At 37.0% G+C, this 144,179-nt stretch overlaps 4 protein-coding genes across 10 annotated transcripts; 2 read left to right on the top strand and 2 right to left on the bottom strand.

Moving 5' to 3' along the window:
• Positions 1-55,263: 55,263 nt before the first annotated feature.
• arhgef28a (Rho guanine nucleotide exchange factor (GEF) 28a) lies at positions 55,264-99,167 on the bottom strand. Of its 5 annotated transcripts, XM_041970278.1 has the most exons (37): positions 99,150-99,167; positions 98,843-98,988; positions 94,194-94,248; positions 87,511-87,655; positions 87,048-87,425; positions 84,024-84,213; positions 82,375-82,564; positions 81,861-81,930; positions 80,350-80,405; positions 80,122-80,194; positions 76,420-76,520; positions 76,066-76,319; positions 75,797-75,977; positions 75,559-75,670; positions 74,925-75,020; positions 73,283-73,322; positions 72,333-72,434; positions 71,614-71,737; positions 70,846-70,981; positions 70,711-70,766; positions 70,546-70,606; positions 70,296-70,428; positions 70,091-70,206; positions 69,137-69,283; positions 68,743-68,993; positions 68,540-68,665; positions 68,334-68,451; positions 67,924-68,178; positions 67,721-67,797; positions 67,423-67,601; positions 67,229-67,320; positions 66,920-67,105; positions 66,299-66,537; positions 65,529-65,576; positions 64,371-64,889; positions 62,335-62,620; positions 55,264-57,237 (listed from the first exon to the last, which is right to left on the bottom strand). In XM_041970278.1, exons 3-37 carry the CDS (start codon positions 94,224-94,226, stop codon positions 57,071-57,073), a joined length of 5,337 nt encoding a protein of 1,778 aa, XP_041826212.1. In that variant the 5' UTR covers positions 94,227-94,248; positions 98,843-98,988; positions 99,150-99,167; the 3' UTR covers positions 55,264-57,070. The 5 variants fall into 5 exon arrangements, with proteins under 5 accessions (XP_041826212.1, XP_041826211.1, XP_041826214.1 ...); XM_041970277.1 differs by lacking the exon at positions 99,150-99,167 and having other exon boundaries at positions 98,843-99,059; XM_041970280.1 differs by lacking the exons at positions 72,333-72,434; positions 99,150-99,167 and having other exon boundaries at positions 98,843-99,058.
• A 9,530-nt stretch (positions 99,168-108,697) lies between these two features.
• Positions 108,698-114,962, top strand: ankra2 (ankyrin repeat, family A (RFXANK-like), 2). Of its 2 annotated transcripts, XM_041969873.1 has the most exons (10): positions 108,698-108,788; positions 109,063-109,418; positions 109,540-109,698; positions 109,806-109,871; positions 110,808-110,905; positions 110,982-111,107; positions 111,699-111,820; positions 111,976-112,042; positions 112,196-112,276; positions 113,383-114,962. In XM_041969873.1, exons 2-10 carry the CDS (start codon positions 109,118-109,120, stop codon positions 113,392-113,394), a joined length of 1,032 nt encoding a protein of 343 aa, XP_041825807.1. In that variant the 5' UTR covers positions 108,698-108,788; positions 109,063-109,117; the 3' UTR covers positions 113,395-114,962. The 2 variants fall into 2 exon arrangements, with proteins under 2 accessions (XP_041825807.1, XP_041825808.1); XM_041969874.1 differs by lacking the exon at positions 111,699-111,820.
• A 1,072-nt stretch (positions 114,963-116,034) lies between these two features.
• Positions 116,035-121,316, bottom strand: btf3 (basic transcription factor 3). 2 transcript variants are annotated; one of them, XM_041969876.1, is made up of 6 exons: positions 121,232-121,316; positions 118,227-118,295; positions 117,852-117,965; positions 117,559-117,760; positions 117,407-117,463; positions 116,035-116,523 (listed from the first exon to the last, which is right to left on the bottom strand). In XM_041969876.1, exons 2-6 carry the CDS (start codon positions 118,293-118,295, stop codon positions 116,477-116,479), a joined length of 489 nt encoding a protein of 162 aa, XP_041825810.1. In that variant the 5' UTR covers positions 121,232-121,316; the 3' UTR covers positions 116,035-116,476. The 2 variants fall into 2 exon arrangements, with proteins under 2 accessions (XP_041825810.1, XP_041825809.1); XM_041969875.1 differs by having other exon boundaries at positions 121,169-121,296.
• Positions 121,317-126,287: 4,971 nt separating this feature from the next.
• On the top strand, positions 126,288-128,151 carry foxd1 (forkhead box D1). The gene has a single exon (XM_041971005.1). It carries the CDS (start codon positions 126,536-126,538, stop codon positions 127,586-127,588), a length of 1,053 nt encoding a protein of 350 aa, XP_041826939.1. The 5' UTR covers positions 126,288-126,535; the 3' UTR covers positions 127,589-128,151.
• The last annotated feature ends 16,028 nt before the right edge of the window (positions 128,152-144,179 follow it).

The raw sequence follows: 144,179 nt of genomic DNA, 5'->3' as shown, positions 1-144,179 counted from the left end.
AATGCTGCATATCCTCAAACTTATAATCTGGTAAGCAATATTTGACACTTTAACGTCATTTAACTGTAATTTAAAGCAGGGTAAATAAATAGTTTGGATAAACTGGTTACTTTTAATTTACTTTATGTAATTATCCATTTCATTATATAAACAGAAACGCTGCAAATCAAATTTATTTAAATATAAATTTTAAAACTGACAGCAGGTGTTTTTTAGGGCTGATGATGAGGAAGTACTTGGTTTAGTTTACACCCAGAACACTGTTAAATTACTGCTGCTTATTTGTGTTATATATTACAAAACAAAGAAAGCATATACTGTGTGTGTATATATGTTTGTATGCATTTCACAGTGCACAGCTGTTTGTAGTGCTGCTAAAGAAAACAATTAAAAGTAGTGTTTGAGCTCCAACAGGTTAAAACCTGCTATAACAATCAGTTAGTCAGCCTACTTAGCATAAAATTATTTGGATAATCCTACAAAACAACTGTGGTTGAACTTCTTCTTTTTATTACAAACCAAACAATCAAAAGATTAACAGTCTAACAGTCCCTCTTCTACTATTAGACACAGGTTTCATTTTAGCTATGAAATCTAAACATTTATTTAATTTCTGCCTCACACAATGCAAAGACTCAAAAAGATGGACACCTCTAAAACATGCAAGGCAGGGGTCCCCGAGGACCAGGATTGAGAAACACTGGTTTACATGTAAATACATGGGAAATAGGTCCCAGGCTTATTACAAATTCAAAAGATCAGTCTTTCCACTTATAAAGAAGAAAGAGAGGCGGTACTGACTGTCACGAAGAATAATTTTCAAATTAAACATTTCCACATGAACAAGCTTAAAGCTCCCTCTTAAACTTACACTTTCCAATTAAACACATTTTTTTCTCCTTGAATCTTCTGTTTCTAGGCCCCAATGTCAAATTTTTAGCAGTTTATTTTATTCAAATCAGTGGAACTGTTGGAAACTTGTCTTTTTGTCTTTGCAGTATTTTAGAATTTGCTTGAAACTGGCTTGATAAAATGGTTACTCTCTTCTGGACAATCAAATTACATGACTTTAGTTATCCAACTCATCTACCAACCACATGCTTTTGGTATGTTTCTTTTATCTGTTTAGCTTCTTTTAAATGTACAGTATTTTATTTTTTAACACCTATCCAATTTTTTTCTGATGCCAGGTTTTTACAGATTTTCCATTTTCCATTAATCACATTTCCATGTAGCTTATAATAAACCCACTCTACATAGCAGCTCCTAAGTTCATTCTACAGTAGAGCAGTAAATGAGATGCCCTTCACATATAATGCGAGAAGACTGTATACTGTACATGCTGTGCTCCTTCCCTTGAACCACTGAGCCCTGAGCTGGGTCATTCAGTTGGATTGGGTGCACTAGGATGAGGTCATGACTCCAAACATGCACATCCCATCAAACAGCCTCACTTAAGAGTGCTTATAGTGATGGTGTCTGTATTTAATGGAGGGTTCTACCTCTGGCCTTGAGCATATCTCAGTAAGAGCACAGCTGCAAACGGTCTCAGCAGAAATACAGCTAATGCAGTTGACATCTACCTGATCAAGGATAAGGCATAAAGGACATGATTAGAACTGTGCTGCAGGCTGGACTTTTTTGATCTGAATGCTGCTGTCATTCTCTGTGTTGACTTTGTGAGCATAAGCATCAGACTGTTCTGTAGGTGGATTAGCTTGTGTCTGAACATAACTTACCCTCAGGAAAACTGCATTGAAGTTGGTTTGGTTAATGGGAATCTGTCCATCAATATATCTCAACTCGCTCTACATTTAATTATCGTGTTGCCTGCCTGACTGCATGTAATTATTTACTGATCTAGCCGACAAAGCTTTCAAGTTCAAATGGGAATGTGTACTGGTAGGGGGTGAGTAAGTATAACAGGAGAGGTGGTGGATTGGAGTTTATTATAAGATACGATGGTCATGTGTCATTAGGATTCATTGTGTTGCAGGGCCAATGTCCCCTCAGACTTCTGCTACTGATAGTAAAAGAAACAGGGGTGATTAAGCAGGATCACACTTACAAATTGATATCCACAAAGAAAGTGATTGTCTTTGAAGGGCAGGGAAGCACATTCATGATTAGTTTCCTCTCTATGTGTCTTTTTCCATAAGCTCTTGTCTTGTCTCAGTAACCCTCAAGAAATCCGCAGTCCTGTTGTTTGTAGGAGTTTGGCAGTGGAAACTGGCTTTAGAGGCAACATGGACTAAATGAAGACAGACACATTTACCCACATAGTCACCACCCTCTGGTCAGACTGTCAGCATCAATCAGTGAATGTAATATTTTAATAGGCTGGGGTAATGTATAGCCACTAATCTAGAGACTGCTGACATCGTGCTGGCAGATGGCCAGGTGGCTTACCCTCCAAAATCTGTCCCTTTTTTCGTCTCTCTTGCAGTACGTCTTCTCTCTTTTCCTGTCTCTTTGTGCCTCCTCCCTTGCTCTCTCATTACAGTCTTATCACAACTATTAATCTCACACAAGTACCTCACTCAACAGGTCTTATTGTGAGAGCCACCTGCCCTGATGTGGGAGGGGGGGCAACAAATACAAAGATCACCTTTCTACAACAGCAACTGCATGGATGCCATATTTTTTGCTCTCCTTTTCTGCAGTATCTCCCTCTTCTCTTCATTTTTATCTAATCTGTGTGTGCTTTTGCATCTTTATAATGGTCAACCACTGACCGTATAACCTGAAACCAGATAATAGTTTGTTGGCAATAGACCACAATGGATTTTGTTTGCATTAGCGATGCTATAAGTTTAGAGTTTGAACAGCTGACGCTACTTTAATGTTACTTGTCATAAAAGCCCATGTCTCAGGCAGCTGGAAGGACGACAAAACAGAAAGCCTGCAAAAATTCCATGAAAGCCCATTAGAGCTCTAATCTGTTTTGTCCCTACACATCTGCATGAGACAAATATTCATATTCTTATGTGTCTGTGCACCTCTTTGTATCCACAGAGATTAACTTATAGAAAATTTTACCGGGTGTATATATGTTTTATAAAATTTCAACAAGTTTGGGAAAATGCTGTATTTGCTGTAAATGCTGTCTTTGCTGTAGAGTTAAAAAATGTCCAAATGTTCAGGGATAAACAAGATGACTTCTTTTAGTGTAACCCCAGAGCACATTTTTTCAGTTCATCCAGTAGCATTTAAAAGGGTTTAATGCAACCAAATTTAGTAAAGCCTTCTCAAGTCTCAGGGAGAGCATGTGATATTTCTAGTAAAGTTGAAACTGGTGTCATATTTCCATAAGCACACCTCATGTCTTAATCTGCAAAACATTTGCATCCAACACATTTGTTGACAAAAACAATTTGAAATCAATGATAGTTGACTCAATGCTTGCTGATGCATGGCTTTTTGCAGATTCACTAATACGTACACGATTTGCATTTCAGATGCAGGAAATATCAGAAAATATGCTGATGTCTGGATTAATAATGTAAAATATGTTTTACATTCTCCAGAGTAGTAGAAAGGCAAGGGTAAGGTTTTGTGGGCATAAAGTGCTGACTGCTCAGATAAAAGATGATAACTGAGCATGTGTTGCAAATTAAAGTCTGAGATGTCTCAGGTATATTTATCTATAATTCCCAAATTATCTGAATTCAACAGTTGCTGTGATTCACCAGTATCTTTACAGCACATGGGTAACATGTAACCTGTTAAAACTAATTTACTTAAAAATAAACTTGTCATCTTTGCAAAGAATTTTAATATTTTCAATCTATTGTTCAGTGATTAACCAGTTCAGCTACTTTTAAGAGGCCCCCTGATATAATTTCACCCAGGACATGTATAGTACTTTAGCCTTATTTACATTCAATGTTCCAGCAGTAACTTATAGTGTACTTCGGAATCAAGGAATGTCTTTATTCAATTCTAATGCAATTAAATTCAGTTTTATTTGAGTGAAGTCATCTCACAGCGTTTTAGTGACATAATCAAATTCAACCCAGTGCTTTGTGACCTAATTAAGACAAATCCACATTAGTCCAAATAACCATGTTTATACAAACCAGTATATAGAAAATAATTGTATAAAGAAAACCAATGGATTGCATAGATTATTCTCTGCTTTTCAATCCCCCATCCAGAGTGAGCCAGCGGGTGTCAGTGGAAAAAAAAGAACTTTTAACAGGAAGGAAAAACCTCAGAACCAGGCTCATGGAGAGCAGTCATCTGCCTTGACTGGTTGGAGTGGAGAAGACAGAACAGAGGGATCAACAAACACCATAACTTTTAGCCAGGGAGAACTGCTGAGACAGAGAAGAATACACGTTCATAATGCCAATAATGGTATATGCTTACAGATGGAAATTAAAGAGACAGAAAATGGAAGGGGGGTCATGGGATGTTGCTTTGAAGTGTAAGCTTATGCTTAACTAAAGGAATGGCTAAACCACCCTGAAACAAAAGATTTATCAAAAAATCAAGTTTTCAGTCTTATCCTAAAGGTAGAGAGGGTGTCTATCCCCTGAACTCAAACTGGGAGCTGGTTCCATGAGAGAGGGGCTGAGAGTCGAAGCAACAGGTTAAGGTTGCATATATATCAGTTACCAGAGGGAGTGTGTGCATGCTGAGGTATACATGCTTGTGTCACCAAGGCAATGTGGTAATAATTAAAACTGACTTTCAAGAGCTTGTTAATTATATTTGTGTGTGGCTGCTGTTTTTTTTTTTTTTTTTATTAGCAAAACTAGAATGCAGCTACCTACGCATGCATTTGGTTGGACATAGCATTTCAGACACATCTGTTTAAAATGTCCCCCTCAGAGGCTTTGTATGTCATAACAGTTTCCACAATATACAACAGTTTTCCCATAAATACAAATTTTCCCATAAACACTGAAATATTAACTTAAATTCTCATCCCCATTTTGTTATATTGGTGTTTGAACAAGAATCTTTTGGGTGAGTTTTTAACACACTGGATACAATCTTTATAGTTACTTTCTGATGCATATTTGTGCTCTAGAGCTGCCATGTAATCCTTTTGGGGTGGTAAGTAATGCACTGGTTGCACGAATGGTAAACTTTCACAGGAAAACACCTCGTAACACGAACTGTGCAAGGAGTTAGAAGATGACGCAAGAAGAAACCCAACTCCCATGCATGAGACATGTGTTCCAGTCCAACATAGAGAATGAGTTTATCTACTTTCTTTACTTCCTCAGTCTTTATTTTGACCCTGAATCTGTTATAACTCCTGATATACTTACAAATTTGTGGCACTATTATGCTCATTTCGGGCTAAATTATTTTAATATGCGAGTCCACAAAGCAGGAATCATTCCAGCATTTTTTCACATACCCCTTTATTTATTTTATACCAATCCTCTCAGATCAGCCAGAAACAAGCAGAATGAGACTCCGCCCTGAGCCCCGCCTCCCCCTGATGTGGGCTGCCTCTGATTAGTCAACTGCCAGGAGTTGTTGCAGGGAGCGCACTGTTTTCATCATAAAAACACTGGCAGAACTCATAAACAAACCAAAGTAATAAAAATACTCAGTAAATAATGTCAACACAAAACATACAGCCATCCATGTTTGACCCTGAATTAGACCCCCAAAAAGAGAGTGAACTATTCAGCAACCTGCAGCAACTCAGCAACCCACAGCAAGGAATGCAGCAGAACGTATCTGTTTGGTAAATACTCTGCTTAATAGCTATAATCGATATAATGTTTGCCATCCTTCACTTGCCTTATATATTTGTACATGCACCTGTTAATAGGTGTACGAGTGGCAAATGTACCACTATGCTAACAGAGGTTGAAAACGCCTGCTGCCAAGAAATACACAAGATAACAATGCTATTTGCTAACACTTTCTAGCATTGTTATACTATAGTTGGTTGTATTTCTAGCCACTCCATGTAGATCTATTGTTTCATGTGACTAATCAGCTGGGTGTTTTTAGCCAGGTCAAGTTTGTTGCATTTCCATCTACAGTGTTGATCGCTAACTTTCTGGTCATCATTACATGTGTGTTACCTGCTATCAGCAATCAGGTAAAGTAAATGTGATTAATTCCTTTAGTTTGACCATTGCTCAAACAGTAACTATCAAAACAAAAAAGACAACTTATTCTGTTTTACTTACAGCTTGTGGCTCAGGATTGGAAACAAGGTACTTGGTTGTAGGCAAGCCCGGACTTTGGGAGAGGCTTACCAGGGCTCCAGCCCGGGGCCCCGGTGCTTCGAGGGCCCCAAATGCTGTTTTGTATTTTTGTGAATGAATGGTGTGAGGATTCCTTAATTTTATCAGAGAGGAATTTGACATTGTTCTCATTTGCTTTGGCAAACGTCAATCAATAATGCTTTATTGTTATTGGTCTAAGTTTGACGCATCTTACGCATTAGGTGGAGCATCAGAGAACACGATGGCGGACAACAGAAAATATGAGAGTGGAGCGCAGAAAAGAAAGAAAAAGAAAGAAAAAGAGGGTCGTGACAAAGAGATGCATTTTCTTGCACTTAATGTTTTATAGTTTGTGTTTGAAGTCTATGCAACAACAGACATTCAAGGATTTTATGTTGCGATGTTGTGAGAGCATATTCTGGTATGGAGCCTTTTGCTTTTGTCTTTATGGAAACCAGTTCAGGGTTGATTGTAGTTTGTGACAAGCAGCTTATTAAAGTTGTAAAAGGTGAAAACTTTTTTTTCCGGTAATTTTCCTGCTTGTAATCTCTCTCTCAATCTACAGATACAACTATCTATATGTATATATCTATATACTGTATATATATATATATATATATATATATATATATATATATAATGTGTCTGTGTGTGTGTGTTTGTGTGTGTATGTGTGTATGTGTTTGTATGTATGTATGTGTGTGTACAGATGGATTACTATGATTAAGTAGGGCCCGCACATTGGCTCAAGCCCAGGGGCCCACATCCTCCTAAATCCGGCCCTGGTTGTAGGACCCTCCTTTCAGCTAAAGCCTGGTCCCAAATGCCTCATCTTACAAAACCTTATTCATCCAGCAGTCTGTGTTCAAGTGCCGGTTACAAATACAAATGTTGGTGCAGCTCTGTGGCTGGCTCCCAAAAACAAACTCCATCCATTGCTGTCTAACCATTGTTTCCTTCGGGAATTTGAACAAATGTTGCTTTCCCTTACAGCCGAAGAAGCATTTCTTGTGTGACATGTTGACACTGAAAACGTTGCAGTGTCCACTGCGGTGTCTTCTGCCTTAGACTGAGCGGCGAAGGTAGGTGTGCCTTTCTTCTCGTGAACGTGTACAAGAGAAGATGACCAAGAACTAAGCTCAGAAAAGTCAAAATAGCATAACAGAGCCCATTTAAGGTTCTGGGCTAGGAATATATAACAATTAGACATGAAAAGACACAGTGGAATACATTTGATTGCAAAAAGATTCTACAACATCTTTTACATCACTATGGTAACATGTTTACCAACTCTCACATTCTAGCTCTGGAAACCCTGCATTCATAAAATCCTGCAGGCTCCTGGCCAAGCATCAGTTTAATACAAGTTTGAATTGGCAATAGGATGCCTCCAAATCTTTCAATTTTGATTGGCTGGTTGTGAATGGATGCAATTTGCTTAGCTGAGGGAAATGTTTGGGTCTAATAATGGTGGGTTGACAGTATTCCCTCTTTTTTGGAAAACAATTCAACTAGAGTACATTCAAAATATGCAGTGAGTTATGTTACTCTTAATGAAGGAAATTTGTTATTAAGATCCACTACATGAATGTGGCCTAATTTGTAACTTTTAATTAATCTTTTTTTCCCCCTACAAACAGCTCTCTCTCCATTAAAATATTTTTAATTAAAATAAATAAATAAATAAATAAATAAAAATAAAGGTGTGTTTTCTACAAAATGCTGACATCTTAACTAAGCATATCCCTGTTGTTTTTAAACTAAATAACAAGTGACTAATATTACTTATTTATTATAACCTTTATAAACAACAGTTTGGCCATAGAAAACAAATTTATAATCATTCATCTTTCAAATAAAATGTCAAGATGTTTGTACTTCTCTGGTAATTGCTCATACAAACATCAGCTTAAAACCTGCAGAGCAAGCTGTAAAAATTTCTGCTTGATTTGTGTAGTTCAGTGTGCCCCTCCACCTTTACTTTTCTGCTTGTCTATGGCCAGGCAGTGCTAGATGTTTAAATCAGATATTTTGAACCTACAGTATTCTTGTTTGAGCACACTCCATGACCCACTATGGCACCGTATTGGTGGGACAGGAACATGTTGTTATGTGAGAGGCTTTAAATGTGTAATTACCCAAATCTACTCAGCAGGAAGCTCCATAATCGCAGCTATATATATACCTCCCTGCACCTGAGAGCGAAAAAGAGATTCCTCATACCAGCACTAAACATGAGTGACAGCAAACTACATAAACAACATTTTTTCTCTTCTGCAGAGATGAAACAAAGAATGTGAATATAATTTCAAAATTACATTCACACTGCGTGCTTCATTAAGTCTTAGCTTGGGCATGCAAGATGGTCTATTTGAAATTAAAGTAATCATAATCTGTTCCCACCACTGCTCCCACTGAGGAATCTAGGTTACTTAATTGCATGCCTACTGGCTGCAAGTTCCTGATATTTGCCTTGGAATTTGCATACTGTGCATTGCATGAAAATGGGTGACCTTTTCCTTTTGACCCTCAGGGTGATCGTTTACATTCTGTATAATCTTATCCTGCACAAGGAAGGCTTGTGCAGGATAAGGGAGGTAAAAAGGCTGCATAAAAAAATTATTATGGATGAGGGATGTGTGGTAAATGTACCATTGCAATAAATAATGTACTTAATTATGATGAGTTGTATGTTTTGTTTATATTTATACAGAATGGTTTCAGTGCATTACTGAATAGCTAGTTATGTTGTTAAAGTAAAAAAAGAAGAGAACATGATGATAACGGAAGCATGGGAGATGGTAAAACCAACATAAACAAAACTGGATTAACCAGTTACTACAGGTTCCAAACAAGTCACCAAAGTTTCACACACAGAGGACATGACACAGGATGATGATCGTTTACACAGAGCCCAACACATATATGTTCTACAGGAAGAACAAACTTTTAAACTCTTCTTAAAAGCTTAGGGAAACACATGCTCACATGTGGAAATTGCATGAGCTCGGGGGAAGATTTGCATTTAAGAAATTGCAGTTTAAACTAAGACATGATCTGAAATACAAACATTTTCAAACTTCTGGGAATTTACCCCTAAAGAATCATTGATTTCACACTTTATGTGTAGACAGGGCCAATGGGAAGGCAAATTGCTGCAAGTGTCTTCAGGAAGATATTTTAAGCTAGCAGGACTGCAGGATTTGAGTATAGAGTTAAGCCTCAAAATATGTAGCTATTGGAAAAATGTTTATTTTAGCTTACCAAAATCTAATCTAGATCAATCACAACTGATTCACTGTACACTTAAACCACAGCATGTCGTGCCATAATTACTGCAAGTATGCATTGTATTGCATGTTCAAATTCTCTGGTTGGGCAAAAGATGTCAGCATACATGTTATTGACATCACAATCAACATACTAGCTTCTTGTCAAACACCATGATTATATCTTCTTTCCATGAAAGCAAACTGGATGTAACTAATAATAAGTTAGTCTCAGTCAAGCATATATTACTTGGAGGATTAAATGGAGAAGCTGGAGATGTTAATGTGAACTTAAATGCAAATAAATTTAGGTGTGGCACTGAAATAATTGTTAAACATTGGTGTATTTACACCTATGGAGCATATAGTGACAATTTTCCTTGTGTAGAAAGCACCTATTGTGTCAGGAAACATTTGGATTTGTGGTTTCTTTCAGGACATATTATGAAGCTGTGTATCCATCAGTAACTTGTGTATAGATTCATTGATCATCTTCCCTAATTGCAAAAACAGCTTAAGTGTGATGAGATTAATTTGTTTCTATTATGCCTGATTGATATTATTATTATCCCTCATTCTGCTTTCTTCTCTGAGACAATAATAAAGAATAAATCACAGCATTTTTTCCAAGCAACTGCACCTATGCATCCTAATTCAGCTCATCCCATTCCACCATGCAGCCCTCTGACCTTTGCAGTAAGTCATGTTGCAAGCAGGGAGATTGCCATTCCTGCAGCCTCTTCTGAAGGAGTCTCGCTTTGAGAATCAGCCCATCCCTAGTGTCTTGATTTGGAAGACTAACTTAGTTCAAGTGCCCTCTTGCATTCCTCTACATTCCTCAGCTGGACTTGACATGAAGTCATGCTCCTGAGTACAAGTTCAACCATGTCCAAGGTGCTTATTTTCACCCACAAGATAATTATCCTTCAACACAAAAATACACACAGGGTACATTCCTAAATATGAGGTTTGACTATGACACCCACCCAATACCACAAGTGCTCTCAATGTATCTGTGAAGATGAATAATAAATATGTGCACATGGTTGCAATAATGTCTGTTTCTTAGCAACAAATATTGTTTCATTAGTTAAGGTTTATAAGCTTTTCAGAGGGGATGTAAGAAAGTAGAAGCCGATGACATATTACTTATGCAGGTGTATGTCAGTGCATATGAAATGTTTATAGTACAGAAACGTTCTCACTCTGCTGTGGTGAAGTTTAAAACCTGCCAGATTTCTTAAAGAAAATAGAGATGATGGGAAATATAAACACAGGAGAGGTGCAAATGTGTGACAGATAAATAGACTATCCCACTGGGAGCAAGAGAGCGAGTGGATAGACGAGAAAGAGCAGAAATGTAAAGACCCTGTGATGTGAGCGTGAGGTAGTTATATGAGTGCCGACATTCAAGAGAGCCGGTCTCCAGACAAGGCTCCACTGTTAGAGGGGAGGACCAGGGAAAGGAGCAGCTGTCTGCCCCTCCTCCCCCCTCAGCTGTCAGAGCCTGGAGAAATGGGCAATTCACATCCAGGACATTGGGTCAGTGTTCAAGGACTGATGGGACATCACAACGTGTGCCACATAAACAGAAAAGTATGTGTTCTTGAAACATATAGAGATGCACATTTAATAACCCTCCCTCCCCTCAGTGGCGACACCTACATAGTTTATAAGTTCTTTTGAGGGTAATGTGCCCCTTAATATGATATGTTTTACAAAAACACATTACAGTTGTGCAATATTTATTTTATTTATACAGAACACTTTGCTTGTTTACAGCAATATTACCAGCACAAAATAAACAGAACATTGCTGACCATGTGCAGTTTACCTAAGGGGCACATTGACAAGCCAGAAAGTTGTTAAAAGTGGGGTTTCTGAACAAATGAACCCAAAGTAAAACTTTTGATTTAAATGGAAAAACACCAAGTTACACTCTAATAACTTTATCCAATTTGTGAAAGGTTTGGGAGGTACTATCATGGTTTTGACATCAGATTCAGACTGAAAAATACTGACAAAAAAAATAAATAAATAAATAAATTCCAGCCCTTTAAGCCCCACTTACCTTTTGAGCCCTATTTTAAAAATTGCATACCCACAATGAAATGACTATATCTTTCCAATAACAATGTCAGTTTGTATACTTTTTTGTCATAGTAAAGAAAACAATTGTGAGATTTGTTAAGGTGTTTAAATGTGAGTATATGTTTTACTGGCGCGGCATGGCTCAGTGGGTAGAGTGGTCCCTGTCCCTTGACAGGGAGACCCCTGTCAAGGGGTCCCTGAGCAAGACAACAAACCCCTAATTGCTCCTGATGGGTAGTGGTTAGTGCCTTGCATGGCAGCTTCCGCCATGTGTGTGTGAATGAGTGAATGTGTTGTACATGTAATTCGCTTTGAATTAAAAACTGCTATGTAAGTACAAACAATTTACCATTTCACTAGTGAAGAATGAATGGGGATGGCACATATCATAAATGAAAAATGTTTCAGGTTGGCCTAAAAAGAACAAATGCTTGCAGAATGAATATGATGCAACATGCACATAAACATTATCTCTGCAAACTCTAGCCAACTCTGATAAAATGAAGTAGAACTAAAGTAGAAAGGTTTTAGTTTAAAGTGTTTTGGTGAGTTCTCCAAATGACTATGTTGGCACAGTTTGCCAATATGTTTGCAACTTTAGTGGGTAACCTCGGGTTTTAAAAAGTTAAGAATCATATTTTAAAACTCTGCTGAAGCATGTCAGAACATCTATAAAAATCATCTGTAATTTCATCACCACACCCTTTAGCTTCTCAGTTGACTTTTCTGTCTGTTAAAACAGTCTTTGACAATTTCACAAAATATTCCGCTGGAATCCCTTTCTTGTTCATGTGTACACCAAACATTAGCAAAGGTGTGTCCAAAGGCATAAATAAATTAGATTTTGAAACAGTGTGTCAACAGCTTTCAACAGATCCTCATTTGGGCAAACCTTTTTTTCATACACCTCCCTTTTCTCCACTCCTACTGTTACTCTTAATGTAGATTTGTTTCTCCATTTGATCCTGCTCAAATTAGAAAATTAACTAAATAAATTAACTGTTTAAAAACTCTGGCTTATCAAACCATATCTGACGTTTTTTTATTCCCACATCCTGCCATTCATGTCTACAGTTATTCTGTAGTCATTACAACACACTGTCCACATAGATCCTCCTGGGTTGTCTCTGCTCTGTACATTACATCCACTGTCAGACTCCATGATGTTGATAATATTTGAAATGTTGATCAGCACCCTTCATTTGGTTTTTTAAACACAGCTTGATGTGTGCATTATTCTTTTCTTGCATGACATTTCCAGCTGAGCGGAGTTTGCAAGTCTGCAAGCTAAAGCTCAATCCTGACAGGACCAAGCAGCAATTCCTCTGCAGACAATCATGCCCCCTGCTTTCTATCACTATTCACATCAGCACAATGCCTCCTGTCAAGACTAACAAGTGTGTGGGTGTGAACCTCGACAACTGTCAAGGATCAAAAAAATTTTGCTTGAGGAGTTTCTGACAGAATGAAGACAGAAGGATTTCATTTGTCTGGAAAAGTCAGCAGCTGATCCAGGACTTTCAGTCAGTGCATCTGAAGTTCAGTTCACTCAGAGCAGTGGTGGGGAATCTGTGGAAATCTATATGACAGTATTTCAGGTCAGGTAAAAGTTTTACGAAGGTAATACAGAAAAAATTGTGCTAAAAGAAACTCTTTTAATTAAGCTGTTGAGATTATTGATGAAACATACTGGCTGAAACTGTGTACACCCTCCGCATGGTCCATCTTATTGAAAATAATGTATGAGTCATTCATGGTGAAACAAATGGAAAACCATTGTTTCCAATAAGGTTGTTCATGCACAACTTCAGTCCTCTGCCTGATGCTTTCTTTATTGCCACTGAACACAAAAAATATCCATCCACTTTTCTAAAACCTCCATCCATGATGCCATCCCCAGTGAGCTGGCAGCGTCACCTTGCTGCCTAAATTACCCATAAGCCAGCTGTGTCTCTGCTTGAGAGCTGGCTGACTGGAGCCATGAAAAATAGGCAATACTTGAAAATATACAGGCATAGTGATTTCTGCTCGGGCTACATATATATTGATTGATTTTTGGTCCTTGTACCCATCTCAGCTGACACTCAGTAGGAATTCACACTGATCACAAACACTATGCAATACAAAACACAGAAGCTTTTCACACATGATTATCAGTGAAGATCAAATCATTACCTTGACTTACATGTACCTGCACTCTTGAAATTACTTATTTCTTAATTACTGCTGATCATATGTTGACCATAGCATATACAGGATTTGCCACATTTGTCTTGATCTGTGTCTATTCAACAGACATGTTAGTTCCTTCTTCATTTTGGTTTTTAAGAGAGGGGAGAGGCAGTTCTATACTGTATGCTCAACAGTCTCATTACAGCTGCACATAATTACAGATACGAAGATGAATGGCCTAATAATGGCTGTGTAATGATTTTTTCAGTCATTGTTATTAGCGCTTTCTATTAACTGACTTGCTGATAGCCCACATGTGATTGCCTGAATTGGAAGCTCTGGGTAACTATATAATAATGTGATTTTTATTGCAAAAATAAATTAGAGCCAAGAGCCTTTACAAAGTAAGCATTGATGTATTAAACGGTCACACTTTAGGTGTTTTAAGTGGAAAAGGAATGGAAAAGTGATAGTGAAAACAAAAGAAAAAAAATCTATGAAAGTATATTAAAATAAATGACCAAATATAAAAAGTGAGACAGTAAATATCAGAAATAAATGTAAGAATAATCAAATATCCTGTACAATGATGCAACTGTAGCTCTAAACCTTTATCGAATCATAGAAGAACATGTAAGACATTAGCTCTGCAAAGGCCAACTCTGATACTGAAACAGAGCAAATTTGGAGAGGTTCAGGTGAGATCTCTTGCAGTTTTTAATCATTTTCTGTACTTGATTTTCATGTTAACTTATTTACTCGAATCAACTCCAGTTATCATCTATTCTTGTTGTTTTCAAATGCTCAGTTTTTCAGTGAGAAACACAGAGGTCATGAAATCAATTTCTTAAATCCTTTATTAAAAAAATGCTTTTTTCAAAGTGAGATTTTTGCCATGTGTTTAAATGTGTGACTCGTTTAGTAGTAATATAATCACTGCAGCAAGCCAGCTGATCAACATTTACAAGGGTGGACTTCAAATCCACATAACCAAAAAGATTTCAAAGCATTTTCCTGTCTAAAGTCACTCTTTTAGTGCTTAAAAAAACAGAAAAGAAAATCAGCATGCATCGTTTGTTCCAACCAACTGTTGGTAGTTTGGTGCTTCAGCTCCTTGCAGTTCACACCACATTCTTATTTCTAATGCACATTGATGTAGTAAATTATGGACAAGTGGCAGTCAGTCAACCCTGAATGCTCTAGGAGAAATCCCAAACTTCAACATTAGGGAGTCTCAGGCTTGCAGGATGCTTAAATCAAGGACCATTGTATACTTCATCTGTGATGCACTGCTGATCCTGCTTTGTAGTTGAGATAAAACACCTCCAGTCAGCCCAACAGTGCCCATAAAGTTTTTGAAAAGAACTAACAACAACAACAACAAAAAAAAAATGCAGTCAAAGGTTTCTTGCTTTAACTGTCCATCCTCCTGCTTCTCTCATTATTTGCTCACATACTATACTAAATTGAATATTTATTTTTATTGTTTGGATTGTACAGGACAAGTCTTGATATCCAATCCTACCTACAACAACCTGATTGACTGACATCCATACAACTCCTGGAGGTTTAATTTAATCTGCAAATAGACAATAGCTTGGGGAAACAAAAATAGCAGCAAGTGGGCCAACATCCTGAAATATGCACACTCTTTAATGGTTTACAGAGAATATGCAGGCTAACAGCTGCTGTTATACTAATTGTTAAAGTTAATGAGAGCCATGTCAGCATTGGGTTTAATCTCTAATTTTTTTTCATCATACAGCAGTTGCCTTTGCAGGCGTCTGAGCAATGTAAATATTCTCCAAGATATTGAATCTTTTCTTACTAGTTAATAATGTACTACAAGACTAAATTGGAATTTGTCTTACTACCTGTTCTTTCGGTGAGCTCTCTCCAGCAAGTAAATATTTTCTTTGCTTCCATCAATAATGGTGTCTTTTTTTTTTTTTTTCGCTTCATCAGCCATATTCGATTTTATTTATGGTGAAAGGATTGTTCATTTTAGTTTTTAGTAGTAACTGGTTAATCTTATGCACATCAAATTATAAATGTACTTTTATGTTTACATCATATTTGGAAAATAAGCGCCACACCTAAACTGTGGCTGGCACATGGTTGCAGAGCATCGCAGATGCTTGTGTCAAGCAGCTGGTGTGGCTCTTTAAATATTTCATCATGGAAACTGAAATTAAAATTATGTTTTGCACATGCAACGCACCCACCACCCAACTGTTGTGAGGCTGACTAACATGCATGCAAATCTCTGGTTTTAGCTTTATCCAGACTTAAATTGAAATTAGATTGGACAATACCAGAAAAAGCAGTTTTCTACATGCCTCTGATTCACGTTTTAGAGTGATGTTGTATTGATTTCAATTATGCACTCCGTCTTGTGGCCATGCAATCAGGCCAACCCCTGTTTGTGCTGACATGTACAGAGGTATTTGCAACATAGTTAGTTTAGATTTTGTCTCACACTGATTAAAGTTGAAACACTTTAGATAATGACTGAAGAATTCAACAGATGTTTTCCAAATGCAAGACAAGGCAAGCTCCATTGAGCATATCAGTGAGACTTGGGAAAATTCCTCCTGTACATGGTCCAATCCTCCATCCATTCCTGCCTTGGCATCAATATGGATATGTTTGTTGGCAGAAGAAACTGCAGGTAAACAACCAACCAAATCTGAATCTGATAATGCATGAAAGAAAAAAGGACCTTTGCACATATGTGTGTGTGGGCAGCTGGTATGTCTTTATACCTCTCTGTACCGCATTTGCTTTCTTATCTCCTATCGGTGCATGAGAGGATTCCCATTGAGCCGCCCTGTTCCTTTGAAATCCTCCCAGCATGTTTGTTTATGTCAAGCACTCGTGTGTTTCTGGGATTACATCTTTTCTTTTCCTCTTCTGAATTCCCCTCCTCATTCCCCTCAGAGGAATTCAAAGGCAACTCACTCTTTCCTCTTGACACATATCCACATGTACATGCACATTTACTAGCAAGAAAACACTGTTTTCTCCCATGGCAAGGATTATAAAAGGTAATTAACACACTTTCATACGTAACAATATATGCATGTTTGACACTGCAGCTGCATGCAACATAACAAAGCACAGATAAGTTTATAATGTAAGTCTGTTTTGAACCACCTTCTCCTCACTTGCCAGCATGCAAAAGTCTAATATTTGTTTATCTACAGAGGGTTGTTAAAGTCTTTCAGTCATCCTTCCCACTTAATGGTCAGGCTAATTAGGTCTTCAGAGAATGCTGCTGTAAGACCCATCAGAGTTGTCACTGGAGAGGAACCCAGACAGACAATTAGAGCCTCTATTGAAAATCCCTGCAGGTGTTGTCCATTTCAAACAAAAAATAAAATCTTCTGCAGCTATCCCCTAGTGTACAGACATAATCCCCCAATCATTTCAGCTTCATTTCATATTCATAAGTGATTTTAAAGTTCCCTCATGGATGAGCAATCCTTTGTCCTGCAATACATTTGAAATAAATACAACTGATAAGTTTTTTTCCTCTAGCCCTGACCAGCATTTGCAATGCTCCATCACTCCAGCCAGCTAGCAGGAGGACAACAACTCAGCTCAGTGCCATCTCTGTGATGGAGACAAGTAACAAATTTCTGTGTCTACAGCATCTGCGTTCAGTGCAGATAACAGCCTCAATCGGAGTTTATTGATCATTCCCTACTGGTGCATTGAAGCTTTGTTAACTCTTATATAAACAACCCCATGCTGATACTTCAGATTAAAAACTTTCCACTGCTTTTATTGAGATGAAGAAGAAGTATGAAAATAGTGTTAGCACTAAATATTAAAAGTTATTTCTAAATCAAACATATGGTAACAACAAAGTGTGTCTTTTGATATGCATTTAAATGTATGTAAAAACAATATCTTCTGTAAGAGCTTCTAGAAGCTTAATTTTAAAACTGTATACATTGATGGCAACTCTGAAAGAATCATTGCTGTTAGAGATTTACCATGATGATGTATGTGAGATAATGTTTATCACCATAATATTGTTACTGTGTAGAATAAATTTGAATTTCCCTTTGGGATTAATAAAGTATTTTTCATTTCATTTCATTTCATTTCAATACCCAAGCCTATTCTACACACTGAGATTGATTTTATCCTGCTTGAATTAGGATACAGTGACCGTTGGTGTAAAGACCTGGCTGCTACAACAAAAGGCCACCCGCTGTATCTGTTCACATTACATATCTGGTCAAAAAAAAAAAAAATTGAAATGTATTGAACCCAGTGCAAAAACACAGCTGTCAGCTAGAACATACGACCTGCTACTTAACAAGAGGACATAACTCTGGACTGCTAACAATTAGTGAAGTGTGCTTTCAGGTGATTTTTGGTGATTTGTAAATCTATTGAGCTATTGAGATAAAATATATAAATAAATAAATAAAGATAATATAATCAACTGTTAAAATGTTAGAAAGCTGAGATGTACCAATGCGAAACACTTGATTGAAACCTCTAGAGATCACCATGAAGATATGTTCAGTTAATTTGCATGCAGCGCTGCCAGGTTCTCTTCAACAGCTCTTCTCTTCAACTCTTCAACAGACCAATAGCCAACAGTTTAGCCTCCAGGGTGCAGAGATGCTCCTTCTTAGTAACCTCTCCAGCATTACACTTCCTGCTTATAAAAAAGTGCTGCAATCTAATCTCCTTTATAGCTGCTGCTCTGTCTAGAGTCTCCATTTGCCCATATACCCTAAGAGCTAAGAGGCATTGGGCAAGAATATACTCTTGTAGCCATGTCTCAGAAAAACAAACAATACTACATTTACTGCATTTAAATTTTTCAACTGCATCCTTGTCAGTGTTTCATAACTATTAATTTTATTTGTGAGTGGTTCCACATTCAAGGAAAAGGGTATATCCTGGACGTTTCCTCCTTTACTCATCTTTACTGAGGGTTTTATTAAGAGTATTATCATCCAATAAACATTTAAATTTTGATTTGGGTATCAGTTTACTCAGACAGCCACCAAAGCTTTGAAGCATCTGTGTCAGCTTTGAAACTTAGACCAAGCATTTGGTATGTGTCTTTCAAAATGTATTTGGCAAAGCAAAGTTGTAACTCAAGTAATAAACGTATTTAGAAGAAGACGTTCCCAACCAGTTCAACTGAAATGTTGCAAAGACACAGCAATTCTGTAATTTCTCAATGACTTTTGATTAGCTGTTTATATAATGCAATCTATTTTTGGAAAAGTTTGGTCAGGTTTGACAAGTTGTCTCACTGATTCAGTTAAACTGGGCTGCAGGCCTTGTGGGGTGTGGGAGTGCTATGTTCACTCCAGTCAGTCAGTCAGATGTTGATCATCTATTCTTTTCATTGATGAATCAGTTACGGTAACTAATTTGATCACCGTGATCAAAATGGCTAGTTTTGTTGATACCCAGTTGCTAGCGAAACTCAGCTGTAACATGACACAGCGTCCTGAAAGTAAAGGCCTCCAGTCACTGCATGACGACAACATCTTCAGGAATGTATCTAATAAATATAGCTGTGCCAGCAAAACAAGTAAAAAGCACATATTTTTAAGTACAGACAGTTATGTTTTGCCACTTCAAGACAGTGAAAATGCACACCAGTCAAATCACTGTGTTACTGAATTACTTCATAACTGATCTGTGAAAACACCAGCATTTACAAACATCTGAGACATGTGTTACAACACAGTGATAGCATGATGGTTACATTACTATTAGCATGCACTTAGCATCTGCTAAGTAGTTACTTTTGTCCTATTCAACAGAAAAAAAAACATGTGCATATTAGCAGAAACACCTTTCATCACATTGGCTGTTATGTTTTACACAATGACAGCATCAAAAATTTCCATCTACCTTGATGTCATGAGGCAAGAATGTCACTGAAATTTCATGTCTCAGCATGTTGAACCATGAAATCTCTCTCACTGAGCCAGAATATTCTAAGGCTGTCAGGATTTTATCACTTTTTTCTTCAGTTTGAGCTGACCTGAAAGCAGTCAGATGTAGCTGATACAATATTCAGCAGACTCAATATATCCTCAGAGAATCTGCCCAGTTAGTTGGCCTGCAAATGACTCATTCTGAGTCATGTAGCTCATAGTCAGAGAGGGGAGTTTTAGGGAAGTCCTGAGTATACTGTAAAATAATATATCTGCGTTGATACCCTTTCTGTCTTCTGTTATAGCAAGTAGGCTATAAAAGCCCTGTCTTGGTAGGTAGATAGATGCAATGAGTCACTATTTTTGAAGACAAAAAAAAACCCAAAACAAACAAACAACAAAAAAAAAACAGAAATTTCTGCTGATTCCTGCCAAATGGAGCATTTAGCATCCTCTATAATTTCTTCTCCCTTTCCTTTTTGTACCACATTTGTTAAACAATAATTAATTGCACAAAACTCTTTAAAGGAACAACTACAATAAATAACGTTTTCTCTTATCTCCTTTCCAACTTTCGACTGAACAGACTCCTACCTGAGCACCAGAGTGATGAACAAGAGGGATCATTTTATATACGAGATTTATAAAACTTAACACTTGCTAAATAGTTATGCATTACTGCTCAGTGTGTACTGCATTATACAGCACATAATCATTATTTTCAGTTAACATGACACTGAGCAGTGCAACCAATTTAAATGATGAGTTGGGCGATGATGATTACCAATGATGAATGACGCACACATGCATGTATAGCATACAACAGAAGTGAGAACACCCATCTGCAGTCTTTTAAATGAACATCATCTCTCAAAACTGCTATTGCTCACCCTTACATGCAATTAAAACAAATATTTTAGAAATACTATACTGAAAATGTGGGTCATTCATACAAATGTAGCAGAAGAGGAGGCACAAGACAACCCAGAAAGACAGCCATGCACATTTGCTTGCATTCAGACATGCAGATTTTGGCCTTAAAGGAATAGTGTGACATTTAAGTATGTTTTTTTTTTTTTTCCTAACTGAAGCTAATCCCTCTATTAAATGTGTGGCATGCAGGGTGTAACATCCAACAGTAAAATGAATAAATGTTGCCTCAGCTTCAAAAGTGTGCCAGAAGAACAATCTTAGCAGAAGAAACGCCTGCTCTAACACTGATGAAATCAGCTTCTAATTTATATATTCAATTTAATATTGTGGCCCTGAAAAAAAAAAGAAAAAAAAAAGGAAATCCCCCTCAAAATATGATCTCTGAATAACCTTAAGTGTCATCTGCTGAATACAACAAAGGCAATCCATAAAAGCAGCAGTGCACAAGTTTATAGATTTTGTTTTAACTGAAAATGAACAGTTTATTGAACTAGATTGTTAGTATATTAGTGCAAAAGGTGAAAACCTGTGTGACTGGCAACCATATTACAACAGTAAAATCAAGTTAAAATCATGTAACAAAATCAACCTACTCAGTTCAATCCAGACAAAACAAAATTTAAAAACAAAAACTTTATGATTCCTTTTCCAGTGTTTTGCTTCTTTCTGTTGATTAGTTGCGAGTCAGGAAAAACAAACAAAAAACAAACAAACAAAACAAATCATATTAAACTTAAAAAACACTTTTCTGTATGTAGAATATGTCTCATATATAAATGAGAAAAATGTATCAAATAAACACACAATTTCTCTTTTTCTAAAATACTCAAAAGTAAACATTTCCATTTTTTTCCTCCTCTTGACATTAAGTATGAGCTATTGTGCTTCCAGCCCATTTCTTTCCCCCGCCTGCCCCCCATTTCTTTAATTCAGCAGAATTAGATGTAGATGCTTCTGTAATGGCCCCCTGGAGGCCTGAAATTATGAGTCAGGGAAAGAACAAGGCAATTACCATCAAGACTTTGGGCCACAACCAAAAGCACATTACCCACTTCAAAGGCTGAGAGCAAAATGCAAACACAGAAGCAACATAACTGAAGCCCCTGACCAACCATTTCTACAGGGACTATGCTTAAGGAAAAACAAAGTTGTTTCATTTTTTCCTCAAAGATTAATAAATATTGCCACATTCAATATATCATCATCCATTTGGTGTTCTTAAGAGATTACACTGGAATATTTTTAGGATCTATGTGGGATGTATAAATACCATGAACAAATATTGTCACATCAAGTATCTTTATTAAAGCTGCCTAGAAACAAACATAATATTACAATTCATTTGAAGTAATATGCAAGTTTATTTTCTGCAACATTTTGTACATTTCACACCTTTAACAAGTGACAAGCACTTTTCAGTCTGTTTTTTTATGTCATACGGTTTCAAAGTTTGTAACCTTGTGACGTTTTATCAATAAAATCATAGAAGTTATTTAAAATCTGTGTTTTGTTTCTCATTAATTCCATTACTTTTTCCCATATATAGTATAAATTTAAAGGGAACATAGACACAGTTATATCTTTAACTTTTATGAGCTGGCATTTCAAAGCCCCTTGTTTAGTATTAGTTTGCAATATTTGTTTTCTAGGTGCCAAATAGGACCATATTTAGATTAGAGGGCAAGAAATCTAACAAGACAGAAATTCAGATTTATTAGGTCTATTTCTTAATAGGTTGCCACATCCATTTGTTGGCCAGAGATGTAAACATCAAGAGCAGTGGAAAAATGGCTGCACACTGTGTCGCGCTTGGATTTTCTTTGGCTGGTTGAATAAGTAGCTGGAGGGATGGTCCAAAAAATAAAGAAGTTCAAAGAGCTACATTTGTATTCATTTCATGTGTGTGGACACAACAAGATGCCACGTCCTCCAACATGAAAAGTTAATTAAAATAAAAATAATAACTATATGAAAAACCCAGGTCCAAAGGCTTTTATGACTTATTGGAAACCCCTCCCTTTTTTACATGTGCAATTGTAGCAAATTGGACTTTTACTAAATCTAGACCAGACCTCTAAAAAATTAAATATTGCTGTTTAAAAAGTGATAGAATTTTTTATTTTTAAGATAATTATTTGTGCTTAATGTTTTACTATGTATCCCAATGCCTCCTTTTAGAAATCAGAATTGATTGGCTGATGCAACCATAGTGCACTTTCTAATCAATAGTTCACAAAGGATGCAGTAAACACAGAGATGATCTCAGTGAGCTCCTTGCCTCAGTATGAATGACTCAGACTTCAACCAAGGGCAGAAAAGAAGTCTATAAACAATACAAACATGCCCACGAATGATTATACGAGTATTACTCAGATCTGACCCCAAAGGTAACCAAGAAGAATAAAACTTCTTTTTCTGTTTTTACTCTAAGAAAACTGCTTCCATGAGGGAGTAGAAATCATTGTAGTAAGTAAAATGGTAGTTGGAGCTTAGGGACTATGCTGTGGTTATAGTTTTGTCCCAGACGGCCTGTGAAAAATAAACACTTTGTTCTCTCCTACAGAAGCCTGCAGGTCTCTACGAGCACAGCCAAGCTTCTTGTTGTGCTGAGCAGCTTCTCTATTTGAATATGTAAATATGAAACTACCTGGAAATGTTCAAAAGGAGCAAAATCCAGTCAACTAGAGGTAAAATTTGCATTTAAATCACTTAACATTAACACAAATTCCTACTTTGTTGATAAATATGAAATATGAATTACCAAACTGCTCCTTCTACACTACATTGGTGTTTTCTAAGGCACAACAAAGCAAGTATATAACACTATAACAACAACAGTCTGACTGTAATGAGCCTTGAGGGTCACTCAAAATGCCAAATGACCCCCAAAGCCTATTGAAGGGATAATGATCTCTTACTAATACACAATATTTAAGAACCAGATGGTAAATTCTCTTATACTACTTGGTGAATCATATTTGAACAAGCATGATGCTCCTAAGCACCCTATAATGTTTTACCTTTTACACGAGTGCAGTGCTGGTGTTTTGGATCATATTTAAACAGTGAACTTACCAAAACAACTACACACTGGTTAGAATAAGCAGTATGTCATCATAGTCGGATGGAGTCATCACCCTGGTAACACAGAAAATGGTGGAAAAGCTTATTTAAGATGGAACATGATTAATTTTGTGTTGCACTATTAGCAATGGTTGGTGGTAACAAAAGAAGAATTTAGGACGTTAGGTGCCAAGAGTACATCTGACATGACAGATGCATAAATAATTAATACGCAATTTTTATAAGTACACTACATGCATACTTCAAACCAAGCATACACACATTTGTATAGCAACTTAAGTCTATTGGGATGACACTAATAAAGATATGACATAATTTCACCAAAACAAGCGATTTTTATAGAGCTTGAAATGTAGGATGGTTTTTATTTTTTGTTGTTGTTGTTTTTGTGATGGTTTTGTGCTACAGGTAAGAATGGTATGTAACGATTATGTATGACGAAGGCTACTCCAGCTGAAAACTCTTTTAAGAAATTTAAGAAGAAAGCAATTAATTATTCATTATGCTCAATTTCTAGTGCAAGAAGATAATTGATGTGTATTGTTTTAGATTTAATGTTTTCTGTAAAAACTCGAGTTCTGCTACTGCTTTATGTTTTTAAAAAAAATCTGTTCTGATCGACTGATATTTCTATACTTACTTTTTTTTCATGTCATGATAACATAACAAAGATCGCTAAGTTGATACAACATTCTCTTTACCTTTAATAGCCAGTGTGAAAGTTTTAGTGAATCTTAGCCACTTTAAAAGGTTTCCATTAAAGTAATATTTTATGTTTGTTGTTTAATCTCAGTTTTTGCCACAACCAAAGGAGAGTGGGTTAGCTTCATCTGAAAGATCTATGTCTATTTATTTTTTTTTTTTGTATCAACTTGCTTTTAGTGCAATTATAATTCAACAAAGTAAATTAATTGTTAAAATAATATAAATGGCATTTATATAAACTCAGAATATAAAAGGTACAGAACCCAATGGAAATAAAATTAAATGTTTAAGTGTGTATTATATCGCTCATTAAAAACTCAAAATTGGGATCAGAAGAAGTAAAGATATAATGATGATAATTCTGTTAACGCATCCAAAACATTGAACTGAATCCATTCTCCATTCACTGGTGGTGGTAAACTACATGTTAAGCCACAGGGGAACTAATTCACACCAGTGTTTACAATACAGACTGACTGGGATGAAGCCGGATTAGAAAAACTGACCTACCAGTTATTGTACGACCTTCACTACTGCCCGAACCACTGCCTACCAGATGTGAATTGAGATCAAATAATGATGTTTTGTTTAACCCCTTTGAGTCCTGTACATAGTTTTAAGGCTCTGCTCAAAAACGTCATACCCATCATAAATTTAGTGTTTTTCTACAACCACAAAGTATATTGAAATACTTTTTGGAGTCACACTAAAGAAAAAAACAATAAAAGAATTGTGAGATTTGTTAAGATATGTAAACATCAGTACATGAAATGAAACAAAAAGAAAAATACTTTAATCCTAAAGGAGAAATTGTAAAACACTGCACCATGACAAAACACAATCAAGATGGCAAATAACACACAGGAAAAATTTTTAGGCTCATCTAAAAAAGCACTTTTAAGATGAATATGAACATCCCTTTGAATGATGCAGCTATAGTTATAAACTTCTATCATATCATAAAATAATATGTGAGCACTTCAAAGGCCATTTTGGCAGAGTTTAGCACCACCTGACCTCAGATTTTAAACGCTAGAGAAAAATGTTACAACTAATTTATTTTAGAAAGTCATAATTGTTAGATAAGGAAATAACATTGAGTAAAGAGATCAACGCTTATTAGTTTAAAAACATGCCATTATCTATACATATTTTAACAGGGTACAATCCTCTCCATTACTTGATAAGATTATAGAGCAAAGGAGCAGATTTATTACCTCATGAATCAGTACAAAGCAGCAGGTTGTCTATAAAGACCATGTCTGATTCTCTCCAAACAACTATAAAAAAAGATGCTATCTTACAAGGTGTCTGTGGGTAACATGAAAAGGTTTTTAATATTGTTGTGAACATAATGTGTGCAGCTTTTATGATACAGATCGGACTACAAATGACAGAAGAGACAGATGGAGAGGCACAAACAATATACAGCAAATTAACTATGAAACAGAAAAGCTTTTTCTGTTTTTTAATAAACAAAAACGAGACCGTTTTGCTGCATTTTCTAATAAGAGAGCAAAAACAAATGGCAGTGTTCCTCTAAAGGTTTTAATTGATTTATAGCTGGAGCATTGTTCCTTTGAAATACTTTCCTTCTATGATATTCACAAGGGAAATAACAAAAGAAAAAATACATCAACTTTGTGGCCCTTTTATATCATGGCCACACTTAATTATTCTTCTCTGAATTAGATTGAACTTATGTGTGTCACTGAGCTAGGCAGTAATACATCTTGTAACATTCTTATGTAAGATAACTCTTTTTAACAAATCTTAATAAATTAAATCCATAATCCAATGAGAATGTTTGTTAAACACAATATATTTATGTCAATTTCAGGACTAAATAAATAGGCTTTGTTCAACACAGTCTTTTAAACATGATAAAACTTGAAAGTTTTCAAATAATTTGGCTTTGGAAGGAAACAATCTTCTTTGAATTAAGCTCCTAAATAACCTGCAGTGATAGAGTTTTGCTTCTGAACAAATATTAAACGTCAAGCAAGGTTGCTGCACTGAATATTAAAAATGTCCAGATCATTATGTTTATGTTTAATTATTTTCTTCTGTATTATTCTGCTTTAATGAAATACTTCAGCTGTGTCAATCACTTTCAGAACTGTGAATCAAAACATAGGCTGTTTACACAAAAGATCTTAGAAAGAGCGAGAAAAAGCAAGCTGAACATGTGGATTCAGAGAGGATTTATTTGTCCACGTTTATGGAAACATTAAAGTAGGAAATGGCAGGACTTCAACTCATTTTTGAACCGAGAAAGATTGAAAACACTGAAAAAAAGAATGATTTAAAGGTGAAAACACTGGCTCTGTATGACACATAGCTCAAGGGACCAGAGACAGTTTTCCAGAAGTAATAAAAAACAGTCAATCAAATCAGCAGTGAAACAGAAGCTCTGAGATACAAGAGGGTTAGACGACAGGATTTCTCCTACTAATAATTAATGAGGGGGTTGACGCCATCAAAACTTGTATGTTTGTGCAGAATTAGTGTATATGGTTATTGTGGGATAAAGACAAAGCCTTTGTTAGTTTATGTTGTACATGCCGGTTCCATAAGGGATGTCTGTGATGCTTTTGAATCATGTCAAGGGAAAAATGAGCTCAAATTTCTTGGCTTATAACCTCACATCAATAAACAGCCACAAGCACCAACTCTCATTGTACTGGAGGTCAGGGAGGGATCTCTGATTTTGTTGTCTTTCTAACTTTTGGTTCCCACCCAGCGATGAGGAACATATTCACACTTACTGCTAACATGGTGGGAAATGGGCTATAAAAACATGGACTTAGCTACAGTTGGATAGAAATGACTTTTATTTTGTGCGGTGTATAATAATGTGCTTTTAGAGTGCTTATATCTGACTGTTGTTTCTGTGTTGGGTGATTATTTTTAGTTTCTCGCCATGAACGGAGAGAAATCAGGCAATTGACAGTAAACAGAGCGTAACATGGTTGCGTGTAGTGATATGAAAATAGCGCAGGTATACTGAAATAAGAAAACAGAAATAGAAAACCCAATTATGGCTTTGTGTTTATCGTGAGGATTATCTTGATCTGTGGATGTTGTGCAGCAACCTAAACCAGATCCATGTGGATAAGTTTCAAACAATTTTCTGCTCACATTTCACATCATGAATAAATTCCTTAAAGTTCAACAGGCCCACAAACATGTCAAAACAGTTTTATCTTCTTCTGGAGACAACATTATCTATAGCAGTGAGTGGGTTTAATCAGACTGTTTTTTACAGACACAGCCGGATTCTGAACCCTAGTTTGTGGCCTCCTCCTCTCTGTGATGATTTATATTTTTGTTTTGACAAAGCTGACCACGTAACACAGACATCTCTGACATCTCTTTCTGTGCTTGTTTCAAAAGGCTTTCAGCTTTAAATAATTTTAGTGAGGATCATAAATGTGTTGTGCTAACAGCAACGGCTGTAACCCGACCTTTTGGTCTGTAAATGAAGAAAAATGTCACCTGAGAAGTTTAAGATGCTTCTTTTTTTTCTTTAGTAATGCCTGACCATTTTTTTTAAATACAGAGATGCAATGTGTTAAATAAAGGGTTAAAAACTAATAGTGTTTCAACTTGTTATGCGGCATTACAAAATTAAAATTTTACAAAGGTTTCTCATTTTCTATGATGAAACAACAAATGTAGGTCTGTCTAGTAAAACATAATATGTATTTTTTTAGCATAAATGCTCAGAAAAATGAGCAAAGAACAAGACAAAATGCCACTGAAGAAGGTTGCGCAGAGAAATACTATGGAAGAAATCAATTTGCTCATCTTGCACATTCAGCAGCAGAAACCAAACAGAAATAATTTTGCGCTCATTCAAAGGTGGTAGACATCTGGGACAAAATGTTGACTTTTAAACCCTCTACATCAGATTACTCTCCTCTGGGACAAAACTAGCTGGTTGGGCTGTTACCTTACTGCCAGGTCAATAAACAGAGTGCAAGTCTCTGTGCAGCCCTATCCTTTAATGATTGTTTTCCACTGTAAACACTATTCTGTGTGATGCGGCCCCTGATGGCATGTAGGTGGACAAAACAACCTTACTCTCAAGAAATGAAACAGTAATAATGATTCTTCAGTTGCAGGGAAAGATGTCTCTATTCTTCAGTGGAGAAGATAGTAAAAAGTCAGGCTTTATGTTTGTTTTCAATGCCAGCCCGATTTCATAACAGAGCATGAAATGGCAACATTTCTTTCCAAAGTTGAGGTTTCACAACAAAGGATTAAAAATTACACAATAACTGGATTGTCTGTACTTAAATCCCTACAAAGATCAAGTTTAAGTTTGATTTAGTCATCACATCTACAAGCTGCGTTATCATGACTGCCATATGTTGGCATCTACTTCCAATGTCTCACTCTTGTTTTTTTAAAGATGGAGGCATTAATGGAAAAAAAAAAACGGAAAAAGCGGCTGCACTTTTCTTCTTCCCTCCTTTTCTTCCTTTTTAAAATTTACTACTCTGGATTGGTTTTAGGAGCACATGGGGGCTTAGAATTTATGGACATGATTAGGTCAAGATGTTACGAATAACATGGCTAAATTTACAAAAATCTACTGACCCACTGTTTACATATTTTACTAGGCATCATTCACAATCTATCTTTTCATGTAGATGCTGCCCAAACTGAACAGCGTAGCTGATTGTTATTTCACAACAATGGATTTTGTGGTTATACGTTTTTAACATGGATAAAATGTGTGAAATGTGTTACGTAATTAAAGCTAAATAATGAGACATTACAAGCTTATTTCAAATACAGCTGCAGTTATTTAAGAAAACTGCATCTAAAAGCAAAAGATGGATTAAACACATAAGTTAGGATGTCAAAAAGTCATCTGTCTTAATATCTGCTTACTAACAATATAGGTGCTATTTGACTGTTCATTTAGTTTATTCTTTAATACCAGCATCAAATTACCTGTCAGTAGTCGGCTGCAAGATACACAGGAGCTGAGACAGATTTAGATTCAGGGTTATATGTTGCATATTGAGTCATAAAATGTTGCTTCACATGTGCGCTTCAAACACAGTAATGCCTTCCCTATTTTATATCTCAATTAATTCTTTCCTGTCAGGATTGCAGCACTCTGGCAAATCAGCATGTTTGAGATCCTGGACTACAGCATCAAATTATCATAAATATTGTGACAGATACATGTGCATGTGTGTGCACATGGTGTATGTTTCTGACTGACCAGTTTTATTGTCTTCATGTTGTTGTGTTTTTTTCCACAAAAACAGTAAAAAAAAAGACAAAAAAAAGATGAGGTTGCTACTTGCAGCAAATGTTTGTTCTCATGGCAACAGCAGCTTAAACATCAGCTCATGTAAGTGGGCAGATGATGAGTTTTCTTTGCTCGAACACAGTTTATATCCATGTTTATGTCAGGAAAATGTCACATAAAACATCTGAGGTAATAGCAGGGTGCCCTGTGTTTGCTCTGTGTGTGCTCACTTTGTGGTCCAGGGCAACAAGTCGGTTATAGAAAGCTGAATGAAATGGTTTATGAAATACTTGTTTCATGATTTCCCGACTGTAAAACATCTGACCAGTTGAGTTAGAAACACTGCACCTGGAACAAAACACAAACACACAAAAAATTGTTTTACAATTAGAAAACAACCTGACAGCTGGACAAATGCAGGCAGGTTTTCTGATCATTTAATCATTGTCTATAGCTGAAATAACAAACTTACTGTCTATGTTTGTGGAGGAGGTTGGACTGTCTGAAATGATCACATGTACGAGTGGGGCAGATGTGTCAAGCCCCACAGGTCCGAGACATTCCTGAGGGCCAAACTGTGAGTGTGAGTCTGGGATTGTTTACACAAATGTTCTTACAAGATTCTTCGCCTGTTTTGTCTGTGCTAGTGAATCTCCTCAGTTTGTGGGTGTTTGTCAGAGGAGGCGAGGGAATGCAGTGGGTTGTGCTTGTGTGTGTTGGTGGGTTTTTTAAAGCTTTGACAGAGGTGTCGATCCACCCAGGGCTAATCGCCAAACAGCTCCGAAAATCCACCCCAACACCTCTTAGGATGTCTGAGGGTGGATCAAATAAGGAGAGCAGCATTGCCTTTAGACGCTGACTTGGAAATATTTTTTGGCCTTCTCAGCATTTTTGTGTTGGCCTCACTTTGAATCACTCTTTATGTCTGTAACTTTGGATCATTATCATATGCCTCCAACTCTTTTCAAGATGAAGTTGTGGAATTCAGAGCCTGAGTGTGATATATAGCTAGGCTGTGTTAAACCAGCTCAAAGTGACTCCCATTACAGCTGTGAGAGAGATGCTTTGATTAAACGGGGCTTGTGGTTTGTCTATAGGCTTTGTCAAATGTTCAGAAATGAGAAGTGAACAAATGTAAAAATGTCCTCATTTATGGCAACCTCTTCAAGAACTAGCTTTCTAAGATTTAGATGAAAGCTGTTTTTTTTTTTTTTTCTTTTTAAAGTGACAGCTGGAGTTACAGCAAAGCTTCAGAAGCATCTGAACTCCCAGTTAAAGCAGCAGCAGAGGAATTTCCTAAAATGTCAAACTCTTCCTTAAACCCTAGCTTAATTAGACTCTTTTTTTACCTGCTTTTGCTCAAACACCTTTTCTTTATTGCATTCCTGCTGCATTTTTATCACAGCTACTGGCACACCACAATGGGTTCTGGGTTGAGAAGCAAACCAGTTGAAGCTGGTATTTTCTGGATCTTATCTATGTGGGCTTTTGGTTTCAGGACAAGGGGTGTCTGCTAAACCAGCTGAACTAACCTGCATCTACCAGAGCAGGTTATTGCCCATGGATGACAAGAATTTCATACAACTTTTTCAGTGGCAAGTGATTTGCCTCCTAGAGTTCATATGCTGATAGCTGTAGATAGCAGCAGTGGCCTTATTTAAACAGTGTTTTTAGGTGCATGTTGGTAGTATCATGAGGATTTGGAGATGGAGAAGAGGAGGGAGAAAGACCAACAAAGATGAGATTTAAAGAAGTCAAAATCAAAAATAAGTCTTAAGCCTAAGCTTTCATGTTTATTTGTATGGAATAGGGAAATAAAACTTGATCACAGATGACCACTGAAGATGTAATAGGCTATGACTCAACTGATATCAGATAAATAAATAAAATAAGAAAATAAAAAATTGTTATTGCTACACATGTTCTCAGCATGTAGGATCTGAGTTGTCTGCAGAGAAACTTCACTGTAGCTCAACATAATGTTCACTAGACTGCTTTAAGTAGACCAGCACAGAAGAGTTACTGGCAGGAGGTTGATTAGGCTTGAATTCGTATCCACATCCAGTTACCATAGTCTGAGATGAGTATAGCCGGTATCATGGCACAGCATTGAAAATGATGATTCACTTTTAATTTTACAGGTTAGGTTCATACACAGGTCTAATAAGTAGTTCCAAGTATCAATATGCAAGTCATTCTTAAGTAAATTTATAAGACTAATGTTGGGGTTATTGTGGGCTTGTGCACTCATAATTCCAACCATGATGGAGCTTTATGACCCAGTGCCAGGTGTACATGCAGCTTTGATAATGTAAAAGTTGACACATCACCAAAATGATGGATAGATGAAAGAAAGAACAAATGTCTCCTCTTCCATACATGTAATACTGAATTCAAAACTGGGGATGCATTTCTACTCTGACCTCTTATTGACACAAACTCTGCTTTCAGTTTATTATTCATGACACTTACCCCACATGGCCAATGATACATTTGTGTTTGAGTGAGTGTTTATGGAAGAGTGTGCATGTGAATAACAGATTCTTACACTAAGCTGTAAAAGGCTCAAGAGCCTCATTAAAATGCATTTACAATGCAACTCCAGTTCAGACTTGAATATGTAAATTGAATTCAGCTCTAAAAGATCGATGACAGATTAACTGGCAGAGCACAGAGTAAACCACGGTATCACTTGCCTGCAGAAGAAGGTCAACTTTGTGATGGGAAATGCAGGGTTTTTAGTAAAGAAACAGTGCTACTGTCTATGATCCTGCACAATTAAAACTGTTCACATTATTTGTGATTAAAACAACTCCTCTTCTCATTTTTTCTCATTTGTTTTGTTTGATTTCCCAATCAGAGCTGATTGATAGAAGAACAATTACCACTTCTTAGACTACCTCCCAAGCAGCCGCTGTGCCGCAGGCTTCACTAATGAATGTAATTTAAGTGTTATAGAGTATGGAGTTTCATATTGGTGATGGATGATGGTGTATGGAGGGCTATTTTGTGCTGTGGTGGAGGTGTATTAATCATTATTTAAGATGGCTTAAATGCTTTCCCTATAAGCCAAGGTGATTTAGCCTCTTGGGTGGACAGTGTGTGTAACACTGGGGGACCTGCTGCTGCTGGTTTCCATAATGAAGCACTTACTCAACCTGCTGCCAAGAGACTGCAAGGTCATGATAAGCTGTTGTACTCAAGCTGGAGAACTTTATGGGCATGCTCAAGGGTAAACACAAATAAACACACAGCCACATACACATGCAAAGACATAAAACAACACTGTGATGTGACAATGTGCTGCATGCATATAACTTGAAATAAATAACAATTAACTGAAAAAAAAATGTATTAACAATTAGTTTATTTAAAGAAAAAAAAAGATTAGATTCTATGATATTGGGATGTACAGCTCAAACACACGAAACAACTAAACAGGCTATAGGATCTGCTATGCTAACACAGACACTCTTTGCAACACTGTGAGACATTTAGTTTTATGATTACATATAGTGTAATCTGCCCTGTAAATGCTTAATACTTTGGTAGGACAACTATCAATATTGGAGCTGCAGTTTTACCCTAGCCTAACCTCTGCAACCTTAAGGGAGCAGAGCCAGCCCCACTAATCAGCAAAGAACTGCCAAGTATTGCTAATTAGAGAGGTTTAGAGAGCATGGTTAGGGCAAGACTGCAAATTTGGTTTCTAAGGTGTTAAGAGGAAAAATACTTCAAGAGTGATCATAATTATGGTTACTAAAGAGGAGAAAAGCATTGCAGGACTGGAAAGAAACAACATTTCAAGTTTCCTGTGTAACATTCCAACATCCTGCACACCCATGCACCGATCCTGACCACCTCTCATCCCCACTTTCCATCCTTTTACATAGTTGTGAACACTTTTTTCCACCCAGAGGCACACTGACATTTATCACACTATATATATATAAATATATTTCTATATATATATATCTTTATATATATATAAATATATATAAGTGACTTAAACAACTTCCAAAGTGTTCAAAACTACAAAACATTCAACCATTTCCCCAGTACAGAAAAGCTCAGATCAAATCAAATTAAACTTTATTTATAAAGCACTTTTCATACAATGAAATGTAGCACAAAGTGCACTCCAGACAAATGTCACACAGTCAAGTTGCCCACTCTATAATAATAATAATAATAATAATAATAATAATAATAATAATAATAATAATAATAATAATAATAATAATAATAATAATACATGTTATAATAGCTCATTTTGAGTTACCAAATAGTACAAAATCTAAATTGCTTATTAAGTGTAGATGTACTGATCTTTTATAACCCAATGCATCATCCAGCCCTCAACCCATTATAGTGACTTCACTTGTTTTTATTTTTGCAGGAGCAATTTGAATCCATTACTGAAGGAAAACATGACATTTGTAGTCTTGCTGATCATGGAAAAAATGCACGTATTATTTTAGGCGATGACAAAACATGAATTTCATCATTTATTTTGACAAAGTTGCTGGAAACTCCGCTGAAATAAAAAAAAAGAGCAGTATGACTGCGAACAGCTGCCAGCTTAATATTTTTGACATAACCATTTTTGCAATTCATAAACCTGGAAATCTTCCCTTTAAATGTCAAGTCAGAGTAAAAATAGCTGAAGTCCCAGAAGCCTTGCCTCCACAGTCCTGAAGAGGTACATGAATATATTTATCTCACCCGTCAAACAAGAAGGTAACCAGGTTGGCAACTCTGAATGAACCAACCTGCAAAAAACTGCATAAACAGATATAAAGACAGATGACAAAAGCACAGCCCAGATAGAAGGTCAAACTCTGCAGACTCCTCCTCACTCCCCTAGACATCTTCTCTGAAAAAGGTCATCACTTTGCTCTGAGCATCTAATTTTCTACGAATCTTTATCTAGGTCTTACTTCTAATCCTCTTCTGGACATTTGAATGACAATCCATTACACTTCTCTCTACAGTCGTGTCAGAACCAGGTCATCCTCTGACCATGGATTCCACAAGTTTCTTTATGCCACTGATGTGGAAAATATTATCAACCAGTCATTTTCATGTCCATATTTTGCTATATTTTCAGTTATTTCCTGGTGACACCTATTAAAGTTTCTTTATTTTTCCTATCTCACTCGCATGCCAGCTACCAGGCTGTGCCTTGCCCTCTCTGCCAGCTGTCACATCTACACTGTCAAACTGGCTTACCCTGAATTTGAAGCACACCTGTGTTTATGACAGTGAATCGATGCTAGGTCTTCCTTCTCTTTTAATATGCAGCAAGAAAATTGCTGAGGTTTGTTAAAAGAAGTTGTTCGGCTTTCTGCAAGGTGTTAAGAAAAAAAACTAAAAGGGATTTAAAATGTGCTAACTCAAGAAACATAAGCTATAACTTGGCACTGGCTGTATTTTGATAAGCAGGGACTTGAGTTGCGTGAGTAAGACAGCAAGAGCGGCATTACTGAACAATTAGATTTTACCATTTTGGTCATATAAATGGGTTTTACTCAGGTCACCTTTCATTTACTGGACAACTTGCCAAAATACTGTTTAGTCTATAGTGGGAAGCATTGATTCTTTCAGATTCTGAGAAGTGAAGTAAGCTCAAAGTATGATTCATTCACTGATGTATCTTTAAGTACGGGCAGACATGAGTCAAGCCTGTTAGAGCTGAGAGATCTGATGATTTTATAAGCTTTGTGCTTTGCTTTCTTGAAAAAGTGTGACAGTCTCATTGGGAAAGGATGACAGTTTATTGTTAATAATTCAACAGAAATAAGAGCCATATTGCAGCAAATTACCTCACTGCAGCATCCAGCCTTATTTGCTGGAACTGTGATAATGAAGTCATGGGTTAGATCAGTTTCAGAGTCTTACTGTGAAGAAAAAACATTACATCATCAATTAGGATGCTTCTGGTTCATATTAAACTCATGTTCCATATAAAAGTGTTTGACTAGCTTTTTACATACAAAGTAAACACAACAGTTAACATCTTACTTCACATCTAAATTATTTACATCAACTGTGAACTAAATGTGGAACTCCACAGCCCAAAGAATGGAAATAGACATTTTTAAAACAGAAAATAAAACTTTAAATGCAGCTGCTGTGAGATTTTATAAGTGTTAGTGAACTCAATTTAGGCAGTTTCATAGCACTCATTTAGAAATCCATTCCCTATGTGAACTGCACACAAGCTGTTTTATTAAGAAACCACAGTGACAACCGTGATGAATAAAATAAACTACACTGTAGCCTGTGGAACAACCTTCAGAGGAAAATAAAGGGATCATCTTTTGTGTTGTTGGAGGCCTCTGGTCAGATAGCAGAATGAAGTTGTCAGGAAGCTAATACAAAAGTTGAATTAAATAGATAAATCTTCTATCTTATCCTTTATTGATTATCAGAGATGGTCCAAGATGTGCCTTAAAGGTTAATAACAGCTTGAACTACATCCATGAGACCTGTTCTGTAGTGATTGTGTCTCTTGGGGAAGCAGAGCTGTGGGTTTTTTGAAAACTTCAGTGATGTGAGCACATTATTGTGTATCTTTAACCTCTCTCTGGCATGAAACATATCAAAGAGACCTGGTTTTTGTCTCAAAAGCAATTAAAACCTGAAAATAAAAGATTATATAAACAGCCAGAATAAACACATACATATTCTCTTTAACACTGTTTTTCTCATCGTAGCTACTGTGGAGACATGCGTGGGTGGTTATTGTTTGATGGAGCCAAACTATTGGTTTATGCAATTTCTCCACACAATATCAAGCCAAGCCAGAATAAGTCTGACAATAACAAACCTTGTTTTTGTCAAATTCTCATTAATTATCCACTGTACCTTCATGCATGGCATTGGAAAAGTTCTAAAGCTCCTGTAAATTAGAGGATATAGCAGTATGTTGTATTATAATATCCTGACTCAACTTATTTTGTAGTCCTGTAAATAACTGATTGTATATTCAACCTCTGCTTATCAAAGCCAATTCCCAGTTGTTCTTCTTGTTCTTACTAGTCTTACAACTAGTTTCACTAGTTTTAAGACTCTATTAACTTTAAAATATTTTTTTTAACTCTTTAACTCTTTTTAAAGCCAGTTTAAAAAGAAAAAAAAGAATAATAGAGGCCTCCATAATTTTGAATAGAAGATTTTTGGAACCACCAACAACACATTTCCAAGCTATGAATTTTCTAAACAGATAAACAACAAACCAATCGTCAAAATTAAAAAGATCCAGAATAACCAGGAGTCAGTCAAAAGGCACCTGAATGACTCTTAGACCGTATGAAGTAAAATATTTTTTTCAGATGAAAGAAAGTTTAAATTATTCAGTCATAATTCACACTGGGGTGTGTGGCACAAACCAAATGATATTGTTAGATTTGATGATACCAGCACCCTGTTTTTTCTACAACGGGGTTGTAGGGAAATTGTTGAAAAATGGATCCAAATAGAAAAAAAAGTAAAAAGATGGATGCTGAAAAATATAGACAAATCCAGTAATAGTTCGGAGTCAAACTTAAAGCATACCAGCAACAAAGAACAGGTGTGAGTTTAGGAAAACTCTGCAAAAGTCAAAATTATTCAGCAGAAGTCTGGACCTAAACCTGCTTTGTTGGGACCCTTCCATTGAGGTACCAATCTAATTAAACCGGCCAAAAGGGTCGAGTTTTACATACTTTAATTCGTTGATTGGTTGAATAAAAAAAAAACACTTCACATGGGACCTGGCATAAAAAAAGAAGGAATGGCTCCTTGTTTAGAGCAACCTATTTTCTTTTTGTTGATTTAATCTCTGTTTAAAATGGAATTACGAAACACAGCCAAGAAGAATGAACACAAACTGTTGGATGACCAAAATTTTGTTCCTTTGTTTTTGAGTTGTGTTTTAGTTATACTTACTTTCTTACTTATTTTAAGGATGGCGCTGCGCTGCGATGGCGTCATGCTGTTATGTATCTATCGCTATCCGCTATTACAGTTTACAAACCTAATAAGGGATAAGAATAATAAACTTTGTGTCTACAGGGTTTTAGGGTCAGAAGTTAAAATTTGATTGCTGTTGAAATGTTCAAAATATTTTGTAATTGGAGTTTAATTATTCGCACATGTCATGATTATTCTGAGATACTTGAATGTGGCCACATCTCAATAATCAGAAGACTGGGTAAATTAAATGACTGACACGGCTTCTCCTGAGTCCAAGTTTGGTTCATAAAAAGGGAGTTTAGAAAAGATTTTTGTTCATACTTGAACCTTTTTGAGTCCAAAGTTGAACTCAAGAATTTGTGATGGTTATGGTTGAGGTTAACAGATATAGAATGTTTTGTGCAAGTGGAGGATCCTCACAAAGATAAAAACGTATGAGTGTTTGTAAGTGTGTGTAAAAGAGATAAAAAGCTGGGCAACAGATTGGCTGCCTATCTGTTCAAACACAGTGGTTGAGTTATGTGAGGATAACTCAGGGAAAATTGCCTGTATTATGCTATTTAGAAGAAATTGAAACCCCAAAATCCCACCAAGCAGGTGTAACTCATCCCTTATCAGCTGTTACGAATCTAAAGGGTAAGAAATGCAGTTTCCTACTATCTCATGAGCCAGAAGAACAATGTGTTCAGCTCATGTCCTTGAACAGAATAAAGCTCTGTACACTGCAGGCACCAACATAAATTAAACACATTGGGATTGTGCTGAGCAGTCACCATTATTTATAACACAGAAAACCTAAACTTTGAGTTGAACTTGAGGTATTTTTAACACTATCATGCAAAGGCACCAGAATATAATTAAAAGTTGCTGTTTTTTTTGTCTTAAGATACTTTACCTGGCACATGTTGTAGGCATTCATAGATATCAGCTGCAGGCCATTATATTCCAGCTGTTCAGTTGCAATAAAGGCACATTTGTGATAGAGGCAAAGAGCCTTGTAGTTACCATCTGTGTCACAGTTCAGCTGGTTTGACTTTCCTTTCAGCATTTCAAAACAGTAAGGAGCAGCACAGATGTCAGCAGAAAGATCTAACACAACTTCTTCCTACCATCATCTGGCAGCAGGATTGATAGGAAAGTATTTATAGATTATTTCTATAAACTAAGTAAAAGAGTATCATTGTAAACCACTGAGCTATCATGTTGGTGAATATGAATAAAGCCTATGAAATAAAGACAAAGTTTTACTAACATCTGACCTCAGACTTAAAATAGTGTGAGTGTATATGTAGTCTGTACATTTGACAAAGTTTTTGATGGATTTGATGACATCATTGTTTATGTAGCACATGTCTTTGTGTTTAGTTTCAACAAAAAGAACAGGCCTAGCCTTGGTATAACTGATGAGTGTGTGTGTTTGTGCATCAGAGTGGCTGATACTTTTGTGTCAGCAGTGTGTGCTGATTTGTGCATAACTATGTAGCTGCAAGCACATGCAAAGGCTTTGAAAAGGCTAAGTGAGCATGTGCCACCGTTGAGGATGTGGCAACAGGCAGTTTCATTGACATTTGACCTGTGGCATTGAGCTGTGTGTTGCACTACATTAATTTATCACACAATGTACCGTACACACATGGAGTGGGGACTGTGGTAGTGTCGCAATTGAATACCGTTAAAAAAGATCATGGCATTCAAGCATCTTGAAAGTAGAGAAGCTTAATACCTGCAAATATGACAATAAATACTCTCTCTGTCCAACATTCATGCACACACACACACACTTAGAATCAAGGTTAACCGAGAGTTATCTGATGCTCTGATGTGATTTTCTAACCTTCTTGTTGATTTACAATAGTTGAAGTGGGCACAATCTGCCACAGAGGAGTGCAATAAACTTATAACTACCTCATCTTTTTGCCAAGGCTCAGTAATTGAAACAGGTGTGTCTCCATACTGTTGACATATACTTCCCATGCATCATAACATCCAAGTCAAGCAAAGTGTTTCTATCTCACTGCTAATATGTGTACTTTTGCCGCCTCCCAAGAAGGAAAACACTGCAAGAGCCATCCATCCATTTTCTATACCCACTTTACTCCACTGCAGGAGTAAAGTGCAGGAGAAGTACTACAGTGCATAACAATACTGTTCTTCTGATACAGATGCTCATGCTAAGCTAAACACAACCATTTTAATTATTGCCTCACATAGTTATCAATTTTTTCATTATAAAAGATTTTTATGTTTGTTTTTGTTCACAAAGATCTGTAGAAGTCTCAATTTAATCTTATGATGAGTCTGATTAGGTTGTAATCAAGCAAAGACTGTAGCAGACTGAATGGTGTTCAAAGAAACCAAAGAGGTCTTCCAGTATGAGTGGATCAGTTACAGTTCTAGCCCCTAGTCCTAGAAGGACAGGTTAGTTTTAGCAGGACTTATTTGGCTGTCAAACTGCCACAGATGACCCTTCACACAAGCAGCCCTCTCATATTTCTCCTGTAATATGAACTGGGGGAGAGAATGGGAAGAATGCAATTACTGCTGCTTTACCTGTGGCACATATAAAGGTAAAAAAGACAGAGGAGTTCTTGTTATAATGTCTCTTCAAAACTCTATTTCAATCTCCACAACAGTCATAAAGTGCAGGATCCTATTACCTAAACCATACAGGATTCTTAGAAGTGCTGCACATTTAATGCCATTACTCTATTCTTTCTCCATTTTAATAAAAGCTCTAAGGTTTACTGACTTCCCTGAGGCCACAGACTTGAAATTACATCACACTTTTATGTCTGTAAGTCTAAATTTTCCCCCTTTTTAATTTACCACAGCTTGATTGTAAATGGATTTTTTCTTTCTTTGAAAGTCACACACTTCTGAACAATCATCTTCATTAAAATGATATATCACAAATTCAAGTTGTAGAGACACAGTAGGAAAAATGAAAACCCTTTTAGATGTACAGAAGCTTAGAGGCACTACTACAAAATAACTGTTGTGTAAACACAGTTGTCACCACTACAGAAAAATAACTCATGAATAGTAAAGTGCCATTGTAATAAACAGCAGTCAGAGCATGCTCATTTTGGATAATTAGGAAGAAACTTATGTGGGTTAACAGCTACTCAAAAAGGACCTATAAGAAAAGCTCAGTTTTGTCATCTAAAACAACTTAATACCTAAAAAAAGTCATTTTTATTCATTTTCATGTTTGCATTAAACAGCTGAGAAATATTGTCCAACTGGCTCTTTGTGTGCTGCTGATCAGCCGTGACAAACAATTTCACTTGATTGTTGGGGTAGTTTAGTGTGACGATGTGGATTTACAAATGTCCAGAATCAATGCTACTGAAGTATGATAAAGAATATAATAAAGATAATAGGATCAGTTTTGTGTTCATTCTTTCCATTGTTTGTTCCCTTATAAAGCAGTGATGATAAACATATACCCACAGAAGCACACATACACAAAAAAAGAAACCTGTCTTTTATGGACTTGAGCTTCCAGCACTTACTTTGAATGTCATGCACTGAGCTTCCCACGTACCACGACCATGATAAAAATATATATATATTTCTTTTTTCTGGAGTTCATCTATGAATTTACATGTACATTTCAGCATTTCATAGCTTTACGAGATACTGACTCAGCTCTAAAACTATTTTAGACATCTAAACAGATTGGTCCCCCAAGCTGTCAAAGCCATCAGTCCAAAACATGCACCACATCTTCACCTCTGTATTATATATTTAAATATAAATAAATGGATAGTAGTTTAAATTTTAAGTTGAGAAACCTGCATTACTTTTTCTGCAGTTATGACAAAGTTCCAAAGATTACTTTTTTAAGGAACCTGTATTGATGTAACTCCTGTGATATAAAATGAAAATTCAAGATGGTCAACCAAATTCTCTGATAGTCACGGATTTAAATACACATTCTGTTAATCCATCAAAACCCATCGCATGTGGCACACACTTTTAATTCTTAAGAACAAGAGAGTTCCAGTCTTTGGCAAGATTAATTTTGTGGCATACTAACCCTGGATAGGAGCATCATCTAAATGCTTGGATTTGAAACTGACAGCAGCAACCACAGTGACAGGTCACCAAGCCCTCCCCTTTTTCTTGGCACATTTCCTCATTAAATGCACTGACATGACACAGAAGAGGTGATTGATGACACAGTTTTCTCATCCTTGTGCACCACTGACATGATTTATCATCCATGCTTCCCCATTTCCTCAATTTTCTTTCTCTACAACAACACCTTCCCCTTTCATGTGTTTTGGATCACAGGTCATAATCAAGTGTAAAGTAAAATACATTCCCAAACAGGGTTCCCATTTTATCTTTGTGGACTCAACTTACACTGAAACGTTGATTCCACTCAGAGATTGACACCAGCTAAAAGCTCACAAGCACAGATCCCCTCATAAATTAAATATGAGTGTCTTTCCTCTGCTGCTTCTTCTCCTCGCGCAATGCAAGAGGAGGTGATTCACCACCTCCATGGAGACAGAAGAGGCCCTGATGACTTGTATGACACATGAACTTCTCACACTCTCATTATCTATGATCCATCATCGGCATCCAGCCGAACTGTTCTCTTAGAGCTCGTCAACTGATGAGTGACCGCCAGACGAATCACAATTAAACACTTCTTCTCACTCATCTGTTGCCACCATGGCAGCTATAATCCTGAGAGTTATCAGTGTGAAGCAGCCCAGAGTGAAAATTAAATGCAGACCAAGACAGAAGCTGTCAGTCACCCTGTACAGAGTGAGCATATACATCTGGGTCCCCTCCAAGCAGCAACTGGAGGCCCCAGGACTTGCAGCAGCCATCACCACTCAGAAATAGTTTCTATCTCCCTCTTTCCACTGTCTGATTATTATGTTCCTCATGAATAAATTTAGGTTTCCGTGCACCACTGTGCCATGAACCTCTGTGTTGGGTAAAGAAAAAAAAAGCCATTTATAGTTACCAAGGAATGCAAAGCACACACACAGAAAGTGTGTAATATGGGCCAGGTGTGTATGTGCATACTCGTACATACACAAGGCACATTCACTATTGGATATACTCTCTTTTGTTATAATGAAATCATGAGGTTATTTTTATCCATTAAAGAGAATTTTCCTGCATGCAATTGCAGGATTACTGTGCACCAGATGACGCTGGTACATAACTGAGTTGTCTTAATTAAGGCCACTGAACAACATTTGACACAAATTATGAGTAACATGCAACTCATGAGGACAATTTTCATGGTTGTGAGAAAGGATTTTGTTTTGGTACTTCATCTAAATTCCAAAAACATTATGACACTGTAAAATGTAAAATAAAAACATTGAGCAATAATTAGCCTGTAGTTTTCAGTTAAATGTAAGGTTGCCGTAGAAAACAAAACTGTGGTTTGGTTGCATCTGCTAAAAAAAAAAAAAAAACATATTTGCATATAATTTACTGTTTGAGTTGAATGATTTTCTTTCATTTTCCTATTTGGGTAACCCTTAAAATTTAAACCATTCACCCAGATCTAAGTCATCCATGGCAGAGTGGGGGTCCATTTGTTAATAAATGAGAAACCCTATCTTAGGAAACTTTAATATGGTACAACTTTGTCCATCCAAGTTTCCTCTATGGTTGTTTAAAATGATCCAGTGTGTGTTTAATGCCTTTCCCTCATTAAATGTCACCCTGTTATGCACATGAGTCATACTGGGAGGGGTTCCATCACACGAGAGTCAAAGTGTTTAAAACTGAATTCTTGCAGTAAACCCGTATTTAGTGTATTACTTTATTGCAATTGAAATTAATTAAATGTTTTTGATATACTTTTTAAGATAAATATAAGAAGCAAACAGAGAAAATTTTTATCCCCGTATCAAACATTGTAAAATACCATTTAATTATCCAGAGTCTATTGCAGGTGCCACACACCACTTGTTAGCAAAGAGAAAGTCTAACAGGATACTCTACTGCTGTGCTTTTTCTAACTAATAGGGCCCCTGAAAGTGCTGCTAGCCTGGTAATTGTGTGATTCTGTCTGAATTTGCACTTCACTGCTTAAAACCTTTGGAATTAAAATCCATACAGGGCTTAAGGGCTAGCAGTGTGATGTGTGTCCATGTGAATGTGGGAACGCATGTAGAAACACTGGATGGTAACAGGACTATTTAACTATCTTTAAGAAGCAGTGGCAATGCATTCTCATTCTACTGACTCCTGATAATGAAACAAACTGAGTAAATATCCTCTTGTCTGCTTTACTAAATATCTGTTGTGAGGATTCTGGAAACATGCAGCAATGTGAACAATTCCTTTGGACTGGTAAGCTCTAAATGGACTCCACTAATAGTACATTTCTTACTTAGAAATGTACCTCCCATTACCCAAACATTTATCAGGAGGTGACAGAACTGTAATACAACACAAAGGTCTAGCTATCAAAACTGTGTAATCAAAGCCAAAGACCATATATTTACAGAAGCAGCCAAGGAACAAACTGATATTGCTCTCTAGTAGAAAATAACGGACAAAACAATATAGTAGGTGCACCAGAAAGCGCAGATTTTACTTCTACGCAAATGAATTCTTAAAAAGTAGTTTTTCAAAAGAGAAAGAAGAATTCATTTATATAAGAAATATGGAATTTTTATCAACGTGTAAGATCCATTTGTATAAAAATTTGACTTTATACCTGTCAATTTACCATACCAAATTTTGGCATTGTGTTTTCAGAATCTTTAAAAAACAAAAAAAGAAGACATTTTCACATTTTTTCCTGAATTTTCTAATTTAGTAAATTGTGTCTTAATGTGCAAACACAAAATGCACCATGAACACCTTGAACAACATGAAGCATTCTGTTAAACAAACTGGCAGAGAAGTGGAGTCACTGAAAATGTTCTTATTTGATCAAACAAATGACACAAGCTTTATTGTTTTTATTATTTGTCTTACATGCTAAGAAAAGAAGTATGTAATACTGCAGATGACTGTCAAAGTTGAAACCACGAAGAAGGAAAGTCTGAATGGTGCCGTTACTTATCTGTTAGATTTCTCCAAACAGCTGATCATGTGTAGAACTAATCAATTAACCTAGCCGTTAATTTGACTGCAGCGGTTTGTGCTTGTTTCGTGTTTAAACATGTAATATAGATCCAACAGTAAGACATGACAAAAAAACTACTAGAGCAGAATAATGAAAAGTTTGATCCAGGAGATAATGATAATAGTGAAAGAGATCCAGGAGGATCCCAGAGTGGACACAGCAGAGAAAAATACAAAATAGCAGTTAATAAACCAGTGAATGAAGTGAGGGATCTCATGTCCCAGCAGGCTGAAAAGAAGCTGCATGTACTATAGTAGGAGTTGGAGTAAGTTGTTAGCGATAGGGAGTTTTGGATCTTCACGTCCTCTGTTTCTTAGACAACAATAAAATAGACTATGATCTTGTATGAATGTTAGGAAGAAATTACAAACAGACAACTTTACTTCTCTGCCTCTATCAAGTTTATTGGTGCTGCTATCAGTCACTGACTAATTTCCCACAGCCAATGTTTGTCTACAGGGACCCTGGGAGGGATTCCCACAGTTCCGGGGTCATTAGAGCATCACTCATATCCTGTTAGCTGTTCATTTACTTTTGAAGCCAAAGCTCATGCACTGTTTGTTTTGGCTAGCCACTTCTTGGGAAATAAAGCCAAGTAGTGTTAATTCTACCTTTATCCTTCATTTACTTTCCTCAGTTCTTCTTTGCTCTGTAGCAGGGTAGATTTAGTTTGAATAATTCAATGATGGACACGATAAAAATGTTAGTTTGACAAAAAGTTTTCTTTGGAATTTTACAGCAAAAATTTCAATATGAATGTTTTGCATGGTAACAGTAGACTGACGATCTGTCCATGGTGTACCCTGCCTCTCAGCTAGTAGCAGCTAGGACAGATTCCAGCCCCCACATCTAGGTTAATTTATGAAAGTGTGTTGGATGTTTCTGTTTTAATAAGCCAGACTAAAAGCCTGGAAATACTAAAATCTATGTACATGTGCAAGCTGAAGTGTTCAAATCCATAAAAACATTAAAAACCAAATGATGTATCATCCCAGCCATTATTGTGGAGTGCATTTTAACAACGGCTGCCCACTGACTGAAGTGTAAATACCCGCCTCAGAGCTATAAAGCTTTGAAATGTGTTTTTAATATGAAAGAAATAACATTTGATTTTGGCCCCTCACTGCAACAAACCAACATCAATCAAAAGTGTGAACTACAAACCCACATTGTGCCTTAGTATTTTAGCAGAGAGGAGGGGAAAACAAACACAGAAAGAGGCAGTAATTTTAGAGCAATTGTTCTGTGACTGAAGAGCTCCGCTCCCCAGCCTCAAGCAATCAAAAATGTGTCTGATCTTTTTTCCTCTGTTAACTTCAGAATGTTTTAATGAGACCAAATGCTTTTACCTCATGCCCAAAATGCTAAAGTTATGGGTGTATCTCTGTGCCTGCTTAAATGAACCCTGGACAGTTTTGCAGTTTACACTGAAATATCAAACTATCGTAATTTATAAGCAACAATAAACTAAGTGCTAAAAACTATGATAATTTACCTCTACAAGAAGAGTTGGTTAGTAGAGGAACTAAAAGTAGAAGCAATCAATAATGCATATTTCAAATCAGGACACTAGATGTGTACTTACGATTAATAAATCTGTTACATTTACACTGAAATTATTTTAACAAGTGTTGGTTGGATTGTCATATTTTTCTCCACTGCTGCTGTGAGGTTTCATTCTTTATAAATCTGAGACAGATTTCCACAAAATAGATTGAAAACAAAACAGCAAGCAAGGTTGAAAGATACACAAGTGTTTTTCTTATCATTTCAAGTTCACTTTTTTAAAAAATCTAATTTTTAAATTAATCTAACCATTAACATGGTATGTGCCTCCATTTCTGAAAGATTGGCAGGTTATATGTAATCCAGTTGAGTTACAAGAGAGTATTACATTGCCCCCCCTTGCTTTGCAATACAAGCTATATGCAAGCTCTTTGTTTAGCATTGGCTTCTTAAACCTGACTGATGACATAAGGTTGTGGAAATTTAAGTGAAGGGGGGTTGATTGTACTGCTAATATATTTCTAATCCAGAAACTTAGAACACATTCTTTAATTTAATCAGTTTGAAGATGCTATTTAATTACTGTTTAGTTCTGATACAATAGAGTGCATGGCTGAGAGATTATGTACAGCACACTCAAGAATGTGGGTGGGAAAATTAATAAATGTAATAATGACAGACTACAATTTTCAGATAAAAGGTGGATTCTATCTTTGAGTTCATGCCAGTATATGTCAAGTGTCATAAATGTTCTTTGACATTACTGTCTTATTCTGATGGTTTAAGATAATGACCCTTTTCAGTATCTAACCTATAATTTATGGGGTGTGAGCCGGTGTACGGCAACAGTCTTCTCTTCTCATCAAAGGTATGCTCTGCCCATAATTAAGAGCAAATTACCACTGAGAGCCATAAGTGTCAGTTCCCTTTTGTGCACGGGTGACTAGAGGTGAGCATTGACCTTGTTATTACCTATTTTAATGACCAAGTATTCATCCAAGCGGGCCAGCATGCTATCTTTTAATTGCTGCCACCTCTGATGTCAAGAAGAACATTATCAAAGTGAAGAGGCAATCATAAAGCTTATGGACCAACAAAAATAAATAAATAAATAAATACTTTTTTTTAAAACGGAGAAGACTGTTTGTATGCTTTGCACTAAAAAAAATGTTAATTTTTTCATCTGCTTGTCTGTTCATTTAGAAGATGAATTCTGGTATAATGACGTACACACTGGAAACAACCATCATCTCCACAACTAAACTGATATACATATAATCTACTGTGATAGGAAGCCAGAAGAGGAAGCCCTGAAAGGTGGGTACAGGGAGAACATGCAAATTCCAGACAGATGGGCTACAGTTAGAGTCAAACTAGGACAGTACCACTCGCCACACCACCATACAGTCCAAGAGTTTAGCCAATCAGTTTGTCTATAGCTTGGTGTAATTAAAGGTAAGCAACTTTAGATCTTAGTATTTTGTACCTTTAAAATTATGTAAAGGGCCACATAATTTACCTGAAGGAAAATTTGTTTTCCAAGACTCTAAGAACAGTACCTCTTCATATAGATATAAAAGCATTAATTTTCTGTACACCTACAATACCTTAAGTTTAACCTGAAAGTACTATTTGGTCGTTACCCAAAATGGTTTAATCTATACAGATTATCATGCAGGTTGGCTGCTAGATAATATGCTGGAGAAGTGTCTGACAATGCCTTTAACAGTGTGATCATAATAAAATGGACTTCAGTATCTAGAGGCATTTGATGGAAACAACATTTTGTTAATTTATTTAACAACAAACTATTTAAATAAAGTCACAAACTACAGCAAACTTAAAGAAGCCAGAATAATATTTTTGTATTGTGGACTACATAGGCCACGGACACCCCGGGTATAAAACAAAGTTGGGTTGAGTATTCAGATTAAGAGTTTTCTGAACCATAAACATCCTGCAATAACTGTGTTCTGGTACTGAGTGACCACAGATTCAATTACATAAACTTATCCCATGGTGCATGCAACAACCCACACAACACCCTTGTAGTCCATTACTAAATAATTACAATGCCTCTTGCTCACATTCCCAACACATGGACACTTGACAGTCCTCTATAATTTGAAGGACAAAGATAGAAAATGAGGGCTCTTTCAAAAAGCAGGTGGGTGGGTCGCACTAATGAGTGAACCTATTGTTAAATATTACCCACTGTCACGGTGCAGGATCACAGTGAACAGCTCATCCCCACACTCTCACGAACACCATCATTTGCTTGTCCTCCACTCCTTAAGTGCTGACAGGTAAGGGCCTTTGGCGTGTGTAGGTATGCCCGCAAGATGTCTCGCCTCCTCCTTATGTGAAACCACCAAGACAGCAATTAAAAGAGGCATTTAAAAAAGGCCACACTGGGTTAAGTCACCCTGAGAAAAGTATTCTCTCTTTTGTTATTCTTTTAAACACTGGTCTTTACACAATGCTGATTCTCTATGATCATACTCTTTCATTCATCCAATACACACCTAACAGATATTTCACTAATGCTGTTATGCCAACAACATCACAGGAACAACTGATGACACCGATGACAGAAAGAATAAAGCAGCGCTGACAGGACAGCAGGTGGTCAATACACTTTTCTGGAAGAGACACATGATGAAAAATGATACAGCATCAATGGCAGAAATCCATCAAACAGGTGGCATGACAGATGCTGCTTGTATTTATGATGCATTTCCACACTAAATTCTCCAGTTTCTCATAAACAAATGCACATTTTGACAAATCACAGTATTTGGGCTAATTATGGCTTGCAGGTATTATACAAGATTTTATCAAACAAGTGGGAAGAAGTGAGGAAAGGAAGGTACAGAAAAAAACAGGATGAACATGGGTCACATGCTCTATTTTTACTGAATTGTGGAGATCTACTAGGAATCCCTGAATTATCATTTCTAAATATGAGATTGCCATGTCTCTCTGCAAATGATTAAAATAATTTATCTTGTCTCTCACCTGCTAAGTGCTGGGATAGCCTCTATCCTCCTGTGACCCTGCAGGACAGCGGCTCTAGAGGACTGGAGATTTTTGTTTTAGTGCCTCACTTGGTCAGTTAATCAGAATCTGAGGCTTTAGATGTTGGCTTTGTTAAACAGTCAGTGAACTTTGTGTGTGTCGTGTGAAATATTGTTCTCCTTAGAAAGACTTTTGCTGTCAGAAATCTCCATTACCACTGAGGGTATACTTGATCTGTAACAGTGTTTAGAATCCCAGCAATATATTTTCTGTGACTGCAGACTGTATACAAGAAATGGACATAGCCACTGCAATGTCCCCCAGTGGTTTCTGAACCAGGGCAGGGCTAGAACATTTTTATGAAGAGTGGGCAAGGGCACAGACTGAGTAAAGGGTGGCACATGCAAGTGAACTACAAAAACAAAAAAAGTCTTTATTTTATTAAATAATTAAATCCTTATCACCCTGTGATGGACTGGCAGCCTGTCCAGGATGTTGCCAGCATGTTGCCTAATACCCACTGGGATAGGCTCCAGCTCCCCCACAACCTTACATTGGAAACAAAAAACAAATAGCCTAATGGTACTTTTTTTAATCAACCATGGTTTATTTAGGGTTATCCAGATTGTATATTTAAACACAACTGAAAAAAGACATGAGATTGTTAATTAATCACCGGGGGTAATTAAGTTGTCACAATTATTACGTCTTGTGGTTTCTTATGAGTTTTACGTCCATTTTATAAAACGTAAACAGTCTGAACAGAAGCATGTTATTAACCATTTAAGTAACTCTGCAGTTTATTAATGCGGCATTGTGATCAAGAATGTTGTAGTATTAATTTAGACATAACACAGAACTTTGCTGATGAGATGAGCTGAAATGATAATAGTGATATGGTGTGATTACCTCCTACAGCCAAGCATGCAGCTGCTGTTGTCTTATTGCCAGGTAACACTGGTTTCCTGATGTCAGCTACCATAACAACTTTTTTCTGTTTTTCATAGTTGCAGCGATTATTTTAGGGATACTTGGTTAAACTACTGCTTAATGATATTACATATTAATAAGCTATGTACTCTTAATTTTACTTACCGGCATATTTATTCTCATTCTTATGCTGTGAAACTATTTCCTACTAACAGTAGCTCTGACTATGCAAACATACTTACTTTATGAGAGAGGGGTGCGTGTTCTGAGTATAATACATGCTGTGTTTACGTGAACTTAAGGTCCATTTAAGTAAAGGTTAGTTTAGACTCGGTGTCGGATTGTACGGGTGGCCAAGGCCCACCTACACCACCCGTTTGGCCCCATTTCTGTTTTTAAAGTCCGGATTTTGACATTTGTTTCATTGCCAAATTGATTTTTTATTTTTATTATTTGGCTTCTTTGTGAAAAGAGATTGCCATATTTGAAAACATACTGGAGGATAGGGACATGTCAAACCTGATGAAACAAAAGTTTAACCCTTAAGGCATAATATATATTTAATAATGCTATTAGCCAGAACGTAAAGAATCTAACAAAAGATACCAGAATGACTTGTGGGAAAATATGTTGACTCTTTTGAAAAAAAAAGTCTACACTTGCTTGACTGGAGTCTTTTGGAGTTCGATTTGCACTGGATCCAGCTCCCAATGTCCATAGCTTTCTATAGTATAACACTTTTGAGCATTTTGACAGCATATACATTTGTCTTTCACCCCTAGAAAGACATCTCAGTGTTGAAATTTGGCAGATCACTTCCTAAAAATGCATTTATGCACTACTAAGCATGGTGGAGAATCTGAACAAAAATACCTTGACACCAGTCACAAAAAAGAAAAGCACAAACTAACTGACTTGTTGGCACTACACAAACCTGTAGGGACACTAATAACCTTAATCAGTTATCACAACAGCAGATCACGTGTGTGGATGTGTGCTTCTAACTGCTATGTGAATCATATCACTATTACCCCGACTATGTGGTTCATCTTTGGGCCTCAAAGTCTTAAAGCACCTTTCAGTGTACTGTTTTAGTTTTCAGACATAAAATTTTATAGTCAAATTTCACTCTCACTACAGACACAGTGCCCTTTCAAGTCTAAATTTCCAACAAAACACCTCTTAATAGTAAACTTTAGTAATAAAGAAAATATTGTTTGTGTTTTGCCTCTTTTTATGAGTTTGTAGCAACACGTCACACTTCAGTCTGGTAAAGAAAAACAAATGTACCAAAGATCTGACTGAAAAGTGCCTCATCAGTTTCTCTTTTAATTCGATAGATAAGCATTACCATTCCATTTGGCTCAGGTGAAGTAGCTGACTGAAGTTGTTTACTTGAAGTTAAGGGTATGAAAAGGAATTAAAACTTCTAATGAAACTGATGAAGGCCATTTTCAAAGCAGTCCTATAATAATAATGCTGCCAAGCCAGTTAATGCTGTATTCACATCACATGGAAAGAACACATTTGCCGTTTTTCCATCATATAAAACTACTATCCAAGTCATAATTCTCACCAGCTGATGAAAAGGCTTTCCCCCGTAAGCTCTGATATATCCTGTTTCCCTCTACATGTTATAGAAAACAAATATAAATGGCTTGTATGAACCCAATTTTTACCATTAAAAGTGTACTAAATCAAATTGTTTACCTCCATGTATTCAGTAATGCTATCAGGTACACAGTCCATAGCTAGAAGAAATAAAACCAATCAAAAGAGGTCAGCTTATAATATAATTTCAGTACTGCTTGGAATTGCAAAACTGTAATACAAGAGCAGGGTTTAAGTTTCACAAGAATAGTAAAGGATGCCTTTAAATAGAGAAACCTTTTCTGCTGTGTCCTAAAGTGGCATAAAAAAAACACAATGCCATACCTGACCCGCATGCCTTTGGGGAGAGGTGCAGACTTCTGGCAGTGACACCAAAGCTGTCTTATGAATAAGTGCTGTAATTAGAATTTATTTGGGGTAAACAGCACTGCTCTTGGTGTTGAAACAGCTGCAGGAGATGACACTGACTTTAAAGGGACATGATGAGTGAGACCAATTAAAACTGGGTCAAAAGTAAAGATCAGAGGATGTGTCACAAAATGCACATCAAAAGTGACACTCGGTCTTTGCCAAGAGAGCAAAGCAATAGCCCAAGCATTGTTAAATTTTAACTGGAGTATTTTCTTTCAACAACAGAAAACCCCAAAAAACTAACCTAAAATCAAACAAGCATAGTTTGTTACAGTCATAGATTTTTCTTCTCTTGGCATGTTTTTTAACGGTGTGTATATATACTGAGCTAAGACTGTCATCATATTCTACCCGCAAAGAAATCTAATAGACAGTATATACAGGTATATGCTTTATATTGTTCAGGTTTCTCATAAAAGGATCCTTCACTGGGATACACTTTAATGGCTGTTATTTATATTTGGTCTGGGCAGGTTTATTCTGTGTGCCTACAGAAATCATTACACTTCCCCTTGGGAAAGGCTGTGGCAACGTGTGTTTCACCCCGGCAGATGACTCAGCGATAATATGTTTCCCCTTTATCGGTTTTTCCTTTGGTGTTATTGGTTACTCTCTGCGGAGGCTATTAAAAATCAACCAGGGGGAGACAGACCAAGGCCACATACTGGGGTTCGTGCACAGGGTGATGAGAAGGGAACAACTTTTAATCCACACAAAGAGAAAGGCCACAAAAGAGAATGGCAAAAAAAAAGCTATTAACTATCAAAGCTATTGGAGGAGTTAAGAAACTTTTGTTGAGGAGATGTATGGTTTACAGAAAAAGAAATTATATATATATATATATGTGACTTATGGATAACTTAAAATGGTACCAAGAAATGTAATGTTGACACAGAATAACATCAGTCAGTTGAGATGAAAATGGCCATGTGGCTGAGTGACATTCACATTTTGGCACAAGCACATTTAGTTATGACATCGATCAAATATGGAGCAGACAGGAAAATACATAGACAGGGCACATCTCCATGACATGCATGTAAAAGCTTGCAGTATAGTCTAATGGGCTATTCCTGTTTCCCATCGCTCTTTGTCATGCACAAAGAAATGCTACCACCTCAATCAGCTGTTGATTTTTCTTTCACTAGGACTGCATGAAGCCTATAAAACATGCTGATTACATCTCCTGATCATTTCAAAGCTGATTAGGTGATGCATTTGAAGGGAACGTTGACATGAGCTAATGGAAGTGAGAGTAAGTTTTATTTGAGCAGCAGAGGAAATAAGCGTAGTGGATCTTAAATTACTTATTCAAATTAAAAGGAGAATCAAATATAGGTTTGACAACATTATTAGGAAAGGCAAGACCAAAAGCATATGCACAGAATTTAAAAAAAAAAATTACACATTGAAAAAGTTTCTGTTAGACGGCTGTATTTTGATTAATTAGGCAAACTTTTACCTGAATACAATGTGACCTTGTTATTGCAGGCTTTAGATGCTTCTATGCTCCCTTACACTTGATTTAAATCAAATGGACTCAACAGCTTGTTGTCAAATTCTGAAAAATTGAGCCATTAATTTGAATCAGGCGTGTTGAAGCAGGGAAACATCTAAGACTTGCAGCCCTCGAGAACAGGAGTTCTACTTATTTCAGTGTGACATGTAAATATCTATATTAGCCAAAATATTAGGCTTTAGCTTAGTTACAGTGCAAAAAAGGTTCAGATTTTCCAAAGTCTACTCATCATGCACTAAAAGAATATAATAAAACATGGTTTATTTTATTTGTTTTTTTTTTAACTGTGAGGCAGTCTCAGGTGACCCAACAGGCCTGGAGGGGTTTGTAGCATCAGAGAACATCAAGAGTATTTTCAGCATCAAATATCTTTTGGTCTTAAAACGTGTATTGATGTATAAATATTTTTAAAACAGCAGGGCATCCTAAAATCAATAATTTTATGCAACAGAAGAAGAAGAAAAAAAGCAAAAGAAAAATTGTTTGGAGAAGCAGCCCCTTAGGTGGAAAAAAACAAAAAACCAACTACAAACGTAGATAATAATCCTTTCAGTACATAACTTCTCTCCACTTTTAAACAAAATGGTGAGCATTTTTTTCTTACTTGAAAAATTTAAAGGAAGACAAATATAGCTGCAAAAATATTAGCAACACAGAATGCAAATCACAAAATATGGATAGTCAGGCTCATGCCCAAACTAACTTATTGTCTAATTACAGTTAAAACTTCCAGAATGTCAAGGTCAGCTTTGTAAAGGCAGAATATGTGGTAGATTTGTTGCACTGAAATGTGTGTACAGTGGAGTAAATAATTAGATATCAAGAAATTCTTCACAGGTATTTTACAGCTTGTTCAGCCTAGTATTAGTTCTAACCTAATTAAATGGACTTAAGTTGCAGGGTTTTGATCAAATATGGCTAAGTTCTTATAACCCCAAAAAATGTTAGCAGATGAGGAAGGATGTGGGTGTTCACATATATTTCTATGAAATAATTAGAAGCATACTGAGGGTAGCATAGAGATCCTGAGCTCAGGCCTCTGTCCTCTGGCAAAAACTGAGACAACACCAGAGACACAGGTGGCACATATAAAATATACGATTGTTGTCAAAGGAAAGATTGCAAGTCTCAGGTGAGCTGTCACTCCTTTTCATTTGAGCCATGTTTTGAGAGATAAACCAAGATGGTCAGAAGTATTTACACCAACAAAAGTATTTTTTTATTTATTTTTTACAGAATTTTAATGCCCCAGAAATATATCATGCCTCTCCAGCACTGATGCAGCCAGACAGCAAGTCATTGACATTCATGCACCTGGTCTGCCACCTGTCATTGCTGGCAGCTTAACAGGCAGCTCAGCCTCACACAGTTGTTTGCAATGACGGAGACACTGCACACTGACCCCAAGGACATAAAACTCAGGTGACACTTGTACCCAAGCTGAACTTCTTTTTTTTTTTCCAGCTTTACTGTAATAAACTCTCATGAGAAAACTGGAATAAATAGCCCAAAAGAAAAATAAAGCACCGCTTCAACTTCATTATAGGCCATTTTATCTATAGGGTCATGTCTGTTTATTCAACACATGAGCTCACAAGAGAAAAACACATCTGTCTACACAAATACACATCTATGTACAATATAACCCTTCATAAAGCACAGCAAAACATTAACATCTCTTTTGTAATAAATAAATATAAGCGCAAACATACTGTATGTACATGGTACTAAAATCAGAACAAAACTACAACAGTAATAAAACAAATTTTTCATCTAAAGCATTGGCACAGATCGCTTACAGAAAAAAATGCTTATGCCAGGATAACATGCAAATAAACTACATGAATATTCAAGTGCAATGGTTTATCATTAAGCAAAAAAACAAGGCAACTTTATATTGTTTTGGGCATATGCAGTGATATTCCCTGGACATTTTCCACCCTGTAAAGCATATTTGTATTTTAGTTGTAACATTTTAATGCCTCGTTACATAGTTTTTCACAAGCATGTCAAATAAAATGAAAAATGTCCATGTATGCAGCTCTGAAAGGAAGTGTTGGTGGGCTTTGGGCTAAATGCATGCGAAAATACTAAAAAGAAAAATGTTTCCAAAGTCTCAGTACACTACCATTAACTAGTGACTGTTGCTCTAATATAAAGTAGAGATTACCTCAATGGGAACTTTGCTGATTTTAAAGGTTTATAAACCAATGTATTTGGCAAATTAAAATGTTTGAACAAAACATTTCAATAGATGGGAAGTTTAAGGATCATCACACATGCTACAATCAATCCTGTGAGGATTATTAATGATTGTAAATGGTATGATGACAATCCATTCAATATATGTCAACAAATTTCATTAAAAACCAACCAGATGTCATCCTCAGGGGACCATAGATGCCTTTATTAAGTTAAATGGCAATCCATCAGTCTTCAAGATGTCTGAATCCAGGCCAAAAGCGAGGAACTGATCAACCAACTGTCTCCAGGGTCAACTTAAATAATGATTTAATCCACCGTGTTGCTCTTATAATCATCCTCTTTCCGCTTAAAAGATTCATTTTTATGCTGTTTATGCTATTTTCTGATCTCCCTTAAAACTGTATCTGTTCTGACTTTTATTTTAACAATGACATTGTGCGTCAGATAAAAGGATAATATATGGGTATGGACAGAAACAAGGGACTATGGCTGTCACATCTCATCCCTCAATTCAAATGTTCTATGCCCCACACTATACCCAGCTCGTAAATAAACAGCATCTGTCTGATAAAAAAGATTGTCAGTTTACTCCAACGGCGAGACAATCGCCCGCTGGTGAGACACAGCCTGATGTTTCACTGATATGGGGCACAGTCAATGCTTTTTCTCCTTCAGTGGCAAAATTTATAAATATAGAGCTTGAGGAATGAGATGTATGGGACCGGAGGAAGATGATGAGGAAAAGACACAAGCAGATGGGGGGAAGGGGAAAAAGTTGTAGCTGCAGGGGACGAGACAGTCAATATATGACCACACACACATTAAAAAGAAGCGAGCAGAAAAGAATAGAGACACTTAACACCCAGTGGTGCCTCCAGCTAAGGTGCATGATATATGTGAGACACAGTCTGCTACTTTATCTCTGTTTCTCTCTCTCTGTATTCCCAGTAACTCATCATTTTACTTAAAAAAAGGTAGGCAAAATTTCAAAAGATAAATGTGAAGAAAACCTAAAGACAAAAAACTAAAATGCTCTCTGTGGCTGGCCTGATTCAGCAGTGATGTTGATGCTTCAAGAGCATCTTGTCTTCATCCATGTGCTGCGTTGGTTTCTCAATAGTCTGAAATTTATCCACATTTAAAGGTACACAATAGTTTCCTCTCTGCCCTCTTCCCCATCACTGTCAGTCTCCAAGGAAACCAGTGCACTTAGGTCCAGCTGAGGGTCACTGGGATGTGGGAGCATTGGATATGGGTCAGCTCCGCTTGCTGTTGACATCCAGTTCTCCCCGTTGTAGCTGTGATCTAAAAAAAGAAAGAAAAAAATGATTTATATTCTTTGCAGAAAAATGTCCAATAACCAACACATATAACACATAGTCCATTGTTTAATTACTGATAAATAATCAGCAGGATTGGACTTGGATGCAAATGTTTAATGAGCTTGAGCTAATTGTTTAGGCCGTTTATTTAATCGCAAACAGCATACAGATCAAACACAGAAGCTCAGTCTGGTTTGTCCTCGAACACGAGATTGAAATGAAAACAAATAGATTTTAAAGCTATCCATCATCCCGCTTCTGCTCGGCAGTGCCACATTTATCATTATCTTTGTAAACATAATCAATTGTCAGGATTCAGTGACACCTGTCTGCTCACACCAGACCTTTGACAAGAAAGGATGAGAAAAAAAGAGGAAGAGAAAACAAGAAATTATAAGCAGAGATGGTATTGATGATTCAAACCCTGAAGTGGGAAAATATATCGTCTGTTTAAATGTTTTAGACCAGACTGCTGCACACTTCTCTTAAATACAGGCTGCAGCCTTTAGAGACACAGTACATAACGTTATTTAATTAAACAAGATCTGAAGTAGACTATATGTTTTTGTGGGTGGCTTAGCTGAGTGCCTGTTGTATAATTGCATTTTTTACATTTGTCTGCATGGTGGGTGCTGTCTAGCATTAGGGCAGGTGTGCTGTCATGGTAACAGATGGCATGAACTATAAATTGCCTCATTGTGTCCCTGTAGGAGTGTCTGTTTGATTAATTATATAAGGGTATGTTGGAGTAGCTCTCTTAGCGACCATATAGGCCTGTCCTCTAATAGATGAGACATCAACATGAAATTAGAAGATCAATTTTTGGTCATTTTTGGTAAAATATGTGATGATGCTGACAGCTTGTTTAAAAAGGCAAATGAAAAGTACTATAATATTCTCATTTACCTGATTTACATGTTGAATTATGTACATCAACATCCATATTTCTGTGATTAAATCAATAAGTTGGACATAAACTATCAATCTGGAGCTGTTAAAAAAATCCTTTATAATTTATCTTTTCTCTTCTCCCACATGACACATAATTGTTTATAAGGCCTGGAAAACATGTACAAGTGCATTTTAACAGCCTGAATTTCTGTTATACAACTTATGACATAGGTATGTGAAAAAAGTGTATGTGTCTCAGCTCCTGTCACTTAAACCTGCATTCGTTAGTCGGAGAGAAATCATTTTTTAACAATCAGTAATCTTAGTAAATGTTTTCCTGCTAAGTTCAGGTCCTATGTATGGTAAAACATATAATAAAACTGTTGTGTGATTAATAAAATGTTATCTGATGGGAGTTTGGAGTTTTTAAGGTTCGATATATATATTTCTGATAAATCTATCGATATAAATATAGATAGATATAGTCAGAAAGTATTCAGTCAGATATTACTTCATTTTTTGTCTCTAATTGAGTAATACACTGTACAAGTCTAATTTCCAAGACAATCGCAATCCATGTAAAGTGACCAGAACTCTCCTATAGCCATAATGTTTTTAAGTAGCCATTTTCAAATAATTTAGTCACTGAGTCATATATAATGACTTTTTAGGTAACACAAAATATATATTTGATAACAGTTATCAAAAAGTAGAGATTTGGATTCATGCAGCACAACTCCTGGCCCTTACAGTAAATACAGAGGACATCCCTGCAGCTACACCCTCACATGTCTTCATCAGAACATAGTCTTTTTTGTGCCAGAGGAACTCTTGTAATTTTATTATACAATCTGCTGTTGTATAATGCTAAATAAATTTAATCTTCAGTCTTATTAGCTCCGGATAATATTGCAACATAATGGTCACCAAACACATGGCTAGTGATAAGTCTTGTCTAATTTCAGTGCCAGTAAATATTTTGTCTTCACATAATTTAATCCATTATACACAACAGGGAGGGGAAACTAAACAAAATGCACGCTAAAAAGTTCTTTGGTATGTAAACAAAAATTCGCCCCAGCAGGGGAGATTTCATTAAGATGCACATCTTTTGCACATGTGCTGCTCATGACTCACAAGTTGTGTAATATTTTTGCTCCCATCCCATCCTCGTGGGACAATATTTTCCTCTTGTAACTCAGTGAGGCAAAAGTTCGAAAGTGATTAGTAAGTCATGCATTTTATGAGCTTTTAATCTACAAACTACAAAGTGCACCAGTTTCATCTTTTTCTCCAAAATCTACATAGATGCTCTTACCCCTTATACAAAAGGCGAGCAACTAAAACCTAAAACGTCTCATCAGATGAAAGATCATTTCAGAAAATTCCATCCAACCAGTTCCACGAGATTACATTGTGCCAGAACAAATTATGGAAATCCATTGAATTAAAAAGGGTGTGTGTGAGTGTCTGCGTGCATGAGAAGAAATCTTCACATGCTCAAGAGAGGATGAGAAGTGAGATCATATTTTGATCCCAATGACTGACAGCACAATGGAAAATTTGCATTTGAAAGAGATTCCTTTTCTTTTCACACTAAGAAAGAGATACCAGGTTCCTTCACATACTGCTAGTGTGAGATTTTATGTACGGTCACACAAAAGCTCTTAAAAGTTGCATAACATTATGACTCCATATAGAGGTGTAAAATCAACAGAAATTGAGAGAAGATCAGTTATTCGGTTTTCTATCTATGCTTATTTCATCTCAAGAGCCACTGAGGGATGCATTGTGTTAAGATATCACACAAAACACACCCTGCATTGCAAATTACAGCCATGAATCCACCCCACGCTTGTTAAAATGTGACTCCAGTATCACCGGGGCCTGTGTGTGCTCAATAATGAGGAAAGGTTAATAAGCTAATCAATGAAGAAGAGATTACATGGCCTGCTGTGGCTGGTAAACAATTCCAGGAAGTCTGCATCAGCAACAGTTAACACTGACCCCATTTCTACAAGGGTTGACGGACGATCATCTGTTGTAAACATTAGAATGAGGAGCTATAAATGGATTAGGAATGGGGCTGAGCACATATGAGAATGTAGCTGACACCTTCCGAGTGAAACATAGATTAATTTGTGTCTGCAGCTCTCATTCCCCGGCTCGCACCGCCCCATTTCACCTGGTGCGATGACAAGTCATACTGTAATGAGTTTTGTAAAGATTTTTTTTAGATCAATGTCCCAATCAGTCAAGCATCGCCTGTGAACTGTGATTCACGTACTGTTGTCTGCCCTGACAAGTGATAGATAGAGAAGCCATTGATTTCCCGTCCTTTGGCAGGCAGGTGGGGAGGGTTGGAGTGGGAGGGGTTCCCTAGCTGGCTGCTGGTGCAGGCGGGTGTGGTGAAGAGGAGGGGTGGTTTCGAATAAGGACACACAAGGCCTCACCGGGATACAGCCTTGAAAGCATAGTGATCTCAAACCTACATGGTCGAAACCTGTGCAAGCACAGTGTTTGTTTACTTTCTCACAGGTAGCAGATTTCTCATTTATGCTATCAGTATGATAACAACTCTCTACCATGCACTACAAAAGACAAGAGTCTTGCATAAAACTGTGCCATTAGCACCATGACATGACTTGCTATTATATACAAATAATGGCGCTCCTTGTATGTATTCAAAGACCTCATCAAATCCTTTATTCTGCAGCTGTCATTTGTAATTCACTTGCAAGAAAGCGTAAGAAAATTCTGCTTATGTAAATTTTCAAGCCAAATACAACAGGTTTTCTCAAGATTCAAGGTTACTTTTATTGATACCAGTGGGTAGATTTGTTTTGCAGAAACAATGGTTGCATTTGATATTCACTAACAAAAACAAAACATACATTGAACCTGACAGACAGGTACTTGATTGAGTGACAAAAATAAAAAGTGCTTAGTGTGCCGCTATTAATTAATATAACAGCAAGGACAAGTAAAAGGATTATTCTATAAATTCAGCTTTATATGTGAGATTTTCATCTCTGAAGGAATTGTTCTTCCTTTTCTACCAAGACAGAAAAAGGTCTGTTAGAAACTGCACATATTTAGCACAGGTCATTTTGGTACCATCAGGCACTCTATACTCTGACACCACAGCCTTGTTAGAACATGGTGATCATCTACCAACCATCCAGAACTGCATCCATCTGGACCATCCAGAATTGCATGGCATTCTCTTAATATAATGCATTTGTCTGAAGGAAACTTTCCTTGATATGCCTTTATCTAAACTAACCCATATGCAGTTTAATAGTTTGATTATCTCATTTAAGTTTTCTTCAATGTCTAATTCTTTCATTTCTGTCACAAGGCATTGCACTATGTCATGCTTTCATGTGCAGAAAGATTTTTATTTTTCTCCATACTGCATAGTAACTATGATTTGCTTAATAATGTGGAACAACTTTCTATAGTAGTTTCTTTTAATTAAGCTCATTAAATAAGCACCTGGGAAACTTATTATCAGATATCTGAGATTGCTATCAGTGATCTAAACAGACAGGAGAAAGAACACAAGCAATGTTTTCTACAGAAAGATTAAAACCCAAATGTTTAATTAACTGAAATACTACATGCAGAATGATTTGGGACACAGTGTAAGTGGATAATCTATGGGGTTCATTAAGAACTTAATGAATCGTGTAAAAACAGGAAAAGTAAGTTCTGCAATGTTGTATTTCTGTGAAATATGTCATTTCATTATATATATATTTTTTGGGACCAGAAGAAAATGAGACAATCCGAGATATACAGAGGTCAAAAACTGTCAAAAATTTGTGATAATGGACCATAAGCAAACATTGCATCAGGTTAAACACTACAGTCTTTTGTGCTTTTGCACAAAATCTCTTTCAGTTTTGGTCTATTTGTCTTGGAGAGTAAAACAGATCATTTCATTTCCCCATCGGTTCAAGAAAAGGTACCAGGTAACACAAAAGCTTAATTGTAGCTGTTGTTAATCTGCTAGTTGAACTTAAGTCTACTCTGAGGCACAGCTGTCTGTCCTACACAGAACACATTACAGTAACAGGTGACTACTGAAGTGAAAACGGTCCCTATCTGCTACTCGGTTCATGTTCACTTGAAAATTACTCCCCCATCACAGACAATACAGAGACATCTTTGAGGTGTGACCTACCACTGCTTGAGTTCTGCAGCCCAAGCCTTCCTGCAGGGTTGCAGAGGTATCCTCTACCCATCACCCATTCCTGGGAGTCTGAGTGTTGGCTGAGAGGAGTGTTAACAATAGGTGATTGTCTGCTGTTAGATATGGCCAGCAGGGTGTTGAGACAATTGTGAGCGCTGTGGCCATTCCTTTTATGGTGGACGTGACGGTTGTTAATGCTGGTGCTGGCAAGCGCGGCCTCATTTACAAACACGGAGCCATTACCGGCATGCGCTCTGGATTGACTTGTTGGCGAATCCTGAGAGAGAGAGAAGATGTCAGAGCAACATTTTGGTTGGATGGTGTCCACATCAACTTTCAGCAATGCACTCAAGCAGCTTTGTTTTTAAAAAACAAATTTTTTAAAAATTGATATTTTTTTTGTCTAAATCTAAAACTTTTTCATGTCTACATAAACAGAATACCTATGTATGTTTTGGTTCAGGTTTTGACTTATCTGATAGGCTGATTATAATTGATGCATTGGCCTATGCTGCTCTGATCTGTGACATCAGCACAGCAATGTCATCATCATTTATGGATGCTGTAGTTTTCATCCAAAACAGTGATGTTTAAGAAATAATTGGATGATGCTCCTCTGCATGAATCACACTGGAATGACTCTTGATAGAAGGAAGTACATCATTACTAAAATAAAAAAAAAGCAACATAATATGGATTTATCTGTTTTACTTACAATATTTCCTATTTCTAATATTTGTGTCTTCTTGTGTTTCATTGGGTTTTCCTGATTTATTTCTTTATTTGAGTTTTGAATCACAAATAAATCACTGTGTTGGTGGAAATGCAAAACTCTCAGAGAACATCTACAACTAAAATATAATAATAAAAAAAAACACATTAAGAGTCATTTAGGTATACCAACATTTTAATATTTGGTGAGGGATGTGACAGTAGGGTGCTCTGGGCCCCTGTTTGTGTCCTCTACTATTGTACCACCCCGTCACGCTGTCCCATCACCACATTACCAAGGCTTTTCCTCTGCTGAGAGGAGGCAGTGCAGCTAATTAGATACGACCTGAGAAGTGATGCGTGTGTGCGTCTGTGTGTCATTCGATCTGTCTCTGACCCTGTGAACTACTGCCTCTGGCTAAAACATTACCAGGGAAACATTAGGACCTCCACTGCCTCTGCTTTTGTTAGACTGTTGCTGTTAATGCAGCCTCCACACTGACAAAAATAGATGAATGGAAATAAATGTAGTAAGTCCGCTTGAAGCCAGAAGAGCTTCATCACATACACCCTGCAAAAGTCCACAGTGGTGTGTAAATTAATGAGGGAGAGAGGGAATATTGTAACCTGAGTCTGCTCATTTGTCTGTTCGAGTGCTTTCTGCATGAGTTTTGAGAAGACTCACCTGCTGAACTGAGCAGCACAAACCCGTGAGCCAGTGAAACTTGCATATATATGTATGCTATATTAGTTACGCCTCTGCTGTTGTTCCACCTGAGGTTCATGGGACTTAAAGGGCACAGAGAACAACACATCCTTTATCCTCCTTGCCTTCCAGCTGCAGACTATAATTCATTAAGGTACTTTTCAAACAAAGTGTCAATAATTTAAGTCCTTCAGGACACAACTGATTGGTTCCTTGGGCTGCACGCTTCAGGTTTTAATTATTTTGTTGGAGCTTTTATTTGCACGGTTTAATTATCATTAATCACAAAGATGTTTATTGTTGAGTGGAGCTGCTGGTGCACTGAGACAAATTATGCTGAAATTACTCTCGTTATTGCAGGTTGTATATCAAGGGTGGATTGAGCAGTGCCATGTAAATGAGTGAAACACTGTAACTCAGACTGATACCTGTCTGAGAAAAGTTCTCATAAATGAGTTCAGATATTCCATAAATGGTAAACAACTACATCACTGCCTTGTCAGGGTCAATAGCTTTAGTGAAGAGGACTACTGAGCTTTCATAATTTAACTTCAGAAGCTGTTTTAAAATTAAGTGGCAACTGTCCTTTTTTGTTAAACCCCCCTCATACCTGCTGCCTGTCTAGAGGGATGACCATGTGAGGGATAACAGAGGGCAGGCTGCTCTGCCGCCCATGGTTCCAGGTCTGGAACAGCTTTTGATGGTTCTCCAGATGCTCGCGTTCCCTCTCCACGCTCCTCTGGCCCTCTCTGAGCCGCTCTAGGCTTTGTTGGTACTCCTCCAGTTGTTCATTCAGCTCTTCTCTCTCATGCCTCAGCTTCTCTTCCTCCAGCTGGCACTGTCTCTGCCTTTTCTTTAGCCTGCTCTCCTGCTCCTCCTGTTGGCTCTCCCTCACGTGGCACTCTCGCTCCCAACGCTCTTTGGCATGCCGTAGTTGTTTCTGAAGACGGTGAGCTGCCGCCACTTCCTCCTTCTGCTTCTCCAAGTTACGCTGTTTTTCTTGCTCCTGCAAGGTGTTGCCCCGGAGGCTTAAAAGGTGCAGACGCTGGGCATGGGGTGAAGAGCGCTCGCTCTCTTGAAGGAGAAGCCTCTGGACTTCATAGTTGGTGTCCTGGATGGTCACTGCAGCCTGGAAAGACAGTAGTCGAGTTTATGAAAATGGGTTAGGCCCACCATTTTCCTCACATGTGCCTTCTTCCAACAGACTACAAGCAATTTGAATCTCAAATGTCATGGAAATCATTAGGTTTAACCGATGGCATTGGTTTTATATTAGCTTCAGCATCAGCATCTCCTTATTGATAAAATTGTGGTTTTTGGCTTCAGAAACAAGAGTGCATACAAAATTTTGAATATGAAAATCACAATGTGATCAAAACCCCAAACTCACACAGGAAAGAGAGCAAACACACATGCTGTATGCAAATTTAAACACATGCTCTCTACATAAATTTACATTTTATACCAGATGGGAGTGCGGGTTTCGTGAAACAAAAGACTCTCCTATGTTTCTGAGCAGAAAAAAAGATCTGTAGGGAAGAGAGCCTGTACCCTGCTACCTTTACCTTCAAACTGCCAAGAACAGTGTTGTTTCTTTGTTTGCTGAAGTTGGAGCATGCAGGTCTGTATCTAAGCTGAGTATGTGACCAATATAGCATGTATTTGTTCATAATGAGAGCAGAGGTTTTCTTTGTCGACTAAACATAGATCGTGCTGAGAGAAAGTGCAAAACAATAGTAAATGGTTGTAACTGTAGAAATGTTCTCACCTGCAAACTATACAGTAACTGGGTCAGGTTCTGCACACTTTGAGCAACCTGTTAACAGACAAAATGGACACATTAAAATGCAGATCAAAATCTCTCTTATTTGTTTCTTGTGGATAATGTTTTTGCAAGTATTGCAATTTTACTAAAAACACACTACAAAGGGAAATAAATATTTAAACCTCTGGCAGTGGGAAGAAAGAACATTTCACTTGACATGAATGCACCTTTAGTGCCCCCTTGAGGGTGAATGAATCTCTACTTTATTGTTTGGGGATACATTACCTGACAGAAGTAGATAAAAAATTATTCTTTTATTGAAGCAATTTACCTAACAGGTCAAAAAAGCTACAGAGAGCAGTAGAAACTTGGCATGGTAATTGGAATAAGTCTCCATATCCATTTTTAATGCTCCCATACCTTTGGCAACTAAATGGACTTCCCCTTTATCATGAGTTTATCAATTATTCATAACATTAAGACTGAAAGGTAAATCCAACAGACTGTGCTGAATTATTAAAACAACAGTTGGCAACCTGAAGCCACACATCTGTAAAGAGAATGGAAAGAGCCGACTTTCAGATGTGACTTGTGAGAGACTTTAATAATCTATAACACTTCTGCTATTCCACAACACTATCATAACCACCGTAAAAGCAAAATGTTACACCTTAAGACATGATTAATACATCACTGAAAAGGTTTTCATTTTCTAATTTCCATTTCAATCATAAATGTATAAAAGAATCTCTACCCAACATCCGGACATTTACCGTGAAGTTGATGTCATTCATGTCCTTCTTTTGGATGTCAGTCGGAGACTGAAGTTCAAAGTCTTCAACCCAGTTCCCATTACTGGCCTCAGGGTTTGCAAGCGAGGTGTGTGAAAAGTCTGACATTGGCTTTGCAAGTGTAGCAGGACAGACAGGAAACACAGAGTCTGTGTCAGAGTCCAGGCTGTGACTCAAGGAAGAGTGGGCATTGGATAACAGTGCAGTTTTCAGTTTATCGGCTGAAAAACAAAACACAATTATGTCAGTAAGTATGTGGTTGAATCAATTTGTGTTCTGTTGCTAAAGTGTAACACAAGGGAGGAGTAAGGGTGAGCCCTTTTGCATTTTTTGAGATAGTGAGAGTGCATTTCTCACAACATTACTTTTGTCCCACCCAAAGTCAACACTGATGACATGAGTAATGAATAGATTATAATGAAGCTGTACATAAATATCTTTTAATGAATGCAATTATATTTGTTCAGAATATCTTATCATAATCAGGGAAAGTAATCTGTTCATATCAAAATGCATTTTGCAAAAATGAAAACAAAACAATACTGGAAAGTCTGCATGTCTGTGTTTCATGCAATATACAGTAGTAGCAGTGAAATATTTTACCCTCTTGCAGAGCTGCTGCCAGAAGTCCAGCAGTTTGCGGCAACTCCTCTGAATGTGGCTGGACCAGCAGTCGTGGTTCAAATAGCCCAGCGCCCCTATTCCCATTTAGAGCAGAGAACTCGGCATAGATCTGCAACTTTTCCTCCAGGTAAGAGCAGATCTGCTGGTCCTGGCTCATCAAACTCTCTGATACACACATTCACACAATTCAATGGTTTTTAAATTTTAACTCAAGCGTAATAAAGAATAAATATGTGTCAACGGACTATACAAAAAGAAAAATCAGTATTGTAATAGGTTTAGTAATACCTTGTAACTTATGGATCTTATGGAAACGAGCTTCAGCAGCTCGCCTCTCCTCCTCAGATTCACTTGTGTATTCCTCTTCCTCCTCTGGACAGCTAAGCAGCAACAGAAGCCAAAGGGTAGACCAATATTAGCTAGTGATATATTCTGAATATTTAGCCCCTTTCTTTTCTACAGTTAACAAAGGAAACACACACCTCTCTACAGCTTCTCTAATGAGCCTCATCCAGGTGTTTCGTTCCTCTTTAGATGAAGTGTGGACTTCATACATTTCCGGGCCCGCAGATGAGGCACTGATCAAAAACATCCCTTTCCCTTCATTGGCTACTTCTCGGACTATTAACTTCTGCAGTGCAATGACTGGTGGTTTCTGGTCCTGAAACACATTGGAAGGGGAGAATCATGTGTAAAATGCTAATGATCAAGGGGTGTAAAGGCCTGACACAGCATATCAGAAACTGCTTATATTTTTTAGTGGAAAAACTGTATGCTTACCACCGTGGCAAATGTATATTTCTGGTCCTTTTCTTGCAGGAAAATGAGGGTGTCTGTTAAAAGGAGTGCCAGGACATCTGCAAAAGCCAAGAGAAGTATGAAAACCATTACATCACCAACCTGACTATTTATTTTATTCATTTAAAAAAACAGAAGCACATTAACTGTACAGCAACATACAATAAAGAGTAGACCAATCTCACCTTTAAGTCGACCAGTGGCAGTCTTCCACAGAAGCACGCCTTGGTGTTTGAGTCTTCGTCCAGGCCCCATCATGTCCTGCTTTCGGAAGGTGTGTCCAGTCTTCAGCTTGGCTGCACTGCGGTTCTCTATGCGATTGCACACTTCCTGTAACTTCTGATGTTGTTCATATTCATTGACCTTCAGGTCCACAGCTGCTATCACCTCTCGAATCTGAGCCAGAGCTTTTAAAACATTGGTATGCTCCTCTGTTTCCTCTGACAGATAAAGAAAGAAAAATGTGTAAATAATGAGGGGGATTTTTTAACTTCTTGTATGTTTTCAACTGAATTGGGGTACTTTTGATTTTGCAGGCACTTGGACGGCATTACAATAAATCCAAATAACCAGCAGAGGGCAGTAGATTGCTAACCTTGAGTGTATTGTAAGATCCTCTCCAGGAGAACTGGGTACTTTGTTATCCTTTGAGTAACCAGCAGGATGCACTCTGGGATCTCCCTCCGTCGCACCAAAGAGTTATTACCTTGTTGCTTTAAAATGTAGGATTTAGAATTATACAACATTTCTCTAAGCTGAAAAAAAACAATGCTACATTTGTTTTGAATTTGTAGAAATTACCTTAATGAAGCTCTGAAATCTTTTGTTGTGCTGCTGCAGCTCTTTGAAAAAGCTGACTGCTTCATTGTGATGACTGCAGAATACTCCATACACCTGTTTCATTTCTTCTCCATTTTCATCTGAAAACTGCAGAAAATCTTTTAACTACATAGAAATATATTATTAACAACAGAGTTGAAGGTGGAACCAGAAGCCCAGCCAACCTGTTGAAGCAATATGTCTCCAATGTGCTGTATGAGGTAGTTCTTGTGTCCGTGGGGCTGGGCTGAGATGTGTCGCCTCTCTTTCATGGCAGCAAAGAAAGCATGGTGAAAGAGGAGTAGCTGATCCAGGCAGGGGAAAATCCGCTCTGCTGCCTCAGCGTCCAACTGCACTTCTTCTCTCATACCTCGCCTGAAAACCTTGGCCATAATGTGCAGAGTCTGCAGGTGGTGGAGCTCAGTCTGCATCAGCTCTGCATCACAGAATGAACATTTAAACATTCCAGGATGGCAATTTCCTAACAATTACATTTTGTTTAACAATTACATGTTGTTTACAGCAATCTCATATATGAACACATGCAGAAAATAGCACATTCTGCTAACATCTGCTCACCATAGATCACATCCTGCCTCTTGACGACTCGTTTGTCAAACTTCTTGCAAAACTTGTGTTCTACTGTCAGACTCCACGACTCAGCATCGTAATCTGCAGAATCAGCTGAGATGTCACTGTGACTGTGGATATACGAGTCTGCACAGTCTATAGGGAAAAAGAGATGCATGCTCACTTTTAATCAAAACTATGAGAAAATTTAATTTTCAAAGTTTACAATATAAAAAGAGAGAGGACTCTGGTGTTTTTTTATTTAATTTTGTTAATTGTAATTTACTGGGGTTAAATATATTAAGAACATACAGCACTAGTGTTAAGCTATGTTTCATGTAAAATACATGTAAACAATATTTAAAAGTGTGTGTAACAATTTGTGAGGAACCTATAATGTTCACAAATTCATTTTGAATCCTCAAAAGTAGAAAAACCAAAGAAACTCAAGTTATTATACAAGTTTAAAATCATTTTAAGCTCTCATTTATCTAACTAATTTGTTGAGTATGTGTTTACACTTTAGATGATTCATTTTAGAAAATCACGTTGACTGTGATCGGATTCATTGTGGGATGTTGCATTCAATTCAAGTATTGGATAATTAAAATCCTATTTTATTTTTTTTCTTAATAAAGTAGGAAAAATGTGGGGGTTTTTTTGTTTTGTTTTTTTTTCTAAAACATAGAATAACTACCTTTCTATTTACTAATGGGTTAAATTTACTAATAAAAATATGACATAATCTCGTAGTATCAGTATGCTTTCTGACCATTTCCTTTATCTTTTGGTTTATGTGATGTAGAGCTATGAATCAACTCAACGCTTGCTTGAATTTTCTTTAATTTTTTTTTCTTCTCTAGACAATAAACAGCAGGACATTTGGTTGAACTGGCTCAGAAAACCCCTGCAAACTTTAGAAATCATTGTTTTCCTTCTTTGGTAGCTTCCTTTACTTCTTACCCTCTCCGAAGGGCAAGTCATTGTAGGAGGAGGACACTGGAGTTTGAAGGAGTTCATCTGACTGACTCTTCAGTTTTAGCATATCAGATTCAGTCTCTGAACTCTCACTGAGCCGACTATATCATAGAGAAGAAAATAGGCAGCCGTTATTATCAGTATCATACCATCATAATATGTAGCTGACAAGGTATAAGTGCTTAATGACCTGTCACTGTTGGGGAGACTTCCAGAGAGAGAGCAAGAATGTGTCACAGTGTCCTTTCTCTCCTTTGGGGTCATGATAGGTATAGGGGTAGACATGGTGATCACAGACTGAGGATTGTCTCTCACTGTGAAATCTAAGGGAAAAGTAAAGGAAATTAACAAACACAGTGAGTGAAACACAAACAGGAAATTTACTGCATGACATAGCTAAAACCATTATGAGATTGTTGACCGGACTGCCAAAAACTCACTCTGTGGGAGGGATGCCGTCTTGTTTTTTACCATGGCTACGGCATATTTATCGTGAACTTTCTAAGTAATACAAATGAGAGTCTGATTAGAGTTCATAAACAATTGACATAGAGACAGGCACCAGTAAAGACAAGCAGAATCATTTATTACAGGACAAGTCAAACCTTCAAGCAAGGGGGGACTGATTCCTTACAACTCCTATGGACAAAGGCAGTGCAACCTGCGGGAGAAGGATACCTTTGAGGAATTTTTACACCAAAGTGTAAAAGAAATTACACTTTTTTAAAAGTTTTACTTACTTTGGCAATGCAGAAGTTCCTTTCCAGAAGCCGTTTTGTCACACACTACACACAATGTGTGGCCTAAACAGGAGCCTGTCTCAAAACGATGTCCATTTAGCTGCCGATCCTTGGCTTCTTTGTCCTTCCCTTTCCCCTTTGAAAACCATGCCAGAGACACAGCCGTCAACAAAGACAATGTAGCCATGTAGACAATACTTAACTGACAACTGCACTTGTAAACTCAGATCAATACGAGACTAAACTCAAGTTTCTGAAAAGATCTGTGTAGTTTCCATTTCCAGAGTAAACTTTCCTGCATGTAAGTGGATAACAGAGGCTGGAAGGAATCCCTGCCTTTTTCCAAACCATAAAAAACCACCAACACGGAAATGGAGTGTAGTGTAAACAACAGATGCAAGTGAAGAAGCTTTTCCAGTTCCGCTGCTGACTCAACAACAGGGATTAATCATTGAAAGGAAAGAGGCTGGACACCATGTTTGGTCTGTCATTCTGACCTTGAGTTATTCCCAGAAACATTTCCTGATTGTGTCTTTCAGAAAACAGAAAGTCAGACTTATATATCATTCCTGGGAGTCTGGGACAGGGACTCTCAGTCTTCTAATCACTTTTAAAATCCAATACCATAAATCGCTCACTTTAACATATAACATATCATGTAACACTGGATTTAATTTGCAATAACAAGTGTAACAACAAATGCTAATTTAGAAATGATCCTTTTTTTCCTGAATGTTGTACCAGCTATGCTGTGTGGGTTTGATTTACCTTGCTTTTGTTACGTGTACTAGACATCCTGCTCTTGAGAAAACTGAAAGTACGAATGACTTTGTACTTCTCTGACTCTGCCTTGGTTGGAATGTTGTACTTATCCAACTCTTCCTCTTCAATTCTGGAAGAAAATTAACACTCCATCATATCTTCTACCTTGGTTTACAGAAAATACTGTTTGGCAGATATGCATCCTATGTTTTTTCTCCTGCTGAGTCACAATGATATTAAAAGCAAGCATAACAGGTTTGTGGAGTTAAAGAAGGTGAGTTTGTGACAGCATGAAACAAACAGAAATGTATTGTTATGTGTTCACAGTTCACAAAAAACTTAATAACAGCATACACTATTATATGGTTAGTTAAAGCTGCAACAGCTTATCCAAAAAAGAAACTGAAAACATCTGAAATCTGATAAAAAATGTCTTTTATTAGTCACTAAAATGAGGCAAAAATAAAAAGTTCCTTTTCTCCAATCCCTGGCTGTAAAAGCTAATTAGAGGAATTGTTAAAGGTTAGAAACATGCAAATTGACAGACACAGGTTTCTGATGCATATTATAAACATCAACAACTAATTTCACTGTGCACTGTTAGAATAAAGCAGGTTTTCTGCCAGGTGGAAAACAAGCTAACAACCTAAAAGGGTTAGTTGGTTTGCTCTGGACAGTTAATGAAGCTTGTAAAGGCAGATGGAGGTCGTTACACCCAAACATACTCTTTGAGAAACTCAGACAGAGTGAGATGCTGGAGGGACTCTGCCAGCTCCATGTTGCCCTCATCATCAGCAGACTGGGCCCGTTTACGGAACCTAATCTCCCTGTAAAAAATAATCGATATGCATGGATATACACACACTTCTTTTTGCATGTGCATTTTGATGAGAGGTTGCAAAAGATAAAAGATCAGCTGTAACTGTAAACTTGCAAGTCTGTCTATTTATGCAACAAAACAAACAGTTAGCGCTTTGTTTAGCACAGTCAATGGGCTATAATGTGCTCTAATATAGCCAAAACACACCCATTTGGCCCATGTCTGTCTGGATCTTTCCTGTAGAAGGAGCAACCTCTATCTGTACTTCAAACAGAGAGTAAAAATTATTTGGAATTACTAATATTGAAACAGAAATTAAAAAAAATGACAAACAGGAAGTGGAACATCATCCTTATTGTAAACCAAAACCATAAACCATGTGGAACTACAATACAGTTTTGTTTTGTTTCTTCGTCTAAATAGTGAGCCATATTTCGACATCTTTCCGTATCCACAAAAAGTAAAATGAGACTGTGTGCCATAGAATAAAAACAGAATAACAGCCTTGTGTAACACAAAAAGTCAGGCAGGAAGAGGATCATGGTCACACTGATATCTGCACGTCACCACCTCCATTGTCCTCAGGAAAAACAGCAAAGATCAAAACACCAGTAACAAACATGCAACCGGCTCTGCATCACAAAAAAGCAGCAAGCTTCATAGAATGCCCGCCGTCCCCATGCAACCTGGTCGTCATAGTTACACGTATACAGTATTATGCCACTGATAATCACTTATTTGATTACACAAATTGTGATTTTAATTAAAAATAAAAGACAGCTAAAAGCAATCTTTAAAAAAAGAGATGCAAATTCATTTTTAATATAGTATAAAATAAATAAATAGTATAAATACCTTTTGTCATGAGGCTGATCAGATATGAAGGTTCTTTGCTCTGTGGACACAGAATAGGAAGACGTTACTGCACATGAATACACTTTAAAAAAATCCAAAGATAACCTCCACCCTCTGAGATGAAGACAGACAGCAAAAAATTGAAAATTCACAGATATCATAAAAGTAGGAAGCTTCCTTCTTCATTTCTGTTTTAGCTAATCATCTTTACATATTGAAGGAGCTCTTCACTGTCCAGACTGGTTCAATATGATCTGAATACAACAATGTACACAACTAATCCGCAAAGACACAATGAAGATTCTCAGGAACTCGATCACCACAGGAAAATACATATGAAAGCAGAAATATGGACAGAAACAAAGCACCTTCATGCGCTACTCATATGTCTCACCAGGAGGAAAAACAATTAGTAACCCCTTCATTTTATCGCAGCATAGTTGGATTTCGTGTTGAATTCCCATATCCACTGAGGTTGCAAAAAAAGCCTGACCATGCACACACAATCACACACTGAGGCAACAAAAGTTTTGCAAGCTTTATGTAGTTTTTACTGCAGAAGTTTCAATTCTCTATTCTTCTCACTAGGTTCTAACTTTGGTTTCAATTGTCTGTAACTTCCCATGACTTTTTTTCTTTCCACATACAGTTACATTTTTTATTTTTTATGTAAGACCATGACATCATACATATAATAATATATATTATATGTTAAAACTTTATGCTACACTTATGTCATGAACGGAGGACATTTAAGTAAAACTCATGCAATGGTGGTTCCTTCATCTCAAACTATTTATTGAAACAAAAGCTTATTATAGTGGTGAGTATACAACAACATAAATTATTTTTGTCTCAATAACTTGTCATGTGTTAGGTGTAGTCTTGCTCTCATGGTGTCAAACTGTGAACAGTGTAATGAAGAGTACTGTTTAAATACAAGTCATTAAACGGAATATTTAGCGATTAATTCATGGATAAGACACTTGCTCGTTGGAGCATGAAATTACATTGAAAATTTTTTAATGTTTATTTAAAACTTTAGAGACATTACAGAAAAGGCTGAATATCCCTAACTTCTTTTAAGTAGTGATTTGTAAGAAGAAACAAGTTTCCACTCTAAAGAAGCTATAGAGATTCAGAAGACACAAAAAACATCAGTATTTATTAGAGAAGCCCAGTGTCTCTAGTGTCTAATGTTAGTGTCTTATTAGGTTCACTAGCTGGTTGCTGACTGTGTGTCTGCTGGGAATAAGTAGTCTCTTAGAGATTTTTCTGTAAAAGAAAAGACTGCTTCTGAACATTAAGTCAACACAAAGCGAGCCTGAACTAAAACATCAAAATGACTGAGTGTGAATGAAGTGTGTGAGAAAGCCTCACATTGCTGAGGGGAACTACATAGTTGTTCAACATGAGGAACAACTGTGACATCATACAAAGTCATGAGATTTAAAATAGTATCTTGTGATTTCATCAATTTTCATTTTCAAGCTTGAATCTATTTACAGTAATAGCCTTTACTTACCAGCACACAGATACGCACACAGGGACACACACACACGCAAGCACTGACACTGACAAGGACGATCCAATTACATTGGTTTGTAGAGCGATGTGAAAGCTGCAGGTGTCCAGTACTTACTACCAGGGTGGAGCAGAGACAGAGACAGGGTGGATTTAGACAGAGAGAGGGCCTGAAGGAGAGATCGGCTGTGGCTGACACTGTGGAGAACGCCATCTACAGGGCAAAGTGGACAGAGGGAGGCTAACACATCAACTACAGAGGGTGCAAACTATCACAGTGTACAGTCAAGTCCAAGTTCACAGGGCTGGTAAATGACTGCCTTTACATGCACTTCTTATATGGTGAAATGGAAAAGTAAAAGAAAGGATAAAAAATAAATAACTACAGAAATGTTGACATTAGGAAAAATGGTAATTTGCTCTCTTGATTGGTAAAACTTTCATGTTTATCCATTTAGTTAAAGCTGGAGCTACACACTGAAAACAATTAACCTAACCCTGCTTGAATTGTAAACTCGCAGCTTTGGTTGTTTGGGATCCATTGATTTCAAGCTTCTTTAACCAACATTTATTTAGAAATGACTGTACTCTATATTAATTTCAGGCTTTCGCTTGTCCAATCTTAAAATCAAAAGAAAAGTGTGAGGGTGCCCAATTAGTAAGCAAAAAAAGAGTAAAATCAGGTAGAAAAATTGTTAGTTAAGTGTTGGATTGAGATACTATCAATGACAAATGGTCTGAGTGTTACTAACCAGGGTTGATATATGATGTTTGGTTGTCCCGGGAAAAACGAGCAGGACGGAAAGGGATTTTGGGGGATGAATAGGAATAGGAACGCAATCGAATCCCTTCCTCACTTAATTCCTACACAAAGAAAACACAAGAACTATCAATATAAAAAATCGGAAATAAAATTTAACAGCATAAAATAAAATGCTTTCCCATCAGTAGATGTGGAGATATTTGATGAAAAGGAGACAACTAACGTACCTTCAAACTGGGTTCACAAGCTGAGGCCGACTGGCTGCGAGTGCACGTGATACCAGCAGCTGGACGAAGGATTTCCCTTTTGTATTCATTGTTCCCAAAATCAGACGAGAGCGGGGAAAGTGGAGACATTGGCTCAGTACTCTCTTCCTCACTGTCCACTTCTAGAGCCACCAGACTAGGACTGAAATAAAATATCCTGTGTTTGTTATGCACACAGGCACATTGACACACAGACAATATCAGAGATTTTTGTCTTTCAAATGTAATACCTGAGATCACAGGTTTCCATTGGAAGACTGTCTCTCTGATTGGTCTGCTCGGAGGAGGCAGGACAGTTCAGCCTAGTGAGGGCCTGGTCAACAGAGGAGAGTGGAAGGGAGCAGGGGACAGAGGCACGATAGATGTCTTCTGAATAAGGTGGAGGGGTGTCGGTTGCAAGAAGATCCTCTGTGTCCCACAAACTGCCATCTGTCACTGTGCTGCCCCTTGTCACACCACTAACTTGGCACTTATTGTCGATTTCCTTAGAGGTTGATGAAATAAGGTTGAGTTGTAATCTCTTTCCCAAAGTCCCAAAGCATAAAAAGACAATTTTAGGTAAAAAGAAAAAGACAATGTAAAACCTGAGTCTGATCATTGCTGCTGATAATGGAGGGCAAAGTATCTGTTGCATGCTGTGCAAAATGGCTCTGAATTTCACTGGACTGCATGGGAGGCCCATTTACTGTTGAGAACACATGGCAAAATCTTAGGACAGCATGACAGTAGTTTAAATAAGTCACACACACCACTTTTCCTTCTCTCCCTCCTTTCTCACAGTTAAGATGAACTATTTGTAATATTTGGTATTAAATTAATAAATGATTTACAGTCACAAGGAGACGTGAGAAACCATTTTAGAGTACCATAATTCATCCCAACATCATCCAGATATCTTAATGTCTGCTTAAAAAAATCAGCCTTCAAAGTGAGCTAAAATAATCAGGCAGCCAATGCAGACATAGGCAGAGAAACAGAAGAAGAAAACTTCACAGTGACATGCCAAACATGGAGAAAAGATTATCAAATGTCATAATATTGGACTACTTCTCCTCTTCTGTTTGCTCTCTTGCTGCCTTTTATTTTATTTTTTTTACAACAATACATTCATCTTTCTTTGCTCAAATGTCAAGGCTTAGATAGAAGAAAGGAAAATGTGAAGAGCTGCTGCATACTCACTCCTGTTTGACCTTTAAAGGATTGTTTTCATAAAAACCCGGACATATTATCCTCATCAGCAGGCTGTCTGTTTTCTAGAAAAAGGTGGATTATTGACTTGCACTGAGTCATACCTCTTTGTTGTGCTGCATGTTTATGTGCACTCATTCTTTCTGATTTACATGGAAAAACACATCTAACACAAGGTTAGATTATAAAAGATGCAAAATTTTTAAATATATATGTGCCTGCTAAACATAGCCATGACATTTACTGTGCAGGTATCGACATTTTCCTCAAAGCTAACTTGGTAAGTTGGCCATTCCTGAAACCTTAACGAGTAAATAGTAATCCTCGATATATAAATATAAAAAATATAACAGCACTTTGCACACAAACACATGGAAAAAAATGGTGTTTTTAAGAACTAAAGAACTTCAATTACACAGTCAACCAAGCCCTTAGCAAAAAGTAGTTTATTTAAGTTAACTACGAGTATACTTATTTTATACTAAAACTGAAACAGTATTTTAGTTACTTAAGAATAGTATAGTGAAGTATACTTACCTTATACTAAAAAGTATAAGGAAAAATCTGAGACTTAGTACATTAAGACTACAACTTATACTTTCATACTAATGCTTATAATTGTACTTAAATATACTTTTTACTTGTTTCTGCCACAAATTACTAATACTTAGTATAACTTGATCCAAGTACAGAATACGGTCAAGTCATTGAATCCTGCTTAATTTTAATTTATCAGAATAAAAATGATTGTTTTACAGCACACCTTTGCTTTGTGGAATTACCCCTGTTATAAACCTACATGTTCAAGATCATATAGTGCTGGAGTTTAAAAGTTTACAATAAATAATATGCGGGCCCAGTTGCATCATTTTTTTTAGTTTTTTTAGTCATTTTAAGTTCATAAAAGTATACTTAAAGTGTACTTCAATAAACTTAAATGTGGACTTGAAGTATTTACCTAGTACACTAGTAGTATACAGATGAGTGTACTTTGTATACTTGGAAGTGTACATTTGTAAACTTAAAATGACCTAATGAAGTATACTTAAAGTATATTTTAATAGACTTAAAATGTTCCAATTTAGTCTGAAGAATTATTAAATTAGAATACTTTCTAGTACACTACAGGTACATGGTCTATAGTATACTTGCAATACTTATACTTATTTCATTAAGTATACTTAATGAAATAAACTTCAAGTATAGTACTTCTTTTATTAGGGAAGGTTGGACACTGTTGAAGAAGTATTTGTCATGAAAACACTAACTTCCTTTTTGAAGTCTGGTGGCACAACCCTCTCCATAAATGTAAAAAGAAAAAAAAAAGGGGGGGGCTTCCTACCCTCCTGTGAGAGAGCGGGCTATTTTTCCCGTGATAAAATACCTTAATATAAAAGTTTGGTATTGCAGCTTTTAACTTAATGTTGGGTGCATCAGCAGCATTGCATCATAAAGAGTAGAATCCTAAACTTCAGTAAAATCAAAGCAACTAAGTGTAAGTACAGTGAGCAAAGTAAGTAAGTAAGTTCAGTGTTTGTGCATTATTATGTGTGTCCTTGCTGCATACAGGAGTGGTAGATGGTCTATCTACTTTGACAATGTGGAAAATTGCCTCCCTTGATGAGTGTAGTTTCCACCCAGACTTTGATGTCTGGACCAGCCATGGGTGCACTAATGTAAGGGAAATCCTGGGCATCACAGAGGCATTTCCTCTTCGCTGCTCTCACACAGTGAAGACATTAGAGCTCGACCACAGAAGGCAGACTTCTCATATTCATTTATAGTCTTATTTTATATATATACTATAACTCCATCTGCCTGCTGTTGTATTCAAACAAAATGTTATATAAAGATGCAAAAATCTCAGCTGTATTTAATCCAAAACGTGGTGACAGATTGTTGCAGCACCAGTCTCTACTGATAGACTAACCGTCAGCCCAGCTTACTCCAACAATAACTGACACATGTGGAGTTATGGCACTGAAAACAGAAAAAATATGATCATTCCAGCAGTTGTGGAAAAAACAATACCCCTAACTGACTGATATTGCACCACAGCTGTCTCCACCATGATGCAATCACTACTTAAGAATTTAGCTAAACAGTAAGTTTAGTAACTTGTGCAACACAGAAAAAAATCTGCAGTCACAAAGATATATCATTGTACACACACAAACACTTCAGTCAATGGATAAACAGTTTCAAGCTCTGTGAAGTACTACCAGTCTTCCTCTAGTTCACAGCAAACTCTTCATTCCTTCAAGGCAACACACAAGAAATTAGCATTTAAAGTAACTGTGGCAACACCTGAAACGTTTGTGCATCATCAAAGTTTTTACAAGCCAGTGAAGTTTTATGCTTGCTACCCTACAATGTTACAACCCTGTACGCAAAGAAGTCAAGGTTAATTTACATGTTGTCTAAAATGTCAGCTTTTGTAATTAAAGAAGATTTTAGCTTGTTAACATTCCACCTCTTGCTTCAAGTACACAGCTCCACCATCTAACCCAGGGAAGCTGGGGGAGGGGATGGTGAAGTGACAAGCCAGAAGGGGGCATTTCCCAGCTCAGACAAAGTCTGAGTGGGACAAGCCTGACCCCATTCCTGTTTTTGTCCCAGTGACAGGACAGATTCCTGGATTGCAGGACTGAGTCATTATGGAGGCAAACTTGGTTAAGACTCAATCAGCAGTGGCTAAAGACAGACCTCCAGAGGAAAATGCATCCATTTAATGAAAAAAAAGCCCCTGTATCTCAGACAGAAGTGCATCCTTGTCTGTGTCTGAAACAGTAACTATTGATTTCCTATGATGTACCTTAAAACAGAGCTTTGCACATTGTACCAGCGCCACAAGAAAAACAACTTCAGTCAGGGTTTCTCAACCATCTTATTATGTGCTGTTCCCACAACCTGCTGTTCACTGCAGCCACAAACATGTTGTTATGTTTTCATGGAATAAACAGTCATTATTTAAGAGAGAAAACAGAGTTTTATTGCCACAATATCGAAATGGAAAAAGTATTCTGTATAAGTGTTTGCTGTGCCAGAATGCTGAACAAATAAATCTTTCAAGAAGAGAGGGAAAAGGAGAGAATTACCAGATAACAAGGATGAGATCTCTTCCTCATCTTCATCATCATCCAAAGACAAAACAAGCTGCTCCTCAAAAACCTTGACACAAGCCAAAGAAAACACAAAAATTAAGCTTTTACTTAAAAACAACACATGATAATATGGCTGTGTGCAAAAAAAAAAAAAAAAAAACAACCCAAAAGAAAAATACAGCAATCTTACCACTACTTATTATTGTATTTACTCATACTCACGTTGTCCACCAGAATGTGCTCTTCCTGATTTTCCGCATGGAATTCCTTGGTAATCTCTATGCAAAACAAGACCACTTTACCAAAGATGTTTGCATGAAATCCTAGCACTTTCCCTTCATCAAACAAAACAGTTGCACAGATGGCACAACATCAGGCTTTCTGGATGCGACTGTGCTCTCCAGAGACTGAAATCTAACCAATAAGATGTTATGTTCATCTAAACTAGAAGGTCCCGTGAAAAAGCACAAACTCCCTACTGGGGAGCTGTTATTTTAATAAGATTAATGGACGACTGCTGAAGTCAGGACAGGGTTAAGGTCAATACTAAGGTACACTTCCTGCCTCCCTTTATGAGTCAATACCACTATCTGCCATCTCTATGGTTACCAAAAAGAGTGGCCACAGTTAAGTAAATGTGTTAAATTTGTTGGTGAGGAGGTAAGCGATAAAACTATAAACATAAGAGAGGTTACAGCAATAAAAATCTACAAAAGTCTTTCTCTGTGTGTGGTTGCACACCAGTCTGAACATGTCATCTCGGGAAAAAAAAGAAAGAAAAAGAAACAACCTGCTCCTCAAGGTTTTTTTTCTTTTCTCTTGGAAGAAGAGCAAATAAACGTGTAAAAGACAGCTCCTTTTATGGTGTTGGTTAAAAGCGTTTTTCTTGTCTCTTGAGCTTGTAAATGATGGATGTCTGAATATACCAGTGTTTGCACAAGTGAATCTGTGGTGGTTCATTTTCCACTGCTCCAAAGTAAAGTCTCTGCACATACTGACACGCACAGACACATATGAGCAGTTTCTGCAAGCATAAAACAGTATGATGGCAATAGAGAGGATGAAACTAATAATTATTTGCAGCACTGCTATAACCCTTTGATTATTATTTTTGACAAATAAAACATTAATTTATTCTCATGGGTGACAGGAAATTGTTTTAGAAATGCTCATCACAATGTCCCAGAGCCTGAGGGGAAGTCTCTAAACCTTCTTTTATCTTAGAAAATCAAATATTGTCTTGTCAAAGAGACACAACACACAAAAAAGGAACACTGTTGAACCACTTCACAGGTAATGCAAGTCACCATGTGTTCCTAGACATGTGCATCTTCGGGTCTGGATTTGTTTTTCACAGCTTCAGTTACACCACTGGAACGTCCATGTGACGAAGTACAAAGAGAAGGAACAAAAGCTGATGATACGCGTGTCTGAACTGAGCTTATCGATGTCTTATGTTTGGTGGTAAGTCAGCAACTACTTCATTGCAAATGATAAGCACTTACATAAAGAGTACGTTAGTGATATATTATTATTATTATTATTATTATTATTATTATTATTATTATTATTATTATTATTTTTATCAGACATTATTGATAAGACGTTTTATTTCATTACTACAAATATACAAATCTTCATTGTCAGATATTTACAAATGAGTCTCAAGGTGATAAATTTCTATTCAACATTTATTTACACATATTGGCAGACTTAATAAAAAATCTCCTTACTTTCATCACTTGAATGATCTTCATCTGTTTCTCTCTTGTCTTCCTCAGTAGCAGCTCTGAGCACATTGATCTTGGACAGAAACAAATGTTTGATTGTCTTTAAACCCTCATATTGAAAATACAGCAAATAAACATTAGCTTATGAACTACACAAGGATAAATTTTTTTTAAATTATTATGCACTTCACTATGTACATGCTAGTATCACTGTATGTTGTATCTAAACTTCTGTTGATAAGTTCCTCTTGTGTTCTTTGATTTACAGGCTGTCAGTGATGCGTTTACTGATACCGGCTCAACTCCTATAAAAATGTCTGATTACATGTTTATGAATTTGAGAGTTAAGAGCTTACTGATAAAGCAAATACAAAATCTATGCATATGACATCATCACCATAGCAGTGGTGCATAATATAATGCACAGTGATGTACGTCAAATCATTTCTGTCCAAGATGCAGCAACAGATGTGATGACAGTAGTTATTTTAAATGAAGATGTGTGGTTTGATCTCACCAGTTTTTGGACACTGCAGTCTTCTAGTTTTTCTCGAAGGACCATGATGCTGTCCTGACTGCAGCAGTCAGGAGAATTGTGCACAGTAAGGATGACAGAATCTGTCTCAGGACAAAACCTCAGCATGCGGGAGCTGTCAGACCACAAGGACCAAATTCCCGGAAGATGGCCGACTACAGGCCCTAAAGGACTGATGAGGAGAAGGACAGACAGGGAAAGGAAGAAGAGCAGACTTTGACTCAAAAATATGAGGTTGTCATATCAACTGTACTTAACAAGTAGTTTTAAAGTGAGTCAACAAGAGACTCCACTGTGAATCAGTCCTATCAGAAAACTTCATATGAGCTCTAGTTTTTGTATCTGCTGAGAATCCAGCAGCAGATTCTCAGGCTTTATCACTGCAGGTCCTGCAAGTCTCAGAGGCCATGTCTGTCATTTAGAACAATAGAAACAACTAGTCAAAACATAAAGAAATAAATAAATCAGTCTCATGATTCTTGGCGGACTTTGCTTTTGTAAGCAGCATCTGCAAAGTGAAGCAGTGGACCCACAATTGCACAGTATTATGCAGGAAAAGTAAATATCTACAAAAAACATTGAGTTATATCCAGTTGATCATTTATAATTTACATTTGTGCATAAAACTGACATTTATATATTTATATTAAGAATACCCAGAATTGACTTTCTGCCTCTGGAAACCTTCAACACTTTTAAAGGAGCCAGGATCAATAGAGAAAAACTGAAAGAAAATCTGAAACTCTGTGGTCCAATATTCACCATAGAAATGCATTCACAACATATTTTGGATGACTATTTTTATGATGTAAGAGAACAGCCCTAAGGGCACATACCACAGGTGCTTTCCTCCCTGCAACAGGTAACCAAACAGGCTGCAGCTGACTGCACAAATATTAAACAGTCTGGCCATCTGCATTTCAGTCCAACCTGAATGGGTCCACTTGATTCCTTAATTAAAATGTAATTTCTGTTCTTCTAATTAAACTAATACTTTAATTTACCCCCCTGGCTGCTGCAGGACTATCCCCTGGGGAACTAGGAGCTCTGGTGGGAATCACTGCCTTATTAAACCTGAAGCAGCATTACCATGCAGTCAATACAGTGATGTCTCGTTTGCAGCTTGAGGAAAATTTAGCTGTTTGTGGTCTAAGGAAAGATGGATTTACAGTATCTGAGAGTCTGATGGGATTTTTTCCCCCCCTGGATGAGCTGATTTGAATATTGTGTACATACATCACTGATGGAATATAACTGGTGTTCTCGTTAGAAAGTGTTTAGCTTGGTTGTAAGACTAAATGATTAATGTTGCAATGTGCAGTCATGCTCACAAATATGTACTGCATTTAACTGGAACAGGAATAGTGAACTTCTGCCTCTAATGGTAATAATTTAAGTCATGACAAATAGGTCATGTGTTTGGATCATGCATTTGTTTCTATAGACTGTTATATTGTAAAATAAAGTGCATTAACCTGATTTTTTACTTAAACAAGAAGGTAATTTAAACTCTTACAATGAGGCTGTAAGTCTAAAGTGACAGAAGTGAAACGTATTTTTCAATGAACAATGAACAAACAATAGGTTTACTGCTCTTTAAGATTGTACAACAGATAAAATCAAAGCCTTACGCTGCCAGCACCCTAAACAAGGTATGACGTCCATCCCTCTGAGTCAGCTGGAAGGGTGTTGCTCCCTCCCAATTGGGCAACGTCAACATCCCTTCACCTCTCAGTTGGTGAGTTAAAAAGCGGGCAAGATGGACCAAACCCAAATGCACTGCAAGGTGAAGGAGGGTTTCTTTGAAGTGTTGTTCAACAGCTAGAAAAAGAGACAAAGAATGAAGATGGATTTAAATTCAGGAAGAGATACACTTAATATCTAAGTACATACCATGACCTTTACAACATATTCTGCTTAGTAATAATATTTTAGCTATTAATAATTACTGGAAACTCCTAATACTCCATATCTGTATCTCCCTGCTATACCACACTTTACTTGTGTAAACTATTCTATCAACTTCGTAATTTATCAGGATCCTCTACTCAAATTACCTTAACCTCCTACGCGTGCACATGACCTACTTTGTGTGTTTCGAATGAAAGAAGGAATGACTCAGCGTTATGTAAGGTTCACAGCATATTGACTATATTACTACTAAGAACAACTGGATTTTCCACTGAACCCCCACCTGCTGTGAAACACTTGCTGCCTCTTGACTCTTGCTCACTGGAGTATGAGGGACTATAAACATCATGTGTTTGGGCTCTATGACTCTGAATGATGCTTTACTACTACCTCTCCTGGCTTATATTCTGTAGTAGCAAAGGGCAGCACATTTCTGCTAATCACCACTTCAAAAAAGTCCTTAACTTACATCTTTGTAAGAGAGAGAAAATGTCAGCTGAAAAAAAAAAGACCAGGGCTTCTTCATCTTTATATATCTTTAGAACTGAGAAACAATGTTAGAGAAAATTAACAGCTTTTTTTCCCCCTTTCTGTTTCTCCCTGGATCCCAAATATGAAATGAAACACCCTGTCAGCTGCACAATGGTGCCTTTAATTGTGACCCAGTTTGACAACTGTGGGGAGCAAATACTGCCCATACTCTTCATGGAAAGGTCAACAAACAAGAATGTCATTGTCAAATTGTTGCTTCTGCAAATAGTGCATTGAGGAACTACAGTAGAGGCCGACGATCGCTTTTTATTTGCACCCTGCCCATGTTTTAAATGGATATTTGCTTTTTCTAAGTAAACCGTGACCATTCATACACACTGCTGCACAAAGACTATTTGTTGCCTGCAGCAGGAAATATGGCCTGAATGTAGTCCCTTTTCTGTCCATGACTAAATTAGCTCAGTTCCCAGGAAACTTTAAATACTGGTCAAATGTAAATGAAACAAAAAACTCAAAGATCTGCAAATAATTTATACCCTACATATACATAAAAATACTAATAAATAATGAGGTTGTGAGACATTCAAATCTTTATTACCCCAATGTCATCTTACCTTTACATGAAAAAAACAGTCCATTCTAATAATAATTCAATTCAGTCCCACTGACTATAATTACATGATAATCCAAATAATATATTTCTTATTTAAGGGCTATAAATATGGGCTGCTGATCTATTTTCTGCATCACTTCCACTTTCCTACACAGTTAAACTAATAATTTCATTATCAATCTCTACGTCACTGCTCTCATCCAATAATGTTCTTTTTCTCTTATTTTAACCATTCAGCCTGTAATCTCCGTGCTTTAAATGCCATTGTAATTCTGTCACTGTCTTTTGTGCAAACCTTCTCCTCCCCTCTCTAACCCTTATCTGGGTCATTCCAGGCATCTCTTCCATATGAACTCCTACCTCTGCTCTGCCTCCACCAGCACCAAACTCTGGGGTTCCTATCTTTGTATCCTATGTTAATTTAGCATTGCATTACCTGATGTCACCTCCCATTGGAATAGTAAAAAAATCTTCTGCTCCTACTTTTTCAGAAACAGGTTTGTACAGGTTTGAGTCTGGAATTGTGTCCATCTGAAACCAATATACAGATTAGGAAGACGTGACTCCAGCACGGTTTTGCTGTACAGTAGAAGGGGTGTGATGCAGAGGATTGCAGAAGCTTATTTAGCAGAAAAAAGGGTCTCCAAGATAAGTCTAATCTGACTGAGGAGTAATAATGCCAGTAATTGCTCATTCTTTGAAGCACTCTGGCCTCTGCCCAGTCAGCTGGCTGGCTGGTCCTCTGCATCATGTGATGAAAGTGTTGGGCTGTATAGTCAGGGCTCAGATCAGGTTTTTAAACTAATAATTACCAAAGGTCCAATTCCGTTATTCTAACCATTTGGTTAATAACAATTTAAAAAGAAGAAAGTTATCTCATTATTCATTTGCTTCTTCTTGTTATTAGATCCCATTATATTAAGTGCACCCAGAGGCAGCTTCAGAATAATGTATAAGCTTATAGGTATAGAGAATGAATGGATGGTTCTGCATCATTCGCTTGCTATTTAAGGGCTATAGTTTGATTTGCTCAGCAGTTAAATAGCATTATGTGAGGGAACATTATTTTCTGATTTGTCTACATCTATCCATTCATCCATTTTCCATACCACTTATTTCACAGCAGGGTCATGGAGGAACTGGAACCTATCCCAGCGGTTTCTAGGCTAGAGGAAGGGTACACACCACGGACAAGTTGTCGGTCTATCACAGGACCAACACAGAGAGACAAACAATAACTCATGCAAACACTCATGCTTAGAAGATGAAAAAGATTTAACATTTGCATATTTTCTTGATCAAAATTCCTGAGTCATCCACACACGTTAGTATAATCAGTAAGATACTTTCTATTGAGGAAGATGCCCTTAATAGAGTAAATATATCTTTTATCTGGTAAAAGCTTAGTTGCAAAGTTTGGCATCCCAGTATATATTTATCTACACAACTTAAACAACCTCAAAGTTTACAAATGAATACATTTAAAAAGGGGTTTTGCATACAAAGGAAAATCCCTGACATGTGGATGATCCAGAAATCAGAGGAACAGATAGTGGAAAAAGGCGGCAACTGAGGTAACCACAAACTTACCCCTGTGATCATAGCTCATGATTTATACTCACACTTCCTGTTTCATTACCTTCTCCAGGATGACTGTCTGTATTTTCCAACTGCCAAGGGTAATCCATGTTAGCTAGAGCCTGCGTGATCTTCTCATCCAGCTGCCTCAGATCGGCCTCATTGCCTGAACTTGATCTGAGCTGCACCCCTTGCTCACTGCTGTTTAAAACTCTGCCACAAAGGTCCTCATCAGTTGTCTGTGCCAAGACAGGGAACTTCTTTAAAACCTCTTGGTAACTCTGGGGATCAAGTTGGTCCCCGTTTTCTTTAAAGTACTCTGCTGCTTCCTGGGCAACATCCCTGATGTATTTAAGAGATGCTTCACCCTCACACAGCTGAATGCAATCCTTTGTGTAAAAATAGGGTTTGACAGAGACAGCTTCTACACGGTCATGGCCTGTGAAAGATAGAAAAATATCACCAGAGATCTCATGGGTGTGGTAAAAGAGCATAGCTGCTGCTGTGTTGACTAATGGACTTACCTGGAACAGTGAATGAAAGAGTCAGCCCATCATCACCTCTTTTTGCTGCTGTTACATGTGTAAGTCTGGAGCCTTGTGCAACAACATAAAACTCTGCATCTTCAGGAGCTCTGGCTTGTAACTTTACACAAGCTCCCACTTGACCCTGTGAGGAAAAAAAGATAAATTAATATAATCAACCCTGGTAATGCAGTTAAAGTACAGGATTAAATTTTTATTAATAAAGTTTCTTTTATTGCTCATGTTCAGTGTAACTTTATCAGAAGTTGTCTTTAAAAAGCAGGAATAATTAATCATTTCTAATCTAACTGCAGTCAAAAATCTGATTTTCTCCAGTCAGTTTCTCTGCACTCACTGTACTGAATAACAGAGGGAAGAGGGGCAGCAGTTACTTTCTCACAGAGGGAGTAAGCTTCATTATTTCTTTTAAATCATTGTCCTTCTTTTATGTCATCCGCTAAGTCGTTTTGATTCTTTCCATTTACCCATAGATCCATGCTATCATGGAGTAAGTGTTAACCAGTAACTTAGGACATCAGCAACAATATTTAACTCTGTAAAACGTCAAACACATACATGTGCACTTTTACACTGAACAACCAGTGAAACAGCTGTATCAGTTGCAAAACAATGTGCTGGAAGAGACACTATTATTCATCTTCCAGATTACCCAACAATTTCAATCACAAGGTTAAGTTCACCTTCTCTGCTTTATCAGATTGACCTTTACAAGTGGTTTGGTTCAGAGTATCTGGGATCACATATTTGTCATTCCACACTTGCAATACCCATATTTTCTGTTCTCTAGTGCTCACTTTGGGGTTTATACTGATTTATGGGGTCTTCCTTTATTTATTCTTATTCTAATCCTTCAGCCGAAGGCACTCATCATGTTTAACTGTGTTTTTAGTCTCTCTATCATCTTAACTTTACACACAAAGCATGCATTTTACACACAGGCTGCAATTTATTGCTTTATTTCGCAAAACATTGTTGCAAAAGTAAGCTTAGTTTACCTGAATTATAGGAGAATGCTTCCTCAACAAAATTTCATATTGCAAAACTATTTTAAGTTTACCTCTTACATATTTGTTTTACTCCTAAGCAGTGTGAGGTTTCAAGAGTTGTTACTTAAGCCCAATCAGTTGTGGTTCGGAGCTAGAAATACAAGTAACCTCTTGGGTAAGAAAGCTGTGGCTCTGGACTGATAACGAGGTCTGACTCAGGCTGCATTTCTTAGCCTGCTGTGTGTGCTAAGTGGTTCGGTTCTGCACCATTTTGTCTTTTCACTGATGGTTTTTCCACAAAACAAAAGGATAAGATGTTGACTGGACAACTGGTATTAATAACCAGGAAAAGACTAAATTCATCTTTTTGATTAATAAATTAACACATTTCATATCTTCAATCATATATTTGCATTAATTTGAAAATCAATCATGTTCACTCTGCTTCTTCTTTTAACTTAATGAATGATGCATAAATCATATTAAGATCAAGACATTTTACTCATTTTATCCATTTTAAATTTCTATGACACACACAGGACCACATGTCAACCCTTTTTTCTAATATATGTTTTCACCCCTCCAAGGATGCAATATTTTCCATATAATTGTCCAAACAGTCTGCAGCAGCCACAGATAATATTACTTTATACAGGAAAAATTTGATCAGACAGAATTTGTTCAAGCCAGATGACATCTACTGAGCCTTGAGGAAGGAGGAGGAGGATGGCTGGGGTGTGATAAGATGCCAGTCTGATGTGATCTATGACCTTTTCTCCACAGTGTTATCATGACAACACCTGATCCTGTAACAATGAATTATTCAACACCTCAAGCTTCCCATATGGGCAGTTTAAAGGTTACACATCGAGTAATTATGATATACTTAAGTTAATTGTTATGCACTCATAGCATTATATGAGTTAAAAACAACAAAAAAAACACTATTCTGATTAGTCATGATAAAATGTGCATTTTTAGAAAATCTTTATTTATTTATTTATTTTCTAAAAATGCACTGACACACAAAAGGGACTTATTTTGTTGTTCATTCATTGAGGGAAAAATAACATCATATCTGCTGTCTGGTCTCCAGGAAACAATCAACTCTCAAGCTCTTTGCCTTGATCTCCTGAGTGCAACATGTAGGTGACGTCAGGGGAGCGAGATCAGTGCTGCTGCAACAACAAAAACAGCTTCAATAACAAGCAGTCCTTTATGGTGAGAAGGTAACCTGACATCACTTTTTCATTGTTTAACATTTCAGTTAAGAAACTCACACAAATTACATTTCCTGTGGTTAAGAAAAGTCAGACCAAAGTTTCCTATAATCCTCAAGTAAAATCATAAAAAAAGGATTAAGCTCCAGTAATTCAACATCACTTTAACAGTGCGGAGAGAAGCCACATGCCTGGTCCATTCTACAAATTTCTGCATGCTCTAATAATTCCTTTAACATTTACATGTTCACACATCAACCAAACAGTATGACAAATTCAAAGTTATATAAATGATTTAAAGTCAAAAGCTTTTAAATAAGCCGCACAATGCTACAGTAATACTTCAGGCTGATCACGATGACCTAAAATAAACTCCTGAATCACTTTAGTCTTGAGGGTGACAGCTCACATTGTGCTGTAGGTCTTTTCTCAAACTCAGCTGAGTCACATACCTCTGATTTAATCTGCTGTGAAAACGGGATACTAATAACTACAGGCTGTCAGTAAAATTGGTGTGGTGCCACGTACTTTTCATATAAAAAAACACACAAAAAAAAACACAAATCGCTGCAATATAATACCAAAGAGCATGCTTTTTATATATTTTAGGTCATCAACACTGGACACAGCTGTTATTGAAAGAGAAGATATCTACTTTTTAGGTATGAGTTTTTTCTCCATTTATGATTAAGTGGTCTGACTGGCTACGTGAACAAAAAGCTAGCACAGTGAGGTTTTCTGTTGGTTTGACACATGAAAAGCAAAGCAAACACAATCACCACAGCACATAACAGGAAAAAATATCATAAACCATTACACAGAGATACTGTACGTAATGGCTGCTCAGACAGAACCCTGATAACTAACCATCAAATCACACTGGCATTTAAGCAAACAGTGCACCAGATTTACACCTCATATGTCTCCATTAGAGAAAATGTAGTTGAAGTGTGGTGCGATTATAGCAGCTAAGAGCACACACAAAAAGCTTGCTTGTAGCCGTTTAGTTACAGCAGTTTTAACCTTTTCATGCACAGCAACTACAGTGGAGACCCGTTTTAAAGCTGTTCTCTGGTATATAGATTGGTGAGGATGGTATATTTGTAAATTAGCCACTTCATTAGACATTAGTGAGTCATCCAATACACTGCTACTCACTGAACAATAAACAAATATATTAAATCATTTGATATTTTTACATACATCATAATTACCAAGTTTGCTTCAATGATAAACAAGCCAAAAAAATACAGATATACACTACTGTTCAAAAGTTTGGGGTCACTTTGCCATGGGATTCAATAGGGAAGTGACCCCAAACTTTTGAACGATAGTGTATTTCTAAATATTTATAATGTATAAACATGTAAAATTATTATTTTAAAAAATAGATAAAACCAAATATAATAAATAAAAATTAAAACATGATTTTAAAGAAGCATCATTCTACATGTCTGTAGAAGTGAAATATTGTAAATGTAAGAAAATATGACACTTTTTTTTAAAGATTTGTGTATGAAATGGTCAGTCTGAGTGCTTACACTGGCAAGCCTGCAATAAAACCATTACTATGGTCTTCGTGTTTATAGGGATGAATAATATTCAGGATCTTAGGGTGAATTCACATCAGGTTAGTCCGCTAGACTCGGTATAATTGGGTATTTGGTTCAGTTGGGGGCTGCAACATTCTTCCAGCCCAACTTTGCTTTCACGTTGCACTACTCAAATAAACCAGAACTTTCAAAGTATTCCTGTCCCTGCCAGAGGCAGCGCTGCATCAAGAATTACTGATGGAGAAGACAAGACAAACAAGGATGAAGAAAACTTGCTCGTCAACTGGTTAATGCAAGACAACATCTGTTTCTGCCATTTACAAGCAAAACATTAGGCTGCCTCAAATCTTTTGCTGTCTTAGGTTAATCATATTTCTATCTTTTACCATGTTCTTATTCCACGTCTCACCAATTCCCAAAACAACCACTTATCAATTTAGGAAGGAGAAGACAACCGGGCTCCTTAATAGGCCAGGACCGAAAGAGGAAATCTTTCTGCTGTCTCCTTTACCCCAAGTAAACAATGGAACCACACCATGCAGTCTTGGGGTTCCTAATTTTACTGTGGTGTGCAGAGAATATACATGTTTCTGAAAAAGTTGTCCAGTATCAGCAGCAGTTGATGCAGCAAGTTACTCTGCACACAACGCGGCTGGCATACGTCACTTCCTTTTTAGTCCATAACCCTAACTTTAACCCAACTTTCAAGCGGACCAGACTCCACTTCTTTGGTCCATATCAGAGTGAAGTTGGTGTTCACAGTGTGCCACACGAATTGTACAGTGGAATCAGTGGAAGTGGACCACGGTCCATTTAAAGCAGACTAAACAGTGGCAGTGTGAACACGCCTCAAGACCTATGTTTGCAGGCGGACCAGAGTTTGCCTCTTTGATCTTGTGTAAGTGAAAGGTGCATCCATTTCACTTTACTGCAAGAATTATGCATGAAAATGAAACTTAAAAATATTTTTCCAACCCCAATTATCTATTTGGTAAGCTATGATCCTGAACTGTACTTTTAACTCCAAGCCATAGCCATGTGTTTAGATTAATTGGGAGTCAAGAAAAAAAAAAGAGACAAACCTCTCAATAGATTGTCATCACGTATCTATGGTTCACATCAACTACGCACAAGTCATCACATCATCGCATTTCTGTGTGCACAAAGTGAAATAAAAGTAGAAAACACAGTGATGGTACAATTTTTGAGCATTTGTGTAGATGTTTTTGGACTGATATAGCTGTTACACAGCCTGAGACCAAGTTGGATCCATGAATGTCTGAACCAAAAACATGTAGATGGAACAGGATGAAATTCCAGATAGTCAATATAAGTCAATGGAGGTTTTATATAACAGATTAATAAAATATAATAGAACTGCACATGTACTTTTTAAATTTAAACGCAATTTCTGAATATTCCTAAAAATCACAAGCAAATTCTGTCATCAAATAGTGTGTTTCCATTGTAATGCTATCTTATTATATCAGTGGCATTAAATGGTCATAAAATAAAAGCAAAAACATCTTAAAATGTCACTACAAAACTAGGCATGATGACATCTTTATTACAGGGTGGAAGTCCCTGCAAAAAACACCTGAATACCATATTAAAAGACAACTTGCTGCCAAAAGAATATCTTGAGGGTCATCAAAGTTGAAATAATTATTTCAGTGGGCACTGATGTGTCAGATTTCATGGCAATCCATTTGATCTCTTTATTTAAATTAATTTAGTAGAAGTCAATCAGTGAAGCTGAGAAAGTTATTTTGTGTAGTTATCTCGTACAGCAAAATTAAACTTAAAAGTTCACTCACTTGAGTACAAAATACTTAGTTTTAATAATTCATAAACATCTGAAAGAACAGTCCCTCTCACACTAAGTCTGTCTCAAGGCCTCAGTAAAGAAAAAAATTAATACAGGAACTTAATACAGGAACTCCAGCATGTTCTGCCTTCAATGCATCCATTTATCCATTGATCTTGCCAAACAGTATCTGCTGTTGGCCTGACACTGTGTTACATGTGTGGAGGTAAACCATAAAACTTTACTAGGCATGTCACAATAGCAGCCTTTATATCACAGCAGTGTGCTATGGCTTGTCTGCACAAAGCCCAGCATTGAAATCTGGATCTCATTCAGCAGCAAGAGTTGTTCCAGTTGAGCTGTGACCTTAAAGGGTGGAGACACCACTTTCTCTTAATGGAGAGGTGTATGTGTAAGTGCTAGAGCCCATAATGATTTACATGCCTGGGTTTCAGACTGGCCCTCCATGAGTGGAGGCGAAGGTTTCTAGAGCGAGCTCCCTTCCCTCCTGCTGAAACTGGTGACACAGCAAAACAAGCAGACACTCTGCTCACTAGAAATCTGGTAACGCTTCATTGGCTGGCCCACCCAGGTTTCCACACATTAATGCAGGAGAACAGGGGTGAGAGAGACAAAAAGAAAGAGAGATGGCAGGCTCGCAAGACTGCAGGGAAATGAGGAAAGCACATGGAAGAAAAAAAAGTTGAAGAAAAACGATCCAAACACACCTGCTCATTATGCACCCAAAGATATCACGTATATCTATTTGAAGTATGAAAAGGAAGCAAAAATGAAAAAATAAATAAAAATAAACTTTGTTCTCATATCCTGGCCTTTATGTTAATAGGAAGACATGCTTCTAGAGGCCCTTGTCATTTGGTGAACAGCTTGTGTAAGGCCTTGGCTTCCCCTGGGATTGAAACCCTCCCTGATTGGGTTTCACCTGCAACACAAGGCTTACCAGTCAACCAGGACAAAGAGGGATTGTCAGGAATGACAGAGAAAAATGATCATTGGAAAGTGAGGAATAAACACAAACAGACCCATCTACTTCATGAAGAACTAAGAGAGAAGAGAAAAACATGCAGTCACTTACATATAAAGGCACCTCTTTTCTGTTCACCTCCATATTCTTTCCATCCACCAGATACCTGCAGAGGAAATAGTCATGTTACTGCAATGCCAGGTTAATGAAAACACCAGAAACTGCAAAGCTGTGGGTGGCCTAATTTATAACCATGCTGTTATTAGACCACACAGTCATTCACAGCATTGATGTGTTTAATTGTTTAGTCTAGAAAAGTATGGTCAGGAATTGTGAAAATCTAGCTCCTTGAAAGGAGGATAAATAGGCTAAAATCTTTGAAAACATATTTTTTTAAAACACTCTATAATGTATTTTGTAACAGCCATTAAGTAAATAACATTGACCATCTGTCAGTGGTGTAAAATGTATCCATGTCCATGTATCCATGTCATATCCATTTACTAAAGAGTAATACATGTACAATACAGTAGTGTAAAAATAATTAAAAGCAAAATCCTGATTGTATACATCAATATTAACAATTCCCTGTGTCATGTTAAGTTAAACTATTAAGTTACAAATAATGGAAGTGTTTCACTGAAGTGAAAGTAATTCCGTTCCAGTACAACAGTTTAGGAGATGTACTTTCTTACTTTCTACCACTACCACATGTGTGGATAAAACTACAATAGCTTCACTGTCCAACTGCTCGGGCAGCATGCAGCCGAGGGGAAGAGCGTAACTCTCATCAGCTCACACCTGATCCGCTGTGACTTCACTGTCAGCTGTAAATAGTGCATGACTTCAAAGCTGCAGAGCAGCCTTGGCTCTGCAGGCTGCACTTTGTCTAGACGCTCAGCTGCATCAGCTGGAGGCCACTCTAGTGAGCACAGTTTGATCCTGCAGCTCAGCAGATTATTTTGGTTAATGTGCTTCTGCTTCTGTGTTGTGCAGTATGACCCAATGCTGCTCAGTATGTTTCTGAAAAATCTGTTGATTCCATTTTAGATCCCAGTTAGAAGTATGACCAATAATAATCTTCATTTCTTCTTTATGCAGAGGTTAGTGCACATTAAGAGTTCTCAGTCTAAACATGCTGGTGCTTTTTCTGACTGAAGTTTGTGCTTTGTTTTGTTTTTTTTTTTTGTTTGTTTGTTTGTTTTTTCCTGTAACCATGTAGGTTTCCTCCAGCAGTCCAAATAAGTGCATTTTTGGTTATTTGTAGATTTATTCTTATTTTAGTTGTTAGTGTGTGCTTGGCTATTTGCCTCTTTCTGTGTTTGTGACATCTGTCCAACCATAATGCCCAAAAACAGCTGCAGAAGGATTCAGACAACCCCCAAAATCTTATTTTGAAGAAACCAGGTCAAGCTAAGGGATGGATCTATGGGTTAAACTTTCCTTTATACAATTAATAGGTTGGTGAAGTTGGTACCCATCACATACTGATATGGTGAACTCTTTAGTTGTGGTTCATTGCAGACCAAAACAAAAAAAAATGGCCCTGAGAACCCTTACTCTGGTAAGGGGTCTCAGGACAAAGCAGTAACCATGGAGTGGGTTAATATTTCACTTAAAAAAAATAACTTATACAATTAATAATTTACCAAAATAGTTTCAAAACACAGAGAAACCTCCTGGGGCTGACAAGTGAAGCCAATATGGACAAACTAAAAACTTCAGTTCCTCTAACGGCCACTTGAGGCTGGTTCCAGGAGCAGCACTATCTCCACAAGCCCCATGTACAAAGTGTCCTATTTTACAGCAGAAATAACCATGCTTACATCCTGATGTAAAGTAAAAAACAAAATATGTTTTTGTCTTGATCATAACTGTTTTAAAGGTGAATTCTTATTTTCTGGCTTGTTCAAACTGGGCTTTTACGGCACCTTTGACCAACTGATGATCGCTCTGGATTCTACCTAAGAGATGTATGTAGTATCACTGGATTCCCAGTAAAATTCGTTTCATGCAACAGGTTAATAGTGTTGGGCATGAATTAAAACGAGAGCATTCAAAAAGCATATCCATGTTTTCAGTGAATGACAGCAAATACTACTGAATCCAGTCCATATGAATATTAGAGGAGGTTTAATTTAGAAATTAATACAAATGCAAGTTGAAAATATAAAATTTTTAGACAAATTATACTCACCTGTCAATCGCATTAGTAACAACTTAGAAACAACTCATTTTTTAATTTATTTTATTTTATTTTATTTTATTTTATTTTATTTTTTTCAAAACTTGTCCTATCCAGCACAGTAGCAGCAGAATAATGGTCTGGCTGCTGTGTTTTGCCAATCAAATTTCACTTGCCAATGGGAGCTTTATGGGTATAAGGCTCCTCTTGATAATCTGATCTTATTTATTTATTTAATCTTATTTATTTATTTATTTTGAATTCAGGAATTTACGTAATCTTGCCGGACCTGACCAGGGGGGAGAGAAAAAAAAGGAAAATAATAGAGAGACATCAAAAAGAAAGTAGAAAAAAAGGAAGAGGAGACAAAGATATAGTAGATAGAAGCAACGATCCTTCAATCCAAACCAAAACCAGACAACCAACTGCTACACCTGTACAGAAACCAACAGAGAACTTCCTACAGCTTTTACAGGTAAACTAAGTTGATAGTCATCAGGAGTTCCTAAAAAAATAACCAAGACAGCAACAACATGTATCACAACAGCAACCAAAGTACCGGAAAAACACACACACACACACACACCACACAATCAATCAATCAATAAATAAATAAATAAACTAACCATCCAACAAAAGCAGCTCTTACGTATAAACCCGCTGGACAACTCAGTGCATGTGTCAGTATGCAGAGTATCAGGAATGAGGAGTGATCAGAGATGAGTGTGATCGTGTAAATGCAACCACATTTCTCCGGAGGCTAGAGGCAGACTAGGCGGCCCAGAGACCCGGGTGATCAGCAGCAATCTCGTAGCATGAACCCAAGCCACCCCACCACAAAGACTACCCCTGACCCACTCAGAGGGTGGGAGAGGAAGGCCCCAGCCAGAGCACAGGCTACCGACCCTGCCAGGCACCGGCCATCCAGGGCGGCAGAAACAACTTATCAAATTGTAGCATCAGGATTGAAAAAAAACTCTAACATTGGTCAGCTGACCATGAGCCAACCACTACCAAGCTTTGAACTGAATTAATCTCTGCAGTCTGATTTATACATTCGTGTAGTGAAATGAGAAACAAAAATCTGTTCATTTTAATCTTTTGGAAATTCATTTTGGGTTAGTTCTTTTGAAATGTGAACCAGAAAAACACTGAAAACCAAGATAGCAACGTTCAAATTACAGATTGGAGGTTTTTCAATGGCAGTCCATTTACTATTTATGTTTCTAGTAGATTAGCCGCTTCAGCTTTCCCACCGCTGCCAAATTTTAGAGCGATTTCACAATTAATCTAAACCCTGCAAAGGTTTTGGATTACACCCACTGTCATTGCTTTGACAGTGAGGAGTATTCATGTTATTTAGTGCGAATTAATCAGAAAAGTGACTCAAAGGACCAGAAAAAACAACAGCTTTCAGTATCTTCACAGCAAGTCAAGTTTGCCCTCTGTAGTTTGTCTAAAAAATATCCCACATTATCAATGGAAGATACCACAGGTATCACCACAGAAACTGGAGAAGGCCTATATGTCATATTATGTCATATTATAGACATTGACCAAGTTTGGCAGGTTGTACCCTACTAGGTCAACAAATGAGAATGCTCTTCATGTAAGCTTTAAAGATGAGATGTGAATCTGCACATACAAATAAAGGAGTCCAGATTTGTCTGAATATCTTGATTTCAAAACTAAATATGTCATTTCTGAGGGGGAAAATGCAAAGACAAAGCATGTGTAAGCCTTAAATCCACGTTTTATTCTCGGGTTCTTTTAGTATGCAAAGAATTTGTGTCAATCATTGTTCTCAACCTGCCTTTACAGTAACCGCTGACAAGTTCAGAGTGAAGAAGAAACCTGACCTGGCTCAAGGCCACACACTCCAGAACTGAGCGTGAGAAAAGAGATTACACATAACAGGAGAACGCAAGCTGTCAGAAAGCATTTGGGAAACATTTTGACATCTATGTATGTTTTGCAAATGTTCTCAGACATTATCAAACCCATCCTGCTTTCCTTAGATTTCTGTCAGATGATGGTTGATTGAATAATGAAATTTACGGTAATAGTTAATAAAGAAGTTATAAAGAGCAACATTGAGAACAATGTTTCTTCCAACTTTTGGATGTAAACAATGAATGGCATTGTTTATCTGCTTTAAAACATCTTTGCTGCCATTTCAAGAGGTATACTGCTCAAACAAAGAAGTTCAAATATGTTGCTTACACATTTTCAGCACTCAAAGAATCCATTAGGAAAATAAATAAATGAATGACTTCTACTGTTGTCACGGGGAAGTGAAACCCACACATGCAACAGTTACAACGCACAAGAGCAGAAAATGATGTGTGCAAGATCAAAACAAAGAGTTAGTTGTGAGCGGAGAGAAGAACCGCAACAGTTGCAGTCATGCGTATTACCTGTGAATGCACCATCACTTGTACTCTTAATCAAATAAATTACCCCAAACTGTTGGTATTAGTGATCTCAGTGGTCTCTCTGAAAGCACATTGCTGATGCATCGCGTTAATGAAAAGCCGAACTTTTCTAGGTGAAGATTAACCAGAATCGCCACTACCTGCTTCTCGTCGTCTTCGCTCTTTGCGCTCCGATCAGATCCGCCGCACGACTTTCTACCCACTGTTGCTTTCTTCGGCAAAATCCAGACACATTTCACACCTTAAAACCGCACGAGTTCCTTCACCTTCATACGTCTTTTTCGATCTGGGGGGAAAAGTCAGTTAGAGAGTTTGTTTGCAGGTTTTTTCTCCCCTTCAGCCTGGTCCAGCCCCCTCACACACCGGGCTCCAGGGCTGAGGAGAGGCAGGATCAGTCCCAGGACGCGACACATTCGCATCTAGCATCAATATACAACTTCATCTTACATTTACTTTGTTATATGGTATGTTCATGGGCCGCAATTTAAGTTGTAAATATAGGAAAGCCATTTCTGAAACATATTTAAATTTCCTCCAATCACATGAGAGCTGGATTGACGTCAGTCTCACTTTTGCTCATTTGCGTCGTCTGTAATTGTGCACAGACAAAACAGGCAGCGATGGAAAGTAGCTTAACTAAATCTGCTGTACATCTAGAAGAAAATTGAATTTTACATTTCACGTTATATAATTGACTATATATTTTACTGGTGACTTTTGTACTTTGTAAATCTTACATAAAAAATTAGCAAAGTCTCTAATCTGACCCATTTCCTATGTCTTTAGAATTACAGTAATAAACTAATGACATAATACAACATAAAAATTGCAGAGTCATTTCTTGCATCATTTTCTATTTTTAACACGTAAAGTGGATTATTATGTTCACAAACATTTTTGAAACAGTAACATAGGAACTTGTAAATGAGTACATTATGCTGTCTGACAGTATACATGTTCTCTTAATATCGGTCTTAAAACCAATTTAAAGGGTATTCTGACCCCAAGGATGCATTTTTGTTGCCAACTTAAAATGTTTAAAATAAAACCATAAAAGTGTGTAACATACTTCTAAGGTTTTGTAATAACATGTGAAAATGAGGGATTTGTTATTATCTTCTGTATATTAGGCCATTTGATTCTTGGTTTGTATTGCAGTAAATTGATTTAGACATTTCATGGTAAAGAAGAAAAAAACTCAGTTTCATGCCAAAATTCACTAAAATCCTACATAAAAGCCTATGTCAGTAATGCTTTCTTATGTAAACTTTACATAAAGATAAATTAGTTTAAAACTGTAAATTGTTAATTTACCTCCCTGGATTCTAAAAATATTAACTTTTTCTTTTTTTTTTTGCTTTAATCAACTGTCAATTTTAGTACACATTCTCAGAGGCAATCATCATTGGGGAAAGCACATAAGAGGAAAAAATGACTTTAATTTTGACATTTGTTGCATCAAGACGCTCTGTATCAGGAGTGTCCAACTCCAGTCCTCGAGGGCCATAATCCTACTGGTTGTCAGTGTTTCCCTGTGCCAACACACCTGACTCTAACTAATAAGTCATTGTGCAGAACTTCATAGGCTGTTGGATCCATTTAATTTGAGTCAGGTGTGTTGGAGCAGGGTATCATTGAAAACCTGCACAGCAGCCTCTGAGAAGTGATTTTGTACACCCCTGCCCTCCACCAACCAACCAGAATGGCTAAAAGTGACTCCTTATAGACAAGCTCAACTGGACCATGCCATTCCCACAGGTTCCCAGAGACAGCTATATACAAAGAAATAATACACTGAAAGTTTCATGGAGAGTACAAACATTGGATCATGTTCCTGTATCTTTATTTAAAATCATTAGAGCATTGATTCTTAGCTGCTTAGCCAAATCACTCACATCATCACTGTAAACCCATTTTTTAAATACACATTTCAGTAATTATCATTTTATGCTTTTTATAAATGGTTTCTCATTACTAAACCTCATAAGTTGTTTCTAATATTTTTCAACATGTGCAGTGTGATTAGCAAAGATAAAGCATGTTATGTTGCTGTCAGAGGCTACCTTAAAAACTCAATGTATCTGCACCACAAAGGCTTGAAGGAGATAGATATTCAGCAGGAATTGTACCTTTTTTGATTGCTATGTTACAAATTTGAGTTATGTGCTTAACTTCCTGTGTTATATGTGTATTTAGACACTGTTGGAAAGTCTATACAATGAGTGGGAGGAACAGTACAAGGAGAGAAACACACCACCACCTCAGTTTCATTTAATTTTCATTCTAATTCCTTTATTGTCTTTGTAAGACAAGTAAACAACTAAATTAAAGAAAATACTGTAAAACACACTATAAAATGTCTATCAAAGTAAAGCACTAGTAATGAAAATGTTTTTGGCTACTGATATCCTTATGTCATTTTCTCAGTTCTGCAAGCAGCAGTCACATAACACGAATCTGTGGTAATAAATATATATTCATTCATTAATTGTCTACTGCTTTGTCTTTTACGGGTCACGGGTAAGCTGGAGCCTATCCCAGCATTTAACAGGTGAGAGGCAGGGTACACCATTCCATCGCAGGGCCAACACATATAGGGACGAACAACCATTCACACACACACTCACTCCTAGGGAGAATTTAGAGAGACCAATTAACCTAAAATATATATTTAAAAAAAGGTTGAGGTGCACCTCAGTGGTGGATTTAGAAAAATTTACATGGGGAGGTAAAAAAGGGGCAAGAGGTCAGGACAGGATGGCATGGAGCACTTTTCATCCTATTGAACGTTCAATCAGCATCATGTAAACACCTCAGTTTATCCGATCGGCAGGAAAGAATTTTCAATCCGATCAATGAAGTGTTTTAAGTCTTTCTACTATCTAAATAACAGGAAGACATAAGCATGTTTACACCCATTCTGATGGTTTTTGTGGTGTATGCTCTTTCTTCATGCGTGAACCATGTGGGGGTTAGGTGACATGGTGTGTTTCATGAAAGATTTGAAAAATGGCGTCAGCAAAACACAACATAAATGCAACAAAGCATCACGACGGTCAAAAGACTCAAAACGAGTTGTTTAAGCAGATATTTGATCAAATTTAATCACTTTTTTTGCTGTCTTTTTCTTTTTCCAAATTAGTTACACATTGTGAGTGTTTAGTGGTAGAAGAAATATATATCCATATAAAGATTAATCATTCTCAGCTGAGTAAATAGAGTCAAATCAAGTTCTGCAGAAACACTTTAAAACAATTTACTCCATCATTATCCCTTCTAAGAAAACAAAGGCAATATTTAGGCTTACATACAAAAGAGAATCCTTAAAATAAACGCAGAGAAAGAAATTAAAGTACAGACAGATATCAGCCATCTTTTTAGGAGAGCTGAAGATGACAGTTGTGCAACAAACATCTCACAAACATCTAAATTTAGACTTTCTGCAATACTGAGAACTAAAATGCTCAGATGATCATCCTTGTGTTTTTATATCTAAAAAATTATGACAATTAAAATGAATAGATTTTAAAGTGTTTCTGTTTTAAGATTTGCATCATATTTACTTTTTTTTTTATCAGAATCATTAATAAAATAAGTGAAGCTTTACTTAACTAACCTTCTGCAGGTTTTTACTGAAACTTGTTAAGTCTTGGTGGAACATTTAATGTCTCTGCACTAGAATTTGTACAGAAATGGATCCAGCTTGAAAAATGTATGGACCTATTTAGACTTCTTATTACAGGGGCGCCCAAGTCCAGTTCTCAAGATCTACTATCCTGCAAACTTTTAGATGGAACCCCTTCCCAAAACACCTGAATCAAATGAATGGTTCATTAGCTGAATGACATGTGGACGAGGGAATTTAGCCATTTGATTCTGATGTATTGGAGAAGGGTTTATCTAAAAGTTCCAGGATAGTAGATCTCGGAGACTGAACTTGAGCACCCCAGACTTATTATTAGCAAAATATTTTATAAAAGATGTCATAGTTTCATATAATCCCAACAGATCACTTCACTGTCAGACTGCAGGTCTACTCGTGGTTCCTGGAGGTCAGGTCACTCTTTCAGGTCACTCCTTTACAGAACCAGCTCCAAGTTTGGGAGGCAGACACCCTCTCTACCTTTAAGATCAGGCTTAAAACCATCCTTTATCTATCTATCTATCTATCTATCTATCTATCTATCTATCTATCTATCTATCTATCTATCTATCTATCTATCTGTCTATCTGTCTGTCTGTCTGTCTGTCTATCTGTCTACCTGTCTACCTGTCTACCTGTCTGTCTGTCTGTCTGTCTGTCTGTCTGTCTATCTATCTATCTATCTATCTATCTATCTATCTATCTATCTATCTATCTATCTTCATAAACTGCTCTCCGGTTTCATAGAATCAAAACTAGCTAATTGGGGAAATATGCTCTAACAAATTGCACAAGAGTGAGTCACTGTCTGAATTTATTTAATGTCAACTTTGAGTGGTGAAACATCACCTGTGGAAACTGACTTCACCTGGCGAAAGTTGGGCGGTTGAGTTGTTCCACTCTGCCAGGCTGCATACGGTCTCTTTCTCCTATGACTGTAACACACCCACACCCGAGGCTGCGGAGCACTGTAGGAGTCAGACACAGTTTCATTAAAGGCTGTATCTACATTTTTGAGGGCCCTAAGATTAAATTTATAGTTATCCTTTTATTAGTCTTTCCTTTTAATGTTGTGAAAGTCATTTGGACTTATGTGTTTTATGATTTAAAGTTGGGGTGGGGCAGTTGGAGGGGGCCAGATTCTAAAGTAGTGGGCAGTTTCCCCTCTTGGCCCCCCTGTAGATCCGTCCCTGGTGCACCTTTAAATTATTAGGTGTATTATGAAGTTCAATATAAATTTGAAATTACTTTTGGATTAACTAAATATTTAATTTGGGACAAGTTGATTAGCATTATATTGAGTCTGTGATTCACATTCTTTATTTGAAAGAACTGAAGGATTTGAATAAGTCTTACTTAAGAGACTTGGTTCAAACAATAAATAAATAAAGTAACAAAAAAAAAGTTTTTTTTTAACGGTTTTTAGTAAAGACTAGTGGTCGCCATTGTTGATACAACAGTCTGTTTAGTTTCAGCATTTGTAAAAACTAAAGTGATTTAAGGGAACAGGTTTCTCTGCAAATTTCAAATGAACTCAAATAATCTGAGAATACAGTGTAGCTTGTCTTTTCATGTGAGCATAACGTTGGAAGACTCCTGTCTTCTGCTGCTGTTACCACATACACACCTACTATGAACCAATAAACAAAATAACTTTGTAACTCTGTGTAATCATTCAACATTCATCTTAAGAGATTAAAATATGTTTACCAATCAACTTTCACCTTTGCAGTCATTAATACAAATCCCAACAATGAGGTTACAATGACTTTATCTCTCTTGACTGTTTTTACTACAGTTAAAGTTAGTGAAACATCTTCTCTGATTTCAGTACTAATACAAGGAAATGTGTCAAATTCAAAGCCATCCTTTCCACAGTTAGAGTTGGATTAACATTATTTAGAAAGAAGACCATTTCATTTCTCTGAAACACACACAGACTGGGACATAATGACCTCCATCTTGTTACTTTTCCATTTGAAACACTAAGACTTTATTGGAAATGTTAACCTTAACGAGTAATGAATATGTATACAGTTTGCCCACTCATAAGATGAATCAAAACACAGTCTTCCTAGAAGAAAATTTCATGAGTGGAATAAGTAGAACATAAAAGGTGTTCTTTTACAAGGCAATATTATGCCAAAAAGGGACATTTCCTACAGAGAACACTGAAATGGATGGTTTGTAGCTTAATCTTGTCTTCCTTTACTTAATAGCTTAACCATATTAAACATTTAAATAATTTGTGCTTAGTTTCTACACATCAAATAAAAAAATAATGATTCTTTTGCACTTAACTATTATTGACCAATCCCCTAACAAATCAAATCAGACCAAGCCTACAAGGAACAGACCTTAGACACAGAAAAGAGATGAGAGAAAATGGAGCATTAAAAACAGTTGAAACAAGGAAAAAGACATTTTTTCTTTTTACAGAGAATAAAATAGTAAGGAATATATTAATAATTTTTTCAGCGTACCTAGTCATAGCCGTATGTTAAGAAGCACTTATTCTGTTTGGTAAACATCAGTAATTATTTTTTTTTAATTAAAATATTGAAAGACAACATTTGCATTTTATTTTTGTACTGTAAAAGTTGCATTGAAGATTTTTCATTTAATAAAAAGAATAACTGTGAAGTGCTGCCAAGTTTACATGACCTCCTGACTTCTGCAGTCACAGATTATAAAAATGTGTCTAGTGTTTGGTTTGCAGTAACAGTTACTCTGCATCCTTATGCCCTTTAGCTGGTTAATCTTGTTCATAGTTTTAATTTGGATTATGATAATAGTTGTACACTGAGGCTAAATGTTTACACAGACTTATTATAATCATGAAAACTAAGAGGACTTTCCCACCAATTCAGCCCTCAGACTTATCAACACACTGATAAGAAGATTCAGTCGCAGCTGAAAGGCTACAACAACTGTCCAGCATTAATATGGTTACCATTCTCAGATCATTTCACCGTCCTCCGGCTAGTGTTATCTTGTTTAATTGGGGGAGTTAAAAGGATTATGGGCCGTTTGGGTGGAGCTAAGGCTAAATTATTTTCATGGCTGCAATTTTAACCTATGAGACAACAGCGCCATCTGCTGGCAGAAATTACTGCGACATGAATGGCCTTTTCCAAATAATGTTCAACGTAACATCATTTTAAGTAGCTAAGGTTTGACAGAACGATGTATTTTCTGTCAACAGTGTTGACGTTGGATGTGTGCTTGATATCAAGAAAAACAAACAATGAAGTTTTTGCATGCACTAAAACCACAGCTGCATGCAATCCATCTCCAGAATAATCCATCTGATTTGAAAGCTTTTTATGTCTAACCTTATTATAGATTAAAAAATAAAGAAAGAAAGAAATAAAATAATACTAATACTAATACTAATACTACTAATAATAATAATAATAAGAAGAAGAAGAAGAAGACGAAAAAGAAGAAAAAGAAACCTGATAACTTTTTGCTCCAACAAGGGGAAACAAAAACAGCTGAGATACTGAAGAACTGGAGGGGTGGTTGTTCCAGCACAGCTGCCATTAGGCTGTTTCAAACAGGGCAATTTCCCCCTGAAAATAAGATCCCCACACAAGCTAAGACAAACAGACAATGAATCACTGTCATTTTTAGAGAGAGAGAGAGAGAGAGAGAGAGAGAGAGAGAGAGAGAGAGAGAGAGAGAGAGAGAAAGAAAGAAAGAAAGAAAGAAAGAAAGAAAGAAAGAAAGAAAGAAAGAAAGAAAAGCCAAGTTACATGAGTCCACCTCTGCACTGGGGCAGATTGATTCTGTGCATTAATCAGCTGCCAACACTGGAGTGAAAGTAGGTTAAATATCTTGCCCAAGGACTCAATGAAAGATCAACTGGGATGAAGCAGGATTCCACCCACCAAACTTATGGTTATTGGATGACCTGTTCTACCACCTGAGCCCTAAAGATATGATTTAAGGCACACAGAGTCCATTAAAATGTATTAATGAGCGTTTGATTTATAATTATTAAGGAAATAATAAAGAAATAAAAAGATTTTTTGATTGACATCTGCTTATCCATCCATCCAATCTGAACCCACTTATTCCAATGCAGGATCACTGGTAAGAACCTTGAAAATTTTGGCTTTATGTCACTAGTTGAATTGTTAATACTACCAGAATTCAATAAAGTATTATTGTATACAATATAATATAATATTTATTATTAGCCATAGATAGTTTGTTGAGTTGGGTGAACTAAGGGCTCTTTCACATGTCTCCCAGCAAAACATAAAAGGAGGTGAAAACTTCTGCAGGATTATGTCCCAACCTCCATATCTACAATAAATTTTATTTTAAAGGAACTTGAAACTTCATTATTAAAGAAAAAATGAAGATATGTATTAACTCTGAACATGCACTGCCACATTTTCAAACATGAGCTCATCTCACATGGACAAGAAAGTCAGTGGACATGTAATCTGTGACAAAGTGGAGGTTGGGTTTTCCATGCCAAAGATAAGAACAACCATGCAGGCAGTTATAATGTATCATGAACAGCACAAAAGACCTGTGACAGAGTATTACCTACCGCCAATTGCATGGATGACCTCCAAATGTGTGCGTACCACTGATGCATATTGTATTATTCAGGAGATGAATGCTAGGATAAAGATATGCTACATGAAGGTGTCTTTTCTTGAGGGACCTTCACTTAATTAATTAGAGCAACCAGACCTCATTCTATATGAAAACAACATGGCTTCATGGCTTCTTAAAATCAAAAATATTGAAATTCAATTGTCTGGTTAACTTTCAAATAGCACAAATTGTATATAAAGCAATCCATAACCTGCTCCCTAATAATATTTTTAAATTATTTAAAATTTTTCACAGAGATGGTGGGTATGACTTGAGGGGAAAATTAAGTTTAAAACATCTGTGTGCTCGTACAACATTAAAAACGTTTTGTAGGGTATTTCTGTACTTGTAGTGAAGTTGTGAACAGAGTGAGTGGGGGGCTCAAGCAATGTCTAAGCATAAGCCAGTTTAAGAAACGGTACAAACACATCATTTTCACATGGTACATGGAAGAAGAAGGGTGTTGACAGTCATTGGCAGTTTACACTTATTGCTATATGTTTTTGTTTAATGTATATAATATGTAATGTATAGATATTATATTTATGCATAAGTCACAACCCCTGCTCTGGAGAGCTGCTTCTGATGCTGCAGGGAGGAAAGACCTGCGGTATCAGAAATCAGAAATATGTAAACTGTGTTTACATATTTATATACATGTTTACATTTAGATTTATATACTGTACATACTCACCCTGTCAGACCATATACTGTACATATTATTAACCCATCCTAGTTGCTAGGAGCAGTAGGCTGCCTGGTTGCAGCACACAGGGAGCAGTTTGGGGTTGAGGGCCTTGCTCTGGGGCCCATAGTGGTTTACCTTAGTTGCAAGCCTGGAGACTTGAACCCAGGTTCTCACCTCTGTAACCACAAGGCTACCCCACACACACACTAGGGAGGTGGGGACTAAAAAGATGGACTAATAAAGATTATTAATATAACAATAATAATAATAATAATAATAATAATAATAATAATAATAATAATAATTATTATTATTATTATTATTATTATTATTATTATTATTATTGTTATTATTATTATTATTATTATTATTATGTAAATACTATTATTAGTTGTATTTGTGAACATATTAAAAGACAAAGTGAATCGATTTAAAAGTTTTTGCTGTAAAATGGAATAAGGGGTAGGATTAATTAAGCTTGTGCTTCTTCCTACTCCTTTTCAAACAGATTGGCTACCAATGTTCCATGTAATATGTAATAATTTCATGTAATATGCTAATATGTTCTAAATAAACATTCATTCATTCATTCATTCATTCATTCATGCAAGTAGACTGGAGTGTGTGCTTTACACTGCCTGCACAAAATCCAGATCTGTATCCTGTTGAAAATGTATGGAACATCACAAAGAGGATAATCAGCTCATAACAACCACAGACTGTTGAGGAGCTGAAATCATGTTTTCAAAAAGAATATACAGATTCTTCTAGAAAAAACAAGCTTAAAAGAATTAAAAGAAAATGATAAAGAGATATGGTATTTCAAATGAAGAGAATCTTTCCTTACAACTGACTTTCTTAAACAGAAAGAAATTTTGCGCGAACCAACAATAACACAGATGATAACAAAATAGCACACTGCTATTTTAATACGATATTTCCTTTTCCATTGATTTATTTATTTAGAAGAGGATTTGTTTTGAGATCATACTGTAATGTCAAGGCGGAACCAAATAAAGGGAAGTTTAGATTTGGTACACCTACAAACCGACCAATTGCGCATGCGCAAATATATCAAAACACTGACAGAGGAGAGATGATTTTATGAGGTTGTGTGAACAAAGCAATTCTCTATCAAGTAAGGTTTCATTTGTTTTGTTTTATCAAACTAATTTCTGTCAACGACTGCGCCTATTTTAATGGTAAAAATATATTTTCCTGAGTCAGTTAGTTTGATTAACTGAAGGTTACGATAACAATAGCTACATAGCTAACTAGTAGCTAGTAGACGGTGGTACTATCGATTTATTAAAGTATATAGAGTTTGTACACATTTAATTAAAGTAATAATGACTCCAAGATGGTAGTAGATCTTTCTTTATATATTTTTCTTTACTCGATCGCTTCCTCAGGCGTGCAGTGGCTTCATTTTAATATTCGAACATTAGTTCAATAAACGACCTGAGGATGGACAACGTTACGGCGTCCGCAGCAGGGGGGACTACGGAGTGTCCTCTGGTCTCAGAAGACATGGAGGGAATCTGTGTGATGCCTGATTTGAGTACCATAAAGACTGAGCAGTCGGTGGGTGCAACCCCAGATGACACAAATCCTCAAAATGTGGCCATGGGCATCAAGTTCATTTTGCCCAACCGCTTTGATATGAATGTTTGCTCAAGATTTGTGAAATCACTCAACGAGGAAGACAGCAAGAACATCCAAGACCAGGTGAACTCTGATCTGGAAGTGGCTTCTGTTTTATTCAAAGGTAAGAAAAAGGAGGAATGTTGATAATCTTATTTCCAAATTGATAATCAAAGTGGTTTGTTTTTCACACACGTACAAAGTCGTTGTGAGTCTGTTTCCTAAAAATGTTTTCTTATTTACAGCTGAGTGCAATATCCAGACTTCACCCTCACCAGGCATACAAGTACGTCATGTTTACACACCATCCACCACCAAACATTTTTCTCCTATAAAACAGTCTACCACACTCACCAATAAACACAGAGGCAATGAAGTTTCCTCCACTCCTCTTTTGGTGCACTGTAAGTACCATCACTGTTTCCGTTTTCATTTTTAGTATGTTCAAAAGAATCTCAAAATAAATACAAATAATAAGTGAATGTTAAACATTAATTATTTTCCCTCTCAGCTTTATCTATTCATCAGCTGGCAGCCCAAGGAGAAATGGTGTTTTTGGCAAGCAGGATTGAACAAGGTAAGCAGTCTATCCAGGCTGTTAGTGGGGTTCAGTTCTTTATACTTATGCAGTTGTGACATATTTGATGCTGTTTGTGTTGCAGTAACAAGAGTTATTGAATTATTTAATTACTTTAACTAAAAAAAAAAAGTAATTGTTTTGTCATTTGTTTTATTTCACTGAATCTCACAGTTGGTTGTTGATTATTTGTCTTATCAGTAATCCAGAATTGCAGAATATCTAATTTATAATCAAATAATATGGAGAAAAGTGCCAAATTCTCATTGTTATAAATCCACATGGTATATCTAACTACGATAGGTAACTGAAAATTTAGAAAAATATTACATCAGTTACCTTTTGCATGTTACACATGACTGATGATGGTATGCTATAATAATAAAGGTAAAAAAAAAAAAAAAACAACTTGAACACGGGTCCTCCACCTTTCTTACCAGTAGGCCACTACTCCCCCCACACATATGTGCATATATTTACATTTATATGAGGAAGAAAGTAAATTGTTTTAAATATCACCTTGTGATTTAGAAATCATCCAGTGTGGGATTTCTGCAGTACTAGAGGATGCAGATTTTGGGCACTCGTTTTCAATGTCAGTTTCTGGACTTTTTCCATTCTTACACATTTTCAACTTTTGACATTTCATTTCACATAGTTAAAAGGCCAAAAGGGCTGGGGTTAAAGTAAAAGTATAGTGTGGAGTCTTTTTTCAGAGTGCATAGCATGAATTTTTCACCAGTCCTGCTCATGCTCAGGAGTCGTACTCCTACAGAGTAGCTGTTGTGACACGTGAGAGTCCTGACACTGCTGTCTTGAAACTGAAGAAATCCCCTCCCTAAATCATCAGGGTTTTTTTGTTTTTTATCTCATAGCATCCATGTGCAAGTGGAAATCAAATCTATTTTTGAGTTGTTTTGATATTTATTCCAACAGAGACTGTAATCAATCTCCAAGATGAGGAGGGTTTTACCCCGTTGATGTGGGCAGCTGCACATGGACAAATAGCTGTTGTTGAGTTTCTACTTCAGAATGTATGTAAAAAATACATCAGATCACATTGGTTTTTATGAAGAGAAAACAATTTCTTTATTTTAATTCTCACTGTAGGGTGCCGACCCCAACCTCCTGGCTAAAGGGAGGGAAAGTGCATTGTCCTTGGCCTGCAGTAAGGGGTACACAGATATTGTGAAGATGCTCATTGACTGTGGAGTGGATGTCAATGAATATGACTGGGTAAGAGTTTTTTCTTCGTCAATGGACATCTATTAATTTACTATAATGGAATTTATTCAGTGTTATGATTGCTGAAATATTGCACAGCAACTAGAAAAGGAGCATGTCAGCCTTCAGCCTTCGTCAGAAGATCAATTGTTACGTCCTCGTGCTCTAGGGGTAAGGAGGACGGAACACAAAGAGAGCCGAATACCAGAGTTAAACGAAAAGACAATTTATTTCAACAAAATGGGTCCAGACACCGCTCTGGTATCGGCCACACAAAACAAAACGAAATGGTTAATCAACTTAAAGTGTCCCGTTACAGGGTAACACAAGCACTATAATAATCAAAAGGGAATGTCCACAAAAAACAGGGTAATCAACTTAAAGTGTCCCGTTAAAGGGTATCACAAAAGACTAGGATAATAACCAAAAGAAAATGTCCACAAAACGGGAAACACGCACAAAGGCGGAATTAGATATACCAAACCAAACCAAAATGAACTTCACCTCACTCAGGGTAGGGAACACCACACACATCAACTTAAAGTCCTTAATGTTATTCTTTAACTCGCCAAATTCACACACAATAGTCCACAATTCTCTCAGCCTGGCAGGCATGTGTCCCACTGTCCACAGCTGCCCCGAATGATGCTGCTGATGAGGCTATGTAGGGCTCCAATGACGAACAGCCCGCCTTCCGATAACGAGCCGGCCAATCCAGGTGCCAGGTGAGGGGGTGGGACGGTGCCACATGATGCACCCTGTCAGTCAGCTCAGCTGTCACCAGGCTGCAGTCCTGCTGGTCGCCGAGCCGGCAAGCAGGCGGCCGTAACAATCAATGTAAACCTTAAACATTGCAGTTTTTATACCTTCTGGTTTTCAGAATGGAGGAGCGCCTCTCCTGTACGCTGTCCATGGCAACCATGTGCGCTGTGTTGAAATCTTGTTGGGTGAGAATAAAACTTTGAATGAGCATAACATTTGTGCTCAACAACCTCCATCACTTTGTGTTTGTTTTAAGAATAAGTAAAGCAGCTGCATCTATGAAGTTTTATCTAGTTCATCCAACATTAACATGTAAATTATGTTTTGGTGTCTTCCAGAAAGTGGTGCTGATCCTACCATTGAATCAGACTCTGGATTTAATGCAATGGATATGGCTGTGGCTATGGGCCATCGAAATGGTACACAAGACATACACACCCTCTGGCTGTATTTAGACAAAACACATGTAGACATTTACAGATTGTGAATCATTCAGATTTTTATTTGGTGGCGGGCACCCCATTGCCATGGCAACATGCGTTCAATTGACTTTTTTGCAAGTCTTGGGGTGTTACACGTGTGCCGAATGTCTTCTTCATACGTCAAAATAGACAATCGGGACCCAATTCATTTTTTTTTTTGTTTGTTTTGTTTGTTTTTTTTGTTTTTTGTTTTTGACTAGGTGGTGCTGTTGAGCCATTTTTCCATTGAAGTCTATGCAGACCTTAGATTATCGAAATTTTTGCCGGGCTTTATGTGTGTGCCAAATTTGACAACTTTTCACGGGTGTTTAAGGGGGGTCATATTTGCACTCAATATTCTTAGAAGAAGAAGAAGAAGAAACATTTTAACAACAATAGGGCAGTTCCATACTTCTTATGGCTCAGACCCTACTTATAATCTAAGAATGTTTTTCAAAACAAACTATAAAGCAACTATTATGGCCTCATTTGGCACTTTAAAATAACCACAGTGGACCAAAATACTGTGGCGAAGAATAATAATAGCTAGAATAATCATTGTCCCCAAAAGAACTGAGTCTTTTCTGCAGGTAGTCTGCTATAAAGTGCATCAGGTCTGTGAGTCCTGTCTGATTAATTGTGAACACCTAGTTTCCTGTAGGAGTTCTCTGTCTCAATGTGCGCCTGTGTAATTCCACTGCCAGCTTTTTGTTCTTTCTAAAATATTGATTTAAAGGAGGCAGAAAGGATTGGAGTTTATCCCATCATACATCACTGTGACAGGAGTGGGAGAGAAGTTGTTGACTTTTACTTTGCTGCTTCCAGTCACTTTTACTTTGTTGGAAGCAGTAAAGCAGAAGTGGCTTCTTAGATAAATACAGATAGCTTTTCTTTCTTTGATGGGAGTGAAGGGTGGCCTCATGGGAATGTAAATATTTTGATTAATATTCACTTTTTATATCCCATGAACGTACACTGCACCCAGCAAAACACCAGTACATCTCTTCCTCCCAAAATTACTACAGCTTTTTGTGTATTAAAACACACCATGTCCGTCTGTTTAGTTCAACAGGTGATGGAGGCACACTTACTGAAGCTACTGATGGGAATCAGAGAATGAACGTGGGGAGAGCAAATACCAGAAGGACATTGCTAGTTGCTGGACAATCATATCATGCCATGGAAACGGTCTGCAGGGATATTTAGCTCCTTTAGGAGATAATCCTACAGCATTGCATCATTTATTTATTTATTTTGTTGGCCTGATGCACATGAAGATTTGTGCTGTGAGTTTTTGATTATAATCCTCTTTCAAATTGTCATCCTTTGCACTTTTTTCTTACATACCTGGGCAGTTGAAGTGTAATCAGAACACACTGACAGATTCACTCACTGTTAAATAAACCATGAGGGTTTGTTGGTCCTCTTGCCATAATAATTTTCCCGTTCCCCTTTCCCACCTGTGTTTTTTCTAAACTGTTTACCAGAGTGCTAATGGTTTTTAAGGTTAAAATAATTTTATGTTACATGTTCAGTTTAGCCTCATAGTCGGGCAATTTGGTCTTCGTAGTGAACAAATCTCTGAGGCACACTATAAACTGTTTAATATATGACGCTGCCAAGCTGTTTGAGTATTTACTAAAAGAGCTTTGTTTGTTTGTACTGGATTTATTTATTTGAATAATTTAGACCGTTATGGGTCCATTGATGTTGAGATGTGTTGTGAATTTTAAAAGACCTCACACTGCAATTATATATCCCACAGGGACATTGGTGTTTGTGAGTTAGTTTTTTTAACAAGTGTATTTAGAAGGGACAGTGATTGTTAATGAAAATTACATGAAAGCATGTTATGTAAACACCCCGGATTTTAGTCAAAAGGGTAAATTTCATCCATTGTCCCTGTAGCAGTTGTACCAGTCATAATAAGTTATGTTAAAAAAAAATAACCACTTTGGTGTCAGTTGTCTTTCTGTAAAGATATTTCTCCAAGTGAGTGTGTGAAATCAGTGTTTATAGTTACTGAAATGAAGCTGCCATAGGCATTAATCTGTATAGCTGAACTAAAAGCTGGATAATACCATGTTTTTGTTTCACTAACAGTAATTTACTGTGGTATTCTACTAACCTACACTGAAAAGTGTTAGATTTTAAATAAAATGAAGAAACCTTGCAAATATAAATTAAAAATAAAAATATTAAACATAAGTTTATAAAATATATTAACATTTGTTTATGGGAACTTTGAGAGCTATCAGTCAGATAGTTCTGTGTGTTGTAGAGCTCAAATTTTATGCAGTTTTTTCAGTACTTTCACAAAAGGTACTGCTAGGAATTTAATTTCATGCTATAATTAACTAAAAATAAAATGGGTTGTGCACATTAGTCTTATGGGGACAATTCTGAAAATTGCTAATTACAGGTTAGCTGATTATCACAATGATGTTATGCTAGAGAAACGACTAACACTTATATTCCTTTAGATGTGTTGCAGTGTGAAAAATATATATTTTTATTGTATAGCAAGCAGTGCTTTTGTCCACAGCTTTGTGGATTATTATTCATCTAAATGTATTTAAATAATGTGAGAATAACTGATTCTGTAAATGGGGAATGCATAGATTATACCATCTCTAAAACACCCTAAATGTGTGCAGATGCATTTTTGGGAAGACGGTTTTGGTCATGCTCCTGTTAAAGTTTGTTGGGGTAAATTGTCCTGGTTTCATTTAAAGATTCTTTAATCCCTCTCACTTGAAATGTGTGTCAAGGAAGACACAAGGAGATGTAAGTTGAACCAATAAGCCTTTAACATATTAAGCACCAAGTGCAAATCTGTCTACTGCTTTTACTACTTCTACTCAGTTTACATGTGGGAAAATATTAGCAATGACTCAAAGCCAAAGAAGATCTCCATAAAAGGATATACATGTACTTCCTCACTAATAGCACCTTCAGTGGTTGTACGAATTAAATACTAAGTCTATTTTTAAAAAAGGTAGAACAGGTAAAGATGTGCAGAGTAAACTGTGGTTATGTAGCAGGCCACGGGAAGGAGGCTGGAGAGAAAGGGAAAGAAATGGAAAAAAAAAGGTTTCCAGTATTATAAAGGAGTAGCTTGAGCACAGCCAATCTACAGAGGGGTGTATAGTCTCATTGAAAGAAACTTCATAAGTGGAAAGTGGACCTTTCTGCAAATCTGTGGAAAACAGGATTTTATGTTTTTTTTTCCTAACTTTATTCCCAACTCAACAGTTTTCATGCTGCCTGTAAACATAAAAATTGACCTTTTAAGTTTAGGCAGCTTTTCACCAGCCAAGAACACAGCAGGAGGCCATAGCTGGAACTTCAACAGACGGTTGTCTTTAAAAAAAATCCTAATTAAGAATGAAGCAATGTTAAAATATTGAATCCTTCAATTTTTTAATAAGTTTTTCAACAAGTGTCAGTGGAGGATTTGAGGATGTGTAGAAAGCACGTTTATTCCAACATGTTAAAATATTCCTGTTGATCAGATTATTAAAAAGGTTTAAATTAACCCTGTTGATCAGATTAAAAATGAAAACTGATCAGACCAGTCTGATCTGATTAAGATGTTTACACTATATTTTTTTTATTCTGATTGGACTTTCAATCTCACTAAAAGTGGTCATCTTGTGTTTCAGGTGTGGATATATAACTTATGAAGAAAAAAAAAAAAAAACGTGGCCGTTTGCTGACAGTAGCAAAGGTTTATTCCAGATATGGTGGTTTTAGGGAGGCCACAAAATTAAGGTTCAGTAACAGAGGAAACAGATGTACAGCAGGGGCCTGGAGCAACACATTTTACACAATCTCTCTAACTGGACATAAAGACCAAAGCACAAGTATCTGGAACATCTTGTGGCAAAGAAGAGGTGGAATGAGTATTCAAATACACCAAAATACTGCTACACCAGTTATAATAAATCAGAGTACCACTCTACAAATGTACTTAAAAAAACATAAATCCACTTAAGAGTTTGTACGTAATTTGCTCAGGTGTTTCACACATTACAGAATGCTCACAGCCAAAAAGTTGCCACATTACTCAACCTCTCGTTTTAACTGTTAACTTTCCACCGCTTAACATTTCATGCTCCACATGGTGCTGTCAAGTTCTGACACTTCCCATTTCCTCTAGTTGGCCTCATCCTTGGACGCTTCATCGAAATTCTCCACCAGATCTGAAACAACAAAAGATTTAGCCGTGAATTGACTGAGTGGGGGTAAAAAAGTCATATCCATCTGCACAAACCAGTCTCAATGGTGCCAGAGCACAATTCAGGAAAAGTGTGTTTATCTGAAACATGATACTTTGTGTAACACACTCCCAATTCTAGGCTCATCCCTCCCACTCCCATACAGAGTGCAATGTGCTGGACACATGAGGCCCTCACAACTACTGGGAGCAGCTGTGAAAATTGTGGCAAAGAGCATCAAAAAGTTGGCTTCAATTACTCTGAAATGTGAGAGATCTGTCTGTCCAAGTCCATGTCTCAGAGGGTCGAGGGTTAAAATGGAAACAATTCAAAAGGTCTGGGTAAACATGTTCCCTTTGGTGGGAGAACAAAAAGGAAACAACGTGATGGCAATGGCTGTTAACCCCTGTGCCATCAACTGCTCCAATTGCTGAATACATGTGTAATCGTTTGTTGCATTAGTAAAGACTCGGGTTAGAAGGAGAGAAGTCCTGGGAAAAGCTCAGATTATTCTAATGGCAACCTCATGTGTTTGCTCCATTTTCTCTACAAAGAAAAGCAAACTGAACTGTACAATCATATAAACAATGAACTTGAGATTCAAACAAAACTCCACATTGCACATCATTAAAACTGATGAATCCCCTTCATGTGACCCCTCTCACAAGCTTCACAAGCCAAAAGAAAAGCAAACCTGCCACGTTTATTTGACTGGGAAAAGGAAAAGAAAAAAAAAATCCTACAGCAGCGATCAAAAAGTGTGAACAACTATTACCAAATAAGACCAGTTGGATGGCAGTAAAGCAGACAAGCTTTTATTTTGAATGGCGGGACAGACTGCTGTAAGAATAAAAAAAAAAGCTCTGACCTGGAACATCATCATCTTCCTCTTCTACTGCTGCAATCGGCGCTTTTCCATCTGCAGCTGTAGGAGCAGAAAAAGGTAAAACTTCTCTCTATACACATCTGACTAAACAGAAAATACAGTTATCAGCAACTTTACAAGTTAGGGGTACTGACCCTGTTTGGGCAGGGCCTCTGCGAGTCTCCTGAGGCTCGTCAGGCTGTCGGCTCCCAACTGGTTCAGGATGCCAGGCAGCATCTCGGTCAGCTGCTTGGTCTCAGCGTGGCCAGTGATGGTGAAGGTGTTGGCTGCCAGGGAAGCCTGGACTTTGGGATTGTTGAAGTGGATGACTGTTCCTTGATTTGTAAACATGTTAACCTAAAACATGACAAATTCTTAAAATGTTAGCAATAAAATGAAAGACAGTGTTTGCACAGACTCAAAATCTAAGAAGAAGCTTTACACCTACCTCTTCGATACCAGAGATATTGTTCACACCGAGTTTCTTTAAGGAGAACTGGAGCTTCTTGTCATCTGCAGTTGCGGTTCTGTGTACAACCTTCTTCTTTCTGCGAGCACTACCCTGTAGAGACAGAAAACATGTAAAATGACAACGCTTTAATAGTATGCATCATGTCCTGTTCCAAGCATAACCTGCAGGCTGAATATGGGACTTTTAACCCCAAGTCTGTAGTTCCAAGAGTTTTTTTATTCTAAGACTAGTCGTTTCACTGCTGCAGAAGTTGTTGAGGGTCCACTCCCAAATGCACACCTTGATCCAAAATCAATCCAAAAGCACTGGGAAAACATAACTCTAAAATATAGCATTTCTTTTAACAATTACCTTTCCGCCGATACGGACTTGCGCTTGTAATTTAGCAAGTTTTTCTTGATTCATAATTGCTTCTTTCATCTGGAAAAGAAAGACACATCACAGTCAGTGCCACAAGCACATCTGCTCTATTTTTAAGCCAACTATAAATTGGATGGCAACAAGTTAAAAAAAAGACAGCAAAACATTTTACACATGGATAAAATTTATTGTGGAAGTTGAAAATGCAGCATGATGTAGTAACCATAGTAACCAAGACAAAATTCACACCATGCAGCTGAAAAGGGGAAACTGTCAGCCTTGAATTCAAACACTAATATCCTCAGAGTTTCAAAATATAAATATTACCCCCTTTTTCTTGACACTATAAACTAACATGCATAACCCGTTATTTGAGTTTAATTAGTCAAAAGGATTGTTATAAGAGTGCAAGGATGCAATGATCACACTGTCAAGTATGAATGTCAGCAGATATTGTAACTCTCAAACCTCCACAGCTCCTTATCTCAATTGCTATTTATAAACTAAGCTTTGTTTTTGTTTTAAGTAACTACCACACATTTACTGTGACTCATTTCTTTTATTTACCCATTGGAAGATTTGGCCATTGGCCAGTACAAACAAGTTCTAAGTTACTGAAATATCTCACCCAGATGACAAATATTCACACAGTAAGTGTGCAAAGAAAAATGGAAAGTAAAATAAATAAAAATAAAAAGACATCTTTAAGGCATTTGCAGGAGTGATATTAATAATTTATGATGAAGATATCATACAAATAAAGAGTTGTACCATCAAGTAGTGTTAGGAGAATTACACAGCCATTTATTTGGGTTTAACTAGCATAATTTTTCTATTATTTAACAGTAAAACAAATAGGTGCCAAATTAAGCCAAAACTCAACACACCAGGCAAGTGGGTCGGCTGGAAAAAAATCTGCAAAAGACTGAAGACAACAATGGCATAAGCCCTGCAGGCCACAGTCTTTCTGCATTTACTACCCAAAGTAAAGAATGTCTCCAGCTCTGCTGCTTTTAATCATGTGTGTCCTAAAAGATTTAGGCATGCAAAGATATATTACATCTTAGCTTACATATAAGCTCCTCTGAGAAATATGTCTTCCAACCTCTGATGACAAGGTCAAACTGTTGACAGGTCAGAGGTGACTTCATCATCTTGTTGCATGAGTAATGTCATACTGACCAATAAAGCATTTTAGGGGTTGAGATTTTGTGATGGTTTAGATTATTGTACCTGTATTTTGCTAAATATACTGAATTTTAGAGATGAACAGACGTGCATTCAATATTACAGGCTGTATGAACAGCTTTGAAGCATGTTAAAACCATTTTTTACAACTCACTAAAGGTACCATCCTCAAAATTATATTCTCCCACTTGCTGTTTTAATGCCGGTGGTCTCCCACAGGTTGTTATACCACAATCACACAATTTCAATCATTTTAATTCCAACCAAACTATTCAGCAACCTCTTTAACATCATGAATAAATAAATTAAATACTATTGAGATAGAGCTGCTTAAAGATTCTTAAAGAAAACACACATAAATTTTAATGATACAGCAGCAGCACGACTTCCCAGAAGAAGGACCTCCAAAGGGTTGTCAACACTGCCCAAAAAATCATTGCCTACCCTCTCCCCACACTGGAGGAACTCCACAGTACCCACTGCCTCAGAGTATCCTCAGTGATGCATCCCATCCTGGACACAATCGTTCTGAACTGTTTTCCTCGATTCTGAAGCTTTAAAATAAGGACAGGCTTAAAAACAGCTTTTGTCCTACTGCAATAAATGTTCTAAATGCTACTAAAACATAATGTGCAATATGCATGTGTGTAAAAACAGTATGTATGTATGTATGTATGTGTGTGTGTATATATACACACACACACACACACACACACACACACACACACACACACACACACACACACGTATGTTGTATGTATTTATGAAAGTGTGTTTATGGTTGAATGCAGAATGTTGATTGTGTTTTATTATGAATATATGTATTATGAATGACTGCATCATTGAGGCACCTTGAGTCTTGCATTTTAAATGTTGTTGTATTGTACAATAACAAATATCCAAGATTAAATATTACAGGAAAATCAAATAACAAAGCCATCTGACCCTCTAACATAAGAGGACAAGGGTTCAGTTTGTTTTGTTTTTCCTTCCTTTGTCACCCTATTTTAGATTCTTGCCCCTCACATTCCAACATTTACCAGCATATTTTCCTTTACCTGATACTACATAACTGTAACAGTTTTATTTTCCATTTGATGTAAAATCTTTCATTAATATTTGCTCGTTACTAATTAAATGTCCACTATTATCTGAGTAAAATTTGAATATCAGCTCACTAATTTGGCAGAAAAACTAACAACTTGGTCTCATAATGTTCAGAGAAAAAAAAAGGAGAAACCAAGCGAGGTTAAAGAAGAATAAACGCCCCTTTTATAGGTAGGGAGTAACACCAGCGGCGTGGGTGTGGTAGTGAACGATAAGCTTTTTTTAAGCGGGTGTATGATATTTAAAAGGACATATCAGTGTCCTTATTAGTTTAGTTGCTACCAAAAGCTAAAGTATATCTTCGGTGTATGTTGAGAACGAGCAAAGACTGACTTGTAATAAAAAATAAATAAACAAAACATTTCACTTGAGTTTAGTAAGACAAACTGAATAAGCCAAGGGAACCGCAGTTAACTTTGGGATGATGTTAGATGACTCTCAAACCAAAACGAGGTGTGGTTAAGCTTATGTACAATAACTTGCATGCTAACTTTGACTAGCTGCTCGGCTAACTGGCAGCTTGTGGGTGTACGGCCTGTCACTCACAGCCCCTCACGCTGCCACACAAAACCGTCAGTAGCGTTAGCTTCAAACACCGGCGGATTTCAGCCATCCAGTCGAGAAAGGCTTTCGTTTACCTCTTGCCGTCGGATCAGGGGGCAACAGTGCAGGGAAGAATGAATTTAAAGCTCCTCACTGACCTGTAAACTAACAGCAGACACATGCGGGGAGCAAGATGGAAGCGAGAGAGAAGGGAGGAAGTGACGCACAGCAATAAGTGCGACGTGAAATGGGTCTTTCCTGCCCCGAGTTTAGCTTTGCAGGTTTAAAGCAGCGGGACAGATTAGAATTGACCCGGGGGTACAACATGAAAAAACATGAAAAGTATAATACGCCAACATTTCATATAAAGGTTATAACAACAAAAATTAAATTTAACAACATTTTAGAAAGTGAAATCATAGCACAAAGTCAAAGCACATTTCAGAAAAAAAAACAAAACAATACAAACCTCTGAACAAACAAAATAATGACCAATAACAATAGTTCATCACTTGAGAAAATCCACAAATGCAGGCACAATGTTAGAAAACAACAATAAAACTGAAAACACACAACACAACATAGGCTAATTAAAAAGACAGCTATTTGAAAATAGAAGTTAGCTTCTGCATTTCCTGTTGAACATGTGAAGAGGTTATCAGTCAAATTAGGAAGCACAAAAGTATCTCAGACAGCAACTAAACAAAAAAACAAAACAAAAAAAAAGCCTGTGTCTGTCAAGCAATATGTTTTTCACGTTTTTGCTTCTGACTCACTTTGATGTCACACTGAAATTTATAATGCACATTCCTAAGCAGTCGGTGTCCTACAGCATCCCAGGGCTAAAAAACAATACTTCACATCTTGTTTTCCAGCCCAGAGCATCACATGACGGCTTTATTTAGCTTTATGGCACCATGCAAGCAACTGGTTATCAACATACTGACTGATGTGTGACAGACACCATGACTGATTCAGTAAAGAATTGCAAGAGGGACCTTATCAGAGGAAGCAAGAAAAAGATAAAGTTACAGAGCAAGAGATGAGACAAGAATGAAACATCAGACTGGCTTTTACTCACTGGAGAGACCTCAGAGAAGAAAAAGGATGTAAGACAGATATCAAATCAGCCTTTGCTAGTTCAGTAGCAGTTCAGTTAAAGTATAAATGTGATAAGCTATGAAAACTTTATTATTGTATGACAGAGCCTTTGAATAATTGTGCCTTGCTGAGTTAACTGCTCTTGTCGGTTTCTCGACCTTCAACAGGAAGTGAGTTTTATTCCAGAGCAGGTGTAGATGCAGGTCCATGATGTGCAGATGATATAGCCTGGAAAGAGAGATTATTGGTTGCTGCAGTAAATATTGTATTCAGATTTCTATTGACAGGTCATTTCTGAATAGACAAAGATGGATTATAGTCCAGTAGATAATCAGATAATAAGATTGGTTGGAACCTTAGATTATTGGAAGGCTTTCATATGTGAATGTCTGTAGACAGAAAGCCGAATTTTAAGTGCCTAATTCCCCTTGAAATAATCTGCTAAACGATCAGTAACCCAGCTTGAGGAACACAAATCAGAACATAGCTAACTTTTACTTTCAGTTCTTCAGTTTAACCTCTGAGTATGATGGTAAAATGAGATATAAAAACTTGTGAGACTTTTCGATGTGTGTTTTTCGATCAGGACTTCTTTACTTTAATGACCATATTTATCCACTCTCAGATATCCAAAAGCATTGATAGAAGTATTGGCCAGAATCAGGGTGCTGAAACTGAACTATCTCCATTTCTTGTCCAAATTTAGGTCACCATAAGTGATCCATTGTAGGTTTAAATGTGGCTTAATGTATTATTTCTGGACCCAAACTGGTCCAAATCCACTTACGTAACACCAAATTAAAACAGGTAACTAACGCAGCACATGAGCCAGAATACAATCGAGTGGCATTTACCCTAAACCTAACCTTTATCTGGCCCATTTTAACTCACAGGCAATCCTCAAAAAGAGGACAGTTTAAGCCAAAAACAAAAAACACCCTTTGTGCAGTTATGAGAAAACTAAATGAGCTAGAGGTCACCTGATGAAGGTTTGTTTCAGATTCACCACTGAGTGGCTGTAAATCAGGAATTGGGACATTAGTGCACATTATTTTGTATTAACCCATTATATAAGTGTATTAGCATTTGCAGTGCAATGCTGGCATACAGTATTGGCTGTTCTGCATTTTTATGCCAATTTGTAATAATTAAAGTTTTTTATTATAAATTTTGAAAATGTTTATTAAAATTAAAAACTAATTTGTGATACAAACGAGTTGTTATGTTATGTAAGTTGGTAGGTAGGGGTTGCGTCATTTAGCCTACTTTTAAATAAGGTTTTCCTTCTTTTTTTATTTTATTTTTTTTATACCAAATGAGTTCAATTTACTATGAAAAGGTAATTATTTTTTATTTACTTGTCTAAGTAACTTTTTGTGTTGTCCTGTGGATAAATCCTCACAGACTTAGGTTCTTGCAAGTATATGAAATCACAACATCAGCATCACAAAATGCACAAACATTGACAAATCTCGGGCCTGAAGACCTCAGACAATTTAATACATGATAAAGCAATTTTTATTGTTTGCCATCAATTTCCTATGTATAGTTTTTCTTTTCTTTTCTCTTCTTTTCTTTTCTTTCTTTTCTTTTCTTTTCTTTTCTTTTCTCTTCTTTTCTTTTCTTTTCTTTTCTTCAGTGAGTTAAATTGTGTGATAGTTTACATTCACAAATGAAATTTCAAATATTTTGGGGATATTTTGTCTTTACTTGACTTGAGACCCTATGTTCAAGATTAACATGTCTTAATTGCTAATTTAAAAAAGAGAAAGATAAAGAAACCCATTCCAAAAATAAACTACGTTTCATTCAGCCACTTGTACGGAAGAAAAATGATGCAATGCGCACAGCTCTGTCTTACTTCCTACTGAATGCGCTTTAAAAAGTTGCACATCGCCTTTATCAATATGGCTAAAACTCTAGTAATATTGTAGAATTTTATTCTTAATGATAGTCGTAATTCAAGACAAATGGTTTAACTTTTTTTTATCCAAAATAAATAGCATAAATAAATGGATAAATAAATAAAATAAACCTTTACATGACAAGTTGTTTTTTTCATGTAATGTTTTTTCTAAGTGAAAGAACATTTTTTTCTTCACTTTTGCACTAACACGTTATATTTCTATTTCTGTTGTCTGTAGAGTCCTTGTTTTATATCTGCAACTGTTATTTTTTTTAAATACTGTATGTTTTGTTTTAGTTTTTTTGTTTTTTGGTTGGTTGGTTTTCGTGTGTATCTCTCTCAACTCTCTCTTTCTCTCTTTCTCTCTCTCTCTCTCTCTCTCTCTCTCTCTCTCTCTCTCTCTCTCTCTCTCTCTCTCTCTGTGTGTGTGTGTGTGTGTGTGTGTGTGTGTGTGTGTGTGTTAGAAAAATGACTAATTGTAAATAAAGTATGGCTCCAGATCGTTTTTGCGAAGGCAAGGGACCGCAAGGTTAACTGATGCTATTTTATCGTCCCTCTGTACCATCACTAACGTTGGTTTACAGACAAGTTTCTATACTTATAGGCTTCAGATAAAGGTCAGGATGAGACATTATTTATTCTGTGAAAAGCATAGTTAAATTGGGGGAGTTCGTCATTCATGTTGTGACAGAGATGATAGACTACATTGTTTTGGCTGATAAGTGCGACATATCACCGCTAGATGGCGTTGTAGAAAAGGGCCCATAAAAAAAGTTCTAAAGAGGACGCAGCACCTGAAAGATATCAGCTAACAGCTCAAAGTCTAAGTGTGTCTTTTTGTCTATAAAGCAGCTTTATTAATAACAGATGCCTGTCCATTTCTTTTCATGAAAAAAATATAAGACACGGATCATGTTTTCTTCTTCTTTCCGTAACTTCATTAAAGTGAGAAGAGCACAAATGCGTAGGCTATTCTCTTTGATTCAGTTTGATCAAATTCAGAAGTAGATTCTAATCCTTTACTAGACCGAGAAAGAGTTCAAACTGAAAAATGTCACTCTGAATGAGAAGTTGAGCTGCAGAAGGATTATTCTTCCCAAAACGCCACTCAGAGTCAAACCTAAATTTATACAAAGCGTTTTTTAAACAAAGTGTGGGTTTTAAAGACTTAACTTACGTTAATATTTTAGGGCTAATTCGATAACACTATTAATCATAACCCGCCCAAAAGTCAGTTTTCATAAACACTTCAAAATTTATTCTGAAATTATATAAATTTCATTTCAATATACTTTTTAATTGGCTTACCCACATTCTGCAATCTTTCCTTGTCATCTAAACAGATTGTCATATTTTTGCTGATGTGGTTAGGCTACAGAAAAAAGAAAAAAAAAATCTATTTTTCCTAAGATTTGTCAAACAAAACAAACTGCCTAAAAGATTAATTCCACTGCTAAAATGAAGAGAAATGTCCACACATACACTCACACAGCATCACGCTCCAGACGCTGCGCGGCAAAGGCCTTGTATGTGGGGCTTGCATGCTCTGCATGACCCGTGACTGATTCGAGTTAACAGCTGACTCTTTTCCATTACAAATGGCTCGCGGATAATCTAGAGAACTACCGGATCACGCAAACTGAGCTGCCTGGATGTGGTGGACCGCACCCTGGCAGTGGGCTGTTTTATAAGGCGTTATGCCCCCATCACATCCTGCCCCCAAATAGCCTAATAATAATCCTATAATTAAAATTGTTTATCAGATTTTTTTAAACCCAAACACTTCGGGGTTTGTTGTAAACTTATAACTAAAAAGTACATGTCCTGTGCCCTTTATCGCACAATGGTGGTTTACGTAAATATTCTTGATGACTAACTAAATATCCATTTCCAGCAAAGACTACACCAATGATCCTTTCTTTAAGGTCTTTTCTAACACCCAAAACGTGTTTTGCACGAATAATTGCATGGAAAAGCCTCAGATTAGCCATGTGGACCTTATTGCACTGAAAGACCACTAAAAAGGATATGCCACACCAAACTTTTTTTTTCTTTCTTTATTTTTTCTAAAAACCACTCAGTTAATTTTCAAAGACCTTTTCTGTTATTTTTTTCCTCCCTTGTCATTTGTCTCAGTGACGTTTGAGCACCACGTGATCTGAGTGGTCATATAAATGCCGTTAAAAGATCCGCCCCCTGTTTGATTCAGGTTTGCCCCTTTTGCAGGTTTCCCCGCTTATAGTTCTCAATCCGGTGTCGCTCTTTAGTTAGCGATAAAAACCTAAAACCTATGGAAATAGGGGGAAAATATAACTGGGCATTTCTCTGTGGCGGCAACACGTGCTCCTCTCCTCTTACGCTCCTCATATGAGTTTTTGACGAAGAAGGGCAGGGCAGCTTGTGCATCCCACCGTCTTCTTCATCTGGCTTCAGAGGGCACAGCCGTGAGAAAGCCATGACTTTGAGTTCAGAAATGTCGGATGCTTCCATCCTTTCCGAAGAGACTGATATAGACGTGGTCGGTGAAGGCGAGGATGGAGACAACCAGACGCGCTCCTACGTGGACGAGGTGGCGCAGATGCACGACGGCATCCTCCTTGCAGGCTCACCCTCTCCGTGCCTGGACAGCTCCACCTCTTCACGGGATACCTACAAGCCGGCGGGCAAGAACACCCTGGTGAAACCTCCTTACTCCTACATCGCCTTAATCACCATGGCCATTCTGCAGAGTCCTAAAAAGCGACTCACTCTCAGTGAGATCTGTGACTTCATCAGCAACCGCTTCCCTTACTACAGAGAGAAGTTCCCGGCCTGGCAGAACTCCATCAGACACAACTTATCCCTCAATGACTGCTTTGTTAAGATACCGAGGGAACCCGGGAACCCAGGCAAGGGCAACTACTGGACCTTGGACCCTGAATCGGCTGATATGTTTGATAACGGGAGCTTTTTGAGGCGGAGGAAACGCTTCAAGCGGCAGCAGGCGCAGGACTTGCTCCGGGAACACAACAGTTTTATCCCTGCCGCTGCTGCGTACGGGTACGGACCGTACAGCTGCGGTGGATACGGCATCCAGCTCCAGTCCTACCACACACACTCTGCGCTTTTTGCCTTCCAGCAGCAACAACAGCAACAACAGCACTCCAGACATTCTCATTCTCACACGGGAACCATTATCCCTTCACCGTCGTTGATGCCCACCAGCACGGACTTAGCCAGAAGTAGGTTTTACCCCCAGCTTAGCTCCACTCTGGGGTCAGCCAACCTTCAGGCTGGTTCTCCTGTGCAGAAGTCGAGCTCTCCGCTGCAACGGTCTCCCTTCTCCATAGAAAGTATCATCGGGGGCTCACTAAGCCCTTCCAGGACTTCCCCGGTTGTTGTTCCGGTCTTACCATCCTCTTTGGGGCTTCCAGCGGCCAGCCAGCCGCAAACCATTCACCCCGGAGCAGTTTTACACCCGGTTGAAAACTTTCCAAACAGAGTTGTCGGCGGCACTAGCGCCTGCTAAAATGTCTTAACAAACTTATCAAGAAACTTTAAAAAAAAAAGACAGCAACAAAAACAAAAAACGCCCCTCTTTGAAGGTAGGATTATTTTTGTATGTTTATTTGATAGCACGCAGCTGAATGATGGACATACAAAACACTACTTGTGCCTATATTCATGCTGTTTATAAAGATATTTATATGATTTTTTTCCCCCGAAGTGAAACAGATTTTTAAACCACGAAATTTCCTTGTATTTTCCATGAAGTGATTCCTTTCAGTCACGGTTTAGGGCGTCTCAGGATTTAAAGGACAGGTTATAAATGATCACATGCTTAAAAAATAGGCTAATAATGTATTTGTGTCAAACACGTCCATGTTTTCTATTAGTAAATCAAAACAAGGTTTTAAGGTTTTGATTGGAGCTTTGTATTAAAAGAGAGAAAGAGCAAAGTCATACATTTATAATTATATGCAGTGTGTGTGTTGATTTCAGTAATAAAACATTGTACATTTTTGGCAATTATTGTGTAATTGAAGTGTGATATTTTTACACAGTTTGTTTTTCAACCAGAATAAATTTCGTTTTGCAAAGAAAAATATGCCAATTTTTTGGGATTTTAATTTGTTTTGACGTCGAGTCTCTGGGCCTTTAGTAACCTCAGGGTGTAGTAAATGACATAATGGTGTGTCCTGCACGTTGTAGTTTTTTTTTTATGACAATACAGAAGAAAAACAAGAATACTCCAAATGTAGGGAGGATAAGAACTGGCTTTGAATGGATTTGAGTGGGGTTTAAAGACTTTTGTTGCCCGTTTCAAAACGGATGTGTGCGTGCGTCAAGGGCTGCAAATATTTACCAATGTAGTAACCTAACAGCATGTTCAGATGTTCTTAGGCCAGCGTCGCACGCTTTGGAACATGCGCACACGGAACCTGCGTGTCCATCTGATTTCTCTCACACTCATCCTCGTAATTAGGGTGAACGGACAGGAGGGTGTCAGCCAGGTGAGACAGGGGATGTATTTTTTTTTTCCTTCACCTGCGCCAGGTCGGTGATTATACCGGTCCTGATGTCGACAGCAAAACACTGCTCATCCAAAATGTGTCATTATCTGCTCCAATATGACGCAGTTTCTCAAGAGAAAATGAAATGTTAGTCCGATGGCCCTCATCTGGGTCAGGGTTCCATTGAAGGTTAAAATCACTTTTTTCACTCACCCTTTTCACTACACATTTTTTATTATTGATTTTATTATTGTTTTTATTTATTTTTTCTATTTTTTATTTTGAGTTTTGCTTTATATAGAGTGTCATTTGTAATATACATTCATTTAGCCCATGTATTTTCTGTGATCTTTATTTATTCTCTCAGGGAGAATAATTTGTATAACACGCATGGACGCTGTTGATAAAAGCTTAAGAAGGCTCAGTGTTTTTTTTTTGTTTTTTTTTTTGTGCAGAAGCTCCGTTTAATTTGCACCTAATCAGGCACCTTAACGCAACCTTTTCAAAGAAACCGCAGGGGCTGCAGCGCGGATGCTGCGTGATGCTGCACTTGTCAGACCCCTCAGTCTAAATTTTTCATCAGCCCTTTGTATGCTGCCTTTTACTGAACAGCTTCAGTGCTTCCGTGACTGCATGTGTGGGCCCGTCGCCTTTGTGTGCGTGTGTGTCTGCCTTCACTGATCCAAAGCAACGTGTGTATAGTAGGTGGCTAAATTTGTGCAGTGCTTACAGCCAGTTCAGTAGGCCACAAGAGGACAGCTATTGCGTGATGATGTAACACGCAATGAGAGACAGACAGTCACACACGCATACACTGAGGGAGAGGGGGAGCAGCAGAGAAGGAGGTCAGTTGTACTGTGTGGGCTTGTTTACAAATAGTGAGGTTAAACGGGGAAAAGGCAAGAATGAATGCAAAAAGACACGTTATTACGTGATGTATAATCTCGCGGGGTTTTTGCAATTACTGCAAGAGTCTTTAGGGTTTGAACTGTGCTTTGTGGTGAGCACTGTAATCCTGGTCTGTTTTTATGGATCTGCACGAATAAGCCATGAAATATTCTCGTATTCTAAAATATTAGCCAATATATGTTGTCTTTTCATTTGTTCCTCTCACGGGCTCGTGTGCTGTGATTTTATGACATGTAGCATCTGACACATTTCTTTTAGAGTGTGTGTGGGGGTTTTGTTATATTTAATACAGGTTTCAATGTGCATCCCATTTAAAAAAAAAGCAACTGAGCAGCGTTCTCATCCACTGTGTCTGCGCAAATATCTCTGGAGTAACCTAAATCATTAGAAGATGGAGACTGTTAAAGCTTGCACATATAAGGCGATGCATGCTTCCAGAGAGGCATTTGTGATTCGAGAGAATTGGCATGCTTAATTTAGAAATACTGAAACTATAAACAAAGCGTTTAATCACCACAGCTTGCACATTTACACATTTTAACGTACTGATTGGTTGCTTAAATGTCGTTATGCTTACTACGAATATATATATATATATATATATATCCCCCAAAAGGCGCAAGCTGAGAAAAGGCTGAAATAGACGCAGACTGTGCGTGCGTGCTCAGCAAACATCAACCATGCAACTATGAAATGTATTTTTATTTATTTGTTGCGTTAAGAAAAAAAATCTATCTGGTTGTTCATTGAAATATATATTTTGAAGCTGCTGGTAACTTTGATAAGTTTAATAAACAAAAGGAATTTTTAGGTAGGCCTATGAAAATACCACTATTATTTATTTACCTTACTTATTATTACAGTACATTTTTCCTAATGTTGCTTTTACATGTTAATATTTAACAGATGCACCATACACTAGTTCCCATAAAGTTCTGAGCGTCCCAATGTTTGAAATAAAGCAGAGCGTGTTTCACGGTTTATTGAGAAACAGTCACGTTTTCCAAAACTCCTGTTTAAACGTCCAAAACAATCAAGTAATTCATCTGATCTCAGTCAATTGTTTTGTCATGAGCTGTAACAACAACAGCAGAGTGAAGGTAAGCTCTGCAGTTAAAAAGGCGACTTTACATGTCACGGATCATGTGGGCATCAGCCTCCTTGAGCATGACTGAAGCTCAGTTAGCAGTTTATCCTGCTGGGTCACAGGTCATGAGGAGAGGGGATAAAGCACAACGCTCAGTCCATAAAAAGACGCTGGGCTTTGGGTGAAACACATTAAAGCAGCCCAGAGAATAATATATTTATTTTAAAGAAGCTTACACACTTGTACAAAGCAAATAAGTTATTTTGGCCTCCTTGTTGTTGACTTTTTCAACAAAAAGTCTCTGAAACCTTTGGCTTTTTGTTTGTTTTTAACCCACAGCTTCTTGGTTTGAACCCAATAGCAAATCTGTCAGTTTTAAATTAAATATCTGTGGAAAAACAAGATGTATAATTATTATGGATTACATGAAATAGGAATGGCTCTGTGTCTATACAGGTCTAATGCTCTTTAAAAATTTAATATATTTGGCTTATATTTGAAAAAGAAAAAAAAATAAATAAAGACAGCTAATGAAACTTCCATAATGATTTGATGAGGAGAAATAAGGTTTTAAAATACAGTGCAATGTAATTCTAAAAAGATTTTTTTTTTATAATAAACCGATTAAGTATTTCTCTATTCACATATGTACTACATTTCGTACAAGTCTTCAGTGAGTTTAACCCAGACATTGTTATTTTTTTATATGATAACTTAAAATATGTTATAACAGTAACATACATCATTTCTGACAAAACCTCCAAATTCTTGTAACTAAAATATGATTATTACATTCTAAATTAAATAAATATTTTCCTCAAAGAAACATGTATACATATTTCCAAAATGTCTAGTTCATTCAATTTTAATTTAATTTGGCTTTTTTGTTAATGTCTTCAAACACCAATTAGATAAAAAGTAACAATTAACGCATTTATATAATAAAGGGAATATATACATAATTAAATGTAAAGTAATGAGGATGATATTTTAAAGGAAAAGCAAAGTTCTAAGTAATTTATTCTCTTTATTTTTAAAGTGGCAGTATCTTCGAATTTTGAAGTGTTGGTTCAAACTCCTAGCATCCTTCGGTGAAAATAGTATGGAACATAGAGGGGACAGATGAAAAAGAGTGCTGCTGGAAAAGGGTAGAGAAAAAAAGAATGAAATTATGAAAAAGAAAGAAAGAAAGTAAGAAAGACTGAATACCTCCCAGGGAGGTGCAGAATCTCTCCATCTGCTATTCAGTGTATGGAACAGTTGCTACACTTATCCCCTCACTCTAAAAGGAGCTCCGCTTTCCACCCCATCAAAAGTTTGGGAACTAATGCCACCCCTGAATGCTACACTAATTAGAGGCTGCTCAGAACTACAAGGACCTGCTACACAAGAGTGGCTTTGGGAGAGATTCTGCTTTTCCATACTATTGCTTTGCTCGTTCTTTCCCCTTTTTCTTTCTTTCTTTCTTTCTTTCTTTCTTTCTTTCTTTCTTTCTTTCTTTCTTTCTTTCTTTCAGGTGTGTCTGTTGTCCCACCACAACCACACACAGACATACACATATAACCATAAAACAGTGATGAGCACACATGATGAGACTTACAGTAACAGCGACAGAGATGCATGAAGTGCTGTTTGACAGAAGAATTAAAGACTCTGGCTCCAGGCCACCTCGCTCCAGACAGGCCAGGGAGAAACTCTGAGCTTTCACCACTTCATGAAGTGCAAGCTTACGCGTCCTTGCACATAATTTATTTAACTGAAGACTTTCAGGGGTGTTTTTATTTATTCTAAACCTTGCCTGTCTCACCTCGGTGTGAACCCTCAGATCAGGGATCTGCTGCAAAATTATGTTGCTGCCTCTCACCACATTTTTTACTTTTTTTTTTTTTTTTTTCTTTAAGCCCTGCACGTGTTTGCTTTGGCATGCTATCCACTCATACAAACAACCAGGACTCGTAGCTTATCCATCACGCTTGTGCAGTATGTGATGATAAAATAACAGGCGGCTTGAAACAAACCATTTGTTACAGCAGGATTTATTATTCTGTCTACTTGAAACGAAGTACAGAGGTTACCTAGACATCTCCTACTTAGGTTACAACAATAAATAGGACAAAAATTGGCCCCCTCTGCAAGGAAAGGCCCCAGCCGTGGTCACTTTTAAAGACCACTGAGTCAAGCAGCTGTGTGATGTCACTGCAACATCCGCTGACCATTTGCATCCTAAACATCATTAAGTATCATTGCCTTACTGTTCAGAAGGGTCTGCCAAACAAGCAATACCAGTTTCATGCCTGATTAGTTACATGCAACAACGCCTTTCGGTCATAAACACTTCATCGAGCTCCAGCAGCCCGTTCATCATTGTGACACCCACAGGTAACCCAAACCAAGCACTGAGGCTTGATACAAGGCAGAACCCCAACATTTCCTCTGAGAGGGACTTGCCTCTAAACACAGACTCCCAGCAATCTATGCAAAGAGCTACACACAGCAAAATATGTATATAAAACCAGTAAACCACAAAGATTAAACGTTCTTGTGTGTGTGCATCCATAATCCAGTTCTGCTTGTGGGAAGTGGGAAGAAGTTTTCAGCCTGCTTGTCATATAATTCTCAGTGATGATGGGCTTGTCACTCAAAAGGCAAAACAGAAAAAAAACACTGAAGCCACCCATGTGGCCCATTCACTCCCTACTTTCCCTCCCTAAATATCCTCCCTCAAACATTCCCTTGTTTGTGTGTTTTTTTCCCTCCATCCTCCTCTTTCTCCAAGTCTCTGCCTCATTGACTTGACCACAAAGTGTCTGTGGCAGATGACTCAAATCTCTAAAAGGAACAACAAAATACTGGAGCTGGTACTTTAAGCAGTTGGTTCAAGCCACCCAAACTCTTTCTGTGATGCCATGTCCCTCTCAGGTTTTTGGAAGGCTGCCCAAATCCCTCACTATTTGATAGACATGCTCCTCTCTAACAGTAAAACACTGACCAAGAATTAGATCCAGAGATTTTAGGATGCATCCAAAAGCCCTGGAACAATCCCCCCCCCCCCCCCCCCCCCCCCCAAGTATGCACCACACGCAACAAAGGAAACTAAGCTTTGATATCTTGTTATCACTCCATAAGGTGACATGAAATTGTCAAGGTGAGGGAAATCCCTCAAAACGACACATACTTACACTGCTAATGCCAACAAAAAGATTTCATTAGTGGGTTTGTAAGAGCAAAAGAGTGTGCAGGAATGCATCTTGTGGTGAGTTAATTTTCACGTGTGCGTTAACAGCTCAAAGTGGCCTGCAGTCGGTCTTATTTGTAATCTTTTAGGAATTTTCAGGGCTTGGTGGAAGTCAAGGAGTAGTCTGCACCAAACCTTTCTCCAGTTTTGCATTTTTTTTTCCCCACAGTTTTGATGAATGGAAACGCACACCTAGTGTGTAACAACAATGTTGACTCTGTCAAAGGGTGGAATTAAACTGTAAAAACACTGTATATCCTGGTGAAAGCCTCCTTTTGTCAGGGGTACCAGTGTTAAAACTCCTATTGAAACATAGAAATTTCAAGATGCTGTTTTATTTGATACTTCCTCCCATGGTAGTTGGCACTTCCTGTGTCCTGTCACAACATTTTCAGGGGCCTCTATCAAAGTAAAACTTCTCTATAGGGCGTCGAGCTGCCCCCGTGCTTCTGGGTGGCCAACCCCACCATTTCTGAGCACATCTCTGTTGGACATGTGAAGTATCTCCACCGGCAGGTAACCAGATACAAATCCAAAGCACAGCAGGGTGCAGCAGACCTGCTGAAATGTAGCCAAGCTCTACTGTTAGCACAGGCTAAATTTACCGGCTGAATTTCAGTGTAATTCCACCTCTAATGTAAGCTGAATACACACGATCAAGACCAGAAATGTAAACAGCAGCTCGAGTCAAGCAAATTGCAACAGTTCATGGAGCGGTGAAGAGGTTCCATCTTGCATGTTTACCGAGCAACCACAAATCTCATCGTGCTCCATGTATCTCAGTCACTCTGGTTAACAGGAGGGAGTTCACATATTTTATCTCCCATGGTTAGAGTGCCTCACTTATGCTTCCATTTTGCCCTCTCGTATACAGCTAAGCTGGAAAAGAGGCTTTTACACTCCCACATACCCTCAGTGCAAACACACTCCCAAATGTGAACATCAAGACTAATTATCACCGTCCAACAAAGGTAATTCAGAGCAATCATTATGCAGGTGGTCTTCTCCAAACAGCAAAATATGTTTTATCATGAGACTCGGTGGTGTTACCCTAATGGTATGATGCTGATAATGTATCCATGAGCCAAAAAGGCAGCAAGCTCAAACCAAATTCTGATGGTTTAATAAACAAACAACAATGAAATAGCAAACACATCATTTTGCAGTCAGCTTGTAAATGGCATGAAATCTTGCAACTAGATTTAATGGGTTTAAAGGCTGATTCTGGTCCTGTTTTCACGAAATGTTATTAAATTGTGTTTTTTTTTTTCATCAGCAAACATAATATATATTGAAGATTTAAATATCCTGGCATCTTATGATTAAAAACTATTAATGATTTAGACAGCGTTTTGAAAATTGTTATGCAAAATGTCTAAAATGGCATGCACCTGAATGCACATGTTAAAATAAAACAATAAAAGGGTAAAAATCAACAACAAACTATTTTCTAAAGCTACAACAATAACTGAACTAACGCGAGAATGTTTTGGACGCTTCAAGATGACACTCAAGGTATTTACATTTGTGAGCTCAGGATTTCTACAAACCAAATCTGTGGCTGCAGCACAGGTTTAGTCTCCTAAAACTGATCCATATGCTTTGAAAAACAACAACGAAGTGACTGATATAAATAAAAGGAAAGTCAATGAGAATGACTGCAGAGGTTAGCTCTGCCCTTTTATGTGCAGTGTTTGGTCAGGTGTTCCACATATATCCATGTGAAAGCAGCTCTTTACTGCATTTGCCTTTATTATTTCAATTAAGCAACCAAACACACAAAGAAGCCAAACAAATGACAACAACTTGAACTGTAACACTATATGGCACGTAAATCATATGACATGTCCGCATCTTCCTTGAATAATATTTTCAGTGGGTCATGCTGAACATATGCAGTGCTTCACTAATTATGTTCTATTGTATGTGAAGCCTGAGAAAACAATATCCAAATTTGTTTAAAGCTTGCATTTGTTTCTTTAGCTGTGGCAGTTTCTCAAACGATGCCCTGGAAGGTCTTCAGTGACTGTTTATTTTTTTCCTGATTCATGTACAGCACTGCTGTTTGTGCAGCCAAGTTAAACATGGTAGAATAATACATTTGGAACCTTCCAACAAAACCAGATTACACTGTGAGCTTTGGTTGTAAAAGCAAAGAAATTAGGTGCCAGTTAAACATAGTTTAGAATTTCAATAAGAGGTAAGTTACTTTATAGGATAAAGGCTTTGACAAGAGTGAAGCCTTCAAGTTTAATTTTCTTTCAGTTATCTGTGATCTCAAGGTAACCAATGAGCCATAGCAACACATTGAACTGACAAAACAACCCTTAAATGGCGTGCAGACAGGATGCCAACAGTAGCAACAGCTTTAACAACTGTGACTTCTCCACTCGCATGTGTTGTTTTCAGAGTAGCTTAATTGATTCACTGTCCTCCTCTTGATCTCTCCATCCTCTTTAGTCAGTTTGCACTCAGGTGGAACAAGGCAATAGGGGGTCCAGGACCTGGTCTCAGTCCAACATGAGCCCATATGCTGCACAGATCAGTGTGTTTCCATTTCTCCCGTCACCAGAGGGGATAGGGTTACTGTGTGCTGATGAGGGAGGTGGGGTGAAATGCTGGACTGGTTAGATGTGTTGCGATGTAACAGAGCAAACACATAAATCTGTGCATCTGAACGCAGGTCATTTGTTAACTGTGGAACTTTTCCTCCCGCCATATACTTCAGGCTTCCTGTCTTTTGCAGCAATGACTTATTAGATCTTGTGAGTATGTAATAAAAACCGAAGTTAAATTAATATAGTAGAGAGAATGAGGTCTCAAGTGGAGACTCAACAAAGGTGAACAGAAAAACAAGTTGAAACTGCATTCTGAAGATGAAATCTACTAGGAAATGGAGGATTTCCTGAAACAAATTCTGTGTGTATTACAGTAGCCCATGCTTCATTTCCATATGGACAACTTTTGGAAAAAAGCTGAAGTTTAATAAGCTATTTGAATCAATCATAATATTATAAAAAATAAATAGATAAATAAATAAAATAAAATAAAATAAAAGAAAGAAAGAAAGAAAGAAAGAAAGAAAGAAAGAAAGAAAGAAAGAAAGAAAGAAAGAAAGAAAGAAAAGAAAAGAAAGATTTGTTCACCACATTTATGTCTGCATGGTAAATATGTCATTCTGGTATGAAGAGATGATGTATGAGTAATACACTGAATTATGACACATGCTTTCTTTTCTAATGTCATTTCACATCAAATGAGGACTGACTCATATGATGTGAAATGAGTCAATCTCCACCCATGACCCAATGTTACACTTGAAGAAATAATTAAAAAAAAAATGGCAGCATATACATCCACATTTTACTATGTTTTAAAATTATGTAATTAATTAAGACCATATTATTACAGTAGATGCCACTGTGTTACAGTATAATAAAAAAGCATTATTAAAATGAACAACTTTTGATTTTACTTACTTTAAAACTACACAAAAATGTTATTGGTATAATATTTCAAAATTGGGTAATGCTTCCATAAAATAAATAAATAAATAAATAAATAAATAAATAAATAAATAAATAATAATAATAATAATAATAATAATAATAAGAAGAAGAAGAAGAAGAAGAAGAAGAAGAAGAAGAAGAAGAAGAAGAAGAAGAAGAAGAAGAAGAAGAAAAAATTAACTACATAAAGTTAGTGTGGCAGTCACTAAATTACCCCCACAGAAATTTTGCACTACAGGTTTTCCATTCAGTTTTTTCATCATGAGTGGTAAATCTCTAAACATTAAACATTAATCTGTTAGAGCAGGGGAAAATTATAAATTTACATCTTTTACATCTTGTCAGTGCCTCATTGAGATAAAGGTAAACAAACATAGAAAGAGTCAGTAAAACAAACAAAAAAAGATGTTTTTTTCACCTTTATTATAACAAACTATAATACTTTCATATATAAGAATTATCATTAATGGTACATATTTATTTATTTAGCTGTTAAGGAAACACTTTTCGTTACTTTCACATTGAACTTCAAGGTTTGTCATTTGCAAATACATCATTGGAACGAGATTTCCACCACAAAGTTGATATGAATTTGTTTAAGTAAGTCATGGCAATATAGTAACTTCAACAAAGGAGATTTTAATGCCTAAACCTACCCAGGTGGTTTATCTTAGGTGCCTAAAGTTAATCAAACAGCCAGTAAAAGCAAAAGTGAAGAGATACTAATAAGAAAATTGAAGTTTGAAACAAAAACACATCATGACATTACAGTGTCAGATAAGAGAAAAATTCTTAAATTTAAAGGATGACGTTCAACATGAATCAATACATCACACTGCATTATGCATCTATGACTATGAGTTTTTAAAACTTCCTTTATTTTGTTTTCTCACTTCATTTTCTCTGTCTTTGGTTAGGTTTAGGGACCAAAACTACATTGTGTTGAATAAAAATTAGCACCAATTTAAAACTTGCCATTCAATATATCTAGAAACAACTTTTGTGGTTATGAGTAAAACATGATATGGTGTTAGAACAAAAGTAACTCCGGATTGAAATGTATAACTGTGACTATTATGCTGGGTGTCATAGAAAATACAGATAATTAGCAGTTGTTCAATAAGTTGTGTAATTGCTGATTAATAAAAAAGATTTGGTTTTCTGACTATTTCATATATTTATTCTGAAGTTTTGGACTCTAGGAGGCCGTCTATATTGCCAATGTAATGAAGACATATGGCAGGCACAGGCAAAGGCTTTACACAAACAGACGCAGGCTATTCCAGTCTATGCTAAGCACTGGAATAAGGGGAAACCAACTTGCTGACTCATCCTAAAGAAAAAAATCAAATCTTTCCAGGTTGGTTTTATTACAGATAACTTAATTTTTAACTTTTGACAAGAAATTAAACAATATTCTGAAATGTCATACTGTTCTCTTTAATCACTGTCAGAATCACTTTCCAGGTTAAAAACAATGTCAATGAAGCCTGACTGACAGCTCTATCCAAGCTAAACTGGGAATGTAAACATACACAAAATAACCATCAAATTGAAGTTGTCAAACTCATTCATCTTGCTCAACATTTTAGCTATGCCAGCATCTGACCAAATGTGTAAGCTTGTTGCTGGTCTTCCTAGCCTCTCTTTTTTTTTGGTGGAAAGCAGCTGCAGATATAACTACAGGACAGCTTTATGCAGTTGTTACCTGGTTTCCAGTTTGCAGAAGGTGGCAGTTAAACAGCCTGACAGATTGATACTCCTCGTTAATACTTAATGACTTCCCCAGTCTAAACAAATAATCAGTCGCTCAGTTACTGAGCGAGGGGATTCATGGACTATCAATTCACTCTTTAGGGATGCAGAAGAGATGGATTGAGGGAGCAAGACATGATGGCAGAAGAGGGTTGGAGAGGGGTTTACTGAGGAATTTATCCTCCTCGTCTTTGACTTTCTGCATGGCACTGCTATGAGGGCGGTCAGTGTGGTGACCTCTCCCCAGTAGGAGGGGTCCACTGGTGACCCCTGTATTCCCCTGCATCCCCTTCCAGCCCTGGCTCAATGCAGGCCATTCATGAGTGAGTGTTTATGCTAGTGATGCTCCACAGGGACAGCCTGCTATCCACTGCCATTTTATGGATGCTGAGGGGCAGAAGGAGGGAGAAAGAAAGAGCGATGGATATGTTTAACTGCTCTCCTCACACTCACACACAATAACATTTCTATTCACCCTTTTACCACTTGTTAGTTTGTCTTCTCCCTGCCCTAAAATGCCATTACAACACACCTGACTCCTGAAATTCCTAATTTCAAAAGAGCACCTTTTGGCTGTATACATGATATGCTCTGAAGAATAACACAAACTTTCACTCTCTCACACCGCCTTATACAAACATACAGCTGAGGTGCACCCACCAAGACTGAGAGGGGGAAAGTGAAGGAAGTGTTGAAGTATGTCTTACGGCCCTTAACCAAGTGAACCTTGAAGTTATTTAGCTTCCTTCGAACCAAGCATCTGGATCCCCCTAAAACCCCACTCCTGCACACTCCCCTTTGCCAATGCCAGCCTCCAGGGACCTGCTGCAGGACAGGCTGAGGAGGAGGATATGTGTACACACTCTGTTTTTACAGCTGAGGTCATAGAAGTTGTATGAGCAGGATTAGACAAAGAGAAGATGGAGGTTGGTGATGACTTCAAAAAGCTTCATATTCACAGGAACGAATTTGCATACTGACAACATGCACAACATGTGAACAACATATCTGCATTGGGTTAGTTATCTGTAGCATCGCCACAATGCTTTGCATACATGCAACAAGCTTTGCAGGCTGGGTGAAAGTCTGACAGATCTGCTGCCTGCCGATTGACCTCCAACACTTCTAATAGTATAATCAAGATTAATGCATCATATAAAATATACCACAGACAATGATAATAAATCATAGAGCACTTGTATCATCAGTGATATGTAGTCCAGTTAATTTAAGATGGATCCGAGTTTGGAAGAAAGCAGATCTTTTATGTACTTCCTCCTTTGTGCTGCATTGCATGGTATTGTGCATACCCTTTGTGCTTTTCCTTTTTCTCCACATTTATCTGTGTAAGAAAGACTCAAACCAGAGTAATTCACTCGAACAGAATCCTCTTGATGAGACCTTTTTTAATGAGGAAATCGATTTTAAGGATATTTCTTCTGCAATAACTGCTCACACTTCACCATAAACCAAATGAGAAAAAAAAATCCTTTTTGGCAAAGAATTTTTAAGTTTCACTATAAAAATACAGAAAGGGTGAAGGTAGATGCTTCAATAAATTGCTTTAATCACTAATGAAACATTCTGGACACGTAGTAAGTTTTTACAAACTAAAAAAAAATGTATTCAAATAATTGTTTGGTTGTTTTACATTTTTGAACTGTTGAGAAAAAATATTTTCTTTCATTTTCATTTTGTTAATGACAGCTTTTTTTTACACACAAAAGAAGAAAACTGGGTGTTTAAAACACATTTAGCTTACACATTATTTTCAGATATTGAAGGTGGAATCATAAAATAGTTTCCATTGTCCTTCAAAAAGCCAATGTTTAGGTATCATTTTCAGTAAAAAGAAAAACATAACAGCAATTTCTTTTATAAACTGCCTGTATAAAATAATTTTGAAACAAAATGAGAAAATATGCAATCAGTGACAAAAGAATTTACGTTTCATTACCAGGAGTAAAGTTAATGCCATTATAACTGTGTTGCCTCACAGAACAGTAAACAGTGTTGGGAAGGCAGCAGCACACAGTACTTTTTTTTCTTTTTCTTTAGCATGACATAACTGGAATCATCCTTTCTTCACATAATATTCAAATTCTTAAATTTAAGTTTGAATTGTGCCTTTTTGCTGCAGCATTTTTGGTGATTTATGATTCAAGATGTCATTTTATTTCTCACTTATACTATTGTAGACTCTATTGTCATTATGAACTTGTGTTATCTTTTTATGTGATTTTATATCATGGTCTTTGTAACCTTGTTTTTCTTAAATTTCACACCAGTGAAAATGAAACATCTCATAGACAACGTCTTGACTCACTGACTTCCATAATGAAGCTTTAGAAACCTAAGAGCACCGAAATCCTGTGAGTCTTGATTTAATGATACATGCAATGCAAACGCTTCTTCAGCATCTTGTAAGAAAAACAACACAATAACAAGTGTCTGTTTCTTTGCAGCTAAACAAATCTATGTAATATTAATCAAGACAAATGGCAGATTTCTACAATTAACATAAGATTGTTATATTACACATATGGTATATTGTAAATCTACTTAGTGACAATTATTGGGGAAAAAGGTCAAATTAAATACTATTTATGTACCATGTAATACCATGATACACATACAGGAAAATATTCCGGCTAAATTTCCAAGAGTAGAACAAATGTACAAATAAGAATAATCAGCTGTAAATAGCTGTTTTGTGGATAGTTCAATTTTAGCCATTTCATTGATCTTTTTTTTCTTACATCTCACTGTGCTGTCCTGATCAGTTTTCCTTTCAAAACAAACAACAATAAAAAATGAATATATCTACATCAACAGTGGTAACAGAAAAACTGGAAAAAAGCTTCATGAGTACAGTCTTTCCATTTTGAGTCCAGCTCATACCTATGTGGTTGTTGATGGGTCCATTATAGTATAAGTGTTATTGATAGATGGACATGGCGTAATGGATTTTTGGGGGGTTCATCTCTGGTTGAGGTTGTTTGTCCAGTGTATTACAGAACATTTAACAATGTGCTTTTTATAAACACAACAACAGTCCACTCAATAGCACACAGCCTCACAGAGCTGGTTTACACTGAGATTAAATACAATATATCAGGGTTTTCATGATTGTGATTAAAATTATGTAAAAATGAAGAAAAGAAACCAATCTCCCAACCAGCTAAACGTAAATCTAAAGAGACTGAACATTTGCAGTTGAGGCAACAAAACTAATTCAGTTTAACATGTTAAAAATCTGTCATGTACCATGTATTTGTGTTAATATTATGCACTGCAATTTTCTTCCAATTTTTCTCCTTATTGTGACTTTATTGTGATTATTTCTCCTCTTAAATAGAGGAATTTACACTACTGATAACAAGCAAGAAGATTAAAATGGTGAACATTAATTATTTTGTTACCATGCAGATCATGATTCAAGAGGACTTACACATCTGAGTCATTATCAGAATTGAATAAAAACATTTGTGCGATAAATAATAAAAGACAATGAGCTGACTAAATTTGTGCAGTAGTTGTCCACTATGTTTAAATGTTCTGCAGTTTCTGAAGCTCCGCAAGGCTTATTATAAAGACCCCATAAGTGAAGTTGTCGGACAAAACCAAACCACAAACAAAGCTATGGAACCTGCATCTGATGTTAAAAACCAGAAGCAGCTCAAAAAACAAAACAAAAAAAAAAAACTCTCAACATTGCATTATTTTTATTCTGCTCCAGAGAGAGAAAGACTTGATTCTCTGCTTCTCCTTCTTACTGCTCTCTATGCATGCGATTTCTGCAAAACCACAATCATCTTGGAAGATCACGTAATTAGAAGGTGAGAGGCCATGAATTTAAAAACAATTAAACTGATCTGATATTTTATCCACCTTTCTGAGCAGGCTTTAACTTCTAAGGCAGTATGTACACATGTTTTTGTTGCACACAAGCGTTTATGTGTACTTTAAAGCCCTGCTATCTTTAGTTCCTTGGGAATATCACAAGATTCCTTAAACTGGCCACTTCCATAAAACTGCTGTAGTCCTCCCACTTTGAGGTTTCTGGCTTTAACATGCTCTGACATACTTTAGTAAATATAATTTGCTTTATTTTTTATGATTATTTCTATACCAAACCATGCTCTTCAAAGTTTCTAAACTTTTTTTTTTTTTCAAACTAACCATTTTTCTCATTTGCTGAGCTCTTTGCCAGGGTGCCATGACCTCATGCTGTAATTTAAGTCTAATTCCATTTTCGAGAGAAGGGGGCCGACCCAACTAAGCAGGCCCTTGATTCAAGACCAGAAAGGTTAAGAAACTGCCACTGGCTAATAGCAGAGGTAAGGATTCTTAAGAAAATAAAGATCGCTTTTTGACCTTCTTTACTTCCTCTTCCAATTGCAACTCTCAATCATTTTTCCCACTTAAGGCCTTGCTGCACAAGTTTTCATTTATGAGATTATTTTGAAATAGATTCCAGAGCAGTTTTGCAACAGTACAGGGAAATTTGCCCATTTGTCAGTTTTTTTCTAATATACATGTAAAAATATTAGTTGAGTATTACTGTAAGCATGTTCATTTGGTTTCATATACATAATTTTTCTCTCTTGTCCATAATGTAAATATAAAGCTAACACCTGCAGCTTCACTTAGCACGTTATTAGCTTAGCAGATGGCTGAAAAGAAGAGCTGCGTCTTTCTGTTAAATAGTAGTGCTGCATACAAACCAACGGCAACATCTAAACCCCTCTTTTATAACATGCTGTGTTTTGTTTGTTTAGTTAATGCAAAATTTTATGTGTTCCAGACAATTTCCTAGTTGTCAAACAACAAAGAGAGACACAAGAAGTTACTTGTCACACCTACATGATCCTGTATAAAATATTATCTTGATAGTTTTACACTTAATACAAAAAGAAATGTGCCTTTAATTTTTTATATACAATCTTCTGCCAGTGTGTACTTCCCACAATATTTAGTTTATCCTTTAATTAAAATACTGCATTCTTGCGAATATGCTCAATATTTTTGTGTGTTTTTCCTGCTTCAGGGGTCATAGCCGGGACTGTAATCTCCCTGATTCACAAACATCTTGGCACGGAAGAGAAGGA

Source organism: Melanotaenia boesemani, chromosome 19 (genome assembly GCF_017639745.1).
Source record: "Melanotaenia boesemani isolate fMelBoe1 chromosome 19, fMelBoe1.pri, whole genome shotgun sequence".
Lineage (NCBI taxonomy): Eukaryota > Metazoa > Chordata > Actinopteri > Atheriniformes > Melanotaeniidae > Melanotaenia > Melanotaenia boesemani.
Note: the sequence above shows the minus strand (reverse complement) of the source record. Positions and strands in the feature narration are given on the sequence as shown.

Excerpts from the sequence above, each read along its gene's own strand:
- arhgef28a (XM_041970278.1), bottom strand. The coding sequence starts at position 94,226 with ATGGAGGTGAACAGAAAAGAGGTGCCTTTATAT. Across the intron at positions 69,284-70,090 it reads TGACTTGCCCTTCGGAGAGG|ACTGTGCAGACTCGTATATC; the intron begins GTAAGAAGTAAA and ends TTTTCCCTATAG. Across the intron at positions 67,602-67,720 it reads AATATACATTTGCCACGGTG|GACCAGAAACCACCAGTCAT; the intron begins GTAAGCATACAG and ends AATGTGTTTCAG.
- ankra2 (XM_041969873.1), top strand. The coding sequence starts at position 109,118 with ATGGACAACGTTACGGCGTCCGCAGCAGGGGGGACTACGGAGTGTCCT. Across the intron at positions 111,108-111,698 it reads ATGTCAATGAATATGACTGG|CCTGGCAGGCATGTGTCCCA; the intron begins GTAAGAGTTTTT and ends CAATTCTCTCAG. Across the intron at positions 112,043-112,195 it reads CTGTGTTGAAATCTTGTTGG|AAAGTGGTGCTGATCCTACC; the intron begins GTGAGAATAAAA and ends GGTGTCTTCCAG.
- btf3 (XM_041969876.1), bottom strand. The coding sequence starts at position 118,295 with ATGAAAGAAGCAATTATGAATCAAGAAAAACTTGCTAAATTACAAGCG. Across the intron at positions 117,966-118,226 it reads AAGTCCGTATCGGCGGAAAG|GGTAGTGCTCGCAGAAAGAA; the intron begins GTAATTGTTAAA and ends CTGTCTCTACAG. Across the intron at positions 117,761-117,851 it reads ATATCTCTGGTATCGAAGAG|GTTAACATGTTTACAAATCA; the intron begins GTAGGTGTAAAG and ends GTCATGTTTTAG.
- foxd1 (XM_041971005.1), top strand. The coding sequence starts at position 126,536 with ATGACTTTGAGTTCAGAAATGTCGGATGCTTCCATCCTTTCCGAAGAG.